The following is a 144,179-nucleotide window of genomic DNA, read 5'->3' as shown; positions in this document are numbered from 1 at the left end:
AAGGCTAAAGATTAAGTAAAGGGAAATTGAAAACATAATAAAAGGTGAAATTTCTGTACTTATCAAATGCAAGTTAAAAAAAGAGCAAAACAAGAAAAATACCAGAAAGCTCATATAGTTTTCCCTCAGCTGGTTTTTAAGTAAGAGTTGCCAGTCTATTCCATTTCTAGTCATCAGAAAGTAATTAATTAGTAAGGCATAAGGTATTTCATTTCAATGGTTCTGCTAAATTCCCAATGCCCAGTCTGGGCAGAAATCTTTGGTGTTTCTTCTTCACACATCTTGAAGGTATTGCTTCCTTCATTTTGTTTACTGCCCAAGTACTTGCCCTCTGAGAAAAAAAAAACCCAAACAACAAAACAGGAGAGGAAGCTGTCTGTGTCTAAATATGTAATTCCTTTTTACCAAAAATCAGTAACTTTACTTGAGGGAAATAAGTGCACAGATCCCAAATTTTATGCATAACTTCTTCTTTTTAAAGAAATGTAAATTGTTTAGAAAACAGAAACTGTGGTTTTTCTTTGAAAAAGGTCTAATTTATGAACTGCAAAAAATCGTGGCAATTTCTGTCACCCATTTCTCAGAAGCTGTTACTTTTGCTGTAGGACATCTCATTGGCCTTTGTGAATCCATGGGGTTTACAATCCAGCAAAATCTCAGAGCGAGTGCCTATTTTGTGAAAGGATGATAAGCTGTAATGGTTCAGTAAGGGCAATGTCCTTTAGGAAAGAAGAAGACTGAAGACAGGGACCTGGACACCTAAATCCATCACATCTGCCTAGGTGTGTATCCTGCTTCTGAGCTCTTCCACAGCATGGACTTAGCTGGTCATGTAATTCTTGGCCAGTCCCGTGATACTTGCTTCCAGACACCTCTGAAGGAAGGTGATGATGGAGCACCACTGAGCACAGAAGTGGCTTTGGAGCTTTTCCTTCCACTTTCTTACCAAGTCCTGCCTACCATTTGCTAAAAGAAGCCACTTAGCAGTCTGTCACTGCCAACTTGGGCACAAGACCTCTGCGCTCACTCCGAGCTGTGCTGTTGATGCCACGGCTTGATCCCTCACCTTCCTTTCATGTGTTGAGTGCCACTGTGCTCCCTGCCATGGTAAGTGAAACTGCACAAGTAGGAAGTTCTCTCTTCTGGCAGCTAAAGAGGTTTTGACCACATAGTTGTAGCAATAGCCAAAGCTGCTGGATGGTCAGCTTTCAAAATCTTGAGCTTGAATCATTCACCATGACACACATAGACTGATAGTAGTGAAAAATTTTGTTTCAGAAATTGTGTGTTTTATCTACTGTTGGGTATTCATCTCAACCAGAGACAGAAAATTCAGCTTGCATTACCCATAAATGCAGCAGATTCAGGCCCTGATGTTGTGCCTCACATCTGGGCTGAGCTGAGATTACTTCTGAGAAAGATGGTTCCAGCCTCTTCCCCAGACATCCCTGTGGCCTTCTTAGGGCCAGCATTAGTGCTACAGTCCTAGAGGAAACACAGATCCTGCCTTCCTCAACAGAGCATTGGTTTTAGGGCTAATCTGAATATTGCTGGCCAGCTAGTGCCTCAGACATGACATCTGAAAATGAAGTGAATACTTCACCTTTTCCAGTCTGATCCAGGGGTGCTGGAAGGGATCCCATGCTACACCTCCAGGCATAAGTTGTCAGTTCTCTCTATTGACATAATCATACAGTTACAGTGAGTTGGTCAATTGAGTTCATCTGGCAGAAAACAGACCCAGTTCCAAGAAACAGCCTTCCATCAGCTCAGATCAACAGATCAACACAACCCATAATCATGCAATTATTAGAGAGTAGAGAACTTCTGGTAAAAGCTGGGAAGCATAGATCAACTCCTTGCTGACAGTAAGCACTCAGGTCTAATTTGGTAAATCAAGAAATTGCACCAGAATGCTGCTGCCTCAACTGAATCTAGTGGATCATGTTCTCTGCAAAGCTTCCTGTTTTCCAAAAAATCATCTTCAGAACTGGCATAAGCAGCAGTGTCACTTGCCTCTGCAGACTGAATCACATTCTCGATTCCCTCTTTGTATTCTCCCATTCCTTCCTGAGGGCACAGAGTCTGGAGGATTGCTCTGGAGTTTTCACCAATCTTAACTTCACACAAGTTTTGGGTTTATTTCTCCCTTTTGGAAGATGTTGGGGAAAAAAAAAAGCTCATACCTACTAAAAAGGAAAGTCCTGATCTGATACAATCACATTTCAAGACTATGTCAAGTTTTGACCATTTGTGAGCACCTTGCCTGCAGTGACCTTGTCCAGAATGCCAGCAGGCTTTCAAACGGAGAGGAAACCCTTCCAGCAAACTCTCAGTGAGGTGTGCAGTGAAGGCAAGAGCAGATGGGGAGAGAAACAGCTCTGGGGCTCTGGCCCGTTTGATGGAAATGAAAAAACATCAGCAAATTTGTAAGAGCTGACTGAAGCCTTTTTCAAAGAAGCACAACAGCTGCAGGGCTGACTTTGAGGCTGTCATCCTGTGCTGTGCAGTGCACTTTGACCACACTCTCACAAACACCATCTTCCAGTTACAGGCAGGCTGGGTCACTCTGCTGGAGAAAATGTGGGGTGAAATGATACACCAGCACTGCAAGACATAGAGCAGTGAGCAACAAGCAGATCCACAGTAAGTAATAACAATGAGGATGCTCATAATTAATAAAAGCAGCAGCATGACAGCTCAGAAGAGGTGGGAGGAGTCATAAAATTTCAAAAGGTTCATTGAGGACGAAACCCTATATTTCAATATGCAACTTTCTTTGCTAAATAAGGTCATTCGATTTGGACATCGCCTCTAACAACACTTGTGATTTGACCTCACATAGGTCCAGTTGCTTATGGTTTGTTTTAGTTCAGTCTTCCAAGGTCCTGCCCTTGCTATTCCTGAAGAGGTTTCAGCTTGTATCCTGAGTTTTAAGCATGTATGTATCTCCCATGGCTATCACAAATAGGAGGAGTGTTTTGAGGCTGACATGCACTATGGGACTGCAGCTTGGACACTCATCTGCAGCACATTGTGAGATCAAGCTTTGCATGATTTAAAACTGTGACTCAACATGCTGTCCTTTACTATGGTCTCACTGAGCTCAAGGAGTGACCCTAGGCTCTGTGTCATTTGGAGAAAAGTGACTTTTGCAGTGAGAGCAGGAATATGTCTTAAGGAGTGAGTAATTTTGCTGCGTGCTGCAATTTCCACCACAGTGCTTTACTTCAAGTGCTGCTTCTTGCCTCAGGGAATATTTTCCCACTCTTTGGAGGTTATAATGATGAAAAGGCTGGTCTTGATTTGGAAAGAGCAATGTGCCAGATAAGATAAAATTGCTGCTGAGGAACTCAGAGCAGTCCTTTCTTTGCATTACCGTTCACTGAAGGCCAGTGTCTCATAGCCAGCCTCCCTCTATCTCAGGAGCAAGCAGCAGAGCCCAGTGCTGTATATGCTGTTCAGCCAGTTTCCCAGACATCAGGAAATGAACGTTTTGACAACTTAGCCAAAATAACAAAATAGCTAAAGTTAACAGGATAGCAGCTGTGAGGACTTATTTCTCACATGGGGCTTACTGACAACTGTTATTGCATGCTGAGGTGGAAGGATGGGACACCAAATTCCCCCTTAATTTTACATATTTATTGATAGAAATAGCTTTTGTAGCAGGCTCACACTCTTCAAGTCTGAGGTCTGAAGCCCCTCTGATTGCTTACAGAGAAAAGACACAGGCAGTCTTTCTCTACTGCAGCGCTGGCATTTTCCGTCATTATCCATTCCAACACATTTGGAAAGGGAAGATTAAATTTTACTCCAGTTTTAAGGCAGTCATCAGTCTAAAGATTTTAGCAATAGGCTTTGTATTTGCTGTTGGATTAGGTTTCCTTGGAAAAGGGGACAAACAGGAAGCAGGGATCTCTCCTGCACGAAGCTGTGCTCCTGCTGAGCTGTTCCACCCCACTGCACTGGGCAGGAGCAGGGCAGTCCCTGTTCCCCACCTCCCTGTGGCAGCATGATGAATGATGAGGTCCCAAGGCTGCGGCTCAAAAGGCAAAGACCAGGAAAATCCTGCATCCCTGTGAATCATGAAGACAAGATAGGAGTGCAGAGCCTGTTGTTGAAGGGCTGGGAGAGTCTGTGCACATCAGGACTGTCTGCACCAACACAGGACATCTGGTCTCCCAGACTTAGACAAAATGGGCCAGCATGGTCTCTTACTACATCAGTAATCATAGCAGGATTTGTGGCCATCCATGCTGCTGTTATGGAAAGCAGATCCATGAACACATGGAATCACCATGAGTGACCATCATTCCCACCTAGAATGGCTGGAGAATGAAACACTGGAGTAATGCGTTTTGCCCAGGAGTAGAAATTTAAATTGCTGGAAAATTATGCAAGTGTTTAGCCTAGAGCTCTGGGATTAGGAGCCACAGTGGGAGTTAGGGAGGGCTCAGCACCCTGAGGCTGATGGAAGTGGGATGCAAAATGCTCCATATTACCTCCAGATGAACAGGTCTGCCTGCACTGCCACTGGAGAGGGCTTCTAGTGGGACTGGAGGCATTCTCATTCCCAGGTTGGCGATGCCTAGCCTGGGGATTTCTGTGCTGGGCTCCAGAGCACAGCATGCTCCTATGAGATTTTATGTCTATCATAAAAAAATCAAGACAGGCGCCTTCCTGAGGCAATCAGTTTTACAAAGGGACAAGTTTTCATATAATGGAGGAAGAGAAGTGTCATGGGATAAATCTGGAGCCGGTATAAACTGGTGTTATTTATTCAAAGTCACTGAAACCATCTCCATTTATACCAACTGATTCAGCCTTCGAGGTATGAGAGAAGAATTTAGCCAGTGAGCAGCTCAGTTAGAAGAACTGACAAGTGGAAGGCAGAGTACAAAGCAGTTTATGGGATGGCCTTTATGAAATTCTCCCAATAGTTCTCAGACATTAAAGGGAAACGTATCATGAGGTGACAGTGTTGAAAAGTGTTATCCTTGGTCCTAGTTATGCTATAATGCAGAGAGCAGAAGAAAAGGCAGTGTTTGTGGTGCTACAAGACTTTTGTAAAGCAAGAAGCCTTAATGAAGTGTATGGCTTGTTCATTCTAGACTTGCAGAAGCTCTCACTGAGGTTTTGCAATTTATTTGGTATTGATAACCCTGGTCCTTTACATGCCTTGTACCTTAGGCTTTTCACAATGCCATTGTCCTTAAGACAAGCCACAGCCCCCTTCAGAACAAGTTGTTGCTCTGGTAATTTTTTCTACCAGGTCCAGAAAAGAAAGTTGTATTTCTTTCTATGAAGAAATAGCTGCTGTGTGGCATGATCCTGCACCAAAGGAGAAAAATCCCTGGAAAAGGTTTTTACACATAGAGGGCTTTTATCGCCATGGCGTGCCCTTTCCTTTAACTTGGTAAAACTATGAAATTGTATCTCAAACATCTCAGAACTCTTCTGCCTAGACCCAGCCAGGTGGGTGCTTGTCCCCTACTGACTGGGGCTGGAGATGGGATGCAGTGTTTTGGGAGTGATGGAGAAGGTGAAGAGACCCCAGGGCTCAGGGAGCACAGTCCCCCGGAGCCACCGGGGTTTGGCTGCTGAGCAGGAGAGTGGGGCAGGCGTTGGCTGAGCAGGGGTAGAGGTGCCACCAGCATGGGGCCAGGTCAGGGGCAAACAAGCCCTGTGGCATCATTTTGAGGACCAAGAAAGGACACATCCATTTTATCTTGATCATATAATCTTAAAAAAAATTTAATTGCTTTTTCTCTTACACATGCTAAAATTAACTTTGACTTGGCTTCTGGGGAACCAATCTTGTCCTTGAAGTTAAGCACAGGTATAAGTGTATTTTCTGGAGCAGACACAGTGTACAAAGCCCCTGGCAGGAGCAACTATACACTACAAAGAATCTGCAGAATCCTTTTATGTGCTCAAGAATCTGCAGAAAGTAAATCTGCCTTTTATGCACACAAAAATTTCTACAAGAAACCTGATTCTAGGAGTTAAATTAATTTAGCTAAGAGTGCAGAAATTTCTTATGTAGCCTACAGCAAACCGTCTCAGATGTCAAATATTAATTGCAAACTATTTGCAAATGGTCAGCAGCCAAAACTCAGAAATTTGTAATGTGCAATGTGCAGAATGAAATTAAATGTGCAGAAATTACACCACTAAAATTTATAACAAATAAACCTGTTTACCAGTCATTTCTCTGGGAAATAATGGGCCAAGTTCAATAAGTCTTTCAAATTATTTCATGTAACTTTATTTCTAAACCAAGGTGGTTGCTGTCATGCTGAGAATGTCAGAGCAATGCCCAAACCAGGTGTGCAAACAGGACTGTAAACAGAAGTATGGGCTGGGCCAGAAGGAGATTCTCAGAATGTGAGGCAAGATTTAATCATAATTAAAATCATAAAGAATTGAGAAAAGTCATAATACGAAGGCAAGACTTGGATGGCTGAAATAAATTTGGGTTTTTTTAACTCCCCATCCTTTGTGGCACCAAAATGTATTTTATTTAATTGACCTTGACGATGTAGCTGTATTTATTCTAATTAGGCTCTTACTCTAATGCATATTCTACCAGTATCATCTCCAGCAATGCACAAACACAGGTTTGCCCAAGTTCATCTCCAGTTACCCTTGAGAAGCACCAGTCACACCACAGCCCATAGGTCCTTCCCTTCTTTTGTCAGCTGGATCCTCACTGAGACCCTCCTGTGGCCCTCAGCCTTGCTTATGCACTACAGACAGGATGCTGCTGTCTGTCCCACGGTAACAGCACGTATCTGCTCCTGCCTGGAGAGGCCTTCAAGAGTCAGCTGGGGCCCATTAGGCATTTTACTGGATTATATTCTCTGCTTGGAGTCCTAGAGAAACTTGTACTCATTTTACTGGTGAAAGCAACTGCTGCTTTCACACTCATGGTGCAGCTCATCTCTGGTAGGATGACCATCACTGGGTCCCTGCAGCCTGGGATGAGGGCATGGCTGAGAGGATGACATGAGGAGATGAACTGATGGCCAAGGACGGGTCTGGGTGAGCCAGAAAAGCCTTTTCTCCAGCAGTCCACACAGCCTGTGCAGGAGGCAACAGTTGTTTTTCCTGAGCATAATTTGAAATGCAGGTGTGATGCAGCTGCAGGAGAGGTTCTGACTGTATGGGGATACATTTTATTACCAAATAACCTTGACACACTTTACCGGCAGTTACTGACTGGTGCTGGCTTATTAGTCACTTTTCCCTTCTTGGAATATGGCAAGAAGTGTTAATGAAGAGGGACTAATTTCACCATCTTTCCCAGCAGCCATCCTCACTCCAGTGCATGCCCACTGGAGATGGCCTTGCTTACTGTCTGCCTACTGAGTGCCTGTTTAGTCATCACTTTGCTGATACTTACAGGAAAGAGCCATTGTTTCTGGGCTTCCTTGTCGATAGCACAAGTTCCTGAATCTCTACTGGTAAGTTAAAGAAAACACCTCTGAAGAAAGCCTTGGTTCTGATTTGAGCCTGTCGACATTTTCTGACTATGAACTGCATGAATTGGTTTGATTTTTTAATTCATAGCCTCTGAAGCAGCAAGGGGGATTTAAGCAAACATCATTGGGCAAGATTATGGTGCAGCTCACAAGAACTGAAATGCCAAAACAATAGCAACCAGCAAACTTATGTGATTGCCTGGAGGACCCTTCAGTTTTGAAAGCTGCTCAGCCCCTCACTGCTGTTTGGAAGAGGAAGGCAAGGAAGGCTCCTCAGAGGGTATTTTCAATGTAGCCAACATATTTATCTAGTTAGATCACAGGAAAGGAACATGGGCAAAAAGAAATAATTTTAATCAATTGAGTTGATAAGCATAATAGCTGCCTGGTTCAGCGTAATGAGGGACAGAAATTATTCAGTCATTTGCCAGTACCCATCTGGTACATTTGACTGGTTTACAATGTGAATATTGCTGTTCAGCTAGGAAGGGAAGGAAATTACATCTTCTGGAAATTAGGAAGAAGAGAAACAAAGCATAGAAAATAGAAAGCTGAGGAGGCATCAATGTATCTAAAAAATCAATAGAATAGATCGGGATCTGAAAATGTTGGATAAGACTTTTTTAATAAAGAAGAGACCCATAGGGGCATATTGCTTTTACTGTAGGCTGTGTCATGAATATGCAGTAGCCTTCTTTATCTAACTAACACTGTAGGGAGAGACGGAATTTACTTAGTTATATGTGCTTAGATAATAAGAGTTTTTCATGTACGTGCTGCTTTGTAATAGACATGGCCTTCAAGTGATTTAGATAAAAGATACTGCATTAACTTTGAAGACGTAATCTTCACTAGGAAATTCTGAAAACTGAAACTAAATTAGCGTTCTAGTAATTGTACATGTCCAGGAACATTTCAGTAAATAAGTGCAACACCAGCAGTTGAAGGCTGTTAAACTCTTTGGCTGCTAAAAAGGTGATCTACATGACATCTACATAAAATTACAGACTCATGTCACTCATTTCAAGTGAAAATAAATGCAGTAATATTGTAAAACATTTTGACATTGCATTGGGTGTTTGCATTACTAAAGGTTAGGAGTTAAGGCTTTTACAGACTCAGTTCATGGTTCTGACTGTGTTTTCCTCTCAGACAGACACAATTGCATCTGTGCAGCCCTGTGTACACCCAGATGACTAGCACAGCATGAGCACAGTAAGGCTGGTACATACAGTGTGATTTATCTGTAGGTGTGCAGTAAGCATTTTTTCTGACAGCTGCCAGCCTGCATTCCCAAGCCTCTGGAACAGTGGGACTGCAAAAATACAGGAAAGGACATATCCTGTATGCTTGTCATGGTGCATGGGAACTGGCCAGGCAGTACAGGAAATCCTATGCAATATGAGCAGTGCAGCAACCCTGCACTACCTAACATGCCTTGGGAGGTTGTGTGTAGGGAAGGGGGTGGCTGAACCTGGGGTGCAAACCCATGAGCTCAGACTTTGGGGTGGTGCTGTCTCTGCCTCCTCTAGGTACAGCTGCACCAGCGCCTAAGCATCCTTCTCAAGGAGCCAGCAGCTCACTGTGCTGCTCTCACTGACTTGAAGGGAGCTGCTCATATGCTTAGAATTAGCCCTGGAGCAGGGCCAGACTTCTCAGCACATTATGGGACAGAACTGTTGACAGACGATCTTAACTCTCTCGCTTGTGAGAAGTTTGTACACACGCTCAGCAGAGCTGCAGGACCAAGGTCTTGGCCTGACATTCTTGCTGAAAAGCCTATGGTGCTTTTCATGAGAATTAAGATATCAGGATCATCAGTCTGACTAGATCAGATGGTGGTGCCAGGAAACCCTCCTGCCCTATCCTCCCTGGGTATCTGTAAACATCTGTGGTGAACCAGTCTGCCATTCCCCAGCCCCAAGCAGTGAGACTTTGAAATAGTTTGGTATTAATTTGACTTTAATACTGAAAAGTATTAACCAAGAAAGGAAATACTCAGAGACTGCTATTTGTGTTCACATGTTCTGTGTTTGTACAGAGACAAATCAGGGAGTACAGGTGAGGCATTCACAAAAAGCAAGGTGTTCCTGTGGTGGGATTATGCCAGCAAGCAAGTGGATGAGTAGAAAAGTTAAACTGGAGTAATATTTCATGGGGTTGCTTGGCAGATTTTTCTTCTGCTACTAGTTTGGGCAGAATAATCTGGTGAGGGTGCTCTGGTTAAGAAAGAAGACCAAAGGAAGGAAGACAAAATGCTTGGCCCCAACAGGACAGCAGACTTCGGTCTTGCTAACATTTATAATACTGAGGTTACAATGAAGTGGCAAGGCTGAAGCACCACGTGAGGCAGCCCCTGACCACAACAAAAAAAATAACACTGTCTGAATTAGCAGTATGGAGCATGTTACATTTCCTGGTCATCTTCTTTTCTTTATCTTACTTGGGTTTTTGATCTATGGATGAGCAAGTCAGGAAATGGCCTGGAAACACCCCTTTGGCCTTATGCATGGAAATCTTGTAATTATAAGGCTACATCGACAGGCTCCCACTCCTGTCACGACACTTGGCATGGTTTATGTGGTTTAAACAAGAGAGGGAAAGAACTCACCTCCCCAAACCAGTGAAATAATGAGGAAAAAAATGCACTCTTTTATCTTTTTGTCAAGTGAGGCAAGTCTATTATCTGCCCAGGGCGGTCTGCCCCAGAGCAGCATTTTACAGGCTGATTAGTGTATAGCTTCCTGCAGTAAACTGCCTGCAGGGACCAGAACACAGGAGGGGAAAGAAAAATTCAGGAATGAGATTTAAGCTCCAGCCTTAGTTTTTGTTGCCTACTCTGTATATCAATACATATTTGACTGATAAGTCATGGATGTTATATGACATGCACGTACAAACAAGCATGCGAGCACAAAATAGCCTACATCAACCCCAGGAGTCACTGCTGACTCTGAACCCAGAACAATGCTAAATCAGGAAGGACTGAACTATCTGGCTTTGGAAAAAGGCAGCCCTGGAGCAGGTTGGTAGTAATGTCCTACAAGTTTGTAGAACAGGTCTGTAGGGCCATGGCCTTCAGATTTGATAAGACCCTAAGTCAATGCAGTTGAAAAGAATTTCTGCTACACTAAAAAACTATTTGCTCTTACTATTTTATATTCTTGGAAAGTAATTATGCCATGTTGAATTTGTAAAGGATTTCCATGCATAATCTTGTTATTATTCAGTTAGAGATGCCTGTTAAAATGGCTAATTGTATAGACACAACCAGATAAATGTATTTGTGACAACAGAAGAACCAACCGCTCGTTAAGTGTCTAATTTGGATGGCAAAGTAGTGATATGACAGTAAATTTCCTGCTCCTCCAAACTGCTAATGCTTTATTGCATTGTGTAAAGCAGGACAAACCTGGAACGTCATCAGGATCTTTTGGGTTTAGTCACTAAGAATATTTGAAAGACTTGGAAGTAGTGTTTGCTGTCAGAGTGTAGGGCTGTGGGGAGTCCATAAGCATTGTAACAGGAGAACTGACACGAATGATAAGCAAGAAAGTGGCATTATTCCTAAAGCAGCTTTCTGAAGGTGCCTCAGCAGTGGAAAGAGGTGACTTGAAGGCTCACTGGGAGCTTGTAGCACATCTCTTTGTATGAGCCAATGCACAGCCCACTCCAATCAGCTCTGGTTCTGCAGAGGCAGCTGCAGTGCAGGGTTAGCAGGAGGAGTTTCTCTTCCCTGAGACCAGAAAGATAATCAGCTTTTAGATCCCGGATGTGATTTTGTTAGGTGCATTGATCTTGATTTGGAGATACACTTCAAATGAGACTTTGTAATAGAATTTAAAGAGCCCAGAACCCTGCTGCCTCTTATTTATTTATTATTAGCAACATTATGCACTTTATTTGCTTAGATGTAAATCTTTATTCCAGGTAAATGGGATAACCTTGGAAACCCACTGTGATGATACTGTGTGCATTAACTCTGTGCATTGTGCAAATCTGATTTACTTCAAATATTTCTGTATCATCTTTGCTGAGATGGTCACAAAAATTAACTGCTTTGGTTTCTTGGATGAAGGTGAGTTAACTCCCACTGTCCAGCTAATTCCAGTGGGCTACCAGGATTATAGAGGAGACAGTTTGGGTGCAGACCCTGATCTCTCAGCTCCCTGGGAGGTGTTGAGAGGTGCTGCCTCACAAAACAGACATAAATAAAAAAAGAGCAGAAAGATAATTAAAATATGAAAGTGAACAAACCTTCTCCATCACCCTCTCAAGGAGCCTTAACATCCATTGAACTGAGCTAATCAGGCATGCAAACTTTTCACACATTCTGTAAAGAATTATAGACCATACAATCAGCTGTTGGGAGGAAGGGAAGCTGTCCTAGGTCAACTATTCCAGGTGTTTTCACAAGGAAGAACAGTTGCAGATATTGCAGCTCTGGCAGGTAGCTGGACTGGGCATTCTCTTCATGCTGAGATTTGGCACCACTCTTAAATTGCCATTAGTATTTTCCACAAAGAAACCTTTTTTAGCAACCCCCTTTTCAATTGGTTCCTGCCCTATAATAAAGCTCTTTATTGCCTCCTTGTTCAGCACATGGCCAGTAAAGGATCAGGGATTTATGATTTTTTGGGATGCATCCCTGAATCACCCTCCTTGTTCATACAAATTACACATGTGTATGCTAAATGCATAAATTTTTTTCAGCTATATAATACAGAGTCAGATCCCTCTCCAATCTAGTGGGTAGAAGAGAGTGATTTATTTCAAGTTATAGTTGAAAAAAAGTCTTCATTTCCAAAGTATCAGGGACTGCAAAAGGACAACTGATGATAAGACATTTCTTACCTAGCTCGTCCTAAACTGAAATGGAGTGGCAGCAAAGCTAGAAAGAGTTCCCTCAGTTCACAAAGCCTCTTGGTGTCTTAACTGTACCTCAGATTTAAGCATTTCAGTCAGAACATGACATTGGGTGGGAGAAGACAGAAGTAGTAGGAAGCTTTGTTCAGTTAGATTCATTCATCATAGATCTGGTAAAATGAGGGATTAGGATATAGGATATAAATCAGTTTATATTTGGCACATGAAAATGGTCAACACTCACTGTGGTAAGTTGCAATGGATAGTTCATTCTGAAATGAAGGCTTTACTCCATTGTTCTTTGGGGAACAATTTATAGATATAACTAACTGGTTCAATACTTACTGTAGAGATCAAAAGAACATATTTTTTTATTTTGTGACCAGCTGGTGCCAGAGCCCAGTGATGGGGGAGTATCCCATGAGGGCCACCAAGCCACTGCAGTAACTGAGGCCATGCCAGACTCCACACCTCAGCACAGGGAATAGAAGCATGGAGTTTCAGATAGTGCTATATGACGGATAACAAAACAAATAGAAAACAAACAAAAAACAACAACCCAAAAAAAAAAGAACAACCCCAACCCCTCCCAAAAAGAGAGGAGAGTTAAAAAGTAAGGAGAGATCTTGTTTCCCCTGGTACCTGCAACTGCAACCCCTCATTTTCCTCCTTCATTTCCACATGCTGGCTGCTACCTCATGAGGCTCTATGAAGAGGTGTTTGCCTGCCAGCATTTTGCAGCTTGCAATATATAGTTTGATGTCAAATCCATTTTCAGAAATGCCTGTTTTTTTTCTACTCAGGTCCTTACATTGGCAATGAGGAAGGTTGCTCTTAAGTGACATTGGCTGCTTAACAATACAGTTTCATCTGTGTGATCCTCAATTTTAATTAGAAACCAACAGTGTTGTCTCCAGAAAATGCTGTGAACTCCTTTGGGATTTCTGCTTTTTTGCGTTTTATGTAAACTGCACTTATGCCTGGATCTGGTGATGGGAAGTGTACAGGATCTTTCTCTTTTTAAAACAAAATTAATTTAGGTCCAGCAGGAAGAGCTTAACTATGGAAGAGTCTATATTTAGATTATTTTCCTTTTGTGTACAGCTGAGTGTATTTCCAGATCCCTTGAGTGTCCGTCATGCTGTGGACAGCTACAAAACATATTGTAGCCTTGAAAGTCATTCCAAAGCAGAAGGAAGACAAGAAAGAATAACTAGCTGCAATGATCACAAAACTTAGCAAGAAGTCTCTTCCATCCTCAGAATACAAATTCGCCTTGTTTGATGCCACCATTGCTGAATTACTTTCAATAATTTGTCATAAGTGCTAAAACTCACCCATAAAAGCACAAAACTATTGAATAATTTGAGCTAGAAAGGATTTCTGGAGATCATCTTGTTCCCCACTCAGAGCACCTCCTGGATCAGACCTAACACAAAAATTAGATCAGGTTCTCAGAGCCTTGTCTAGTCCAGGTCTTAATATCTTTGAGAACAGAAATTACATGGCCTTTCTGGACAACTTATTCAAGTGTCTGGTTATCCACAGAGTGAAAAACTGAAATATTGCTTGAACAAAGTCAAACACAGAAGGACTGATTTAAATATAAATAAACCATTTGATGCTGTGTGAATACTAAGAGGCTTTAACTCCTCAAGAAAGTATCAATTCCAAAAGTCTCATGGGAAATTTAGCATTGTCAGCAGCATAGAGCCATAACTTTCATAAATAAAAAATAGATAATTCAGCACATACTTATGTTTCTGTTCCTACTTACTGGTCTTTCTTTTGATCTAGTCAAATACTTCTAGAGAATGAAATTTACAGTTTCCAGTAGAAACATTTTTTCCAGTAGTAATTTTAGTAATATTTTAGTAACAATTTAATGTCCAAATGTCTCACACACATTAACTTCCATAACATCTCTGTCACTTAAACAGAAGAGAGTTTTAGGATATGATATTCCAGAAAAAAACTCAAACCAAAACTAGTTTTTTGCTAAACTGAAATTAATTTGGCTTTAATTTCTGATTTTCATTCAAGTTTTTGTAGTTATATTTTTAGATGGATTTTCCTTATATTTGTTGTACAATATTTATCAGTGTTGTGTTGAATAATACATGCTTATATTTGCTTCTGCAACAAAAGACACAGCAGAATAAATGGGATCTTTAGACAGACTTTCAAAATCTTTCAAAATCTGTTAAGCATAGAGAAAGATAGTCAAAAAAGGTGTGAAAATGTGAAATTTGGAGGTAAAAACATAATCACACACTGTATTTAGATGGGACATAAGTAGCCTCATTTAGAAACTCAGTCTTACAGTGGAAGTGATGTAAAACATGAGGTCATATCCACTTCACACTGAGAGGTTAAACATCATCTCTCACACAATTTTATAATTGAACCAGTGCTCTATCACTATTTTGGAGTTTTTTTATTTGCACTCATGGAACACACTGGTTTTCATGTATCACAACACAAGTTTGACCCTCAAGTTGCTCAAAATTTTTGGAGACTTGTAGAAAAGAACTAGCTGTTTCCTATCCAAGAAGATGTGGATCATGGTACAGCTGAACAGGATCACAGAATCTTATCTCCACTGTTATGACAAAATAAACAGTCATTACTAGCTGCAAAGAAAATAAGCTCTTCTGTAAGCAGAGCAGATCCCTGGTCTGCCATTTCACAAATATAAAAACAATGATTTTTGAAGGAAAAGTGTCATGGAAACCAGCTGATCCTTAATTGCTGGGGAAAGAAAAATCTTCACCTAGTAGAGACAGGTTGAAGGCTCCTGCTAGACCACAGCACTGGTCACACAAAGGCAGTTTTGACTTGTTCCTAAGGCTCAGGATTTCAAGCAAGCACCTGGTGGGCACACAGCTGTCCATGGAGTAGGGGACACTGGAAGCACAGGTGATGTGTCTACAGCTGGCAGTGGTGAACACCAGCCCCATGCTTTGTGCCCAGCGAGCCATACACTGGGGTGGAAAAGTAGCTGACTTTGGCATTGCCACAGTTTTGTCAGAAAGTCCACATGCTAATTAAATACACACTTAATGGCTGTAGTTAATGACACTCAACAATGTCTGACAATTTGCACAAAAAAGAACAAGCTCAGGCTGAGTGAGCAATTGAACCACTGCTTTTAGTGCATAAAGGGTCCAAGCAGGGATTATTCCTCCTTCAGCTAGGCACTGTACAAACAAAGAGCAGAAAGAGAATTCCCCAGCCGAGTTCACCACCTAAAGCAGGGCCTTGCCAGCAGCAGTATCACTTACAGCTCAGACTTGGCCACGTTTTCTGAGTCAATGAGCAGGGAAGAAGTATTTGCTATGAGATGGATTCTGTGAGAAATCTGGAAGCTGGCACTTAAGAGAGAAGTACTGGTGAGCAAAATGCAAACAAACGTCTTAAAATTTAGAATACAGCCATCATTCTAAAAGGACCAAGAAATCATGTAGTTTATCATATGACCAACTGATAGTCCAGGGAAAACAAGTTATGCAAAAATAATCATGGAGTGACACACAGTGTGGCATGTATCTAATCCAAAAAAGATTGGAGACAGGGTGTTTCTTTCAAAACAAAGGCTGTATAATTAGTTTTTTCTTCCACTAAACCCTTAGATATTACTGCAGAAAGGTGTGACACGAGGAGGAAAAAAACAAAAGTCTTTTCAGGAGACACCTGCCTGTGCAAAGGGAGAGGAAAGAAAGAAAGAAGGAGTCCAGTAGCACCCAGCCCTCCCAGCATGGTGGGGCTTTCTCCTTGCTCATCCCTACTTGCTCCTCACCCTGCTGGCTCCCAGGCACCACAGGTCTCCCCCTTCTCTTCAGGTCATGGCCCCCATGCTGGCAAGTCCCTTTGCCTAAACTAGAGCTGCTGGGGCATCTTCCAGAGAAGGGCCAGTGCAACTATGGCCAGTGCTGCTCCACCTGTGTCGTAGGTGATGCCATGCCTTGAGTGAAAAGCTGCAGGGGGCTAGAATCAAGCTAGAGAATTAAACTTTTAGTAAACAGCAATGCATTTGCTCTGTTTTCCTGTCATCCTGTTACCCCTGTCCAGACCTTGTACTCCATCTACTCTTTTCTTCCTCATTTTAAAGAGGCAGCTAGACAGATCCCAAAGTCAGTACTGCCAACCCCTACAGTAGCTTTTCCTTTGGATCCTTGTGACTTGTTTTGCTTGGGTCCCCAGCAGTTCCACCACAGAGAGCTGTCCTGGCCATTGAACACCCAGCTCATGCTCCATATTCAGTGTGGTATTTGCTGCCAGATGTCTTAGCATTACTGCAATTAAGTCATAAAGCAGATTCCACTAAAGGTAAGCTGGGGTACTGGCACTTAAGTTCAATCAGAAAAAGGACATGAGGGATCTCTCTCTTAATCCTGGTAAATGATATAAGTAAAGCCCCAGGAAATCAAAGCGTTTAAGATGCATCTTTATCCTAAACAGCAGATTTGCTCATTCCTGTAGTCCTACATCACATTCACTCTTCTCTCATTATTTAACATTTTAAAAAATATCTCCTGGTATGCAACCACAGAAGCACAAGCAGAGCATTATCCTCTAGCACTACAAACCCCTTCAACTAAACCCTTCAGAGCCACTGAGTCCACTGAGCAGAGGCTGTGCCTTGTAGCTCAGACACACAGGGAGGTGATGTGGGGATGATTAAGTTACAAAAGTACCGTGTGAAAACCATCAAGTGTCACAAGTCCTCTGGAGAGTGATTTTTATACTTATCAGCTTAATGGCAAGCCAGGGCCATTAGATGCACTCTAAAAATTCCTCCCTGCTATTTGCAGGTCCCCACAGCACGCCGTGGACACGCGCCGAGGGCTCGCGTCGTGAAATCCTGCCCTTCTGGGAAGGTGGAATCAATTAGCATGTGAGATGTGTGCTTAGGGGAATGAGCCTTGCTGCAAACACCCCCAAGAGGTATCAGCTGGGCTGTTTGCTCACATGGAGCCTGTTAGTTACACAAACACAAGGAAAGAAGATAGTATTACAGGTGAAATCCTGCAGTTCTCCTAATGAAAGTGAATTTGTTTCTCTTCCTGTTTTTCTGACTTATCCTTACTATTTCACCATTATTAGAGTGTGGCTTGTATGCTGGTTGAATGACAGTTTTCTTCCTCCCATTCAACATTTTCTGTCTCTCTCAACTTAACTCAAAGAAATTGCAAAAGAAGTACCCAGGCTTTACTTGGGAGCAACACCAAGGAAGTTGTCACTGATCCAGAAGGCTGGTTCAAAATAGAGCTGGGAAAAATAAACCCTGAGAAAGATCAGAAGTGGCAATTCCAGAAAGAAAAGCATTCTTTTTCAATTTTCATATTCCAGTGATCTTTGACCTTCCCATTTACATTTATCTTCCTCAGTTCAAAAAGGAAGCAGTGCCACCAGTATGGAAAAGTAAAGCCCCAAGGAAAGTAACCTCTGGGGAGGGAAGGCTTGCTTTATCAGAAATAGCATAACCTGTACATTGATCACTCATCTTAATGCAAAGCTGAGGAATGAAAGGATCCTCCTTTCTACCAGAGGATCTTGGGATGAACAGATGATTCCTGCTGTCTGATCTGGTGACACCCCTAAGCACTGCTCAATCAGGGTGAGCAGTGACATACCAAGTCAGGGTTAAATTCCACTTCTTATTCTGAAAGATGGAGCTCATGTACAAGTGGAAATAATCCTGGCCTTAATGAGGTTTTCCACTTCTTCTGGCTGCTGTCTTACTCCCTAAAACTTGGGGACCAGCAGTCAAACTGGGTGCAATCTGCCCTGGCTGGCTGCTGTCAGGTAACACATGAGCTGAGTCTATGGAGGTGGTCTATGGCAAGAGCTGAATCAGAGGTAGTTCAGCAAGATAAGACTCCTCTGAGATCTTGGCAATAACACCTAGATCAAATGTTCACATCATGGCTACTTCTCAAGAGATTTGTAATTTGAAAGAAAAAAAAATCAGATTTTTTTCTGAACCAATACACATTTTAAATTTAATTCCTTATGTTAAAAGTGATATTTTTTCCAAAAAAAACTTCACCATTTTAAGACTGGAAAGCAGATGATGATGATGATGATGATGATGATGATTACTATTATGGAAGCAGACCACCTGCATGGGCAATATCAATCCAAAGGGCTGACATCTGCATCAAGTAATAACATGTAATATTATAATAGCCACTTCTACCAAGCAAATAAAACTCTATTCTTCTCACTTTTAGGAGTCTGGGAGCAAGTAGGGTGGAGAATCCTGAAATGCTTCTCTCACCATAGAAGTGCAAAACCTAGTAGTTTTCTTGCATCTTTTTATTCTGCAAAACTATGCAAAGCTTGTCATTAATTTGAAAAATCCACAAGGATTTTTTTTTTCTTTGAGTTATCAGCACAAGTGACATTGACCTCAATATCAATTCACATAAGCTTCAATTTTCAGGCAGCAAGAGAGAAGAGTGGGACTGTCTTGAACAGAAAGCAAGAACTGAACAATTCAGTGCGAAATGTGACTACAATGAAGAACACATTTAATGGGGAATTTATAACACAAGCACTTTTTATTCCTTCAGCTCTGCAACACACAGGCTGAGACTTGGGCAGAATCAAACTGAAAATGGGCAGCATAAGATGCTCCCTCCTTTGTACAGAGCAAATGTGTGAAACATTTAGGCTCTTGAAGAAACAGGATGGGTTAAAATTAGAAATCAGCTCTTAAAATAGGAGTTACCTGTAAGGATTGGGCTTGAGTTCTATGGTCACAGGGTCAGACCAAGAGCTGAAAAGGGAGCAGAAAATGCTGAAATGTTTTTATTCTGTTTTGTTTGGGACTGTAGTGGTGAGCTGCTTAAAATGGTAATTTTTAAAAAGTGATAGAAAGGAGGGACAGACTGAAAAAACACCACAGAGTCAGAAGAGGCATCATTAATTATATATCATGTTTTTCCCTGAAACGATGAACATCCTCTGCCAGTCTGAAAGCTCTTTTTGCTCTGCAGGATTTGGACCTGAAAGAAAGAATTACCCAAGTCCACGTCTCTGCAGAAAACAAAATTTCAACTAATTATTATAAACATATTTGCTTTTACTGACAGATCACAGGTTTTGAAAAGTTTGGAAGAAAGACTTCCCCTTCCTCCCAGAGTGTTGAATTCATATTGTCCATTTGATGAAAATATGAAGTCATATTCTTCATATGACAATGCAGGGGGAAGAAAAGGGAAATTAAAAAAATGATATCAACTCAGCACCATAATTTCAAAACATTTTGGCATATTTTATTGTTTCCTCTTTACTGCCCCCTCCTTCTTATCTCATGTATGGGGCCATCTACAGTAATGTTTTAAATGAAAAGCCTTTTAGCGAGCCAACTGCACCTTTCTCTAGGGAGTTCCCACTGAAATTCCTGATAACACCAAACAATGGAGCTTTTTTCAAAGAGTTACAAAGCACAATGAAAATGACATAAATTATAATTTAAAAATTTCATCCCTTTGAATACATTTTTCCTTCATTATTCAGAGCATTTTTTCTAGAAAAACAAGCTGTTATAAATCTTTGCACAGAGTAACTTAATTAAACCAGAATATTAGCAGCAGGAGTGGGCTCCCTCAATTATTATCATTCTGTATTTGTATTTTAGAATATTTTAATAAAACAAGCAGTTAGAGAGATGAAGAATTCAGGAGGTGAGACTTTCCAAATATTTACAGCAACCAATTAAAACCATAGCAGAGGGGACACAGCTTAATATGTTGCAGGCTTGACTCAGCTGTGCACATCTATTGCATTTAGATAGATTTGGATTTATGGATACATGGATACATGTGTCAATAACAAATTGACCTCCAAAATAAGAAATCCTGAGCCTTGTTCATGCAGCTAAATTCAATGTGTTGACCAAACTTGTGCTACCTTTCTTCATATACATAGGAGTGTCTGAGCCTGTTTCTGGTGCTCCCTCGCAGCCATGCTGTCAGGGATGAGGATGGAAGTCCAGGAGGAAGGGGTCACCTACAGAGATCAAGGGGCTCTGTGTGGAACATCTTCACCTGGTGGAGAAGACAGAGTCATTTCGTGTTTTAGCTTATTGATTGCCCAGTTTAGGGGCCTAATTTACCTACAGGCTGGTAGAGTTAAGTTCTGCAAATGTGGATAGTTTCTTCAATTGTACACAAAGAAGAAGACTGGGATGATTTAGTCCTCTGAAGGTAAGCTCTTAAATACTACAAAGGCCCTGGCAGGAGGAAGCTGTCTCTGCCAGCTGCAGAAGGAGATCCCCTCCGGCAAATTGGACTTCTCACCCACACAGGGAGAGCATGCCTGCCCAAAGGGTGATCTGCTCAGGCCAGGTTTGGTGTCCATGCCTCTCCTGGGTGCCTCTAAGAGGGGAAGAATGACCCAGGGGATTCCTGTGCCTGAGGGAAGGACACCCAGCCTTGAAGGGCTGCGTTGGCCATGGCTGCTCAGCAAGGGGGTGTGTGGATGCTTATCCCAGTTGTGAATGTAGTCTGTACTCCTTCAGACTGGGGAAGACAGGCACTCTGTTTTGGGGGGATCTCTAGCAATTTGATTTTTGCCTAAAAGTGTGGGTGTGGGTTGCTAACACTATGCTTAAAAATTCTGGCATCAGTAGAGAGATTAGACAGTCCAAGAAAGTAGGATCAGTGTGGGGTTTAGGCAGACTAATTCCTATCCCAGGTTTTATGCTGTTTCAATTTCTTTTAACTTCTGCCAGACCAATACACAAATCTGCAGGAATCTCTCTTCTTCCAGCTTCACATAGGCTTACAAATGCCAAAATTAACAAATCAAGATTGCATTTAATTCCAGATGAGCACATCTGAATTTCTCCATCTTATGATAATATTTTGCATTTTACTCAGAAGAAATACTTACATACTTAAACAACTAAGCAAAACATTTCAAAAATCAACTTTTAGCTCACACCTCTCTTCCTAGTTCAAGGCTATGTATGAGCCTTCTCACTCCTCCCAGTCAGGGTTGTCTGGTGCAAGGGAGAATTAAGGAATTGGGCTCCAGCAGAGTCGGGCAATGAAAGAAAGTGCCTGCAGACCCCTCGTGGGTGAGACACAGGCATTATGCACTGCCAGGACTGGGACCCACCCAGGCACTTCCAGCTGTGGAAGCCAGTTTCCAGCTGTGGGAACTGGTGGAAGTGCAGTGCTGAAAGCTGGGGTGCTGATCACCACACTTCTGAGTGCTGGGGCTGGTGATCCCATCAAGTCATAGCGTGCCCTGTCATGTACAAACTGCAGTCCCAGGGGCTTGGCCACAGCTGCACAGGTGGACTGCAGCAGGGGAGTTCATTGCACATGCAGATCTTGTGCTCAAGGATCATTTCCTAGCCATTGTACCCTCCTGTATTGTTTCCAGGGCTTCTTCACTGTGCAAAAGTTCTATTTGCAAAGGCAGGTGCAGAATGGCAGGGTCTCCCTAGGGGTAACACAGGACAAGTCTTTCTGAACTCCAGACTGACCTACACCAGCTCTAAAATGTTTCAGGTGAATCTGAGAAGACAACCTGGCAACAATTCAAGAGGTTTGAGTTCTAGACTGTGTAGTCTACAAAACTACCCCTGAATATTTTGTTTAAACATCTATTGCCCATGCCAGCCTTCTCTTTCCAACCATTATAAAGGAATAGCAAAGCCTAAGCTGCAGAATTTCTTAAAAATACTTCCCTTGTGTAGGGGACTGTGACAAATACTAGGCAAATCACCAAGAGATGAAGACCTAAATCCTTAAGACCTTATACATATGGATTAAAAGGAATGGCTTGAATGTCAAAATAAATAAATATAAAGCTGATTTTACACTACAGGATTATGCTTGGGAGGGAAGGTTTTCCTCCTGTCTTACACAAGCAAACTTCAAAAGAAAACTCCCTGTTAAACACTACTGGGTTTCTGCAGTCATGTGGATGACTTGGTTGGGCAGGACAAAGCTTTTTTTCCTTTTTGAGGGAAAAGCTCCATTTGGAAGGTTTGGAAGCAATTTCTGCTCTCAGTTTGCAAAGTGCAAATCAGGACAGTTTGTAACAACACAGAGCTATTGAGATGCAGGGAACTATTTACATAAGTAAGGTAAGCAGGATTTGACCCAGCTCCATGAGCTCTGCAGATAGCATTGTCCTGTCAATTTTCACTCCCTACAGCAATGAAGCCAGATAAATGGCTTCCTGCCATATGGCATCACCTTTTTGCAAGAGATCATGAGGGCATTGCCACTGCCCAATAGATGCTTTGGAGGCAAAATCCCACTTTGCTTCACACAACAATTTCTAGAATGTTTTCCAAATCTGCCATGTACTGTGAGTTCTCTGCTGAAATAGGCTAAGATGTCCTGGGTAATGGTACCAGGAAAAATGAGACCTGTGTGTGCTAGATATGAGGTTTGATATCTTCAGCCCTCAGCACTTGGCAGGTCAGAGATCTGCCTGTGAATTGTGTGATTGCTCAGGGTCACTGCTGCCTATTTTTGTTAGGCATGATTCTGTACGACCCCCCCACGGGCCATTCATTTAAGAGTTGGACTCCATGATCCTTGTGGTCCCTTCCAACTCAGAATACTCTGTGATTCTATATTTTGATCCTTTTCTGATGCCTTCAGGGAGGGCAAATACCAGCCTGAGTTTTGAACATAAACTTTCAACAGAAAGATTAGACTGTCACATGAATGAACCTTAATAGAAAAGTTTAGCCTGTTAGTTAGAGATCTTCCTCAGTATTTCCAGGCTGTGCTTTATCCATAGGTGCTGCCTCTCATCTTCTACTACCTGTCAACTAGACTAGCTAGCTGTGATGTGTCTCATGATTGTGTTACACCAAAGAAAATCTGAGAAAATAAATCATGTTATTCAAATCTGACTTCAGAAAAGAGCAAATCCCTCAGGAAAGCACTCCTCCCTTCTTATTTATGATATAAAGCTCCAGAGTTTCACACCTCAGGAAGGGATTGCTTTATACTCCATGTAAAATTTAGCCCTCCAAGAAGCAGCTGATAAACTCAAATCTCTTCTCACAGCATGAGTTTCTTAATGCCTCTGCCTCATTTGTTCATCAGCACTTTATGAGAAAATAAACAAAAACACTGTCTGTTTGCCCATTGTCATCAAGGGCATCTGAACGCTTCCTGCCAGGAGAGGTGGCTGTACCACCCTTGGAGCAGAGGGGGTCACATCTTTTTTCTGCCTCTGCATTTACAATGGCCCATCTACAAAGCTGGAATCCCAGGGAGCTTAATCAAAAGCCTGAAGACACCCCAGGGTACATGTTACTGTCCAATAGGAACGAGGAGCAAGCAGTGCACACTGTTAGCACCAGCATCAGGCTAGTGTCAGCATCTCTGCATACTTGGGCATCCCTTGGAGGAATCCTACTGCTCTTATGGAGCAGAAATTGTTACAGATGTAAAAAGCAGACCATGTATTGTATGACCAAGTCATACAATGATTTTTCATAAGGTAAAAAATAAAAATTGATCCTCAATGTTCACCTCTGGAAACAGTTTTCTTTCTCACATCAGTTTGGAAAGGACATTTCTGCTATTTTTCAGTTCGTCCTATCAGCTAAGATAGTAAAGCAATGCAACAGTGCTCCAAAATATCCCAGGATCATAGTTTAGGGTTAAAACCCACAGATTTCATCACAAGTCCACTGGCCAACATTTTAATGTTTTTCAAAGGGCAGTTCTGTGAGAAGCTGAATGCAGTTCTTACCATCCATCCCTCAAACTAGGCAGCGGTGAATGTGCAATTTCCAAATTATTTTTTCTCCAAAAGAATTGGTTTTTTTCTTGTCTGCTTTTTGCAACCATTCCCCCTCAAATCCATTTTTTTTCATCCCCAGTCCCTTCTAACAGTATTTTTCTTCCTTGGATTTTAGCTTAACTGGATAGATGTGATTATTTGACCCCACGTCTGCACCCCCATGTGCCCCTGTCAGAGAAGTGAGGGGCAGCAGATGTGCAGTTGGGAGGGATGTTGTTCACACAGGGTTTGCTCATCCAGCATCTCTCTGAAGAGAGGGAGGAACCTGCTTTGTATGAAAGACATCTAATAGCACTCATTTGCCTCCAACCCTTATGTGAGGTGCAGCATGGAAAAGGTGCTGGGGAGGGGATTCACAGTCTGCAGGGAGGCTCCTGTGCCCAGAGACAGAGACAAAGCAAGGGCCTGCTTCTACCCTGCTCACTGCACCCTGGGAGTGGGAGAGAGGCTGTGCAGGTGAGACTCCAGGTGCTATAGTGAGGAAAGAATACTCTGTTAAGTCCTGTTTATACCATTCTTGGGCAAAGGGAGACCTGAAGATCTTTTCATCTTTCCTTTTCATCAACAAAATGGTAACCAAGGGTAAGAGGTGCAGAAGCAGAAGTGTCCTGGGCAGCCCTAGAGCAGTGCTGCCATTCCAGAGCTCAGTCACATGTGCTGTCCCACAGCTGGGACCCCAAGTGCTCCTGTGTGTCCTCCCCAGCTGCAGTGGGGCAGGAGGCACCTCCAGCTGCCTCCACCTCCGTGCCTGCACACTGTACCTGTGTCTGCTAGCTGGGTGAGTGAGGGGGGACAGCCTCTCAGAACTGCTGGAAAACCTGATGCACAGGGCATTCTTCCCAGAAGTGCCTCCTGTAGAAAAGGTCTTTTTGCTTGAAGTCAAATCTGCAGTGATTTTCAAAGGGCTTTGCAGTCTGATTCAGTGGGGAACTGGGGCTCCTAGACAGATTTCAAAGGTCCCTCATTTAAAGTGTTTCTAAACTGCTACCAAGTGTTCTTCACATGGGATTTTTGCATTTTAACAATACAATATTGCATAAATATACCCAGAGACATACATACACACAAATAAAAAGATATATAACAAAGTAAAATAAAATAGAATACTAAGAAAAGTAACCAAAGCCAGGAATATCTCAGCAATTCTCACTGATTTGGTTTCTTGTACTGCCAGAGATCATTTTGAAAGTCAAATTCTCATCAGATATTGGGGAGGGAGGGAGGAACGGGAAGGAAATTCATGACAGATTGTGCTGTGAATTCCTAAGCCTGGAGTTTTGTTTGTGATTTATCATTGCTAAGCCTTATCAACCACTGATTGAGCCTTTCCTCTCTCAGCCCTTGAGGGTGCAGCCTGTGGTCTCCTGCGGTTCCCTCGCAGATGACCAGCTTCTCTAAATGCTAATCAGATGATACGGACCCTCCTGTGATCTTGTGAAGGGCTCTATCAGCAGTTTGGTAGAAACACCGTCATGTAAAAATGATACTCCCCTGTCATCTCTGAGAGGTGTCTGCCAGGAAGCAGGGTAGAAACACAACATCAAATGGTTCCTATATTGTCAGCTCCTGCAGTTCGCCCTCTGATGTGTTGAACTGTGGACAAATACTTACCTGGCATGGCTTGTTACACAACTTGGGCTTTTCTGAAGAAAACAGATGTTTTATAATCATTCATTTTGTTTCTTTATTTGGTAAACTGAATTAAAGTCAAACAAAAAACTGCACTGTTCCAGATAGAATAAACTTGGGCCAAGGTCCTAGCAACTTTAGTTTTCTCATGGAGTATATCAGAAACATTTACAGGCAACAAGGCCAGCAATCTCCTAACACATAAGCAAGCAATGAAGTCGTGTCTCCCAACACAGAAGTAAGAAGGCAGCTGTGCCACCAAACCACTATTCCTTGGTGCTGCCATGCTGAGGGCAGAGGAGGAATTCTGCTTTTGCTCTTTGAGGGATCTAGCTGGTACAACATGTACGTGATCCTTCCATTGCCAGCTGCTGGCTGAGTGGTCCTTGAATCAGAGGGTGGCAAGAGGCTGCACCAAGGGCTCTGTGTCTGCCCAGCACCTCCACTGTGTCCCATCCACCTCTGTGGTGTGTTATGAACAGACTTGTCCAGGCATAAAGGCTCTCTAAGGACTTCTTGTACAGAGCTTGTGGGGCACCTCTCAGGTGCTTCTTCAAGCTCACAGGGCTGCAGCTCCCAGTCATGGGCTAAGTGACCACCCCACCATAATGTGACCCCATTTAACCAATAACCAAAATGTAATATAATATATAAAATAATAAAAATGCTGGGTACTGCCTATCCTTCCCTTTCAGATCCCTTTCCCTATTCCACAAGGTGCCAAACCTCAGCAGAGAGGACAATGGTCTATTCCTCTCCTACTTCAGAGGAGGGTCTGGATTGCCCTCTGTGGACAACTGGGCTTCTGGGATAGCCCAGGGAGAAAGGAAGGCACTTTTCCAGGACAGGATTTCCCTCCAGAAACATGCAGAGGAACCCACATAGAATTTGCCTAAGGAGCTACAAGGGAAATCCAGCTGTGCAACATTATTCCACTATCCAAATACAAAAAATCATGCAAAATTTCATTAATTCTTCCACCTACTATTCAGGTTAAAGCTAACTCAGCTTGTGTCATTGAATATGCCAAAAAGTTTCAATCTGGGATCAGTCGACAATCATTTCTTGATTTCTTGCTCAGATAGGAAATAAAGCTACCCCACCCTACACCCAAAAGTACCATGACAGCCTCTGAGGAAAAAGGCAACCAACTGAGTCACAATAGGTTAGAAATCCTCTTCAACCAAGCCTACTGTACCAAGCAATCCACAGAGATACTATCTTCTAAAAATGGCTAATAAAACGTGTCTTGGGAACACAGCAGCATCCCCAAGCCTAAGGCCATGAGGAACTCATCCCCCAGCACACAAATTATTTATGTGACAATTTTGGGAGCAGATCTGCTACCTGGCTCTCACACACCACCCACCCACAGACCACGTGCACACACCCACAGGTCATTTCTTCCCTTTCAGCTCTCTGCCCCTGAGGCTACTGTCTCCAGGAAAGAAAAAACAGTGGGGCTTCAGGGGCAGCAAGGTACCCACAATCACCACACATTATTGGGGGCGTTAAACTTACTGCAGGGCTGTTTTGCTTAATTAGTGGCAAAGCAGTTTCAAATATTAATTACTGCTGGCACTGCAGGGCCAAGTTCAGTTCCCCAAGCTTTATCCAGAAGTGTAGGAGACTATGAAGATACAACCTGATATGTTTATCTTTGTGAAGCACGCTCTCTGCCTCGGTCGTGTGCCAGATGTAGCCACAGCTGCAGGAAGTTGTTTATCTGCCCTCATGACCTTGCAGAAGTGTCGGGTGATGGTAAAATCATGTTTTTATTGAGCATCTCTTCTCTTCAACTGGGAATTCTTCACCATCAGTTAAAATGTATTTTAAATTCCATAAGGAAGCCAAGCACTGATACTGCAGAGCTCTGTAATCCAAATATATCCTTTACGGTATGCTCGCTGAAGGAGTTTATTTTGGTGAGCTAGCTTGAAAACATTACCCTTAGGGAAAAAATTGGAACATCTGAACACCTGTGGTAGCTACTGTTATTAGTACCCTTTCTAAATCTCATAAATCTGTATATTTATTGCCCTTTACATCTCCACATTTTATAGAAACTTCATCTATCCCAAAAATTTTACTGTGACAATATTTTGGAGCATAAGGAAGATCCTATCAGCCTTTGGCTGCATTGTCCAGGACTGCTGGAGCACACAGGCACTTGGTACCCCTAGGACTTCACTAAGATTTGGAAACCAAATTATACTAGGTCCCTCTGAAAATTTTATTCTTTACAGTTCTCCAAAGGAGAAGAAGCATACCATGTGTCAGATGATTCTGTCAAAATAAATTTACAGCTGCAAACGACAGAGCAAGAGCATTTGTCCATAGAGCTAGATACTAATATACATTGATTGATCAGCACTATGGTGTAAGTGATAGTCCTGAGCATGGGAGAAAAAGGATTAAGCAAAATACAAATGGTATGTATCCATCAACCTTATCACTCGGGAGAAAAAATAACAGTGTCATTAGCTAAGTTTCCAAAATAGCCCAGTTTCCTGCTTGAAAGTCAATCCTTCAGAAACAGGTTAAGCCTTCATTTTGTTATGACATGCTGGTAAAGTCACAAGGGTGCCTTTGGTCTTTTTCTGTCAACATTAACGTGCTAAGTGAAAATAATTGTTGCAATGGAAAATACTCACTTGGCGCATAATACATTATAATTATCAATATTTCTTTTTAGTTGAACAGAAAGATCTTGTTTGCCAAATGAAGTGAGTAAAAGGATTTGGTAATGCTTTGTTTTCATTTTTCCCTCTACCTTTAATCCCTTCATTTGAGTCGAATTAACACACTAATTTTAGTGATTCTTTACCTTTTTCATTTTCAGAATAAGCAATGCAATTAATACTAATGTAGTCACTTGAATATTAAATCTTTCACATAACATTAAAATCAAGGCACATTCATTATGCCTGCTGGTGCTGTATTCAATTAGCTGCTTCTGCCTCCGCTGGTAACTTCCAGACATTCACAGTAGCTATGTTTAGACACATTTACTATGTGCTCATGACAAAACCAGAGCCATGGATGCTTTAAAGCTTGGAATAGATCCCCATAAAGACGAGGCTGCTCTTGAAGGTTTGCATTGACTGGAGGTCAAATTTGAGAATTACATAATTCTTTGCTGCAATCTCATTTGTTAGGGTCCAGAGATAATCTGTTTACATTTGGATACAGACCTGATTTTTTTTAGGTTAATTTAGTGTTCTTGAAAGAGCTGGGAGCAAATATCTTATTTAGCCAAAGGGGAATGACAGCTTGGCTAGGAGCAGCATAAATTCCCCACCTGTTCCTGATGAGGTGCCTGATTTCTTTTTCTGGTAGACATCCTGATGGGGATGAATGGGTAGGTTTGTCTCTGCAGTTATTTTGACACTTACTCAGTCCTTGGGAAAAGTGCTGCTAAGGGCAGCCAGGGTGGCAATACCATGGTGTGGCTACCTGTAGTTATAAGACTCAACAGTTCCTTTCACATGGGACACCCAGTGACCACTAAAGGCCAGTAACTCTCACCAGTGACATGAGGACAGACTGGACCTGCAAGTGAGTTCCTCATCTTTTAGCTTCACAGTGGAAAGTAAATCTTAATTTGTTTATCTGGGCAACTAGATGCTGAACTATATAAACTTAGAGCACCCATTTTTTCATAATGTTACCTTGAGTCTGTGTATTATATGAATCTCTGCTTTCTAAAATTCCCCTTTTCCAAATGCAGAGAGCTCCAATCTAGGCAAAAAAAAACCCTCAAAGTGGACCTAGAAGATATAACCTATGGTTATATGTGAAAACAGCAGAAACCTGCTGACTTGAGAAAATTATCCTCATGCAGTTTCAGTGCCATATGATTTTGACATGCAAAGTCTTTGAGGTTTCAAAGACAATTAGATGGATCAAATTAACAGACTGTCATTCAAACTAGACTGTATTCAGGCATATATAAAGTACTGATTAAAGTCCTCTTGCAATAGGATGCCCTGTGCAATTCTTGGCCATATAATAGATACTGAGTGGGAAGGTTAGATTTCTTCTTTATGTTTCACAGATTAAATTGCTGCCAGAGAAGTGGGATTCATTCTGGTGCCTGCAGTCAAGGAGGGATCCTGCTCAGCTGAAAGAGATTCAAAGGACAGCCATAAAGGACATATGTCTTTCATGGACAGATACCAGTGGTAGTTCTTATTTAAATTAACAAATCAGAACAGAGATGATTTGATCATAGGAGCCTACAAGCTGAATATTTTAATCTGTAGGAGACCAAGGTATAATAAGTTCATAGAGTGAGAAGTTGAAGCCACACAAATTCAGTTTAGAAATAAAAGTGCAAGCTCTTTGGCTGTAAGGATAACTAATCACTGGAAAAACTTACCAAATTTTGTGGGAATTCTCCACCGCTGAAAATTTTTAAGTCAAGAGTAAGTGTCCTTTTTTTTTAATCCCTAAAAGGTGTTCTAGGTCAAACTTTCATGGAAGTCTCATGTCTTTTCTGGGGATAAAGGTGTCCTTTATGTCCATAGAGACTTTGAGTTTATGGCTGTCAAAACTGAAGTCACAAAGATTCATTTTGATTAGAATTATTTAAAATACTATATACAGGAAAAATAAAAGATAAACAGAAATTATCAATTTATTCTTTTCTCAATTAAGCATCATGGCAATATAGACAGTTTCACAAAACCTTCCATAGGAAATTATTCAAAAAAGTGCTCCTAAATGCACTATTGGGAAATTTTGGCCAGCTCTGGTTTATAAATACACCATAAGCTCTCTGTGCTTGCTGGTGCTTTTTCTGTAGAAAGCTCCAGTTGAGAGCAATACAAACTGTGATGCTGTGAGAAACTCAGGGCTGCACTCTATAGGCAATTTCAACTCAGGCATAAAACAATAGAGGTGATATTTTATATGTAGCATCACTAATGTTCAACAGCTTCCTTAAACCCAAACATTTTAAAAATTAGTGTTCTGATCTTTTCTGTTATTCTGTTTCATTAAGAAACAATCCAAAAGCTGAACAAACTCTTTTATGTCTCCTCCAGAGATTTATCTTTTCATGTCTCTACCATCTATATTCCTTTTGTTCAGACCATAAATCAAGGTTCCAAGCCAGATATTTGTAATAAGTCTATAAAGAAAACAGAAAGAGGTGTGGTGAGTTTATCAGCTTGAACCACACATTTAAGTTTCTGGTGTACATAAAAATTCCAGACTTAAGTCTCCTGACTCTCCCTTCCAAAACATTTCCTGTATAGCTGCGAGGGAAAAAAAAAAGGAAGAAAAAAGAAGAAAAAAAGAGACATGAAGAGAGAAAGAGAGAGAGGGAAATTTCTGGAAGGGCACACATTAAAAAGCTACAGTAGCAGACTTTATGAGATGCTCAGCAGTAGCATGGCATGTTCAGACTAGCACAATGTGGTCCCACGCAGGCCAGCCTGGCTGCAGGACTCACCAGCCACACTTGATTTCCAAAGCAGAGAATGGAGCTAAAAAGCAGTGCTATTATTTCCTGAGATGCATGCCTGTTCTTCATTTCCATCACAGAATGAAGAAAGAATCCTCATCTGTTTTTCTGGGAGCACACCAGAGTTTTGACACAGGCCAGCCTGGGCTCCTGCAAGGTGACATCAGCCCCCTCCACGGGCAAGGGGCTCCTGCAAGGTGAGAGCAGCTCCCTCCATGGGCAAGGGGCTCCTGCAAGGTGAGAGCAGCTCCCTCCACGGGCAAGGGGCTCCTGCAAGGTGACAGCAGCCCCCTCCACGGGCAAGGGGCTCCTGCAAGGTGAGAGCAGCTCCCTCCACGGGCAAGGGGCTCCTGCAAGGTGACAGCAGCCCCCTCCATGGGCAAGGGGCTCCTGCAAGGTGACATCAGCTCCCTCCATGGGCAAGGGGCTCCTGCAAGGTGACAGCAGCTCCCTCCATGGGCAAGGGCTCTGGGCTGCTGCTGGGGTACAGCAGCAGGATAGCTCCGTGTCAGCCCCCCAACAGGAATCCAAAATCCCGGGGTGGAAAACTTCGTGCTGCACACAAATCCCTTTGTTTTTCCTTCCCTGGCATCTCAAAAATCCTGTACAATAACAGCTTAGTACTAGTCACAGAAAGGCTTGAGGAAGCAACAGAGAGCTGCAAAGATTTATTTTCATTTCCTCCTAAGTAGTGTCTTCTAATTCATCAGATCACTTTCCAAGTCTCTTCAGATCTAAGTGGAAACAACTGCTGCATCCAAAAGAAAAGAACTGAGCAGAGAAAATTATCCACTGTCATTGCATTTTTAGGTGTGACAAACACTGAAACTGCCTCTCCACTACATCACTTCAGCATGGGTCACTGGGAATTAATCTATGCTTTTCCTTAAATCCTCAAGCCAGATGAAAGCTGTTGGTTCCATTTGGAGGTGAACTATGGAATTTAGCAGACTAAAACTGTATTGGAGTGAAATTAAAAACGATGTTTCCTCAGCCAGGATGAATTTTCAGGGAGCTTAGGAGTAGATCAGTAGTTGAATTCAACCACAGGCAACCTTGATAGGAAGTGCTGAGTCCAAAAGTTTCCAAAAGGCCCTCTGATCACTAAGAACTGGAAGGCAGATGAGATACTGCTAAAAATGATTTTTGCAGAGGTGGGAGGAAGCAAATGCTGCCATCTCCAGACACCTGGTCAGGCAGGGGCTGAGGGCAAGCAGACGGGCTCTGCATGACTGCTGCATTGGTGGTCACAACAAAATGCAGGAGTGACAGCAGCAGGCTGGCCATTCAGTGGGCATTCACAGCTCTTACATACACTGCTCATGACAGTCAGACCTCTGACCATTGTGCTAATAAATACTAGGAAGGTCCTGAGCTTAACTCTATCCTGTTCAGCTAAGCCACTGAAGCTTGTGTTTAATCCCTTGCTGAATAGGGAGAGACTCCTGAAATAAGACCTAAGTGAGCTGCAAGATGATGGAATTTAAAGGAATCGGGGAACAAGGAACTGAGCAAGGAACTCTCCTGCCCAGTTAGAGCTCTGACAGGCCATGGTCTGTCCTCTTGGCCAGCAGCATGTGCACACCTTCTGAGGCCAGCCCATCAAGCCCAGACCCACCATGCAGGAAGCCCAGTGCTTACATCCCTACATCCCTGCCAATGACAGAGGAACAGGGCCACTTCTACCCCTCTGACATGGTATAAACAAGTGGCAGTTAAGGAGAGGTGTTTATCACTTACTGTCCTGTGCCCTGTCTACGCTGAGCACTGGCTCAGACAAGCTAGCCTAGAAGGTTTAATGATCTGGCTGTATTTCTCCTCACACCCATGAGCTGCACAGTTGGAAAGGAAAACCTAAACTGTTTATGTAGTGGTACAAATCACTGTGGTTTTCACTTCTCTCTCTCTCTCTCACTCTCTCCCTTCTCTAGCTGCTTCAGGAGTGATTTCAGCAGGAATAGTATTCTGTGTGTAAAGCTCAGCAGAGCCACGGGTAAAGCACATTGCTCTGAGTTCCTGGCACAAAGACCAGAAGCACATGCAAATAATACATCCCTATTGCTCTGACAGTCATCTCGTTGCTCTCAGTCCAAGGGTTTGAAACCTGTCAGGATAAGATTTCATTAAAACAGCCAAGAAAACAGCAGTCTGGAGAGCAGAGCCTGCCTCTCCTCCTAGGTAACAGTGCCAGCCCCATGTGACCTCAGCTTGTTTTGAGTGCAGACAATAAGAATGTTTATTAACTGCTGTCTCGGCTGCTGAACCGAGATGAATCACACAATGGGGCTGGCAAGCAACTCGTGCCTTTGGCCAAAGCTGCTCACAGCCTCTGAGCACAGGGGCTGGGATTATTTATCACAGAGACCCCCCTGCCTCAGTCATATCTACCCACTCATAACTGTTTATTTTTCTAGCCCTTAGTTCAGAGAGCAGCAGAGCAGCATGTGTCAGTGCAAATACACAGGTAAGGCACTACAAGTAATTAACTTGTGGATGACCTTTCATTTACTTTAACACTTCCAGGGTTCATTTTAAATTTTTTCCCAGTCATACACACAGATGCCAATGAAGTGGACACCAACATGCTTGTGTAGCTGTATAACAAGAAGCCCCTCTGGCTTCTCACGTATCCAGCAAATTCAGAAGACTGTTTCCACTGGGAGAAGATACAGAGTATTTTCAAAAATGCTTTAAAACCAATGCCAGCCCCCAGCTCCTCTGGTTTGCTGCTGCCATTTCAAATTATTTGCCTCTTAATTCTGTGTCCCCAGCTCAGAAGCTAATCCTGTGCCATCATGTGTATGACAGACCTGGTAGGTAAGAAAATCTCAGCTCTCCTACCCAAAAATCACCAGATATTTGTCACTGATTGGAAGCATCTGAACATGCTTGCAGCCTGCAGTGCTCTTCAGGCACTGTTTCTCTCTCAGCTGAAGCCAGTATTTATCACAGTTCTACAGGCATTTGTAGTCTCTAATAAATATTTATTGAGAAAATCACTAACGTAACACTTTCTTGATGAATATTTACTAGAGCTTTTCAGTCAGTAAGCACAACAAGGAAAAAAAATCCTTTAAAAATCTGTTACTGAAAAAAAATGAATTAGAAAAGCAAGACAAGATAAAAATTAATCAAACAGCTGGCAAAAAGGAGTACAAAACTTAAGCACATGCCAGCAAGGGAAGAAGTACACAGCAAAGGGTTTGACAGAATAAAAGAAGATGTATGAGCTAAAGTGGAACTGATTCCCTTCTCAGTCCAGATTTCATTCAGAACTAGACTGGGATTTGTAACAAAAGCTACAGATAAAACTGATTTCCTTTGAATAAAATCCCATTCTCTTGCACTTTCACTTGAAAATACTGCAAAGCCAGCACTAGGTTTGTCTCATTTACCACATCAGACTGAAAGGCTGAGCTCAGATGTAGTTAGGATCAGGTCCTGCTAAGGTAACTTAGCAGTTTCAAGTATAAATAATATACTGTTAGCACAGAGCTTGCATCTTTTTTTCCCTTTGTAGCAATGTGGCATTAATAAGAAAGCAGAGATGTTAAATTGTCTTTACAATACTACACTAAATTAGTTAATCAGGAAGAGTTAGTTTGCCCAGATTATATTTACACAATAAGGATAAATGAAAAAAAATTTGAATATTCATCAACAGCTTTCATTTCCCTTGTGACATGTTTACCTTTAGCAACACAAATTATTTTTTACAGCTGTTTTTACAGCTGTTAACTGTGCTTAGTAGTTGAAAATCTGAATTTCTTTCTAGTCACAGGCCACAGACAGTAAGGGTTCATTGAGTCTCTGCATCTTTCCCAAGGCAGGATCACCAGTAAGTATGAGCACAAGCATGAATTTAACCTATGACTTCATGCTATGGCAGAGCACTGATAACATAGGGAAAATTACACATCTGCATTCTGGAGCAGGGCAGCAGCCTGGCATTTTCTAACCTAATGTTTCCAACCTAATGTTTCCTTTTTACAGCAGGTGGCATCCCCAGGACACAGCCCCTTTCTTTAGCTGCCATACAAGGGAGGGGTACCCACTCTAGGTAATGCCCAGTGGAGACGGTGCTTCTGCTACTCAGTAACATCATTCTCATAGCCCATGACAAATGTGGGTCCTGCTCCCCTTCATGATTTCATGTATAGACTGGAACATCTGCCACCCCAGAGAACAGGACCTATGTCCTAAAATTCCTTCTGTTTCTGTGATTATTTTTACTAAACAGGTACCAGCATTAAAATACTTTTCATTCACAGTCCCAGGGGAAAAGCCCACTAATGTCATCCATTTCTATGGAGTGTATAAAGCAGCATAGAAATGGTCAGTGTTTCCTTGAGGGAATTTTGATTCTTCCCAATTGTGAGCTATAAATGTTGTTATTACCTTTCTCATTGCCTGCCAAGTCTATTTAGAGCTTTCCTTCTTCAGCTGATATCCCTGAGACAGCTAACTGCCCTCCATTACTTTTATCAGCCTTGGTCTTTCTCCTCTGGCAGGCAGTTAGTGCCTGAACTCTCATACCTTGTATTTGAGTCTGAAAGTTTCAAAAAGAATCTCAGGGAGAAACTTTTACTTTTGAACCCATGCCTGAATGCAATCTGTCTATTTTAGAAAATCCTGATTATTCCGCAAGCAAATATCTTCTGGCAGATTTCTAAATAAATATAAAATATAGAGAAGACAGAGACAGATATGTCCTTTGAGGATTTTTGTACAGAGTCAGATAATAATTTGCTACTCTTAGGGCCTGAATTCTGCCCCTGCCAAGCCCTGTGGTTGTAGCATGGACCAGTGCCCTTTGACAAAGAAATTATGAAGGACTCATTCCTGAGATTTTTAACTTATCTTCCCTGCTCTCATTTCAACCATAACTTACTTATAACCTTAAGTAAATTTGTATTTACTTTTAATTAAGCTATACTGAAAATCAAAATACTTATTGATAATTATGAGCTTTTGGTAGTTTCCTCCCTTACAAACTTCCTTAGATAATACAGTTTCCCAAATGCCAGTTCATATAGCAAACAGCACTTTGCCCAGACTTACCCTTCACAGCACATTACCTATCTGAGGTCAATACTATATCATACAGGCTGAATAAAGCTGCTTTTATACAGGGTGAAAATCCAAACTGCCTCAGATTCCAAGTGGACCACACTGGCAAGATACTGGCTAGCTGTGTTTGGTGAAAACTCAGCAATTAATATAGCTGAATGGTGAATAATTTAAATATCTTAGTATCATGGCTCTCAGACATGTAGAAGTCACACCTTGAAGTCTGTGGATTCCAGGGCATGAATTATGAATGAAGATCTATGCAAATATAACAGTGTTTATCCCAGAAGCATGGCACCAATCCTGAACAGGAGCTCTCATCTTATCAGAGACTGACTCCTGCTTTCTATCAGCTAGGGGAAACACTCACATTTTATAATTTGAGAGCCAAGGGCACATAGTCATCCCTTGAATGGGGGAAGTGCATTTCAGTGTAAGCTTCTCACATCTCTAAGTGTGCTTTTTATGTGGTCTACAATTTGTTTTCTTGGCCACAGCATCTCAGTATATTCTGCCAGTGATCAAAACCAGTAGATTTAGGCTAGCATTTTAAACTTCAAAATGCAGCAATCTGATGCTTTCTTGGTTTACTTGCCCACAAATTACAGAGATGAATGACTTTAGCCCAATGTGTTAATTAGTTGAATCAAAGAATGTTTTGACAGCTAAGGTTTTTAGACCCACTAGTTCCAACCAACTAAATACAGACCATTACATCCTATAAATAAGTGTCTAGATTTTAAAATTCTCACCTGTACTGGCTTTAAGCATTTAGATACCAGTCTGAAAGACTGTGGCCTCTAATTCTACTTTCAGGGTTGTCTTTGTACTAATTCACATTGAATCCTCTCTCAGAGATTACCAAGAAACCTAACTGTAGCTATTTACCTCATAAAGCTTTCGGGCTTCATTGGCAAACAAAAATATTTGTTGGAAAGAAGTCTGAACAAAGCAACCAGCAAAAAGTATCTGAGTAACTGAATAATTTCCCTATTCTCCCTTATAAATGGGAAAAAAATAATCACTTTAATATAGGTGGGAAATTCTAGTAAGTCTGGAGTTGCAGTGAAATCTGCTGTGGGCTGGCCAGTAAATGAGGCTGATTTTTGTCCCTCATGCAGACAAATTCCTCTGATGGCCTGAGTTGAAAATCTCCAAAGCAGAGCTTTCCTATCCCACACCCTACAAGCATTTCCATGAAGCTCTATCAGACATTGTGGTCCACAGTGGCCCACCCAAGTCCAGCTCTGTGACATAGAAATTTGAGTTCTTGTCTGACCTCTCCAGCTTTTCATTTATGGTTCAGCCAAGCCTTGATCCTCCTTCTCTGCTTTTGCACACCATCTTTCCAGGCTTTCTCTGCATCGCCATATACTAAAACCTAATAAGTTTTGTTATAAGTGATGTTTCACAGAAACCTATAAACTGTCTGGGTAGGTCTCCTTTAACAGGCAGGAAACACAAAGCAGTTACATTTACAGATAACTCTCTTGCATGACCTGCACTTTTGTGAAAAACCTTTTTTTTTTTTTTTAACTTAGCAAAGAGCTAAAACGTCTTTGCATGACACTCATCAACTCTAGATCCAGAAGCATAAATAATTTATACCCACTTTTATTCTGGATCCTCTAAGATTCTCTTTCCCTCAAGCAGATCTTCAGTAGGGAGGACAATATAGCGTAACAGCTGAGACATCCATGCTCAGGAAGAAAAAAAAGTGGCACTCCAGAAATACCTGTCTCCATCAGTTATAGCAGGACCCCATGCAAATAGTTTCATCTATTTACCTAATTTTCAGATTAATAAAGTTAGGCAAGTTGAACTCCACCCATCAAGATGGAAGAAGTGTCACGGGGCTGAGAACAAACATTTGCCACAGAAAGCCAACAAGCAACCACAAACGTCGGCAATTGTCGAAGTTTAAAGCCTACGAATGCAACCATCAGCTGTTTCAGACAGCAAACGCGAGGAGAGGCTGCGAGGTGGGAGCCCCGCAGCGCTGCTGTAGGGAGGATGCTGGGAGGATGCTGGGAGGATGCTGGGAGGATGCCGGAGGAACGCTCGGGGCACTGCAGGCAGCAGGAGCCGGAGCCCCGCGCAGGGCGGGCGGGTGCGGGGAACCGAAGAGTGCTGGTGCCACCTAGAGGGAGTTACTCGCCTAAAAGGTGCGGAAATCGTCACCGCACATGGTGTCACACAATGAGTCACAATTGTACAGCACTGGGAAAAAAAATCCTAGAAAGAAGGGCTCGCTCTTACCGCTGTGCGAACTACTTATATAATATGAGCAGTAGCAACGTAGAACTTATACCTTCATCTCAGTTTAGCTTGAAATTATAAATGCAGACAGTATATTTAAGACAACTAACTACTGAATCCTATTCCCTTCAAACAATTTCCCAGCCACACAGCTGTACTCCTTCCCTTCTTCCTCCAATTATCTGAACTCTGAGGAAATAGCCAACAAGCTGACCACACTGGAGGTTGGATCCCACCTTCCTGTAGCAACAGCCATGGCTGGAGCCAGCTGGTGTGGAGAGCATCTTAGGCGTCCAGGAAGCACTGACTGTGTGGTCAAGAAAGGCTCAGGGATGCAACTCCACAGCCCTCTGCAAACCACCAGCTTTTCCAAATGATCCATCTGGAGCCTAGCATGTCCCTGTGTAACTTAAATCTGCTCTGCATTATAGCAGGAAAAGGGCCAGCACACACAAGCAAAGGAAGGATTCAAACATAAACATAAATCGTTGTAATTCTTTCATCAAATCTGCCACCTACACCTGTAGATTTTACCATTATTATAGAGTGACAATAACTTGCAGGGACACTATGGAGCTTGGGGAAATGTTGCTAATGGGTGGACACTGCGACCCTTTCATAGTAGGTTACAGTAATTTCTGAGTAACTGTGGACCAAAACATTGTACCACAGCACTTTCCTTTAAGCTTCTGCACACGATCACTGCCATGGGTTAATTCATGGGCACATTCATGCAGCATTCACGCTGTGGCTTTTATTTGCCCACAGGAAATCCCATGTGGCATCCGTGCTGAAGGTGATTGTTAAGGTATTATTACCTGTTCTACCTGTTACAGCTGCAGTTTTCTCAAATCCTAATTCTCTCTCCCACCTATGTTTCCTGGTAGAGTGCAGAACAAGTGTGGGGCCATGCCTACTAAACCCTCTTTGCCTGCCTTTGCTGCTAGGAACACTGCAGGCAACACACCACAGCTAGCAACACAGCTTGCCATGTAGAAATAGCACCTCATACATTCATACCCACACCTAGAAGATCCCTGGTCTTCATTCCTTAAAGCTTAGCTCATGAAAGAGTTATTTGATATTACATATTTGGTAGTTCACTGACCTCCAGGAGAGCTGTACCTCCAAGGCACTGGGTTATATAAATTTGGAAGATTATTGTAGTGCCAAAAAGCTGAGTACGTCACCCTAAATGGGAACATGGCAAGATGCACTGCATGTCTTTGGGTATGTGGGACTGTGCTGCTGGAGTCCTGCTGTCATACACCAGATCTATTCCCCAGCAGCACACCTGTAGGCACTCTGGCTTCACTGTCTCATGGGCACTATTACACCACATTCCTTATCCTTCTCTTTACAAACATCCCCAAAGCCCAGACTCTACAGAAAAATGTACCTGGAGAGTATGTGGAATGTGCCATGGAATACAAGGATCCACTCAGACTGTTGCAGAGCTATGCCACACACCGAGCCAGGACTCTTTAGACCATGATTTCATGAAAACAGCAACTGCACTGGCTACCAAAATTGCTGAGCAAAGCTATTTCAAGTTTTAGAAGGTTGCTGCTCAGACAAGGAAGAACTTGCTTTATAGGCCAGACCTTTGCTGCCCCTTATCTGTCTTCTGAAAGCTGTAAAAGGAGCAGACTGCAGAGACAAGGCTGTGACATGTCTCCTTTTTGTTTCAGAAAGGAGATGAGGCTGAAGAGAAAGAGGTACATCTGCTGTGCTTCAGAGACACACTGCAAGAGTGGACAATGTCCAGCTGAGAGGAGTGTGCAGCACAAGAGCACAGGGAGCCTCAAGTCAGGACCTGCAGAAGGACATTGCAGCTGTGACCTGCAGGCTGTCACAGACAGCTCCTGAGCCATCACTGCTTGCACAGCAGGCATGGCTGCTCCCTGCTTACACGTCTTGCTATGCTGGAGCCATTCATTTGGAAATGTGGCTGTGTGGAATGCAGAGGATAAGCATGGCAAGGCAGCTGCTGACTGAGCTCCCCAGCTGCTGGGCTGGGATGCAGGGATGGTGACACTCTTACCTCCTGCCAGCACAGCCTCAGCATGCTCTCCTTCCCCCTGCTCTCACCAGCTGGGGAATTACCCACATACAGTCAGCTCCTTCTTCTCACTCCCCAAAGATTTACGCTCATATGGCTGATATATTCATCTCCTGCCAATTACCAAAACCATTTGGCCATGAAATCCTTGAACCAGATTTAGGATTTGGTTATACAGAATTGACAAGAGAATTAGAGACTGAGTGCCAAGCATTGACATAAATGATATCAAATTAAACATATCTACTATAACCTGTCATGCAGATAGAACAAGAGAGCTACCAACACATTTCAGCAGGAAATGTGAACTTCAATGATTTTCCCAAAGCAACGTCACTGACGTCATGAATGCTTCAGCAGTGCATGTGCTGCTTTGAAGGACTCACTGACAGGGTTTATTAATGCAGTCATATCTCAAAATAATCTAGGCAGGATTTATACCTCTGCTTAGTAAAAGTATATTGGTAAAATATAAAATTTGCACCTCAATGTCCTTCTTCTACTGAAGGGCCCAGAAATGAACACAGCACTCAAGGCATGGCCTCAGCAGTGCTGAATACAGGGGAACAATCTCTTCCCTGGTCCTGCTGGCCACAGTATTGCTGATAAAGGCAGGGTGCCATTGACCCTCTTGGCCACCGGGGCACATCTGGCTCATGTTCAGCTCCTGCTGACCAGCACCCCCAGGTCCTTTTCTGCTGGGAAGCTTTCCAGACAGTCTTACCCCAGCCTGTAACACTGCAGGGGTCACTGTTGTTGTGACCCAGGTGCTCCACCCACCACTTGGCCTTGTTGAATCTCACACTACTGGTCTGAGTCCATTGATCCAGCCTGTCCAGATCTCTCTGCAGAGCCTTCCTGTCCTCCAGCAGATCAACTCTATCACCCACTTGGCTTTATCCATTAATTTACTGGGGTACACTCGACTCCCTCATACAGATAAATAACAATGATATTAAACAGGACTGTGCTCAATACTGAGCCTTGGGGAACATCACTGGAGACCAGATGCCAGCTGGATGCAGCACCATTCACTACCACTCTCCGGGCCCGTTCACCCAGCCAGTTCTTAGCCCAGCGAAGGGTACAGCTGTCCAAGCCGCAGGCTGCCAGCTTTTCCAGGACAGTACAGCGGGGAACAGCGTCTCAAGCTTTGCTGAAGCCCGGGCAGACAACACGGCCCGGCGCTGCTCTGGGCGCGGGGGCAGGGACAGCGGGCAGCGGCTGGGCCCCGCAGTGCCGCTCGGGCTCCAGGGTCCCCGCTTTTCCCGAGAACGGGAAGCGGAAGGGACAGCGCCGCCATCGGGGCGGGGCCGGGGCGGAGCGGAGCGGGGCTGGGGCGATGCTGGGGCGATGCTGGCGGTGCTGGCCGCCGCCTGGTCCCTGCTGGCCGCCGCCTTCCTGGCGGCGCTGCTGCTGCTCCGGCGAGCCCCGGCGCCGCGGCCCGGTGGCGCTGGCCCGGTGATCTCCGGCCTCTTCCAGGACCTGATTCGCTACGGGAAGACGAAGCGCCGGTGCGGGCAGCTCCCGGGCTGGCTGCGGCTCCTGCAGGTGCCCAAGAGGTGAGGGCCGGTCCTTCCGCCGTGGCGGCGCGTAGTGATGGCCGTGTCTCGGGTCCCGGGTGCGCGTCTGTCTCGGGTACCGCAGCCGCAGGTCGCGGCAGTGAACAAACAGCGCACGCCGAGAGCACGGCGGGGTTTTATAGAGTTGGGCTCAGCTTTGTTGCGAAGTGTTACTCTGGTTCTCCAGATGGGGAACAGAGGAGCGTAGAGACTGCGAGCGGTCATACGGAATTCATGTGCTCCAAATCAGAACAAAAACCTAATCCCTTGAATCCTAGTCGCATGCGAGGTCTCCAAAACAAACCTCCCTGCAAAACTCGGGTCAGGCACCTGGGAACGTGGAATCCTGAGTAAATGTGACTGTGCAATGTGCTGCAGGTTGACTGTCTTACACCAGTTTGCAGTCGTTGCCTTCTCCCTTCAAGGTTTCTTTTTGAAATGTGGCCAATAACAGCATGGCGACACACCAGTCCAGAGCTTGCATGAACAGTCTCTGATAAGGCAAAAGAACCGCTGTGTTATCCAAATCCACCTTAAAAGACGTTTGATGAAATGAAATTAAATATATGTATATGTTTAGATGTGTAAATAAATTAATTAAATTAGATGTTTAGTGAAATCATAAAAGGAGGCAGTCTCCCTCCACCCCCATTTACAGCTTTTTATGTGTTTCTGGTGTTATATATTATGAGATTTCTTATTTTTTAATCAGTAGCAGAGATTCATGACTAGAACTAGTCTTTGACTTGAACGTAGACCCAGACAGGATCTTGCAAGGCCAGCAGGACAGGACTGGGAGGCTACTTAGCCTGAAGATCTGATCTCCCCTATCGTAACAATCTCTGACATATTTTGTATATAAAGCTTTCAAATGGAAAGTTGAAAAAAAGTTTTGTGACACAGCAAGTTATTCATGGAAAGGTTGTAATCTTGGTTATCAGGCTTCATGACACAGAATATATGCAGAGTTGTGTTTAAAATGTGCAGTACCCTGAGTGAAAATAGGATTCATAAAGGCTTTGTCTTGATCACTGTGTACTGCAGCTTCTTGTCTGAGTTGACCTTTCTCCAACAGAAGTTTCCCAACACCCCTCTTAGGGAGATTGGTGTCTGAAGAATGTGCTTTTTCAGGGAATTGGTCTCAAGGTCTCAATATGTACAAAGCAATTCTGTTAGTTAATCATAATAATGTCAGTGAATCCATAACACTTCTGAAGGAATAGAGAAGATCATGAAGGTAGCCACTGAGGTATTTTCTATTCTCTTCAACTGCATCTTGTTTCCAGACAAGCATTGTGTTTTTGCTAGCCTGGGCTTGTTTTTAACTTTGCCATTCTGTCTTGTAAAATGTTGTGTTGCATTTCAGGTTGGTTTGGCAAATAGTAAAAATTCCTCTTGTTGAGGAGGGATGGCACGAGTACTTACTGCAGTGCTGGTTTGATCTGTAGGTCAGATACATCCCCACTGTAATTGGGATTGCTGAAAGCTCGAAGGGTGTGTCTCTTTTAAGTTGCCAGGGCTTGTTTGTGTGCTGGTAGCAAAAATCAATGTGTGGAGAAAGTTTCCTGGCAAGCTACAAGATATGAGTCAACTGAGTAATAGGACTTCAGGGAAAGAGCTTGAAACTTGGAGGTTATGGTGAGTTTTTATCAATGTACAAATTCTGTTTGTCTTAGAAAGTGAGGGAGGGGGGTTAAATTTTACTTCTGCTGTTTTGAATCAGCAGACAGAATGTTGCAGTTTCTGCTTTGTAGGAGGAGGAACTGAGGAGAAGTCATAATCTATAGGGAAAGCCAGCTGCCAAAGGGCAAGGTGCTCTGGAGCACGCAGGGATGCTCGCTGCTGCTGTGATTCTGACTTGATCTCTTTTGTGCTCTTGAGAGACACCTGAGCTGCTCTGGGCGGGTGGGGGGTGTCATTGGTTTCACTAAGCAAGGGTGCTGTAGCCCTTCACTGCCCCAAGAGAAGAGTTTGCATGTTCAACAGAAATATGGTCTTCACTTGACTATACAGTTATATCCTAGTTTTGTACCTGTAGTTACATTGTCAAGTCAAGGCCATCAGCGTCTTCCCATGGAACATATTTTATCTCTTTGCAGATGTTCCCAGAAGTCCTGATTTTTCTTCACTGCCAGAAGGACTTCTAATTTTAAAAGCAAAAGGAAATACTGGATCACCTAGTTGGAGCTGGATATTGTAAACAGCTGTATATTGCTGGATTTTGTAATTAGCTGTAGGCTGTTTAACTCAGCTCACTTACCTGCCTTGACTGTCATGTCTTGCATTTTGGTAATGCACAATATGCTTTTATAAGTGCATTACGGGGTTGGGAGATTCTTTGTTTTCTTAAAAAAAACCACAAACGTGTGGTGTTGCCTTGTAATCACCCAGCAATGTTGATGGTCACTGCTTCTTTTCTATATGATTGTCGCAGACCTTGAATTTGCAGAAGGACAAGATATTTTAATGTAGCAGGGTAATTACTTCTGGGCTCTTTTGATGAATTTTAGCATGTCATGTAATGCACCCACATGAACTGAGAAAAGTGGGAGTGCTGTGAGATGCAGCAGCTTGGAAAAAAGCAAAAAACTAATCTGAATGTGCTTTGAGTAGTGTAAGTTATAAAGAAAATGTACATCACCATTAGTTGTAAGACTTGAGGAGTACTTTTGCAATGTGTGGATTACACTGTCTCCTCTTTAGTGCAGCTATGGTTAGTAAGGTAAGCTAAGTTAAGTTATTCCAGGCAGCATTTTACCGGGATAAAATGTGTTAAGGTTATTCCTGCTTGGTACCACTGAAGTCCTGAGTTTTCTACTTGGACATTTGATGTGGGCACCAGAATGGAATGTACTCCCGATCAGACAAGCATGTCCTGCAGCTACATTTCCAAGGAATGATGAGAACATTAATGAAAACCCTTTTTTGTTCCCACAGGTGGTTTACTCACTTTTATGTGGTTTCTGTGCTCTGGAATGGTTTCCTGCTGATCTGTCTTTTCCGAGCTGAGTTCCTTGGAGAGTCACTCCCATCATGGATTCAGGACATGCACCATGCTCTTGGCAGAGATTCTCAGAGCAAGGACATGGGCAAGTATTCCAGATATTATAATGTAGCCATATAAATGGAAAACGTGGACACTGAATTTGTATCCAAGTGCTACTTCATTGGTTGCTTTTCAACTACGCTCCAAATTACTTTCCTGGTACACCAAGTACCTTTGTCATTATTGAAGATAGAAATATTTATGGATATGCTGGCTTTCAGCAGTCCTTTTAACAGAAAAGGCCATTAGCACCTTCTGGAAGAAATCTTGCTCTGTCAGCAGTGCCTCACGCATACAAATATTTTTCCCAGGTAATTTAAAATGAGGGTAAAGTTCTGCTGTGGGAAGAGGGAACAGTCTTTTTTAAGCACTGTCAGGGTTCCATGGTTCCTGTCTGTTTCAAAGTTGCTGGTTTTTGTCTGTAAGCAGATAGTGAGCACTTCTCTGCGCTCCTGGTTCTCCTGCTCCTTTGGTTGCATAGCTGTCGGAGACTTGCAGAATGCCTCTGGACCAGTGTGTTTTCCAGTGGTGTCATTCATATCGTGCAGTACTGCTTTGGACTTGGTTACTACATTGCTGTTGGCTCAACTGTGCTGTGTCAAGTGCCTACTAATGTCAGGAATGGTAAGTGCCTGCTTAGTTATCATCAAAGACACAGTTTTGCTCTCTTTTGTTTCCATTGTGGCACATGGTTTCAGAGAGAGCTGCTTGTTTGAGAAGTGTGTTAACTGATGAGACATAAAAGTACTTCCTGGCATAGTTCAAAGTAATTACATTTCAGCATATCATACAATCAGCCAGCCTTGGGACACACAGACAGGGACAGATAGGGACACACTTTCATGTTAACCATCATGGTTATTTGCTGAAAGGATAAAGATCATATGCTTTGTGAAGGACAGTAGTAGGTACCAGCTCTCAAATGCCACTACACAGCTTCAGTTCTCAAACTGAAGAGGAGTTTTTTTTGTTGAAAGCTTTCCTGCAAGCTGAGTCTGCCAGGCTGTCTTGGCTACTACCTCCTTTTTCTTCCATGGAGAACTTGCCACTGCTCTGCCTTGACTCAGGCAGTGTCTTCTTTCCCTTGATACTGTAATGTTTCCATTAGTACATGAGAAATTTGTATTGTATGACTTGTTTTTGCCAACACATTCCATTGGGTCTCACAACTGAGCTGCTCAATCCCCTGCACAGACAAACCATCAGCTGCTCAACCCCCTGCCTCACAAAAATTAATCACTCCTGTGATTAATTTTTGTGAGGCAGTCATTGCCAAGTTGGGTGAAGTTTTTAAGCACTTTGAACCACGTTGGGCAGGAGTGGTATGTATGTGTGTATGTACATGTGTGTGTATGTATGTGTGTCACTGTGAGAGAGACAACTGTGTGCTTGTCTGTTGATCTGAGCCATGACAGAATGTTTAATTAGGATGATAATAGTTACAAACAGTGTTGAATATTGAGGTCTTAGACTGCCAATTACGTGTCATTGTACTTCACACTGTATTTCAAGCTGCTGGATTAATAAGTAGGTATTGTAGTATAGAGCAGTCAAGGGAAATGAGCACTACCTGGGCACTCAAATGATACAGGATTTCAAAGCTTCTTTCCAGGAATTAGAGTCTCACTACTAGAATTTTGTAAGCCAATAACATTTGAGAAAATGTTATATAGTGTTTTGAGATGTTATATATGTTATATATATATATATATTGTTTGAGATATTATGTATGGTATAACTCTATATGTTATATAGTGTTTTGAGATGATGCTTGGGAAGTTACTTCCTGGCCGTATATTAATAAAACATTTTTCATTTAGGAAAAAAGCTTTCTGTGCAGATCTGCTGGTATCACATCATAGGAGTTATGATGTACATTTGGGCCTCTCTTCACCAACACAGATGCCTTGCAATTCTAGCCAATCTTAGAAAAAGCAGATCAGGTAAGATGTTCATTTCTCTCAACTGTTTACTTAGGTATTTTTTTCTGGTTGTGTCGATAGGCTTCTGTAGCTTCTAATACCTTAAACACAAGTGTATCTCAGTTCCTGTAGTGTGTAGATTAAATGAGGAAGTTTGGATGGCTGAACTGGGGGGCAGAGGGTGTGGTATGTCTGTATATGTAGTTCTGTAAAACTTTAGATGAAGCTCTCTCTTCTAACATCTTAAGGTTAGACATGGTTTCCATATTCTGTGTTTGCACAGGCAGAGGTGGCATCTCGTTTCATTAAGTGCAAAGCTGTCAGATCAGATGGAGGTGGATGATGATGATTAATCAGCATATTGTTCTATAATTGTGAGAAGATTATGATGATTAATAAGCATATTGTTCTGTAATTGTGAGAAGAAGAGTTTGTTTAATGCATCTTCCCAGTTAATTTCTTTCTGTTTGCTTGCAGGAAAGGTTGTAAGTCTGAGCCACAGTGTACCTTTTGGAGACTGGTTTGAGAGTGTCTCTTGCCCTCATTATTTTGCAGAGCTCCTCATATATGTTTCTATGGCCATCACACTTGGAATGCACAATGTGACATGGTGGTGTGTAGTGATGTATGTTCTTTTTAACCAGGCACTGGCTGCAGTTTTGTGTCATGAGTTTTATCATAAAAACTTTAGCTCCTACCCAAAGCATCGAAAAGCATTTATACCACTTGTTTTTTAGAGAATTTTTTCCAAAGAATTTTCATGAAAACCAGGAATAAAAGATATTAATGGTTTATTAAAATCCAGGTAAAGTTGCACACTTTCTCTAATTCTACCTCAAAATCTCATAATTTTAATGATAATCTCATCCATGTAATCAATTTTTGAGGAAATGTAAGGTCTCTGAATATCATGCAAGCTAAAAAAGGTTTGCTGAAGACCTTAATTCAAAGTGGAGAGATGCTAATTGTGTCTTTTTTATAATTGCATCTTGTGCATAAAACACGTGCTGTTGTGCAGCATATATGTGAAAACTATTGAAAGGAAGTAATCATTTGAACTGCTGTATTTCATGTCTTGACTAATATTTAAGCATATTTCTTTCCAAGTCTCTTTTCTTTGAATCACTTCAGAGGGAGGTAAATTGTGTATCTTTCTGTGCTTGCCTGGTGACAGTGAAAACCAGCCTCTGCTTTACAACTGGAAGCACAAAAAGCAATGGAGAAAGCTGTGGTGGTGGAGTGACTCATGCTCAGCAGTGGAGAAAAACAGACCCATTTGCTGCATTATCTCTTCTGCACCAAAGTGGTTTTGTTCATTGATGAGGACTGCTCTATCCCTAAACTGGGAAAATGGTGGAATGTCCTCTGACTAAAAAGACAGTGGAAGAGAGTTTGCAGAAAATTAATGTTCTTTGTTGTGGCTCTGTTGTCTTTAAAGTGGGTTTTTGGAGTCCTTCCTGTGTTAGAGGGGACAGCTATGCAGGGTGACCATGACCACGACTACACTGGTTTCTAAATAGATATAATGAACTGCCAAGGCAGAGCACACACAGAACACAGTCCCTGACAAGCATTGCAAAGAAATTCTTTATTGGGGAGATAATGTAACTCAGCACAGGGACTTTTTTTGCACTTAACTTGAATATTTTGGTCCTTCTCACAACACTGGTGTGAATGATCAGTTTGTGTGATGAAGTGATATGGGTGCTGGTGTTTCAGCATGTTGTCTACTTACATGCACACATTATTTTGTATATAAGAAGTATTTTTCTACAATGAAGTATATCTTATGAATTGCCTAATTAAAGATTTATTACAATCTGTTTCTGTTTTGAATGGTTTTTCAAAATTGAACTTACGTATTTGAAAAACATGAGCAATCACTTTATGCTCCTCAGGAAGCACATTCTTGTCCTTGCTCTGGGGAGAACATCGGGGCACACAGATATCCTGGGGTCCCCAGGGAGAGCATCACCTGGAGTGCTGTGTCAGGTTCTGGGCTCCTCACTTCAGGAGAGACATGGAGCTCCTGGAGCAGGTCCAGCAAGGGCAACAGAGATGGTTATGGGATTGGAGCATCTCTCTCTTACACAAATAAAGGTGGAGGAAGCTGTTCATCCTCAAGAAGAGACTGAGAGGGGAACCCATCAATGTCTACAAGTATCTAGAGGTGGGCGTGGTGCCAAGAGGATGGATTCAGGCTTGCCTTGGTGGTGCCAACCAACGGGACGAGAGGCAATGGGCAGAAACTGATACCCACGAAGTTTCAAATGAATATGAGGAGGAACTTCTTTTCTGTGCAGGTGACTGAGCACTGGAACAGATTTCCCAGAGAGGCCGTGGAGTCTCCCTCACTGGAGGTATTCAGGAACTGCCGGACACAGCCACAGCCCTGTACCGTGTGCTCCGGGATGGCCGTGCCTGAGCAGGGAGCCGGGGCTCTGACGGGCTGGCCCTGCCTGAGCAGGGAGCAGGGGTTCTGACGGGATGGCCCTGCCTGAGCAGGGAGCCGGGGTTCTGACGGGATGGCCGTGCCTGAGCAGGGAGCCGGGGCTCGGACGGGCTGGCCCTGCCTGAGCAGGGAGCAGGGGCTCGGACGGGATGGCCGTGCCTGAGCAGGGAGCAGGGGTTCTGACGAGATGGTCGTGCCTGAGCAGAGGCTCGGACGGGCTGGCCGCTGTGGTCGCTGCCAGCCCGACCCGCTCTGTGATTTCGTGCTCGGGGCCCTGCTGGGCTCACGCATACACGAAGCGCTGCTGTGCGCTTGGCTAACAACGAAACCGAGACGTGTCCGGGCCGTTCCTATGCGGATTTTTTTGCCGCCTTACGCTCCCGCTGCGCCCTTTCCCTGCCCGTAAGGAACCCCAAACGGGGAAGGGACGCGCTTGGACTCGCCCGCCACCTTTGCCCGTCGCTCGCCACGCTGGGAGCCGAAGGAGGGAGGGGGCAGCGACCCTCGTCCCGGCGGACCCCAGCACCCCGGCAGACGGCGGCGGGCCCCGGCAGCGCGGCGGGAGGCGGGGCGGGGCGGGACGTCCGCGCGCGGCAGGAAGCGGGCGCGGGCGGGGCGGCGGCGGGGCCGCGGCGCGGGCGGTGACGCGGCGCCCTGAACCGGGGCTCGCGCCGCCCCCCAGCTCCGCGCTCGGCCGCCATGGGGTCCCCGCCGCCGCTGCCGCCGCTCCCGCGGGCCGCCGCGCTGCTGCTAGCGGCCGCGCTGCTGCTGGCGGCCCCGGCGCGGCTCCGAGCCGCTCCCGAGGAAGAGCCCGACAGGAAGAAGGAGCCGCCGCCACCGCCGGCGGCGCAGGGAGCGGAGCCGCGGGCTGAGGTGAGGCGGGGACGGGCCGCGCCGGCTGCCCGCGCTGTGCCCCCCGCGGCAGCGCTCGGCCGGCGCCGCGCTGCGCATCCGGAGGCCGTCGGGCTCCGACATTCCCCGCCTTTAGGATAAAAAAAGGAGGGCTGTAGGGCCACCGCATCTTCCCCCTTTTCTGCTAAAAGAGATCTGTGTCCGAGATGGGAAGGGGGTCAGTGCTCTCTTTCCCCCGCAGAAGCAGCTGAAAGCCGGCTTTGTTGCTGCTCCAAACCCGCCAGGTTTTTTTTCCTCTTAACAATTAATATAAATTCCTTTGCGTTAAAACTTATTCAGCAGTGTTTTCGGTGAGGGGATTCTAGTTCCACTGGTCTCACAGAGGGATGGAAAAATTCCTGAGATGTGGCTTGGTGTAGCACATCGAGCACGCCGGGTGTCACATACACAAACCAGAAAGCATAGAGTGCTGCAAAAGGTGAAGGGGCTCTGGGAAAGTCACAGTGTGTCACACAGAGCGTGGGAGCTAAATATCAACACCAGGAAACTTGGAGCACTGCTGAAAGTGGAATGCTGGGAAGCCGTCATGTCAAAACAGGCTGCGGGCTGTCTCTGCTGGTGGATGTGCTGGAACAAGCTTTCTTAGCCTCCCCTGATCAGGAATGTGAACACCGGTATAGAGATCTTGGGCCTTGCTTTTGATCACAGGTACCTTACTGTGTGTAGAAGTAAGCACTTAGGTGGGTGAGTGGGGACCGGAGTGTGCTGGTCTGGTTTCACCACTGGAGGTTCTTAAAGTTTTCAGCAAACACAGAGCAAGTGCAGAAGAAGCTGATGATAACTGGCACAACATTTGGCTTGGGGTCAAACAGAAAGAGGAAACGTGTAGGCTAGATAATAGGAATAAATTTTCTCATGTGACAGGGGTTAGGTTGCTCAAAAAAATTGTGGGTGCCCCATCCCTGGAAGTGTTCAAGGCTAGGTTGGATGGAGCTCTTAGCAACCTGGTCTAGTGAAAAATGTTCCTGCCCATTGCACGGGTCTTAAAACTAGATGATTGCTAACTCAGCCCATTCTATGAACCTATGAAATTTTAATGCATCTGAGATGCAAAGATTTTGCCAGGGAAGAAAATTATCCTGACCATTTTTGAATGGGCTTCTTTTTTTTCCTAAGGTATCATAGTCACCCAGTTTTATTTTGAAGCACTTACTAATATTTATATCAGAAAACTGTCCACAGTTAAGGGATATTAAAGACAGCAGTATTGAACCTGAGCTGACCATGTTTTGTTGTAATGGTGGTTCTCATGTTCTGGTAATAGCAGGCACAGTGCAGTAATGTTTTAATAATCAGCAGGATCCTCTTGCCAAGTGCCTAACTGGCAATTTGAGGTGGGTGGCAGCCAGGAACTAGTTAATGGTCATTAATGAACATGAGAGGTGTATCTGCTTAAAATGTCACTCTACCCAGGTTGGTATGACAGGAGAAATACAAGGCTTTGTATTTCTGTGTACTAAGCATTTGAGCCTAATTGAGGAGTGTTTAGGATTTGTTTTGTGTTTTCCTCTCCCCCCCTTCTTACAGAAAGGCTCCTCGCTAGTTGCTCCAGTCCACATTGTCAGCGAAGAGTCAGCTGACAAGACTAACTTGGGCTTTATTCATGCCTTCGTGGCTGCTATCTCGGTCATCATCGTGTCGGAGCTGGGGGACAAGACCTTCTTCATCGCGGCCATCATGGCCATGCGCTACAACCGCCTGACCGTGCTGGCTGGTGCTATGCTTGCCCTGGGACTCATGACGTGTTTGTCAGGTTGGCACGCTGCTTTTTCTGCTTTGTTTTATCCCTTATGAAGTGACGGGTATGTGTTTATCAAAAAACCTTAAGTGGAGTGCAGGTAGTACATATACACAGTTTTGTGTCTTGAGGAGAGTGTGAAGTTTTTCCTGTGGAGCATGGAATCTCAGATGGAGTATTTAGGCTCTTTCCTATAAATTAAGTCTTTGTGTTCCCTAGGCTTCAACTGGAGTTTAAGGAAGGGGAATAAGATGAATGAGATGGAGAGCCTAAGCCCTTCCTTTTATTTTTGGACTGGTTTACTTTTTTTTTTTTATGCTCCTGTTAAATTAGTGTGCCTAAAGGGAATGTGGGAGTGGCTTCTGTTTTTCCTCCTAAGGCAAAAGATTCTTTATATAATGACACATTTTCCTCATCTGACTTGTATTCCTGCACACATAGCTGTTTGGATCTGTGCTGGGAACTGTGTAAGTGGAAGATGGAGGGGCGGGAGGTGGAAGTAAGGTGTCTGGGGGCATTTGAGGAACCTGTAGCCATGGGCACTTAGGTACCTGTGATTGTAAAATGGAGTAGCCTTCAGGTACATCAGATGCAGCACAGAGTTTGTCTGTGTGCTCATTTCTAAGCATGCCCATTTCAGAAGTACTGGAAATAGTGGTGAATGGTTTCTGCATGCTGGAGACAGCCAGTTCACTGGCACAGGCTGCTTGGCAAGTGTTTCTGTGAATGGTTTTTGGGTGTGTAGCTGTTGCTGTGTACACTGCTGCGACTATTGCAGCTTTAGTTGGAGCAGTTTCCACTTGCATTGTGTGTAATTTCTCCTGCCCATTTTGGCTCTCTTTCTCTATATGAATTCTTTCTTCAAATCTTTCTTAATGCTTTCTCATAAAAGCTTCATTTTCTGCTTTTATCCCCCAGTTTAGAGGTTCCCAATTATTTATTCCCATTTCAGAAAGGAACTTGTTTTGTTGTTTGGTTCTTCCTCCCCCACACCCTTTCCTTCTCCTATCTCTTGCCCTTGTTTTATACAAGCTGAGTTTGGAAATTCCGGGGGAGGTCGCCCACCTTGATTTCATGAACACATACTCACTAAAACTCTTTAGTTCCAAGTAATCTACTGAGTTTATTTTGTCAAGCACAGCTTGAAAAAATATCCTGTCTTACAGTTCTGATTATTTCACTGTGTCTATGCTTATATATGTAAGAAATGCTAGGAAAAAGATAGCCTTTTTCTCTAGCTTTCTTGCACTGTTTTACTGCAGTATTTTCAGTCTTTTTAAAGAAGTTTAGTTTAACTCCTGGTTTATTTAGCTTTGCAAATAGTACTGCTATTTGTGTATGTATGTGCTGTGTTTATAAGTAATGAGGCTGATTAATTCTGGTCTCATTCTTACTCCTAGTAGTGGCAGTGCAGAATTATTTCTAGATTGTGTAATAACTTCTGAGTGCATTTTTCAACTAAAAAGGTGTGTACAAAAAACCACATGTGGTAGTATGCTTCCTTTTAGCTAATTGCTTGTGAAATAAAGTACCAGAAGCACTTGTAAGTGCATGGTCCAAACAACCTTGAATATAAGGTGTGGACTTTTTATTTCTTCTCATTTATATAGGTCTTTTTCTGTCAAAGAAATGCTAAGTGGTCTTACTTCGTGAAAACTAAGTACTTTGTCCTGGATACATTTTTCTTGTTTAAGAACTAGTTTTGGCTTAGTTTAATCACCCTCCTTACCTTTAAAAGACATGCTGTGAAGGTTGCTTTTCAGTCTGTATGTGGGATCTGCCTTTGATATAAAGAAAGATCAAAGTTGGTCACATTGTGTGTATGTGGGGAATATGGGGAACAAGGGAATAGTAATGTGCACTTGGCAAAGGAAGAGAGACATGGATTCACCCAGCTGGATGATTTGTACATATGCCTGGTAGATTTACCTCATCAAAAATCTTATTCTGACTTTATCTGATAAATGAAATGATTGGAAAGAGATGCTATCCAACTTGTAAATGGAATTAACTGGGGAACACTATGACTAATCTAACACAATTACAGATGGTAGTTTAATGGTGTGTACAGAGAAAGACAGGACTTGCATAGACCTTGATGGGAAAGATAATGTTGTTTGGACTGGCTCTCAGGAACAGCAGTGCCTCAGCTTTGGCTGGAGTGCATTGTCTGTGTCTTAGTGGACTTCAGTCTATGGCATAACCAGCAATGGTTGGAGCTTCTTGCATGTTATCTTCTAAACACTTAGAAAATACTAACAAAACTAACAAAATATGCAATATTTATTTATCAGTGGATATTTGGATTGCTGACTTTGCTAGCAAGCATTTCTTAGATGTGGGAAAAACAATTATGATCCTCATGCTTATTTTTTTAAAGGACACATTTGTTTTCTTTTCAGTTTTGTTTGGCTATGCCACCACGGTTATTCCTCGTGTGTACACATACTATGTGTCAACAGCACTGTTCGCAATCTTTGGCATCCGAATGCTTCGGGAAGGCTTGAAAATGAGTCCAGATGAAGGTCAGGAAGAGCTGGAGGAAGTTCAAGCAGAAATTAAAAAAAAAGATGAGGAAGTAAGTAATGAAATTGCTGTTGGTTACAGTTGGTGGAAGAATTACAGCTGTGAAGCTGCAGAGCAGCACTGTCATGTTTGGGGTGTTCAGCTGTGTCTGTAACTGATAAACTGACGCAGAAAGTGTGTGGTAGGTGGGATGGAAGTGGTTCCCTGAAGGCTTTTTCAGCAGGTGATTCCAGTCCTGTGGCAAGCCTGGCTTCTTAGGAGAGAAGGGACCTTCTACTTAGTGTGGGTGGTTTTGATGTGTTTTTAATGCATTGCTAACAGAGAGGATACCAACAGCTTATTCTTGGCTCTACTTTTATTTCTTCTAATGGTCAGACACTTTATTTGTAAGCAGTACAAGATGGACAATAATCAAAGGTTAGAGCTGATTGCAACTATATATATGTGTGTATATGTCCACACATATGGAAATATACACACATACACAGTATGTGTATATATTTTGTATACACCGATGTATATGTATACACAGTAAGTGTATATATAGCTATTTTTTTGTAATGGTGACTATAAATTTGTTGATAATGCAGCAGGTAGGGGCTAATAACATTCTAGAAACAAAATATCTAGCTGTATTTTCTAGTGTTTCATTTGGGTTGCTTAGATGACATTTTTAATTTTATGGTTATTTCTTGGGTGTTTTTCCCTTAACCTCCACAGCTTCAGAGAACAAAACTGTTAAATGGGCCAGGAGATGTGGAATCTGGGCCAGGCACCACTATACCTCAGAAGAAGTGGCTACACTTTATTTCACCAATCTTTGTTCAAGCTTTTACGTTAACATTTTTAGCAGAATGGGGTGATCGTTCCCAATTAACAACCATAGTCTTGGCTGCCAGAGAGGTGAGTATTGCAGAATCCCTGCTGTTCTTTTGCCTTCTTTGGGTTGTCCATAGAGGGATAAGAAACAAAATACTCTTGCAGGAGGTATCAGATTCACACCTGCTGCCTTGATGTGCTTCATGTAGTCTGCGTCAAGACCTGACAGGAAATGCACTGAAGCTCTGTGTAGTATTAAAACTGTTACATGATTGGGACTGCACTGGCATTTCTGGAAATAGCTGCTTTATGTCATGCAGCTGACATCAATTGGGGTTTGGTACAGTGTTGAGAGATGTTACAGAAGAGATGTTTCTTTGCTCTTTGTGGTCATTCAGTTTTAACTGGGTAATTTAAAAGATACTTCCATTCCATCAAGCTTTAAACTGTTAGAAAGATAACCTCCTCAGATACCTCTTAATAAAATATGAGTAAATATGTTTCATATAGAAGGACAATAAACTCTAAACTGGTAAGTAATGCTGTAAGTTAAATTATATTCATTGTGGTGATTAGAGTTTATTGTAATAGCTGTATTACACTTAAAGGAAGATGAAGATTGATTTTCTCAATGCATGAAAGAGCATAGTCAAGCTTTTAATAAACATAAGTAGCTTGCCTATGCTCCTTCATGCATTGAGATAATTAACATTTTTTTCCCTAGGACTCATGCTTCTTTCAGGCACACTTTCAGATGTTCCCTAGGGATAAATCAGGGCTGTGTAATGAAGGAGTCTGTAACCTGCAGGAACCTCTTGTCTCTGTTACAGTGTAGGGAAGATGTTTAGAGCTAACAGCAGGAGAGGATGATCTCATTGTTCTTGGAAAAAAAGGAAGCACTACAGCCTCTGCCCAGTTTGCTAGGCAAGTTGCTTAAGCCCGTCTTTTTACAGGGGATTGTTGACTTCTGATTTGCATTTCTTAAGTGTCCCCTTAGGAAGTGTCTGTCAGACTCTTTAGTCTGGTTTGTGAAATGCTGAGCATTGTAATTGAAGCCCATGGGCTGTACCTGTAGCATATTAAATGTTCATAAGAGTGCTACCAAACAAAAAATGAATTGAAGTTATCTTGATACTGCCTTTCAAAATCAGTGAAGAATTGTGATGGAATGGGGGGGGATCCACCTACTGCCAGTGAGGGCTGTATAGGTAATTGCTGGCTGTAGGGGTATCCAGGGACTCTGGGTCCTGCTCCTGGGGGCCTGTTTGTTCTGCTGGCCCAGCCCTGCTTCTGCCTGCCCTTCTTGGTGCTTTCCAACCCACTGACTGCTTGGTGCTTGTCACCTCTTCTCACTGGCTTGTGGTTTTTGTTCTTTTGGGCTAGTGAGTGTTGTCTTCAAACCCAGAACAGTTTTGCTGTTCGCCTCTTTGAGATTTCATGCATTCCTTAGGTGATGGCAGCAGCTTTTTTTTTTTCCTTTTGGAACTAGAAGTGTCACATAGAGATGAGCAGGGGACATATGCTGTCCTTAGCTGTGTAATTTCTAAGGAGATCTGAGAAACCTCTTTATGTACTGCAGTTGTTCACACACTGAGGAGCTGCTTGTTATTCAGTGATGTGAAAAACTGTTGTTGACAGTATATTATAAAATAATTTATTATCCTCTGGACTTCAGACCTTTCATGCTTATGCTTCCCTCTTTGGATGACGGCGCAGGGCAGAGTGTGGAACACAAGTGGAAGAAGCAGAGCAAAGAACTTGGAAAGAAAGCTTGAAAGCTTTAATTTGCAGTTCAAGGACTTATTTTGCTCTTTCTTTATAGATAGGTGGGTGTTCTTCCAGCTGATGCATATTGTGTTTTTCAACAGTTGCCACCTTCCCTCTAGAGGTTGCTTATTGGTTTAACTACAGCAGAGCGATTTCTGGATCTATTATTAACAACTTAAAGATGCTGCATGGCTGAAACATGCTATATGCTCCTACCTTAGGCTGGGTTTAAGTCTGTCTCACCAGCTGATGTTCACTATTACTAGTCTTTAGGACAGTACTGAACAGCAGAGCAGAGCAGAGGATACTGTCACCAGACAGTATCCTCCATGTTTGTCAGTTAGCAACCAGGGAATCAAAGCACTGCTCTGAGGTTGTTGTAGGACTAGTGGGTTTTCAACAGTGATTATTTATCCTTTTGTGCCTTTTTTTTTCCCTTAGGACCCCTATGGCGTGGCAGTAGGAGGAACAGTGGGACATTGCCTATGCACTGGTTTAGCAGTTATTGGAGGGAGAATGATAGCACAAAAAATTTCTGTTAGGACTGGTAAGTGAAAACTCACTCCAACCAAAAAAATGTAATGCTGGTAATGTTTGTAGTGTGAAGAGCTGCATGCTTGGGAACAGTGTTTCTTGAAACTTTTGGAAAACCCATAAAAACTGGTGGTTTGGTTTGGGTTATTTGAGGATTTTTTTTTTTTTGAGTATGTTTTAGGTCCCACCTTGTTTTGCTTCACTATTAGCTACTTCTTTTAGGAGATCAGAGGAAGGATTACACTATTTTAAATGGTCAGTATTTATTGTTTGACAGTGGATAATAGAAATTCTGTTGCAATTCTGAGTCTAGACTGTCAGGTGAGTTTAAAAGCCATAAAAACTACTCTTTGTGGCATAAATGGGTTTTTTTTAATCATACCTGCTCCCAAGAATAATTCTGCGAAGCTGTTTCTTGTGTATATTCATTCATTCAGAATATTTGTTCAGTAGTTGCAGAGGTGGTAAAAAACCAACTTCACTGCTAAAGGTGAAACATGCTCTCTGTTGTGTTTGTTTGCCAAGGAAATTAGTGACAAAATGCTAATCTTACAGTGGTTTCAAATGCTCCAAGCACAGTGTGGATCTTGAGCCACAGAAATAGCCTTAGCTTAAACCAAAGATCCTTCTAGGACATTAGTTTGTTTAAAGAGTTGGGGAACATATGCAGTGGTGCTTTCCCAGAATTCTGTCCCAGCTTCTAACAGATTGTGGCTATTGCAAGCAGTTAATGTTTTTTGATACTTTTCTTTCAATATGGTTGCCTAAAATGTGCAAAAAATGCTAAATGTATGTCAGTCACAATTGATGGCTTGCTCTGGCATGAGAATATCCTATCCTATTTTCTGCCATACAGCCAAATACTCAACAGCAAGTTAACTTAGTTTTATACTGGCTCAAATAATGAGTAAAACAAAGCTTTCTTCTGTGGGCCAGAATATATTCTTGGAGATGCAGTTAGAAAGTGGGTTGGCATATGGGCATCCCAATACTAAGCTAGATAGAACATCCACTGCTTGTAGCATGAATTTTTAAGTAAGGTTATTTGGGAATCAGACATTTATTTAAAATAATGTTTGTAATGTGTCATGGAAGATAATTACTTTTTGATATCTAATTTCTTCTTGTTTTGTGTTTTCTTTTCAGTGACAATCATAGGAGGCATTGTCTTCTTAGCATTTGCATTTTCTGCACTATTTATAAGTCCAGACTCTGGTTTTTAAAATTTTTCATTGCTGTAAAAGAACAAGGATTGGAAGCATCAAGCAGTTTTCCTTGTGTATTTTTGTATATAATGTACAGAATTCTAGTTAAACAATGCCGAAGATGAGACACTGAACTTTTTATAGCAAATGATTCACGGGACTGATGCATTTATGGACAGCTTCTGCACTGGAGATCTGCTTATTGTCTGGTTTGTTTGTGCTGTGGTGCCTGCTCCCATGGTGGGATTTGAGTGGTTTTCTCACTTGCTGGACCTGGCTCAGCTGAGTTCAAGGATCTACTCTCTGAAGTGTTGGGAATTCCTCCTTTCTTCCTCTGATACACACAACCACCTTTCCTGTTTTTTCAAGAGCTGATTCTTCAGGCCTCTTGAAGCAGACCATGTTAAGGAGAAAACTGCTGGCTCCACCTCCAAAGATGGTGGTTCCACGGTGCACCCGAGGCTGGATAACCTAAGCAACAAGAAACCTGGGAGCAGTTCCTGTGCCATCCAGTGGCTGAGCCAACCAACAGAGAATGTTATAAACTTAATTTAGAGGGAAAACTTCTTAATCAGGGATTTTTATCAGGAAATTGATGTGGGGTGATTAACAACCTACTGTGTTCAATATGCAATCTGGCTGGAGCTCGTCACTTTTTTTTTTTAAATATTAAGGTATACAGAAAGTAATTAAGTGGTCCAACTTAACCATGTGCTATTCCCAGGACTCAGCAGTAATGGAATTCTTAGGTTTAGATGTATTCCTGATCTTTCTTTTTAGGAATAGAAATGTAATCTGGAAGAATATTAATAAAACATAGTTCTCAATTTGTGTTATTTTCAGTTTGGTTTTGATGGCTGTCATAATTCCTGCCACAAAGGTTTACCTAGTGATTTTGTACTTTAGGTGAGGAAAGATTACTAAATTTATTTTCGTTTCTGATAAATGCCAGTGTTATGAAGCTTTTGAAAATGCTGAGCACCAAAGATACATGGGTTGCAGAAATGCACGCTTATCTCTGCTCTCCAATGGTGATTTGGATTCTGAGCCTGTATAACCCACTAAATCTACCTTGTAGCAGTCTTGGAAAATAGTAGACATGGTTTCTAATATTATGAACCTGCCCTTTTTGGAAGCTGAAGTACTAATGGAACATTACAGATTTGACCATTCCATTTGTAGATCAGAAACAGAACAGCCCTTAATCCTTCTCTTAGGTTTCTCTTTTCAAAAAACCCCTTAATGCCACATTTCTCTTAAGACCATAGCAGTGCAATGCCAGGCATGCACATTGGTATGAAAACAGGCTGCCAGTTTGGGCTCCAGGTCTGCATGTTCATGTCTTGGCCCAAAGGAACTGTATGGTTTGGTGGTTTGGGGTATTTTTGGGTTGTTTTAAGGGGTGTTGTTTGTTTTGGGGTTTTTTTTTTCTTCTTTTGAAGCAAACTTTGTAGCCAAAACCTGTAGCCTCTTCCTTTCCACAGTCTAAGGACCCACACTGTCCATGATGAGTTTCACCTCCTGTAGGGAATGCATTTGTAGCAGAGGCCATGTTAAAACAAGGCAGGAACAGGGATCTGCAAGGAACAGGGATCTGCAAGGAAGAGCCTACACTTCTGTTTGTGGGACAACTTATCATGTTAATCAGAAGTGGTGCCACTGAATGTTCATACAGATCCCTCCCAGGCAGGGTAACCTGGTGCCACCTGATTTTTAGTTTTAGGAATAGAAATGTAGCTGGGAAAAGACAGAATTTTTTTCTCTGAAAATCAAAAAAGCCAACCCAGTTCGCCATGAAGAAAAAAGCCAATCCGTGCTCTAATTGTAGAAGCTTCCCAAAGTTTATGTGTGCTGCTTAATGCTATTTTTGATATGAAAAGTTAGGATCACAGGATTAGCAGGAGAATGAAGCTCTTCAAGAGATTGTAGAGGATTTGCAGAACAAATCTCTGCAACTTCCACACCTATATTTTACTATTACCAACTTACACAGATGTCAAGTACTGCTTTTGCCCAGTCATAGCAATGTATTTGGCTGCTCTCAAAGACTAGCTAGGCAGGTTGGTTTGAATACTGCTGCTAGAGTAGCTTTTTGATTTTTAATTTTTTAAAGCATGAACATTGACTTGTTGGAAGTCTAGCATGGAATTAGATAGCTTGTGAAATTTTAGTAAAAGCTTTGAAAGGTGCTTCAGTAGTTGTTACTAGTGACAGTGATTTAACATTGTCGAGTGCCTGTTGGAATTTTTCACAGTTTAAAGAATCAAGCTGGGACATAAGGAAAGACTGTTGAAGGTGATGCAGGGATCCAGTGATATGTTCTTAGCAGTGCTGTGTCTGCTGTGCAGTTTCCAGCACAGACTTGGCCTTGTCCCTCCACAGTGTCTCAAAGGACTTGCACCCAGCTCTCACCTGCTGGCCAGCTCTCACCTGCTGGCTGGTGCAGGGGCTGGGATTTTAGCAGTTTTTATCAGACTTCTTGAGAGGGGTGTGCTCCTGTTCTGTCTCGAAACACCTGGATACTTGAGATAAAAGCAATATAGAGCTTATGGACATTTATATATAATGTAACCAGCTGAAGCCTTGATTGCCACAATCCTGTGTGCTTTCTTGTTCTTTTGTAACTGGAGAATGTGAAGTGCATTGAGTGAGAGCTCAAGTGCTGAAGGGAAGGCTCTGCACACGATTGCGTCCGCAACGTGGGAAGCAGGCAACTGTCCACCACAGGTTTCCATCCATCCTGCAGCTTTCCCTGCTGGGGTGAGATGCAGCTGATTGCAGCTGCTGCTAAAGGAACCTCAAAAGCAGCAGCTAAAACAGGAATTTGCAGCTCTGACTACACATTGCACTAGCAGAGGTTTGCGAGTGCACACTGCCCGCAGTTCCTCACTTCCACACAATAGGAGTCAAATGAGATGAGGGTCAGTTCTACTGGGATGGAAAATTCTCACATCAACTGAGATGTTTACAATGAGAAAAGCTTGTGATTATTTTCAAAGGTGCCTATTCCCAATCCTTAGATAAAGCCTGCCTCATTACTTTGTATATGGCAAAGTGCAATAAGCCAAGACTAAAGTAAACTAATCTTCCATCCTGCCAGGACAAAGTTTTTCAAAGGAAACCTGTTGAACCAAAGTACAGGAGCAGATCACCAGCAAACCCACTCTTCCTAGGGTAAAGCCAGCAGGTGTGTGTGTGCTGGGCTGGTGCCTGGGCTTGCTGCTTTGAGATCTATGAGTCAGACAACAAGTTGGAAAACCTCAAGAGAGGGGCTGTGTTTCCTGAGCACTGCAAGAGGCAGCGAGCTGAGATGAGGCTCTCCCTCATCTCACCTGCCCCTCCTGCCCAGGCTGGCTCTGGAACGCTGCCACTGGATTTACGTGAGCAGTTTTGTTTCTAGAAAGAGGTTGGTAGTTCAGTGTACTTCCACGTTTGTCCCAGACACTGTCTATGTAAAAAACAAAATCTCATCTTAAATCAAGAGGATCAGACTGTTTCATCCTAATATAATCTGAGTTATTCTTAATTTCCAGAGCCATGGAAATAATGATGTAATGGCACTTGCTGGACTGACGTGGCATTTTTCTAGAGATGACCTTGTATGGCCCCTGAAGTCAGCACCCTTGGCAGGTTGCAGCTACAGGCTTCTGCTAATGGAGATGCAAGGTCATGTCTGCAGCATTTCCCACTGACGTGGGCAGTGGGATAGCTGTACGTTTCTTTGGGATTACTTCCTTTTCCTTCCCAAGGGAGAACGTACTTGCCAAAGGGTCTGACAGTGATAGACTGTGCTACAAAGAATGCCAGTAAGGCTCTTGCTATTTTATGTTAACCTCAAACAGCTGAAATCTGGAATTTATATCACTAATGCCTGAGAGTCAGAAGTACAACCAACCTTTGGATTGCTAATCTTTACAAGTACTTAACAGCTTAATTCTCTTATAAACATGAGTTTTGTTTTCAAGCTTGCATGACAGCAAAATAACATTTAACAGAATTGCTACAGGTGTGGCAGCAGTTGTATTTACCACTCTTCTTCATGGTAAGTTTTCTGTAAACTGTACTGCTCTTTCCAAAGTTCGATTTTAAGAAAATTGATGATCTTGCTTGATAAATGCTCTCAGTCTTATCACTGATGGGTGGTGACAGTTCTTAACTACAGCTACAGCACTTCTACAGCTGATATTGTTTCACTCCAGGGGCACAGGAGCCCTATGGCATATAGAAGTAATATACAGCTTGCACAAGTATTATTTAATTCTCAAAAGCAAAAGATCAGTATCTTCCTCTGGGCATCCAGTGTGATATTACAGAAAAAGAAAGTACTGTAGCCTGTAAAAATGGCTAACTGTATTTATCATTTTCTCCAGGCATTCAGTTTCAATTACACAATTTTCTTCCCGCCCACCTTTCCCTGAACATTTAATTAATTTGGAATTATTAATGTTTACAGTTTGATGAGTGAAAAGAGGGTCAGACCACCCTGACAGGTTACATATTATCACACAACTCTTCCAGGCAGGAGCTACATCCTTTCAACAAGTTGTGGTTGCAGCTAAATGCAAGTCTCTGCTTCCTTGCTCAGCAGCACAGCCAACATTTCAGACCATTTCTACTCCTTTTAAAATACTGTTCTTTGACATTTCACCAGCAGAAGGAATACCCCAGGAGGGGAGTGGTGGCACCAGTTTAGAGAGGTGTGTTTTGCCCATGACAGAAAACGAGGGAAGGGCTCTGCCCAACCAAACCTGCTGCAGTGCTGCTCCATCCTTTGGCAAGAACAGGAACAGTGGACATGAAGGTATGAAAGCAGTTTTAAGTTGTGCACACTCAGTCAAGTGCTGTGTGAGTAAATTCCAAGGCAGTAAATACACAAATCAGAGGTCTCTAGCCTTTAGAGTGGGGCATCAGTTTATAAAGAGATACAGAGAGAAGACAAGGAAAAAATACAGTATGCATTTTACTGAAATCTCACAAGTCATTTGTCTGGGTAGGGGAGAGAAGATAAAAGTGACATCAAGCAACTTCTCACAAGTCAGTTCTGTGGGTGGGGGAGAGAGAGTGCCTTTGGTACAGTCGTGGGAAGGGTAAGAGCGCTTCACTGTGAAACTTGGATAAAACTGACATCAAGCAACTCAGAAAAAAACCTCTAGAACCTTAGAAGCTACAGAAAGCAAAAATTTAAATGAGTTACATTTATTCAGTTAAAAAATTGACAGTTAGTAATGGTCACATGAACACCAGGGAACTGTATCTACATTTCCTGACGTCAATATGAACGGCACTAGGGTTTTTCTGTTTGTTTTCTTTTACGTATATAAATCTAATGCCAGTTAAAAAAATACAAAACAAAACTGAAACCCAAGACACTGTGAAATCAACACTGCTTAAAAACTCAAAATTCAATCTGATATATTTGAAAATAAATATTTTTTACCTTTCTTGTTAGAAAAAGACAGCTCACCAACTGCTTTCAAAGCAGTTACATCTTTAAGACCATTCCCAGAAGTGTTTCATAAATAATTAACCATTGATTGATTGTCTATTAATGCAGCATCTCTCAGTCATAGCTGGGGTCTCTGTTATTAGGCCATAAAATATTTTTTTCAGACACAGTGTTTATTCCCCCCCCCCTTCCTTTTTATTTAGGTATACTTTCTTTGAATATAGCATATCATGCTGGCAAAATTCATGCAGATGGCATAGCATGAAATATCGCAGAGTTTAAAATCACCTGTTTAAAAAAGACAAAAAAAGAAAAAGACAAGGAATGTAGTGTTAAAAATCATGGTAGTGGAAAAGCAACTACCCAGTCTCATGGACAACCAAGACAATTTCAAATGTTCTCTCACAGTTGTCTCATCTACTATGATTTGTTCAAATATGTCTTTTTTAATCCAAATTCATTCTCTTCAATTTTTTCCACCAGGGATAAGTAAAAAAATAAAAGGTTAATTATTAAAACTAGTCTCTTTTCCCTTTTAATCAAAATAACCATTTTCCAGCCCTCTGACTGTACATCTAATTTTAATAATTATTTCAAATAGAGAAGCTTATGAATCTGACACGTTTGACATCTCCTGATGCCGTGACATTTAAAACACTCATAACAATACCTGGGTTAAATCTCTGAAAATATAAATGATTCTTGAATCGAGTTTAACATTTGAAAAAGGCCACATCTTTAAACCTTCAGAACATTTTCACACAATTTATAATCCTAAGGGACACTTAGAATTACTGAGCAGGCAAATGAGCCTCCAGATGATTCTCTCTCATAGGCAACTGTGCAACTTAAAAAGCCTCCTTCCAAGGAAGCTATCATCCCTAATGCCTTCCCCTGGCCATATAAAACACAAAGGCAACTAGTTTTAGAAGCCTTTTTAATCCTGCACTTTAAACCTCAAGGATCACCATAATAAAGAAACATTTTCCAGAAATGTCTCTCTTGACAGTTTTACGTGTTAATTCTCGTTGCGCCCCCTTTTTAACAGTTTCACTGACTAAAGAAATAAACTGCTTTTCAAATAGTCTTTTCAGTAAAGTGCTTGTTATTACTCAAAAAAAAAAAAAAAAACCCAACCAAAAAGAGAAAGTGCTATTTAAGTCTTAAGATAATTTCTTTTTCCTGTGAAAAACTGTCTGATATATCTTTATTAATTTTTACATAAAGCTGAAATGAAACCTATTTCTTGTAAGGATGCTGGGTTACTAATTTTGGTGTTTGGCAGTAGGCAAGATGCCCACAGAAGGTGGTGACACACTGGAACCGTAGTGCAGAAGGTAAACCTTCTAGATGAAGTGGAAGGCATATGGAGAGCTCCTACTAGAATCCTTTCATATTTACATACAAATATAATATATATTAAATATAATATAAAAATAGCTATTTTCTTTTTTCTCTCTGAAGTTATCCCAGACACTTTTCTTCAAAGCCTCACCCACTGCAGACAATGTCTGCCTCCTAAACTCCGTGCAAATGCCATCCTCTTCACTCCATTATGTATCACCAGCCCATTTCTTCACAATCCTCCCCTTAACAGGCCCCTTCCCTTCTGTCAGAGTCATTCTGCAACATTTCTGCTCCAGAACCTGCAGCATCACAGCATTCACTGTCGTGCTCTTCATCAGGATGTTGCAAGTAAGTCTGTAGTAAATGAGTCCGGCAGAAGCAAAAGGCTGATTAAGAAAGAGGCAACAGCCTGGTCCTCTTCTCACTAAAACTCAAGGACAGTTGAGCAATTGATTTAGCAACAGGGAAAGCTGCAGACCTGTTAAATATATGCTTTTTAGTCACTACTTGTGAACAAAGCATCTCCATACTTGCACACAATCTGGACTAAGTTCTACACGCTTGCCTTTGTAAAGTTTGCCTGATTCATGTCAGGAATTCTTCAAATCTGTGCTGTATTTTTCCAGTTCCTTAGAATTTCCCCATCTTCCATCCTTTCTCTACTAGCTGGTAGTTCTGTAATTGAATGACCTCTCTCTGAGGCTACAAAAAGCTTCTTGATCAAAGCATATGTTTCTCTATTCTCTTTCAGCAGCCACACTATCCCATCATCTAATTTCTCTCTCCAAGTTTAGCCTTTTTACTGACAGACCTATAGCAGCACACCAAAGTATCTGGGGAGGGGAGACTGGGAAGAGAAATTGAATTTTTTTTATATAAAAAGCTGCATCATTAACTGTCTGGCTGGTATCTCTAATTTATTAAATCCTCAGTATAATAGCTTAATACACCTATTTTACCACTAGTCAGTAGTTCTAACAGCACTATTAAAGCTCTCCCAGTTTTATTTTTTAGCACTATATTTTTATTGTAATTGGTTAAAGAAATTTGTATCTAACCTATTTTCCATTAGGCAAAGAAGTGATAGCACAGACCTCTAGTCAATGCAGCTTCATATAGAAACAGGTGGAATGGAGTGGTAGGGATAGCAGAGCAAGGCAGGATTTCTTTACATAGAACTTTAGAGAAACAAGTCTCTGACAATTATCCCAGTCTGAAGAATGCCAGAAATCCCTGTAAAGAAGGGAAAGTGTTTCTTGCTATGTTTGGTATTGGCATCTGTTCCTTGCTCCAGGTTGCAATAGGCTTCTTGGAGCACAGAGCAATCGGATTCTCTTTGGTACTGTGTTCCTCACACTCTCCTTTCTTGTTCACTGCTTGGCTTTTTGGTGCCAAGCATTTGCTTTGTGACTGGGGAAAAACAGAGGTCTAATGCTGGGACACGTGCAGAGGCAAAGGCTGGCCCCAAAACATAACCAACGGCATCAAAGGCTTGGCTAAACTGGTATTACCTCCTGCGGGTTTGGTTCATCCAGTAATACAATCAACCTGTTCCACAGTACAAAATAGACCATCACCATTTCGTTACATTCATTCAACTCCTCCGTAGTATTCAAGATTAATCCAGCTTTCTCTCCCTAGCACTAGTTTTAACTGCTTTTACTGGTTTTTGTTTCTAATTAATTATCAGATCTATCAGCATTTATTAATTTTTCTCTGAAGTTGTGGTTTCCACAAACTAGTACCATAAAAACCTACCAACATTTACTTAAATAGCACATATCTGTTGGAACTTTTTATTTTCTTTACAAAGTGAAGTTGCCTTCTGAAGTCTTAGTTCAGTGATAGCTCTTAAATCAATACCTGGTAGTGTTAAATGCAATCATGATCTCCCCCAAGACACACTTTAAATGCTTCCAAAAACTATTTAAAAAATCAGCTCATTATTCTTCCTTCTGCAAAAGGAGTCCTGTCTTTTAAGGTTTGCTTTTTTTTTTGCCTTTTTTTTTTTTTAAGAGTATTACCTTAAAGATCTGAGATTTTTGAGACTCCTGTATTTCTGGCTACTGTCTGAGGGGGAGTACCAGTCAAAAATATTCATGGTCTCAACCCAGACCACTGTTAAAATTAAAACAATACAGAAATATCTATGAAGTAGATACACAAGTTTGGTTGACAATGTGCTAAGACTTCAAAATTGAAAATGGTTACAGATTCAAGACACTGTAATTCAAGATGTTCAACATTATCACCTGAAGTAAAATCAAGGCACTATGGGTTTTGTTGTTGTTGTTAAAATGACCCTGAATTAGTTCTGACTAATTTTTGAAGGAGAATAAAAAGATTCCAACATGGTTTAAGAAGTTACAATTCTCACCACAGAGAAAGTGGTTAAAAAGTGCCCAAAAGGTTATTAAATGTAAATATATTTTTGTGCAAATTACTCCTATAACTGAAACATTCTTGAAAATTACTGTCATTTTTTTTAAACCTTTTACATAAATATTTCCAACTATGAACTATATCAAAAGATAGCTTTGGGGAATAAAATTCCAAACCATCCGCAAGAAAGCAGTGCAAATTCCTATTTTTCAAATAAAATGATGAATTCATTATGAAATGATGGATGATATTTATGAATCTGAATGTCCTGAACCCTGATGCATGATCACCAGTTCAAACAGCTTCATCAATAATTTAACTTCAAGCAGTCAACTAACCAACACACTATACCTCACCGAACAAACCCTGACATCACGGACAAAGCACAAACAAGAGACTTGTGCCCACATTAAGGGTGAAAACAATGATGCATCATGTTGTAAACAAAAGGGTAGAACAGAGGAAAACATTAGTCTGAGTATGGCGTGAGAATTTAGGGAAACATATTCAAACCTACAAATAACAGATTACATTTTCATGCATCATATAAAATATTTTGCTCTTTCTCCTTTTATGCAGACATATACACAATATTTTACAGCATCTGTACAACAGAGAACTGGATTTCACACAACATTTTCAAAATATTTACTGTCCTGTAATCATCTGAAAAAAAATTAGATGGTTTTTGGACTATATTTCTGGCATTTTTTCCTGCTAATTCAAAACAATTGCTCCATGTCCATTTTAATACTTTAAAAATGTACAGGATTGATAAAAATACCAATATTTTCAGCATCACTCTCTTTTCAGTCACATTTGGAGATTTCACCTGGACAAATTAAAACATGGCAGCAAATCCTTTAGAACACAGAAACTGGGGCAACGCTCAAAGTTGGCCATGTCCCCATCATCATCTTGTGGCTTTTCTTAACAGATTCCAGAAGTTAGAAGTAGATCTCAACACCACAGTGCTAGAAAGCCTTCATACTGTTACCTCTGTAGCTTCAGTGCAACTGTTTGTGGAGCAGCCCCTCCTTGCAGTTTGCTTCAGAAAGAGGCAGCGCCCACACTACTGTGGCTGAACTTTGGAAGGATCAGTCATCTTGTCAGTTCTGTGTCGTGACAGCTGCTGCTGCTGCTGAGACTGATGCTGCTGGTGGTGCTGAGTGAAAGTGCTTTGCTGTAGTGGGAAAGCAGCAGAGAGAATAAGCTGAGCCGACTGATTTCCATGAAGTAACCTGGATGTCTAAAACATGAAAATAGAAAAAAATTATTTTTCCTGCTGCACTGAGAAACACAGGCCTAGCTGCTTTTTAACTTTTTATAAGGGTTCAATCAAAATAAACTTCAGATCTGGCCAGTTAAGCTGAGCAAAGAATGCAAGGTTTTGTTCCTACTAATAGATTTAATCAGCGCATCTGAGCAATTAATAAAGCAGCTGTAATTGGTCTTTGGAATTTCTGCGGTGATAGATAGGAATACATGGCAATTTGTCTTCATTTCACACCATAAAAGCATAGCAGGGCATAAAGAATCTATTTGAGTAAGTGTAGGTAGCTGTCATTGCAGACAAATGAAAAAACAGTGCATGATTTGGCACAGATCACATTTATTCCCCACAGACAAAATGCACAGTCAAAGAAAATGGTGCATTTGCAGACCCCAACATCCCCTCTGAAGGAGACTTATTACTGCGGAAATGGTACTTAGTTTTAACAGTACTCTTCTTAAAACACAAAAAAAAAGATTACTGAATAAAAACAATGAAGGATGGGTACAAATGCACTAGGACATCTCAATCCTAAAATGTTCTGCAGTGGAGAGTAAAGCACATCAACTGCTGCACCTACACAATCGGACTGCAAGATGCCCCAGTGAACAGAAGCAGAAAAGGCACTTTTGTCCATTTTAAAGAGTATTTGCTTACTTCAAATTCTAGCACTTGAATAGTTTGTATTAAAAATACTGGACTTTCGCCTAGAGCGAAATTCTAGAGGAGGCACAGACCTTTTGAGATCTTCATATTTCACATATCTGTTTCACCAGAATTAAGCCAAAATTGTATGAACTTTTAAATTTAGAAACAGAGACAGACACTACAAGCCTGCTAAACAGCCTCTAGTGCTCTAGTCACCACTACATATCCTTTACCAACTCCAGATGCTGGGTGACACATGTTCCAGTAATTAACTGGAATCAACAAATGGCAACAGATTTCTCCATCAATTCCTTCTACCTTCTGATTCTTTTAGAGATTTTTTATTTCTAAACTCCTTGGGTTTGTCTTCCTTCTCTTTTGACCCAATCTCACTTCTTTCTCCACTAAAACAAGGTTCTTCCCTACTCTCTGCTTACAAAGTTACTTGCTGCTCAGCCTCCCCTGTAGCCCAGACAGAATTTCATGTCTGATGTTACTGGGATATGTCTTGCTTTGGGTGTGTGCTGCTTTCCAGACCAACCATCATCTCTCATACCTTACTGCATTAACATGTAAAGTTAATGAAAGAAAATGTAAACTGTTCTAAAGGAAACATCTGTTTTTTCATCCTACAGTCAATTAAGAACAGCAATTTGTGGATGCCATGGGACAGAGAGAGAGAAATGGCAAGCGTTTCTCACAGCAGCTTGTGAGAAGTTTTAGGGAGCTGGAAAGATGTGATAACTTGTTGACTATAAACAATTTGCAGGTGCTGTTTTTCTACTTTATTTTTCTGTTTCTCTCAAGGACAGTGTGTGAGAAAGATGTTTCTGTTAGTTAGCCAATAGAGTAGAATCTATCGTACCACTCTATAAAAACCGCGCGGTTCTTTTGAATAAAGCCTTCTTTGCCTTTGCTGCGATCCTGCCTCTCACCTGCTCCTGCCCTGACCCCGGCCCACGAGCTACAGCAATTCAAGGGGAAAAAGATCTAAGACAGAACAAGGCATGGAGTAACACTGCAGGAAAGACCACCTTTCCTTTAAGTAATAGGATTGTAGAGAACTGCTACAGAATAAACTTACCTCATGCATTTGGTTTATTCACAGTTTATTATTTTAAGTGCTTTGTTTTCAGGTAAAGCACCTCTGGATAACCTAGCAATGCTGAAAGTGCCAGGATTTGGGAAAATTTGTAGACAGCTCTACATTCATTACCTGTAGGAACTGCTGGGGGTGCTGGGTCAGCTGTGACTGAGCTGGCTGTTGCACTGTGGTGAGCTGCTGCTGATGGTCCTGCTGACTTTGCTGCTGCTGCTGCTGCTGCTGTTGTTGTGTTATTGACAAAGTCTGTGTCTGCTGCTGTTGGGCAGCAAAAGTGGGATAAGCTGTCACCACCTGTCCCATAAACATAGTACTTGGTACCATTACCGCTCCACATGCGACCGGGGCCGTGACAAGTTTTGTTACAAGTTGCTGACCTTGAGAAAATCTGTTAATAGAAAAAGATATTTGGAGTCCCTTCAGGAAAAAAAATATATGAAGCATCACAGAGACTTGAGAAAAGGAGATTCCTCAAAGCCATATTTTGCTATAACAACATGGGTTTTGATAAGCCTGCAAACATGTTACCTTGGGCAGTTTAATTTCAAGGGTTGTATCCATACTGTTGAAACACAAATCACACCATCTTTTTAATGCTATTTTAGTTCCTTTTGTATTTGGTGCAGCTGCATAAGCATACCATTATAAAAAGTCATCTTAAATATAGGTCTTGAAGATTTACCTGATTTGTCTGTCCTGCGTAAAAGTGGTTACTGCAGCAGCATTCTGGTTGTTGTTCTGTGGTAAGCTAGAGGGAACCTGCACCACATTTCCTGCTGTTGGCTGAGAAATCACCATAGTGTTGTACAAAGGTGCTGAGACTGTGTTCTGTGACTGACTGGCAAGAGAAGACTGTTGATTGTGTCCACTAAGTACATTTTGTTGATTATGCTGAAAAAAAAATTTGAGATAGTATGTTGAAAATAGCCAGGTATTACAGCTGTTCTCCTCACTGTCACTGCCCATACTTCAAAACCACCAGGTTTTTTTCTATTCAAATGAATTCTTAATTCAAAGTACACAAGTATTTCTACTGACTGAGCATTTAGAGGTTGGACTTGACCTTGGACATCTGAGTCTCTTACACAAACTTCTTTTCCTGTTCAGGTTATTTTTTTTTTTCCCTCAATTTTTCAGCTACTTGCATACTGTTTATTCAAAATTCTCTTTTTACTCCTTTAACATCTCTGTGCCCAACTTAGAGTAAAATGTTCACATAATGTCAAGAATTTCTTACTTGAAAGTTTGGAACTAGCCTACTACTGAGATGGTAAAGTACATCACTAGTCTGCCTCTTCACAAATCTCAAAAGGAAGTATGGAATGTGGAAAAGGGTACAGAGGAGGGTGATCACAGAGATCACATGTATACACAGTCTCCATATACATAATGGTCAAACCCATTAGAAGTATTCAGCATGAAGAAACAGCTTCTGTAGGGATACATACTGTTGAGTGTTATGCCTCTTCTAAATTTTAAGGTTAAGTTTATGGTATAAGTTAAGAGCTGTTTCTTTTTTACATTTTAAAGTTTAATGTATAAGTTGAGTGCTGTTAAGCTTTTAGGCCATGTTCCTTTGTATCTCTGCTCTTGCTGTCCTTTTGTCACACGCACCAAAACACACACACAAATACACACCCCTAGATAGTTCTCAGTTCACATCTGTTTTGACTGCCTGGATTTTGTTTGGTTTTGTTGCTGCTTGTTTTTTCCTTATTGAGTCTTAACTGTCCTATAAGTATTAGAGTGAATCTTGCCAACAAACTTTGTCGTGCTGCCACTTAATATTAAATCAGGCTTTTGCTGATACCCTTGCCAATTATTTTTTAAGCAATCTCAAACACTCATTCAGAAAGGGGAATGTCAGGGAAGCTGTTGTGTTCCAGATGTGGTTTTGAGCAAATATTCAATCCAGCAAAATCAGTAATAGAACTTTACCTGTGTTGCAGTACTCTGCAAAGGCTGCTGCTGTATCATGTGTGGAGTATTTATATGGCCCGTGTTCATCCCACTTTGAGTCTGATTAGTCTGAACAACTTGACCTTGCATGTTTATTGGCGTGAGCTGCTGAACAGTTGAAGAATTTCCAGAAGGAAGCTGCACAGAACCAAAGTTGAGTCCAGAAGCTGACTGCTGCAAGAACATCTTAAAAAATTCCACAAGTTATAGGGTCAGTATTCAGAGACTCAGCTCTATCTGGTAAGAATCAGAATCCTAATTTCCAGAGTTCTAAACATTAAAATTCAATATTTGTTCTTAAAGAAAAAGCACCATTTAGAGACTAACCAGTAATGTGGTCTACAACCATGTAAAACATATTTGAGATGACACTTCTTTTTGTAGGACCTTCCTCAGTAACACTAAATCAGATAAAGAAAATCTCTGAATTAGTGGATCCAGGCATAGCACCAAGAATGTAACCTTCCCTGACAATCAGGAAATCCCAATGATTATACTGAACTTTCCAATGCTGTTGTAATAAACAGAATTCAGCACAAAAATATTATGTTCTTTACAAAAAGTTAGGCCCAAGCCTACAACAAGGCAGAATGTGCATCACTGAAGTATTTTTTTCTAGTTTTCACATTCCTCAACAAGGTATCTCCACACTGCATGGAGAGCTGTGAATCTCTCCTTTTGAGACATGGATAAGGCAGTCTACTGCTGGCATGTTTACACTAAACATCACACAACACCGAAAATGGCACACGCCAAAAGCTCCCACTCTTCCAACAGAGTTTAAGCAACATACTCAATACTTCCAGGAAGTATTTCTTCTATTCTTTGGTCACAATCCAGACTGAAAATATTAAATTATTTCCTTAAAATATATCTTAGCTTGCGGTGATCAGGTTTTTTCTGTTTGGGTCTTTTAACTAGAAAAACCCAATAGGTTTTCTATATATATACTGGTTTAAAAAAAATCATAAATCACGTAGTCAGCTGCTAGACTGAGTAATGCACCTTCTAGACCTCAGTCTTTCTGGCTCAGTAACTCCTTCAAGTTTACCATGCAGAGTAGAGCCATTCAGCCTGATAGGACAGTTTAAGAAGCAAAGAAACATGGCTTTAACATCCTCAGAGCTAAAAGAGAAAAACAGATCCTGCAGATTTTGGATTAAAATTCTAATGGCTGCAAAACTTTGCAAGAATTAACAACCACTCCATCTTTTTATATTTCATTAGGTTAAATGATAAGCTAGGCTTGACCTGCTCAACACTGGGGCATTTCCAGATACATCTGGAAGCAAACATCAAGTTCCTCTGGAACAGCAGCTTCAGGTACTATGGATTTTAGACATATTAGGCCCAGATGGCAGCTGACAGGGAATATAGAGGATCATGTTGTAGAACTGGGTACCCAAGACACTTTTCAGCTGCCTAAATTCTCTACAGATGAAACCTGGAAGTGATACACTAACTCACCTGGAGTCCTTGACCATGAACAATTTGAAGCTGCTCTTGAATTTTACGCAACTCTTCCTGCTGCCGATGAATATTTGCTTCTATCATGCGTGTTCTTTGCTCTAGCTGGTCCTTTAGATGCTGCATAGCTCCTAATTGAGCTGAAAACTGAAACACAGGCTGTAGTGCAATCAATAAATTAAAAGCTGAGCAAAAATTACATTTTATTCACAAGAGATAAGTACAGTCCTCCACAGAAGCAAAGAAATCAAGCGCTGCTCTTCAAATTACTAATAAACCATAATCTGAGGACCAATTAATGAGTCTGAAAACACCACAGAATCAATATTTAATTGATGTATGAGAATTGGTGAGCTAAAAGAATTCCATAGCACAAGAAATTGACTGGTGTCCAAATCACAAACATATATATGTGTGTGTGTGTGTGTGCGCATCTAGCCTTATTAATTTACATGGTACTGTAAATGTTAAAGCTCTCTCATGTTAAAAATTGAAAAATTGTAATTGTCCCAGTTTAGAGAAAAAGATTCACGCAGAGCTAAAACACACAAATAACATACAAAGAGCACAAAAAGCTAAAGGCTGAGCCCATAGAGAAACTATTTGCTGCTTTGGTTTTCCCTCAGATATCTGCTATAGGCCTCAAGCCAGTATAACCTTTTGATACCTATATCCTGTTCTTATTACACAGAGGCATTTCACAGACCTAGCAGCCTTGTGTTATAAGCATATGCCTGAAAGCTGCCAGCTGAGTTGAGGGATTTTTAAATTCATGCCTTAAAATATTTTAGCTTTAACTATTTTTATATCTATGCTGCTAATGTACAAGGCTGAAAACTACATCTGTACAAGTAACAGGAAGAAAAAAATACGGCAAAAGTGTCAAATTACAGAATTTAATCATTTCAAGAGAATAATTTGGCACCAAAGGACTCAATTTCTTAGCCCATGGATCCAGCCTGTCCAGATCCCCCTGCAGAGCCTTCCAGCAGATCAACACTCTCACCCAACTGGGTGTCATCTGCAAACTCACTGATGGTGACCTCAATCCCTTTGTCTGTATCATCAATAAATATATTAAACTGGACTGGCCCCAGTACTGAGCCCTCTGGAACCCCTCTAGTGACTGGCTGCCAGGTGGATGTAAGTCCATTCACCACCACTCTCTGGGCCTGGCCATCCAAAGTGTTTTTCTCTCAGTGAACAGTGCATCTACCCAAGCCACAGGCAGCCCATTACTGCAGGAGAAAAAGACTGTTTAAAAAAAAATAAACAATAAATTGAGCTAATCCATACCTGAGTCATTCCAGACTGGAGCTGTAAAGTTGCAGGCTGAGATATTGCTGGCTGTGTTACTGGTTGTCCAAGAGACTGTGAGCTTAAAGACTAGAATTAAAAAAATTGTTCCATAATCATAAGAGAATGAACTTCATATTTGACATTAAGTATTTCTTTAAGAGTCAAATTAAAAACAGCATTATATGAACTATTTACTAGTATAATAGAAACTAGTAAATTATTTCTATTTCTAGTATAATAGAAACTAGTAAATTGTTTCCTGAAATATCTAACCTTAGTTATTAGGGAATTAAGAAAACAAAAGCAACAGACTGTCTACATAATATATAGACTGTCTACATAACTTTTCTACTGCTAAAAATATATATAAGCAGTAGCTATAAAACAGAAATTACAACTACAAATATTTCAGAAGTCTTAATTTCAACAAGTTTGAAAGCTGACACCTTTGATTTATTCTTAAACTAGCAATTTAAAAAATATAATTATACTGTTATATTATCAGAAATCAATATATAGTAATCTATATATAATATTATAGTGCATATTTTAATACGCATTCTGTTTATGAAGTGAATTTATTAGTTCAACAGGAAAACGGGCACCAAGTACATGAGGCATGACAATTTCTCATACTACCAAGATTTCAGAAAGGATATGAAGTATTCACTAATATTCTTAGTCATAAATTTGTATGAGTTCTCTATAGGGACACATACAGCACTACACTGGCAATTTTACATATATATATATAAATGTGTGTGTGTACTAAAAATCCAGAATCACAGAAAGAAGTTCTGTGTGAGTGAAAGCAGACATTCTTTCAAATCCTAATGACAAAACCTAAATACATATATGCTTAATTATTGTATTCCTTTAAAATCTAGTATATACCAAAGTTGCATACTGAGATGCAATTCTAAGACAAGTATTCCAAGAGAAACTATTAAAGTTTAAACTATGTTTTTAGAAGAAATAAAACAAAGCTTATATGGATTTAATAATGGCTTTTAAAGGTGAACTCCACTGTTTAAGTACAACATTCTTCTCTGAAGTTACCTGACTGCTCAGAGATGATCTTCTTTGCGCAGTCTTTTCATGACCAGGTAAGCCTTGCCTTGGAGGAGTGCTAGTGTCCACTGTCATTTTAGTTGGTGTTGCTGAAAATGTTGAGAGTTAGAACATAAGGAAACATCTTAATTGTTATCTCAATTCTTTATTGCGATAATCTAATTACAGGAAGCTTTTAATAAATTTAAAAAAACTGTAAAGGCTTGGACTCTATTTTTTCCCCCTGACTATCCACCAGTAGAGTGCAATCTGATGGATTGAAATAGAGTGTACTAGTGTCTAAAACTGTACTCTAAAAGTAAAAGTCTTTTTCAGAGTAGTCTGCAGATCTCTGAACCATCAGAAAGGGTATTTAAACCTGAACACTTCTCATAAAATGATCATTAACTGCCAAGTTATGCATTTAATAAAATTAAGTAGAGAAAGCCCTCATAAGGAAAGCAATTCTGTTTTCAATAGTTGGTACTTACATGAATGATCCGATACTGCAGTATGTGAAGATTTTCTTGAACTCCTGGAGGAAGCAGAAGGTGTGGGGCTGGTATCAAACCTTTCCAGTGCTTCTTTGAGACTCACTGTGTTTATGTGATTGTCAGACCCAGAGTCCTGACTCTGAAGAGAAACACATAAACAACAATTATTTATCTAATCCAGTACACAATGCATATTTCTGTTAGAAAATATCTCAGCCTTTTTGCTTCTAATCAACCCCCTTACACAGGTGACCATGCAGGAGTAGTGGCCTGTTTGATGGCTGTAAGCTGTTTCTATTTGAGGCTTTTATACTTGGAAACCAAAGCTATATAAATCTAGAAACCAAAATGCATGCAGACTTAGGCCATAAACTGACTACTGAGCTGAGCTCCTTCTGTAGCCACTCATTTCACTCTGAACAACAGTGTAATGAGTGAACTGCTTCTTCTTTTGAGAAAGGATGAGTTTGTGCCATCAGGAGCACTGACAGATGAAACTTGTAAAACTGCCAAAGGAAAACATTCCTGAACAGTCAGACTAAAACATTTCAGATCATATCCACAAGGTGAAAAGATTCATTGAGCTTCTAAGAACATTAATTCAAAATAAATTTTGCATACTTTTAGTAAGTTAGACAAAGTCACACAATTACACAGCTTCTACTTTCCTATTGTGAATTCCTTCTTGGTGTGTTGACCTTGGTTTTTCAGATTATGGGTACTTCCAGTAAGGGAGACCATTTATTTAGGAATCTAACACTGCAGAAATCAGATCTTAATAAAAAGTTAAGGGTGTTATTACTGTTATAACTACATGCACATTAATTCCTGAAAAGAGAAGGGTGTTATAGGCAGAATTAAACACTCTTTCTAGACTTCTTTGATAATTTTCAATAGTCACATTATTTAGAGATCAAATAATTACTTTATTTGGGGACAAAACACTTTTTGCTGCTGTATATTTACTTGCATATTATTTTTAGTATGTGATGATGTAAAATAAAATTGTATAAAATACTCACTTTATCTGCTGTTATCTCTGGGAGTGATTCCTCAATACCAAGTTCTCGTCGTCTTTCTGCTCTAACTTCTGCATAACTAGAAGAAAAACCAAAGATGACCACTATATCATAGGATGATTTAAAAAATACACCTCAAAGACCAAACTCCTCAAACCCATGTTGCTTATAAAGTATCTCAAGAAGTTTCACAATGGTTCTTCACAATTCTATAACTTCTCTACCTCCAAAATACCATCAAGATAGCTTCCACACCAGTAGGATTACTTTAAAAAGTAACCTACCTTACAACAGTGTGCGTACAGACAATAAACTCTGGTCTGGAATTCCACTGGTGATACGTGATATAGTAATGAGTTTGCAGCCAAATCCATTGTTGTCCCTTTGTAAGGAATCTGTAGTAACATGACTTCCCTTTCCCATATTGCATTACTATAAAGATGAAGAATAAAGTTTACTGTTTTGCCAGGTTGTAAATACTCCAATAACATTAAAAGAACATTATTTCCCAGGTTCATATAGCCCAAACCCATGTCTAAATCCAGTACTAAGACTATGACCAAGAACAGATTCAAAAATTTTCCACAGGCTTTTGCAGTTATTCAACATTATAAAGCATTTTAAATGCCATTGAAAGAATTGGAAGAGTATTAGTCATAGAGCAGCGCACTCCAATTTACCACAATAAAACCCCAGAATTGTAAGCTAAAGTTAAATCTATTTTGTAGTTCTGTATCAAAAGAAAAAAGATACGGAACAGCAGTATAATAATGTTAAATGAATGGGAGTAAAGACACTTCACTCAAAGCATCACAAAATTTCACCAGAACAGTTGATCAATTTAACAAACTTGCTTGTTTTAGTGACTTAGTTGTACTCACAATGCTCATGACATTTTGCCAGATTATCTAGATCATCCACATGATAATAATCATAGCCTGATGTTCCCAAAACTTCAAATGGAAGATAACCTATTATCGGAGGTGCCCTAATTAATAAAAAAAAAAAAAAAAAAAGTTATTTTCACACACATGAAGGAATCTAACAAATCAGAATGAATTATATAAGCTTTCTTGTGTACAGTATATGGTCCAAAGAAAATTAAAAAGTTAAACCCAACACAAGCTATGTGTAGTTCATGCAGATTAGTGAACTCCAAATACTACAGCCACCACTGTGATTCAGCTGCTATTGCTACTACACAGAAGGAACTGCACCTGTGATCCAAGAATAGGAACTTCCATTCCAAGCTGTGTCTAGAGGTGAACTCTTCGTTGGGTTCTTCAACAGTGCACATTTCCTAAAAAGGAAAAAAATAACAATCTCTTAAAACTGCTCTATTCTAGTACCTAAACTCTTTAAAAATTCAGACATAACCTAAAGTTAGTAGATAATTCCACAATAGTTATAATGTTATTTTTAGACAGCTTCATTAGCTTCATTGGTTCTGCTTGTTTAGACGCAGAGTACTGAGGTAGAATCTAATGTGAATCTAATCTCAACTGTGCCAAGCTGATGCTTGGTTGATTTAAATGGGCTAACCATGTCATGAGATTAAACTCAAATGCAGTATCTACAAACGCATTTAGTAGTACAAGCAGAGATCCACAGTTCCTGCAGTTATGCTTTTAAATTGTAATACAAAAGAAGAGATGAAACATTCCCACCAGTCTGATTATAGCCTGTGTTTATAATGAGTAAAACCCAACATCAGTAAGATGGTCACATTACTCTGAATTTAGGAACATGATTCTTCCCTTTAGTGAACACAAAGTACTCTAAATCTCTTTGAGTGCACAGACATGTACTACAAATAACACACTATTCTTATGTTTAGATCTCATGAAAAGTAAGAGAATGGCTGTATTTCCATCACAACAGAATCTTAAGGTATTCTGCATATAATTCTAAATGTATTCCACTCAAATATATTCAGAGCATGTCAGCCAACTTCTACTGTGCCCTTCGAGAACGGTAAAGATGCCCCACTGAGTACTGTGCCTCATGCAGAGACAGTCACAACACCATGTACCCCAAGCCAGCCAATTCATTTGCAAAAACTCCTCTAGTACTGCCTTACAAGAAGGAAGATGGATGATGGAATACATGCACACAAATACACCCCTCAAAGAATTACATTAAAATTAAGAGATAAGTAAATCTTTATTTTTTGGACACCTGCAAACATTTGTCATTTGTAGGAGCTTGCAATGGCATTCCCAGTGTCAGGAGAACACTGGAATCTGCTGATGATCAGGTACAAGAGTTTCCTAAAGACTGTAATGTGGAAGCTGCTGCTACACTGGCATAATACTCATAACAAGTGTGGACAGATGAGCACACTGCTGCCCTGCAAACATCTGTAACTAAAGTAGTCCTGCAGAAAAATTCAGTAGAAGAACAACAGAGGGACCACCTTTCTTTTCATCCTTTCAGGTTATAATCCAAAGAGTTTAATTGCATACTTTGCAATTCTTTAAATAGATCTAAGTTTTCTTTCTATAAAAGGAAAAAGTGACCATACCTAGGTAATGTTTATTCCTCACATTCATCACTGTAAAATCTAAAGACAATGTCTTAGAAAATGATGGAACAATAGATGAATTAGATGGGAGGCAATGAACTTAACAACTCTGGGCACAAATTTATGACTGATGTAAATTCCAGTCAGCAAGACTTAAGCTTCAAACCTGAAACTAACCCTAGAACCCAAAGCTCATCTACCTTTCTAAAATTACAGCATTTAATAAAGCACCATTCAAAGTAAGAGAAATGACAGAGCAAGAGTATATCCTTGAGATATACTTTTGATTTGTTGCTTCTTTTGATCTAAATATTTTGGCACAAGTCAAAACAAAAGTAAAAATCACTGAAGTGCAGGCAGTAAAACCACAGTAAAAACATAATAGTTAGAGAGGAAATGGCAGCAGGTTAGTATCCAATTACTCAATGCATTTATATTAACGATTTGCAGATATTCCACTGTAAAATACCCCTGGGCAGAAGCCAGCTTGTTCAATAAGGCGTCTTGTTGAAGTTGTCAACAAGGCATCTAGAAAAGAAAGGACTTTCATTTGTAACAAAAAGTATTCTGGTAAAATCCTTTTGGCTGGATTGATAAGACGCAATCATCAACTAGCCAAAATGCAAGACAAATGTTTTAAAGAATAAAAATTGGTGTACAACGAAATGCCTTCACAAGGGAGCAAAATTTGTGAGATGTTTTGTTGCAGAAGTGGTAGAGTCATATGCATAAAATAAAAACATCCACTTTAAAGATGCAAAAAGCATCGCATATCCTGAGAAATTACATTTGAGGAAAAAAAATTCTGGAACCATATGCCAACTGAAAGAAAGAGAATAAGTGACAGATGAGCAGGAATGTTCTACCTTAAATAAGACAAGTACTGAAACACACATGTCCTTAATGGCTGCATCACACATTTGTTAGTGAAGTTACTGAGATCATAAAATTCCTGACATACACTAATTTGCTAAAGTCTAGTCAGTGCTAGCCTCAATAGTAATAGAAGATCAAGTCTTTAATGTAAGTCTGCTTCAAAAGATTTTCCAAATAAACAGCATCAGTTGAAAGTCTCAGGAGGATCTTAAAAAATTTGTAACATGGAAGCTTCCTTAGGCACTAAGGGCTCAGAGGTTCAAGTACAGGAATGAAACTTTCGCCAGAGAATAATCTGTAAGACTTTAGCCAGCAGGAGACTGAGACACTTGAAGATCATAAATGGATATTCTTTAGCTTCCAGAAGTAGGAAACATAGAAGTTTTACTATGAACTGTCAGACTTTAAAAGACAAAAGCAATTGCAAATGTCAGGCTGGTCTTTTTTTCTACAATTATTTCATGAAGCAAAAATCCCACATATAACATCTGTAACAACTGTAGGCATAACAGGAAGAATATTTTTTAAACCTGCACGGGAAGAAAAGTGTCACATGAAAGATTTCCATGGCTTCAGAAAGAATAAGCTTTCTCTGGCATAGAGTCCAAAGAGACAAAATTCCTATACAGCCTGACAGAACTGAAGACATTGATATGATTTCTCCACAGGCTCCCTACTATGCTTTTGAAATGCAAAGTATATAAACCACATCTTCAGAAGCTACCACCAACAGTCTTCAGTTTAAGACATCAGTGCTTTAAACTTAAGAGGCAGAATGTTTAAATGTTAAGAGTTCTTGTACTACAGACAGTAGTCTAACATTGGGCCACATTTTATGGCATTACTTTACAGATGAATTGCAAAAACAAACATTACATAGCAGACGATCCTGAACCTTGATTCATGCATTTGTATGAAACATATAACTGAAATCACAATCACAGACTATACTGTACTGCATCCTGAGTATTTATTTTGACTGGTTTTCGAGAGAAACAGGATTACACATACTGAACTACAAGTATCATATGCATTCAATTCTAAACTTGGAAAAGCAACTTCACATTGTACATAAGCAGCTATGCAAAATGGTAGGTTTAAACTATTGAGTTTCTGAATAACTGCATATAAAACAAAAGATTTCTATTACCCTAAACCCAACTCTTCATTACTGACAAATAATGTAAGCTTTCATTAAGCCCTCCGAGATTTACTTGTGTCAAACTGCAGAAAGACCACCAGCAACAAAAAATTCATATCCAAGTTTCAATTAAAAATCAATAATTTCTCCAGTGAAAGTGGAATCACAATGTAATCTTTTATATTGTTTAAGTTCATCTTGCTAAATTATATTCCTGTGGACTTAGAAATTTATTTCTTTCATATTTCTCTTTTATGTTACTATTTAAAATTAGTATTCACCACGACTTTGTTTGATACTTTGCATAAAACTTAATCTATTTGAAGTACGAAACAGACATTTCAGTTTCATATAATAGAATTTCTTACGGTTTTCATGAATATTTTTAATTCATGTTGTGTTCATTCTCTCTGAAGTTTTCCCATTCAGGGTCCATTTAAGAATGATATAAAATGTTCCATTTGTACATACCTTGATAAATTGAGGTGTAGCTAATCTAACTGTGGCTACAAAGCAAACTTTCTCTTCATATGAAGGCCGGTGTGATCTCTGAATAGTTCCTTCAAAACCATTGTGCGCTGAGTTGGGAACTGAGGGCAGACAGAGGAGATGACAATACACATGACAATATAAGTATGGAGGAAAATGGCAGTAACATCAGAAGATAAGTGGCCCAATATTTATCTGTGGTTTGCTTGTAACTTAACAGGCATTAAGAATAATGCTCCATATCTAGACTTATATGCACAGGAATAGTACCACAGCAGTAGGAGTAGTTACATGGTAGTAATGGGAACATGACCATCTAGTAACTTTCCCAAAGAACTAGAACTACTGCTAATATGATATTATTGCTGACAAAGCATTTTTAAGTAACTAGTAACAGTTCTAATCTTTGCTAACTGGTAAAAATCACTGGATTACACTTTCCTCAAAAATATCTTTATTTTTTGGCTATTATTTTCTTTTGAACTCTGAGATAAGTATTTATTTCCTAGACTTTCCATCACATTTAAGCAACACATGCTGACAACATACCAAGTAACAGAAGAATCAAAGGCACAATTATGGAAGTGAAAGAATGAGGATACTGAGCTGGGAACAAATTCCACTTACTGAATCATAGAGATGGAATCAAAAGGCTGCGAATGATGGACTAGACTTCAAAACAGAGCAACCTTATCTTTCATTTCCAGCAGTTACCAATTTAGTTTATATTTACTAAGGTCTAGAGATGGTGATTTCAAATCACTGTGAGGCTTTTCAAAGCCCGACTGATTTTAATTCAGCTCTAGATTAAAACTCCTACTGAAGTTTCTTCATGCAATTTCGTCTTAGAGCTCCTTGCTCTTTCCATCAGAAAGAAAACAGGCAGTTTCTTTTATTTTTATCTTAACCTTTGTCCTTTGTTCTTCAGAGTTTAACTTGCATTGTGATAAGTGTGTAGTGGGATTATTTCAAGTGATTTAGACTGTATTTTAGAAAGGCTCTTGCATTTTCTCAGCTGGGTGGCTGGTCAAGGTGATTTGGTCTTGTTCACTTTACATTCCACAGTAACTCTTTTTCCTAAAGGACTGCCATGTAGCTGATTGCAACCATCCCTGTTCATACAGTTTGATATTCCTAAACGCAGTAACTTGCGTTATTTCTTAGTCAATTTTTCTGGGTTTTTAGCCCAAAATATTTTTTTTTCTAAATTTGGAGATGAATTCTCCTGTTGTTTTTGGTGGATTACTTCAGAACTGCAAACTATGTTCCATTGTTCATAACATTACTGAAAACAGTGATCAAATCCAGAAGCTGTCAATTAAAATTGCACTTTGATGGTGAATAGTGGTAACCTTTCCAATCAGTTCCTGCAGCTACCCTCTAGTAATTTCAATTAACGTGTGCTTCCCTTACATGTCTGTGAGAAGAGAATATGATAACAAAAACATATTTTAAAAGTCCATCACTTGTTTGTGCTTTGTCCTCTTATCCAGAGAATGTGCTACTCTTTGGTAGAGGAAGCTGAACTGATTTGATGCTATTTCTACCTGAAAAATCCACAGTGATTGCCATTCAATTCCCTGCTAGGTTCCTGAAACTCATATATGGTTTCATTCTTTTTTCCAGAGTATTTCCAAATATTGAATTGCAACCAATAGGTCTGCAGTTTCCCAACTCTTCATTCCAGGACTAGCATGGTATTTGGCCTTTTCAGGACTGTTTCTTGTCTCTCCTATAATATTACATAATTGCATTTGCATTAAGACTCAACCTCTTCTCATTTTGTGAGAGAAACACTGGTATCAGATAAAAAACCCACAGATTTATTTACAACATACTGATTTTCATAATATTTTTGGGTGAGCTTTCTAAGAATCTACTACTGACCACACTGCAGAACCCACTTTGGACAAAAGGCTTCTCAAGTAAAGTCAGCACAACCTGGCCAAACAGATTAGAGATGCAGCACAGAGAAAGAATATTATACATAGCTAATAAAAATAATTTCAGTGGAAGGAAGTAGGACTCAATGTGAAAAACTGTAGGGCCCACCCACCCACCTGAGCAGTAATTCCTTCAAGTGAAGCACAGAACTGAAATGGGGGAAAAACCTACATTTTCCTTCCTAGTTTCCTGTGTAATGTGAACTGCAGGTACTCAGTACCACTAATCCTCGAGTTAGTCACCTGCTTAAATATGGCTTATGCTGAACTAAATTCAGATTCTTTATGTTAAAGCATTTGCTTAAATTTCTCTTACCTTCTTTTAAGCAATGTTTTACAGAATACTAGTTTTCTTTAATTTAAAGCATTAAGCACAATTTCTACATTTTGCATTCAAATACACAGACCTGTAATACATGATAGGCAATTTTTCTTCTTTTCCATTACACCAATATAGAAGTGACAAAACTCCTTCAAGATCTTCTTTTGAAAGGCTGATTTTAGTTCACCTACATTCTGCACCATGGTCCTAAGCCAGTTTAGCTGTGGAGCTGCCTACGTATTCCTTTCCAACACTGCTGAAATTACTTACCATGATTCAAACACTTGAAATTTCCTATAAATTTTACATATTCGTATGTAGGTTGCTCTTTTGGATCTATTGTTCCTCGCAGCATATGGCAACAGAATTCTAGCTGATTTTTTGCTAGAAAAAAAATAAACAAAGTAAGAGGCTATATGCTTGATGAAGCACACATGCAACATGAAATGAAAAGCAAGAATAATTAAGCTGTATACAACTGAGATACAGTAAGTGTAGTGATTACAACTAGCTACAGTGATGCCTTGGAGTGGCTACCTAAAACAGGCTAGACAAGAATAAAAGAATAAAGTAAGCATTTATTAAAGGCCTTCAAACAGGTACACCTTGGGCAGTCAGCAGCCTTCCAGAGGATACACCCAAGATGGGCAATGGTCATGAGTTTTTCAGACATATACACATTTGGTCCATTTACATATCAGGGGTTAATCCTCCAATTACAGTTTCAGGTAATGAAGTCATATACCCCCAGTTTGCTCCCCTCTCCCCCCAGTTCACTTTTCTTTATGATTTTCGGGGCCTGAGGCTGTAGGGTGTTCTTGAATCTCAGGCCTAGAGGGACTGTTTTGTCTGACCAACTTTAACTAACACTTTATATGGAGTTAAGAGTTATGCACTAGTGCAGTACAGGATTTGAAAAATATAAAGGGTAAAACCATAAGGCATTGACAGCATCTGCTTTTAACCAGCATGACAGTAACTAACCTAAAGAACTCCTTCAGATTTTGTGCACAAAGGCCTTGAATATTAGTGACATGAACACCTCTGAGAACTAGAGCTGTATTAAAGAGAATGCCCTGAACTTAAGTTCACTAAAGCACATGCTCCCAAACTCCATTAGGCTATGTATTTACACTTGCCAACTGCTAAAACTGTCTAAATAGAAGGCCTATAAACAATATGAACATTTCTGACACACAGGAAATTTACAGACTGAAAGGCAACATAACTTTGAAAATTCTACTCTAGAATAGGGGTGACACAAAGTAACACTTCTGCCCTTCAAGGCTGAAGTATATGTGTCTGCTTAAATAACACTGGAAAAACTGATCCTGTATCATTCCAAGCAGACATTTTTAACATAACCACTGTACTGGTTTTATCTGGGATAGGGTTAATTTTCTCCATAGCAGCTCACATAGTGCCCTGGTTTGGATTTTGACTACAACAGTGCTGCTAAGACAGGAATGTGTCTGTTACTGCTCAGCAGCACTTCCACAGTGCAAAGGCCTTCTCTTTATCTCACTCTGGTCTGCTGGTGGGGAGGCTGGGGGGACACCAGCAGCTGGGAGGGGACACAGCAGGGAGAGCTGAACTAAGGGATACTCCATACTGTATGGCACTGTGCTCAGCAATAAAAGCTGGGGAAAGGAAGAAGGGGGAGACACCTGGGTTTATGGCATTTGTCTTCCCAAGTAATCATCATACATGACATAGCCCTGCTTTCCTGGAGGTTTCTGAACAACTGCCTACTGACCAGATGGAGCAAACTAATTCCTTATTTTGCTTTGCTTGTGCAGACAGCTTTTGACTTCACCTGTTAATCTGCCTTTATCACAACCCACAAGTTTGCTCACTTCTACTCTTCTGATTCTTTGCCCATCCAACTCAGAGGAATGAGTGAGTAGCTGTGTTGGGCTGAGCTGCCTACAGGGGTTAGCAAAAAATAACTACTTACATTTTAAGTATTCCGGTGTCAAGGAATCACTTTCCAGCAGATGAGAAGACAATATTTTATAAATTTCTGAATGTTCCCCCTCTGGGATAAAATTAAATACACTCTGATCCACAAGATCAGACTGAAAGAAAAAGATTTAGTAAGCATTTATTCAAAATGTACAATGTCACAAAGCCTACTATTTTAATGCAAAACAATGCCACAGTTCATTACTGACTCAACAAAGCCACCTGCTGGAATACGTATTAGTACTTTCCAAGAAAAAAACCTCACTCTGATATGCCTGCCCCATGGGGAGTGGTAAATTAATTCCTTGCTTTGATTGGCTTGCATACATGGCTTTTGCTGTACCTAATAAACTGTCTTTACCTCAACCCATGAGTTTTCTCACTTTTACCCTTCCAATTGCCTCCCCCATCCCACTGAGGGGTGATGAATGAGCTGCTGGATGAGGGTGAGTTGCCAGTTACTGCATTTTATAATCAGTTCCACAGCTATGGACACAAAACTGCAAACAGCAGGGATGGATGCAGCAAACCTGAACATCTATTACATGCATAAATGCATTTGGTTAAGTATTCAAAACAGAGGAATCACAAAATGTATGTTTAGAATTCATAAATCACACCTAAAAACCAGAAACAAATGTGCTGCTGAGAACCTGGCAAATTCTACTAAAAGAAAAAATAAAAATCCCAATTACCTGCATGTTTTTAAAAATTCTCAGACTGTTATCATGCATACCTTAAGAGAAGTTATTTTGTCTCTAACCATAGTCAGACAACTGGCCTTTAAAGAGAATCTGTCCTCTTCTAGAAAAGCACTCAATTTAACTCCTCAGTTGCTTGCAGTAATTAATTTACCTCACTTCAGAGTAACATTATTCAAAGGTAATTTTAAAAACGAGAATGTTACATGTACCAGTGAGCAATATCACCCAGATTAAAGATAAGTGAATATGATAAACCCAAAAGTATACACTGAACTTAAAAAGCAGAACCAGCAGCAATGTATTTATCAGAGTGCTTTTTCAAGAAAGAAGTAAAAAGCAGTTTAAACAAGTTCAATTATTTAGATCTTTCATAACACTCTTCTGACTCATGTAGAGGCTGTGAATTCTAAAGGGTCTCCTGCAATCAACTGTGTTACTTCAGTTACAGTGAAACTGATGCTAGGCACTTCATAATCCTTTCTAATACAGAGCTGACTGCACTCTGCATTTCCAAAGGAAATGTTTAATATAGAAGACAGACCAATAGGAAGCAGTTGTGCTGAAGAAAAATCAGAAACATTAAAACAAAGCATACATCTGTCCTACAATGCCAAAAATGCCAACAATTAATTAGTGCTGATATCAGAACACCAATCAACCACAGACAAACTGATGTTACAGAAAGCAATTTGTTACTTACTGGCAAATGTTCAAGTAAGGGAGTTACACTTTCAGACACATATATTATATTTCCATCTGTCATAATTGCTAAAAAAAAACCATCAAGAGCCTGAAATTAAACATAATGGGCAGTTAAATAAAAAAGAAACAGAGCATACTAAAAATTTTAAGCTATATTCAATACAGAAAAAAATACAGACCAATTTTACTTTAGTTTATTACAGAAATGGGAATGTAAAAATCCTTAATCTTATTTTTATACTAAAAGCATTACAATTTCCTTACTGTTCTGTTGTTAAATAATCTGTGGTTTCAGAAGCAAGTACATATATAGACAGCCACTGTTTTCCCCAACTCCCACTCTGCCTGCCTGTTATTTTTAATTCCGTCACCATTTTAGACATCAGAAAGCTCATAAAAATGAGCTGGAGACAAAAGCAAGAAGATGTGGGAAAACTATGAGAAGAACAAGTAAAACAGCCAGCAAAATCAATGAATTTTAGTATCTAAAAATCTCAATATTCCCAATCTCAAAGAAAGAAGCTTGCAGTGAGATTTTATAGAAAACTTGTGAGATACAGTTCTGACTGCCTTATCTTCTACTGAACTCACATTTCTTTCCTCTGAATACAACACGTTTCAGTTGAAAACTACTAACAAAAGCAAGACAACTATATTTCTACACAGGAAATTTTAAAGCCTACATCTTCAAAAAAACCTCTTATATTAGAGGATTTAAAAAAAAAAATTAAATACCAAATCCCAGAACTTTTTTTGTATCTGTGCATCAAAGCAAAGGTTTAACTATGGAATGAAAATAAAAAAGTTTTTGTTAATATGTAATCTTTTTCATTTAACTATTATTAAAATTGTTTCACTAACAAGATATAAATGACTTATGCTCATTTTTAATGAAAAAATAGCTTAAAGTTTCTTCCTGCAGTGTTTTAACTAACCACTTAATCTTCAGCAAAGTAATGCTCTCACACAAGTTTTGGAAAGCATAGCAAGTAAAGAAATTAAAACACTTACTTATTGCTCACAAGTTACATGGATATGTTATGTCTTTTTCATAATTAGGATTTTTAACTTATGCTTAGTAATTACTTCTCTAGTACCTTCCTTATGATGATAATTTAAAATATCCACTTGGACAGTAAACACCTTCATTTCTGGACTTGCTCTGTTACTATGTTTATTTAATTGAAAATGCAGTTCAAAGAAAATCTGCTTTTCTGAAACAAAATTCTGAAACTCCGAATAGGAATTTTAATGGCTTATCTTCATAGAAACATATAGTTACAAGCCAAATATGAGAATAAAAAGGTATATCATCAAACTGAAAAAATCTCTCAGTGGAATAACTCCTGGTGAGGAATTATTCTACTCCCAGAAAACCAGAAATAATATACCTCTAACATTAACTGTGTGAATTCTTCATTACTAAGGAATGTTGGTTTCCAGTCTTGTCGAATTTCACTGGCATCTGATTGTGCAGTAATTTCTACAATCAAACACATACACAGTGTAAAGATTAATACTTCCAAAAGCCATTTTTTCCCCCTAAACTACATATACACAGTTAAGAAAAAGCAGAAAGTTCTCCAGTCTCCTCTGCTGTTCATTCATTACATATAGATATGGCTCCTTAAAAAGAAAATAAATGTCTTCTCCCATGTCATATATTAATTTGTTTTCTCTTTCCTTCAACTAGTTTGTGCTACAGTCCTGCCAGGCTTCAAGGTAATACTAAAGTAATGGACTTTGATAATGAAAAAACACTACACTTTCTTCTGAGACTGTAATAAAATGTCTTTTTAAGAGTGTTGTTTACGAAGGTTTAGAAAGCCAAAATTCCTGATCTGTTTATGTAATTTAAATGGCTAATGCTCAAGTATCTTGGGAAATCTTTGTCATTCTAACCCTGGCAAAAAAAAAAAAATTGTCATTGTCCTTTCTCTTCTTCCTGCTCTTTTCTGGTTACACTTAAAAAAGAGTAGTTTTTCAACCAAGATTCTAAGTGCTGTATGACAGACTCCACTCTAGAATTCCTGCCTGTTACAAACACCCAGATGAATTTGGACATAGTTGTAGAGATTAAGTAGAGATTCCTGAAGGAGTTGAGAAATATATAGATTAACTTCCATATACAGGTGAGAGAATGAACAGCTGCTAAGCAAAGCCTGACCCGGGGTTCTGAAAGTGATGCTTCCTTATCAACTAATAACTGAAACAACAAGAAGCGAGACCTCACAGTGCTTCAGTTTTGATGACTAACTAGGGCATCACAGAAGTGCTGATTTTAAGAACAATCTTGGACAAGCAATTAAGTATTCAGACAAATCAAAATAACAAAACCAATTCTTTAAGGTTTTTAAAGGACAAATCTGTACAAAGATCCTAAGCTAGAGTTTTAGTTAAGGTGGTTTAAAGAGCCAGAAAACCTGGAACTGAGTTAAAATATGCAAAGGGCTGGAGCAGTTTGTAATTTTGTTTACCACACTGAAGGGGGAAAACTTTACAAAAGAGCTTTAAACTTAACTAAAAGAACAGCAAACAACAGCAACGTCATGCAAGAAACTGGCCAAAAGTAGAAAGCTGCAAGAGGAGGTGAAAAAAACAACAAATAAGACTTTCCAATTATCAGATCTCACAAAAATATAAATTAATCAGGCTCTTCCAATCTGTTTTGAAATGGTAGCACAAAGCAGAAAGAGTGGGCTGGCACATAAATAAAACCTACATACAACCCCAAATGTAGCTTTTCAGTCAGCACAAAGATACTGAACACTGAAGGGCAAGTCAAAGGACACAAAAATGAAAAGCTCTGCCACCAAAGTGGAGGCAAAATTCCAGGAACTTAGTGCATTCATTCCACAGAACACAGATAATCTTCACTTTAAACTGGGAAAGTCTGATTCATTGGCTCATTCTGGCCCTTATAACCATACTACCTCACAATCAAAAAGACTGTCTTTTGAAATAGAATGGATTTATGCTAAATAAAAGCTGAAGTTCATGCCTTTAAGAAACCATTGTGAAATACCACAAGTACAGGTGTTCTTTTACATTTTCCATCATTAGACCAAGTATGACACAGGCAAACAGAGTCGAAGCAACAAAAAGAACTTGTTTTTGAACAGAGAAATGCCTAGAAATTCTGTCAGAAGGTTGCACTCATAGATAAATGACAGTAAGGTCACATTCCTGAGCTAGGCAACAGAAAGAGCACAACCAAACTTGCACATTAAACTTTAGTCTTCAAGTTCTGTACCTGAAGTATCTCTACACCAGCACTGAGAATTCACAATAGAAATTGCTAGCCAAGCCATTTGTCTGTGGGTTGTAGGAGTATCAGTCTACTACCTGCAATTATTCTACCCGTAGCTAAATTCCTAACTATTTACTAATTTTAAAAAATTTCTTGTTTACAAATTCAAAGAAAGATGACAGGCAGTATTAGTCAAAGAGAAACTCTCAGTGATACAGTTTTAGTGTGTTTAGCCTCCTGTATTTTCCCAGTGAGAAACAGAATCTGCACTGGCCAACCACTAATTCAAATAGCTCATTTGGAGCTGGAGCCAGAGTTCCTAGCTTGGATAACGTGGAGATGGTCCAGAGGCAGAAGCAATGCAGTTAAATCCTGGTGGCTGAACACAGTAGGATTTCACCCTTAAATCAGCTACTCAGTGCTGAACAATGCATTTACTGCTAGGTCATTCAGCTTTATTGTGACATATCCAAGCACTTCAGAAGATAAAATATTCTTCTGAACTTTGCCAACATTTTGTCCAAAAACATGTTAATGTAAAGTACTGCACAGCAATGCTAGTAAGGACTGGCAGCCAAAGCTTTAGGGAACTTAATATGATATGTGCAGTTAAACAGAGCTGCATTCTGTCACACCAAGTGAAGGACAGAAGTGCCTTGCCTTAAAAGGAAACCATCTCCAGAGCTGTTTTTTGCCCCTTTATTAAAAAATCAAATCTCAGAAAGCACTTTGAAGAAAAAAATATGACTGGTGCTGCTGGATGGATGACACAACATTTGTTCTGCATTCTACGGTTCGTGTCAGGAATCACCAAGTTAAATTATTTACAAACAGAACTGATTGTCACAAAGCCTTATAACCTAAAGAACTGAACTTTACAAAAGAGGGGCCTTCATACTGCTTTTCTTTTTATTATGAGACACATGTATCTCAGAAAATTAAAACAGCATAATCAATATTTAATTGGAAAGAAAACCCCCAAACCTATGAATTCTCATATGAATTATACCCCCCTCCTTTTTCATTTGAGTTACATTTACAATTTTAATAGCAATATTCAGTAAACATTTGGTGTTACTGGAAACACAACACTAATGGAAGAGATGTGCTAAGGTATAGAAAAACATTTTTCATACCTTGACACACATATTGTTGATAATTACATAACTATTCATCCACTTAATAGCTTTACTTATTTTATAACCTTATAGCTACTTCTTTTAACACTACTGCTTTCTAGCTAGTATGTATTCCAAGAAATTACCCAAGGAAATTATTTAATTAGCATAAGAGTCCATTTTCTTCAGCTTTCATCTTATTTTTGGCAGTGTGAACCACAAGGTGCCATATTAAGAACAAGTGTAGGAGCAGGAACAGAGATTTTTATATTTATATATCTAACAGCCATACACAAGCACACACTTGGTGGAAGAATTTTTTTCATGACAGAAATAACAACCTGTAACAAACTTCAGTACAACATATCTGGGTATATCCCACCATGAGCTGATGCAAGCAGCCCAGAGGAACAAAGCATAGCGAGGATATTCAAGGATATTGATCGTTTTGACATTTCACATGACCTTTAAAGAACAACACATACACATACACTCAGTGGCTTATACATCCATGCATACATTTTAAAACTTTAAAAGTTTAGCTAAAAAGTATTTATAGATTTTTCTGGCACTTTTTCCTCACTAATAGGAAAAAAAAATGCCCATACCCCTGGTCTCTAGGCCCCTGTATTTCACTTTCTCTCGTCAAGCAACCAACCCAGAAACATTGCTGGAAAGCACAATGCCCTATTGCCTTATCACCTTTGTTTAAGCAGCGAGTTGTGTAGGCACTTGACATGACAAGAAGGAGCACTAACTTCTCTTGGACTAGCTTTTCACTGATTTATCTTGCTTCATGCCCTGAGAGACAAATCAACTGCTCAATTTAGGCTTATCTAAATAACCAAATAAGCATTTCCAGCAAGTACTTCTAGTCAAATGGATCAGCAGTTTTCCTGTGAAGCAAAACTTTTAACAACTTACACCGCTGTCTGTCCAGAACACAAAACTTTGAGGTTATTTCAAAAATAAATCTTCTCTTTGTCAAACAGATTTCATTGACAGCTATGGGATAGAACAAATAGTACTGGCTTTTATTAGGTATTAGCAGAAACACAATTTTCTCTCCTGCCTAGATGATCTTAAGAATATCTTCCTCCAGGAGCACTTCACATCTTTTTGACAAATTCCTTAAAGAAGCTGAACAATTTTAAATATTTTATGTAGTAATTGAGTATCACTTAAAAAAATCAAGAATTTATAATGATGATTATTGTTACCTTTGTGCTTCCGTAAAAAGTCAATGCTCTTCTGCAGCACAGTGGATTTATCCATCTTCCGAGCATTACCTGGAAGCATGGAACCCAACTCTTTGATAAGTACATTAAACTGATCTCGACGTTTCTTTTCGGACTTGTTTCTAGACACTCTGAAAAGCAAATCAGAAAATGTTTTATAAAAACATGAAACTTTCTTATAAGCTGCATACTACTTCCAGGTTCCTGACGCAAACAGCCCCTAAAGAATTTCTGCTGTGATAACTTGTCACAAAACTCCTACTCCATATCTCAGACAACATTTTTGAAGAATGGCTTCCTCCTCAAGGAACAGTGCAGCAAAGCCTTTGGAATAAAGTATCCTTTTACAAAACACAAACAACTGAACCACAATTATAAATATACAATATATCTGAAAAATTACAGTAGAAGATATGCTGTTGAAAAATACATTTATTTCTAAGAGTAACCATTTTATTGCTTAGAAATCACACTGATAAGTTAAAGCGTACACGTATAGGACCTTTCTTAGCTTTAAGTAACTTTGAAATTTACCTTTTTGCTTTATCTTTGTCATCTTCTTCCACCAGCCCATCAAAAATGCTTCCGTCATTTCTGAAAGAAACAAAAAGAAATAAATGTTGGAGTGGAAATTCCTCTCCTTTAAAGTCCAATCACAAAGAAGGAGGAAGGGGAAAGAGCTGACTATTCACCATCATCATCATCTCCATTACATCAAGAAAGCAACTGTTTTACTGTGATGTCTCACAAGGACCATCACCAGTAACCCGAAGCTAAATCTTCTATGTTCTGCTTACATTTACTAAAGAAAAAGTTAAAAAAACTTCTATTTCTGACACAACTGTTTCTTAAAAGAACTTACAGCCCTATACAAACACTTAATTGAACAATACTTAAATTTGATTTCCTATCTTCTTGATTACTTGCATTACCTTACCCTTTTGAAAACACGGGAGAGGACATGTGATTTATTTCTATTCCAATTACTGAAAATGTATTTTTCTTAAATTCTGAAATACTATTAATGGAAGAGTCCTAAGGAATATGCTATACTTCATCCACATATTTAATTTCATAAATACTCGATTAATATCAAGCAGTAACTATTCATTATATTTTCTTCCTCAATAACTATAACATAACTTTCTTAGCTTGACAACTGTCCATCTACTGCTAAAGAGGTGTTAAAATACCAAAAAAAGAATATGTTTTCCATTGAAAATGCCTCAGTATCCTTCATACAATTCCATTGTTTCACTTCCTTTTGCTTTAAAAGTGAAGTCAAAACTGTTCTTGTGTTTTACAAAAGTGCTGCATAAGGGACTTTCACATGTTATTTCTCTAACTTCTCTCTGCTTTCAGTCTATTTAGTGCTGTCCACACTGACCTCCGTGTGTCTATCCTGGAAATTCTTATCCTAATGTTTCTTTCCTGTAAGCCAAGTAACCCTTCTCCAATGCTTACCTCATCTCTCTGATTTATAAACCATAAGGCAATTTTACTGTACTGCTTATTATGATAAGCACTGATTGTTAGGGAAGTTACTATTTTTTATACTACTACATAAGCATCAAGCTTTTAGAAACAATTCATATATTTAAAAGGCTGAAGTTTCAGTGAGATGCCACAGAATTTCACTAGAAGAATGGACAAGTTAAACAAGCACTATAGAAGTTTTCCCTTTTGCTTTTATTCTTTTTTTATTTGCTTTTATTCTTTTCAATTGTGTTTAACTTGATGTAAATTTGATGCAAGTTTCATTTCCCAAAGTCTCAAAAATAGTAATATACAGGATATTAATTACAGATGTTCACCTAAGCTACAAAGAGAGTGCAGCTCAAGGAATCAAGCAGAAAACATACCTCAGCTATTACTTTTCCCTTGAAATAGGTTAGCAGGTCACTTTACTATCATCTACAGCAACACTAATCATTTAAATGTATTTGCTTTTCTTAATCAAAAACTGAAGTACTAAAACAATTAAAAGTTCAAGTAAACGTTAAAAATCAGCTCAACTTGCAGAGATGTTGTTCCAAGGCTGAAAACAAGTAATGCATTTTAAGATTAACCTCAGGCAATTGAAACACTATTTCCAGTGACTACAAAATGACACATCTAGCAACTACCAAATTAACTCAGTCAAAAATAACTGATACTTCACTCTTTAATTTTTGCCTTAGTTAACCTCTAAATGTATTAACTGTACAAAAAAAGACTATTAAAGAAAGAACTGAACAGTAATTCTCCCAAAACTCTCCATATCTATTAACATACCTGTCTGCAATGGAGCTCATTTTATGGGTGCTTATGGTAAAAAACATAACATATCACACTTTAGTCTTGTGGTAGACATTTGTACGCTTGCCTGTAAGAGAAGAAAAAATATCAAAATGTGACTGAGGGAAAAAAAATGTGTTCGTTGTTAGAGCATACTGACATTTTCATTTGCTCCGAATCCTCCCCTCTCTCTTCCAGCCTTCTGCTCTGCCCTCCTACCTTCTCTAAAGCAGTCTCCACTACCAGCATAACCTGGGCCTTAATATCTCATTTTACATGACAGAGTTCAAGAGAACATTAGTAAGGTTACAGTAAATAAGTCTGTACTAAACCAATACAAACCTTTTTATGATTCTGAATTCAGATACAGCTTTTAATTTTTATTTTAACTTTTTCCTGAAGAATCCTCATAAGTTTGAAGGCTGAACAGATGTTAAATACACTTAGCAGTACATTCTATTTAGAAACAGTACAAACAGAAAGCACTTGGGATATAGTACTTCACAACTATAATTTATTCATAGTGTAGTTTTTCTTGAGCTCATTGTTATCATAGACATGTGAAAAGATAACAACAAGATACCAATTAGAATGAGATCTATGTACTGTGCAGAATTTAATCTGACCATTTCTTAAAGCAGCCACTTAATCATGACGGGAAGTTTTTGGTTTTCCAGATGTGCATTTGACTTTGAGTTAAGAATACAAATAAAATATTGATAGTGAGAGAAGGAATACAACACAGGTTATGAAAAGGCTAAATTTAAATTCAAACATAAAACAACAGAATTATGTTTCTTTCATATGAAAAGTCAGCTTTCAGAGGCTGCTCAAATGGATCAGGATTGTAACATTGGCACTAATTAGAGAACAACTGCATGCAGCAAGTTTTTTAAGAGCTGAACTTGTCAATCTTCAGGAATTTTTAGTAGGCTACCAACTTTATAGTAAAAAGGCTATTTATTTCAAAGATGATTATATTAGTCCACTTAGTGATTCGGTATTTTCTGAAAAAGATTTGTTTGTGAGAGTACTAAAAACCAGTGGAACTTGCAGTGTCAATACCACAAGAAATACGGCAGCAAAAGCCTGACGAAGGAACTGAGGAAGAAAGCTTGTGATTCAACCAAACTGTCTCTGCATCTACAACAGCCACATACTGTGTGGGTTTCCTTCACAAGAATAGCATTTTTCACCACAAAGTTTCATAACTTGAGTGCAGCAGAAAAGTAAATGGGAGAGCTGTGCTGCAGCAGAATCTCTTTCAAGGCACATCACAAGGCGAGCTGGTGTTTCTGCTCAAATGCCCCACTTCTTCAATTAGTATGGACCACCTCTGCCTTGCCTTCACCCTCCAAAATTTAGTGCTATGAAGACACACTGGCAGCAAACCACTTCTCCCCTCCTATTCTTCAAAATAACAACTGCACTGGCAATACTGACAAATTAAATTCCCCAAATTAGTTGGCCAAGTAACAGAGTTGTGCCATTTGAAAACCAGCCATAAATGGCATGAAAAAAGTAAATTATGAGGAAGTTGTCTGTTTGAATTTTTGTTAAAAGTGTGCAACAAGAAACAGGTTGCTCAGCAGTAAAAGCTGAAGTACTTAAACACCATTACCATGACTTGCATGTAACTAAGTTTACAATCAAGAAAAAAACTCTAAATTTATTTTCATTTAGATTACAAGGCAAGCACTGCTATGCACTTATTACACTTCTAGACCTGTGTTAATTTTTATACAAAAATGGTACCTAAAATTATAGGAATCAAGAGCAAGATAAAATTCTGTAAGAAAAATTATACACTTCCCCTAATCTGCAAAAGAAAAACACCTGTACAGCCAAATACAGAAAACTTTTACTTGTGACATAACTGACATATTCATTATGCAAAATCAGAATTTAAAAGTCATTTTTTTCTCTTTAACAGACCACTCAATTTCCAGAATTCCACAAAATCATTAATTACAATCTACAGATCAGAACCGGCAACCTGTATCTCATATCCAAGACAAATAGTTTAAAGTACTGAAAAGTACAGGAAATGCACCTGCAGTACACTGGTTTCTCATCTTTCAAGCTGTGACCCTTCTCTCTTTGCATCCGAATTTGCAAGACACTGAACACTCTCAGTGTTCATACATGCCAAGGATAAGGCTGCAGAGATAATGCCACCCAAACCAGTCGAGTTGAATGCAAACTCTAGGTAAATAAAGGACTATGTCTATTTTCTAAGATTCAAGTTCAGTCATGTTATGGAGAGCAAAAGACACTACTTGACACTGCTACTCAGCCCATCAGTGTTGATAACTGAAAGCCATGGGAACCTTAGCAATTATAAGAACACAGTTTTACCTTTTACACTTTGGGACTTGTTGAAGTATGAGGTTTAGAGAAGAAACCTGGTTCCCGTGAAGAACAATGTGGAGTTAGAGGTATCCTCTTCAGAAAATAAATTCCAAACTGTCAAAAAATAACAATGGAGAGCTTGAAAATCAGTGAGTTTAAAAATTATCTACTTCTTCATTTTTTAATAAAGACAAGCAATTGTTTTAACGAGAGTAATCTCTAAATGCAATATTCTGCTTATCAAAAATAGCTCAAGTATTTTACTATCTGAATTGAAATTGCTTTAAAGTTCTTCTTGATAAGCAGGACATTCTGACACAGTTTTATCTTGGCTTTAAGCTATCACTTCAGGCTTATCTTTAGCCTTGATGTCCTTTTCACTTTTGAATTTGGTATCACTCATACCATCTACATCTTCACATCCACTTACACTACCTTTAAAGTGTATTTATACACCATTATTTAAACATCTTTTCACTGAAGTTCTTGGTAGGGTCTCTTCTGGCTTTCTGTGTTACATTTCCTCTCCAAGTCTCCAAAATTGTTACTCTCAGGACTCCAGCATGTGTAGAATGCTGCTGCTCGCTGTATTATTGCTTCTCCCTCAAACACAGCCACTAACTCTTTGTTTCAAAACCCACTTCAAAATCAATTCCTAGAATGTATCCCAAACTTGCTTCACAATTGAGCTTCTTCCAAACAAGAACTCAGCACTGACATCAGTGATTGCCTACTTCCAGTCTCTTTATACCATTACATTTCATTTATAGGTACTTCCCTTAAACCATGTCACTTTCCACATTTTTTAGCTACATGAAATCAAGTCTTTTTTCCCCTCTCCCTGTTTCTATCTGCTTTGCTTACTGTTCTGAAAATAAATTCACTATAACATGTATGTCTTCCATTTCTGAAAAATGTTATTTTAAAGTATATTAAATTTTAAAAAGGAAGCTGGGACCTATAAACTAAGGTTATGCTACCTGTAATTATGGAAAACACCACAATTATCACTTATTTGATTTGAAAAGTTAGAGTGCCTTCTCCTGAACTAACAGAGGTTCTCAAGCAGTTAAAATAGAGATGCAAACATTAACATAGAAAGTTAAAGCATAGCAGAACAATCTGCCAACAGGAGAAAAACAATTACAGCGTGATTCAATGAAGCCACTTGTTCTTGTCTGGCCAAATAACCTGCTGGCCCATTGACCTACTTTTTTAGGTGTTTACAGCCTCCTCTCCTATTCTGTTTTGTTCCATTTGACAAGTGCAAACATTAATAGTGACAATGAGTCCCATGGAAGTCTGCAACATGAAACCAGTGTTTTTAAACTGCTTGGAGTGGAACAACTCTGCCAACTCTCACCCAATGCCTAACAGAGTTCTAATGATGAAAATTTTAGACCTCCTCTCTGCAGTATGTAGAGGTGCATTTTTTTTAAATCACAATTACACACTTAAGATAAACACTACAGGTCTTAATCGCAGAACCATTTTTTGTAATGTCAAAAAAGGGAGCTCTTACACATATTTCAAAAAGGGATTTCAAGAAGAGCAGGAATATGCATGTATGAGAGGAATAAGCATGTATCATTAAAGAACACAAGCAAGCTTAAGTTAGACAAAAAGAGAAGCTAATCACAGTGGAAAAGCTTTTGTTACCAAAACCACATAGATCTCTAACTCAGTAGAAATGGCATGCATGTGAAAGCCAGCAGAAAGGTTAAAACGCCTACATGCCAGCACTGGCAGCCACAAGTGTTCAAAGGTCATCGTTCTGTCTCCACAACTCATTAGTTCTTTTAAAAAAATAAATTATGTGCATCTGTCGCTAGACACTATGTGTTTTAAACACATTCAGGCATGTTTACCAACTTTTCTGTGACCAAGGTGGCTAGAAACTTATTATCTTAAAGGAAGCTGCGGTCCTCAATCAAAAATCTTAGCTGCTGCCATGGATGTGCAAAGCATTACTACACAAAATTGCTCAATCTGTAGAAAAATTACAAAAACTAGCAATACTGCAAATTCTGCACTATGCTGACTTATCACTCATGGAAAGGCAATAAGTTATTGGGTCCCAAGTCATTATTTGGCCATATAAAAAAGGTTCTCAATAAGTTACAGGGTAAAAAGTCATAATACAAGCTAAGGTAATAAAGTTCACACCATCTGATTAAAAATTCCATTTTTTAAACTGAAAAAATTTCAGTACCTTCAGTCCAATTTTATTAACAATATTGGAAAGCACATTAGTAATGTTAAATATTGGAAACAAATTCAAAGATTGAACAAACTAGAAAATTACAGTACAGTCTTGCTAATGACAAACATTCTGTCAGGACTAGACTGAAAAATGAGTGGGACAATGGTGAATGCATTGCCTGTATTTCATTTTGTACAGAGCCAGTAACTGAAATCCCTGTGTCTCCAGCACTTCACAATAATGGTAACACTGAAAATATTTTTGAGGAAGAATAAGTATTACTCTTGTACTGTAAAAAATATTTTTATATAAATGCCTTGATTTATGTAAAATTTATATCATGTCATACAAACAATACTTACATGATTTCTGCAGATTACCAGAAATAACGTGAGGTGGCTTGTATTATTAAGGCAAATAATTTTACACTGGGATTATCACAGGAAAAACATTTGAAGCAATACAGTTTTCCAGCCCTACAGTTTCTTCAAACAGAAATTGATTAACTTCTTTAATACAACCTGATTTCTCTGCTATAATCCAAATTTGCCAGGAGAGCAAACTAGTTATTAAAATCATTGGAGATTAGCTGTAGAGAAGATCTTGTTTAAAGAATCAAAGCCACAGCACCCAGTGCCCTGCAGAGCTCTTCACACTAGTCACTCACCAGGGTAAGAAAGACCAAGAGGAGAAATATCATGCTGAGCAAACAGCCGAGCAGAACCTGATTCCCAATGTAAGCACAGCATCAGAAGCCCTGTTCATTATAGAGATTCTGAAGATAGTTATAAACCTTCCTGATACGTCTTTCCATGAGCTTCTGATCATTTGGATAATCAGTTTCTGGGGTTTTACTCTATTAGGACATTATACCATAATTAGGACAAGCAGAGATGCAGCCATTATCTCCTGCCCAGAACAACACATCACTATCACTCATATTTTCCATTTTGCTTTTTCCTTCATTGGATCACCTCCAGCCCAGATATTTTTCTCTTTACCTTCCTCTTTTTTTGGAGGTGGGGTAGGGGGGAGGAGAAAAAGAAGAATTTGCTCTGGTTTAGTTTCTCTCAAGGAAACATACTATTTTGTAGAGCAAGAGATCTTTAAACAGGTAAACCATAAGCACTTACTCTCAAATCACATACATTTTAGTCTAATAGAATAAGTAAGAAGGTTTCAAGGTAGCTGCTCCTTTGCTTGAAACGGTATATACACCAACAGAAAGCAAATTAGGGCAATGACTGATTAATTTTTTCTTGCTAATCAAAGGCTGTCTGTGAAAATACTGTTTTTAAAACTGACATGTCTCCATTTTTACCTCAAAAAAAAAAGGCAATTGTAAAACAAATTAAAAGACAGGGCTAAAAGGAACTTTACGGAACTCTGCTCAAACTTTGCAGCTGAACAGCTGGTTATTCCAGCAGCTGGGAATAGTCACATATTGCAAGCTTTCCTCTACCACACCAATAAATCAGTTTTTGGTCCGTGCTTGCACAGAAGAGATGACAACATCCTAGAAATGACATTTTCTGAGATAAAACATGCTATAGCAGCAGGTGCTCATCTTCCAGTGCTTCAGAGGACAAACAATGAGAGGGCTGCTTCTAGCATGGATGGATCCCAGATGGTTTCTAATAGAAAAATTTATGAGTGGCCATGAGTAATCTGCTGCGGATGAGCAGCTTCCTTAGGTCCATCACCTTTTCAGGGAGTACTCAAGGATATATAGTGGAGAAAATGCAGTAGAACAGAAGACTGGTGGTGTGGGTTGCCATTGCCTGAATGGTAGTCTCATGTCTGCTATTGAAGGACTTTTGGTAAGAGGGTAAGTCCAAGCAGTCTACAGGAGGGATTAAATGCCTGTTAGGAGGCCTGTTATGGTAGTAGTTAGTGATATCACTGATGTAGTTGAGTAACAATGACATTTGAAAGAGTGCATGCTCTTTGTGTAGCATCATATATAGTCCACAGCAGCTAGAAGAGGCTACAAATCACCTTGAGAAGCAGAAAATATGACAACAGAGGTAAAGAGAGGCTAAGTTCTATGACATGGTTTGTCACATAGATGTGCCCTGGTCTACTCCCTGACAGGGTGATGGACCTAAGGAAGCTGCTCAAACAAATTTGCTCAAACATCACTGCAAATAATATCTTCATAGAAAAATGAATTATGAGGATTGCAGGAAAAAAGCAATTCTCTCCTGCATGCTTCACCTATTAGATGGTTCCACCATCAGAAGAGAGATTTCTCTAGGAGTTGCGACTGACCACAGTTGCCATTTCTATCTCTCTAGCTCACAGAAAAAGGAAACAGTCCTTTGCTCCAGATCGTTTGGGCTGATCTCTGCTTGGCCAGCTGTTCTGCAGCCACTCTTCTACCTTCCTCTGCAGTTCTGTATTTCTTTGCCGTTACTCAACACAGAGATGGCCCAATAGCTCCATCCCTGATACAGTGCAGCTCCCTAATCTTGGCCCAGACTGCAGTGAAAGATGCATGCAAGAAAGCTCTAATAAGCCTCAGACCTTTACCTGAGCTACAGTGATTACACACTGGTGGAGTTTGCAGCCCAGAGGGATGTGAATCAGGTGAGCAGTAAAGTTAGGCCTCTGGAGAAAGCCAGTATGAACCCCAGGGAAACTGCCCTCAGGGACAAGGGAGAGCAACAGAGCTGGCAGATCTGTAAGGATGTCCACCACAGAGCACAAGAGCTAATGATCTCCAGGCACAAGAAATCAGGCAAGGAAGACAAGAGTCTAGCAAGAATGAGAAGAGACTGCTGGTCAAACTAAAGGGCAAGACATAAACGCATCCCTCGACTCTGTCCCAGGACAGGTATCCCGGGAAGAGTAGAGGGATGCAAAGCATAGCACAAACAACATCCATAGCTATATTAACCAGAAAAGGAAGGTCAAAGACGGTGTACACATCCACTAAACAAGGCTGGTAAACTGGTAACAACAGATAAGGAAAAGGCTAAGGTACTCAACAACTTCTTTGCTTCAGTCTTGGCTTGCAGCCTCTCTTCCTATGCTTCTTAAATGGATGGACTGCAAGACAGAAACTAGAGGAACGAAGTCCCTTCCACTGTAAGGGAAGATCAGATTCATGATCACCTGAGGAACCTGATTATACTTAAGTCCATGACACCTGATAAGATGCATCCCAGAATCCTGAGGGAATTGGCTAATGTGTTTGCACAGCCATTCTCCATAATATTTGAAAAGTCATGACAATCAAGCTAAGTTCCAGGTGACTGGAAAAAGGGAAACATTGAAACCAGATGATCTTCATGGTGCCTAAACTGTTTTATAATACATTTGAACCTGGCCCACACTTGCCCATGTACCCCACTGATCTGGTCTCTGACTCACCAAACTGACTTCTCCAAACATCTTCAGACCTGCTACCTCATCAGGAATTCTCTAGCAATCTGGGCTCTTGGCCTGAGCCTAGCTTCCCTCCAGCTCCCTGGGGGTGACCAGGAAAGCACTCAGCAGATTGCCAGGTGTCTAATAATTGTTCCTTGGCTCTGGGGTGCTGATGCACTTACCAGGCTTTTTCACCTTCCATCCCTTTCCAGACTGTCTGTATTATCTTCGCCTTCCAAGATTCCAACTAACTACACTTATAAACAGCTGAGGTGTTATTTATGTGCCTCCATCAAATTAAGAAAGATACTAAAAGAAAGTGATACAATACAAATTTTTGGCGTCATCAATAAACAAGCTCCCCAAATCAGAAAAACAAAATAGACAATAAGAAATAGTACAAACCCAAGTTCATAAGATAAATTTGAAAGGCAGCATTTAATAATCTAGCCATCAGAACCAGCTCTTATTCTTCTGTACTCTCATTTAAAATATTTTCTCAGTCATTTGTATACAGCTCCTTACAAGAGATTTCCTTCCTTCAATAACAAAGTTGTAAGAGTGAGTGGCAGAAATAATGTTTGCAAATCATGTGCAACTAGTCTGTACAAAAAAAGACAACAGGTATATGTTATGATCCCATTTGCTCCCATTTTTTTAAGGCCCCACCCTTCTTTGGTCTCATTGGAGGTGCACATCCCTTTAGGTCTGGCCACGCACTGAAGCAGATTTGTGAAACTATGTGTTTAAAAGAACACACATATCACATATCACACAGTTTTAATAAGAACAAAATAATAAAGAAGACATTTTAAAAGTGTGGCTCCATCTATCTTTGAAAACTGGCACAGCTAAGAAACAGCACCCCTCTATAAAGAGCAGGAACATCTTAGCTACATCTCCCACTCCTGGCTCTATAACACGGTACCCCGCAGCACATACTCAGACCTGAGTATGTGCTGCGTTTGCACATCTAAAATACAATATATACATCATAATCAAGTCTGGCTTAAAAGTACACCTACTGTCTCTTTAAATGGTGCTTAACACAAAACCAGTATTTCACAACAGGAGTTTAGGTCAAGAGAAGCCAATTACTAACCTGTTATTGTTACAATTCAAAACTGAAAACTTTCACATCCCTGTGGAAATCTCCATTTCCTTCAATGGAATCCTGAGAAGACACAACTTGTAGTGAGCTAGCCAGCTGAAGAAAAGATCCTAAATTAAAGCTCACTATGCTGAGGAAAAAAGTGCTATAGATGGTCTAAAATCTGCGGTCTGCTATTCTCTAACAGGACCCATGTAAACTTGGTACATATCACAACAAACAAATAAAACCAAGCTTCCTTCTTCTAGCCTCTTAGATGGAACTGAGAAGGTAGACAATTGACAAGTTTTTTCCAGAAGTTCAAAAGGTGAATAAATTCCACACATACATTCTGAAGTTTGAATTCCCACTGAATATTATAACTATCCCATAAAATTATTTACTACATACAAATATTTTTTTCTACAGAATAAAGTCATCAGACAATAAAAAAAATCTTTCCTGCATGATTTCTCAATATTAACAGAAATGTAGAGAAAAAACTTTAAAAAAACACTACCAATATATCTATTCTGGAGTTAAAAACAGTTCAATGTAATTAATCCAATTAAAAATGTGCATATTTATGAAACTGAGCATTATAAATTTTAGATGTTTTGTATCAGACACAAATGTTAGTTTAAAAACAATTTTTCTAAAACTGTCACATTTTCATCAAAGCAAAAATACCATGAAGAATCCTAACAAATCAAACCAAAGAAGAAAAACTTATTAAACATTTAATTCTTATACTGTAAAATAAACATGGCAATTCACCAAGAAATGAGACAGATCAAAGAGTCAAACATTGGTTTTCTTCTACGCCAATAATAAAAGGGAAGAATGACTATATACAGAAAGTCAACTACTTTTTGAAAACTGTCCTGGAGAAAATTAATTATCTATTTCAACAGACATAATTATTACACATTCAAAGCAAGATAACACCAAGGAAATTCTTCTTCCATTCCGTGCAAAATTTCTGTTTGGTGTTGATATAAATGCAGGCTTAAGTTTAGAAAATGAGACTTTATCATTGTTATTATTACTGCAACAACACTCAGCCTTCCACCTCAATTACTCTTCCTGAAATACATGAACCTACATATTACATGAGCACTTCAACTGCCAGACTTTTAGTATGCAGATATGTGTTAAAAGTTGGGAAAGGAAACTAAAAAGAGATTATGAAATTCACACAAATGAATCTTCCCAAAATTCAACCCTAGACAAGAAAAAACAACCCAAAGAAGATTTATTAGCTTTTACATTCAAATAAACACTTCCACTTTTTCCATAAAGAAAGAGAAAACTTCAATCAAAATTTCCTGCTGTGTTCTCCTTTTTCCATTCTAAAACTTTCAGAAATCAAGAAAGTCAACAGTTGACTGATGGTCTGTAAGAAGAAATGCAAATTATTTCTGCACCCAATGCCTTTATGACAGAATCACAGAATGGGTTAGGCTGGGAGGGACCACGGTGGGTCATCCCATCCAACCTCCCTGCTCAAGCAGGGTCATCCTAGAGCACAGTGCACAGGGTTGTGTGAGACAGTCCTGGAGTACTTCCAGTGAGGGAGACTATAAAGACTCTCTGGAAATCTGTTCCTGTGCTCATTCACCTGCACAGTAAAGAAGTTCTTCCTCTTTTGGTGGAACTTCCTGTGCATCAGTTTCTGCCTATTGCCTCTTGTGCTACTGCCTGGCAACACTGAGAAGAGCCTGGATCCATCCTCTCTTCCTGCAGATACTTTCATACATTCATAAGGTCCCCCCTCAACTGTCACTCCTCCAGGATGAACAGGCCCAGCTCCCTCAGTCTTTCCTCACAGGAGAGATGCTCCAATCCCTTACCCATCTTTGTTGCCCTCCACTGGACCTGCTCAGGATCTCCATGTCTCTCTTGCCCTGAGGAGCCCAGGGCTGGGCACAGCACTCCTGATGTGGCCTCACCAGGGCTGAGTAGAGGGGCAGGGTCACCTTCCTCAGCCTGCTGGCAATGTTCTTCCTAATGCACTGGGACACCATTGGCCTTCTCACCCACATGGGCACACTGCTGGCTCGTGGACAGTTTGTTGCCCACCAGAACCCCCAGATCCTTCCCTGGACAGCTGCTTTCCAGCAGGTCAATTCCAGCCTGTGCTGGTGCATGGGGTCACTCCTCCCCAGGTGCAGGACCCTGCACTTGCCTTCACTGAATTTCCTCCCTGCCCATCTCTCCAGCCTGTCAAGGCCCTTCTGAAGGGCTGCACAGCACCCTGGGGCATTGGCTGCTCCTCCCAGCGTTGTGTCATCAGCAAACTTGCTGAGGAGGCATCTGCCCCTTCATCCAAGTCATTGATGAATAAGTTAAACAACTCCCAATATTGAATAATGGGGGACACAACAAGTGCCAGGCCTCCAACCAGAACCTGTGTCACTGATAGTGACTCTCTGGAGTCAGCCAGTTCTCAATCCATCTCACTGCCCACTCATCCAGACCACACTTCCTGAGTTTGCCTACAAGGATGTTTTTAGAGACGGTGTTGAATACCTTGCTTAAGTTGAGGTTAAACAACATCCACTGCTCTTCCCTTATCCCTCCAGGCAGTGTTTCATCATGAAACGCAATCAGGTTGGCCAAGGATGATTTGCCCTTAGTGAATCCATGCTCCTAATCCCCTTCTTCTTACCCACATGAATAGAGATGGCCTCCAGAAGGAGACATTCCATCACCTTTCCAGGGATTGAGATAAGGTTGACTGGCCAGTGGTTCTCTAAGTTCTCCTTCTGAAGACCAGGGTGACATTTGTTTTCTTCCAGTCCTCCGGAACTTCTCCTGATTACCCTGACCTCTCATGAGCAGCCTCATTGTGGTGTCCACCAGCTCTCTCAGCACTTGCTGATGCAATCCACCAGGGCCTATAGACTTGTGAATGTTCAGTTTATCTGGGTGTTCTCTAACCCGATCCTCCTTGATCTCCTTGAAGGAAAGTCTTCCCTCCAACATTCCTTTCTCCTGGTCTCCTGAGTCAGATATTCCAGAGAGCTGGTCTTGCCAGCAAAGACCAATGCAAAGAAGTTGCTCACTGTCTCCACCTTTTTTGTATCCTGTCACCAGGATCCCCTTCCATTTAGTAAGAGGCCCTCATAATCTCAGGTTTTTCTTTTGTTATGTCTTTGAAGAAGCCCTTCTTGTTGTCCTTGACATTCTCAATCACATTTAATTCCAGGTGGGTCTTGGCCCTTCCTGCCATGTTTCTACTTTGACAAGCATTTTATATTGATTCCAAGTAGCCTGCCCCTGCTTTCATTCCCTGTGCATTTCCTGATTACACTTGAAAAATGAAAACAGTTTTTTATTCATTCATGCAGGTCTCCTGCCCCCTTTGTCCAACTCCTTGCTCATTGTTCTTGAGCTTCAAAGGAGTCATGCTTGAATACCAACCAGCTCTTTTGGACTCCTGTTCCCATGGGATTCTTTCAAGATCCCTGAAGAGGCAGAACTTAGCTCTCCTGAAGTCCATGGCTGTAATCTTACTTGCTGCTCTGCCTCATCCTCGCCCTTTACAGCCCATAAAGGGTATAACTTATGAGTCTTAAATCAGTTTTATGGACATCAAATTATTTTATATCAACAACTTACTCCTTTAAGATACAATAATCTAGCGCATCCAGAAACATCTTACTGCTTCTCAGTTAATCCCACATGAAAAAGTGATGGGAGGGGTGAGAGGGGAACTGGCACACCAGTTCCAGACAACTAAAAAACATCCCTGACAGCTCAACAAAATTAACTCAAGGGATTTTTGTAGGTGGTTTTGTTTTGTTGGGTTTTTTTTTTGCTTGTTTTGCCCTCTTTTCTTTGGTTGGTTTTCTCTAAATAGGAGACAAAGACTTATTCCTAACTTGTGGTCAGGGTATTTACTTAGAATGTGGGAGAAGTAAGACTAAGTGCTTCCTCTGAATGTGTCCACAGATGAAGAATTACCACATGAAAGATAGCAGGAGCAATACCCACAGCCACACAGGTAACTACATGGCTAAAGAGATCAGGCACTTTACACCCTAACAGCTACTTATGTTTGTAAGCACTTTTACCAATCTCCTTGATCAATCTCCTTGATGTTAGCCTTTGATCATTACTCTGACCATGGCCACATTAAATTCCCTCTCTTCAGCTAGCAAAGACAATCTGACAAATGATTATATCAACAGCAGCTATATGGAACACTTACAATTGTGCAGGTATACCAAATGGACATAATTTTTTAAAAAATTGACAACAGTAGCTAACAGCAACACCCAAGAACATATGACAGGTGTTTTAAAAGCCATTATTTTATTTGAAACTTAATTATCTATATCACATAAAAATGCATACATGTAAGTAAAACACTTCTAAAAATATTTAGTGCTAGTCACCACTTTACTTTTTACAAGTTGATTGCACAATCCACGATCTGTGCAGCTGCGGAAGTGCTTCTGGTGCCTAAATTTCCCAGCATGGGTGACTCATGCACAGCTAAATTATTCTGTAAGGCTCTTGTGAAGAGTGGACTGTTTGCCTGCCTGAAAAATGGAGTAGGTAGTGTACTTCACTGGAAGCATCTTCAAAATGAAAGAAGTGACACTTCACATTTCCATAAAATGAGACAGTTGGAAGATTTTAAGCTACAACACTGAAGCGTAGTCCAAGTCAAAAATTACCAAACAAGCATCTCCTCCTCCTTACTTCCACCCACCACTTTCCCCAGAAGGCCTGCACATGATTTTGGAGACCACAAAGTGGTAACAAAAGGAAAATGAATGAGGTAGCTGAAAAAAGGACAAAACAAAACATGGGAAGCACTAGGGGATGGTCATTTCAATGTATTTCCACTGTAAGAGAAGAGCAGGTTTGGGACCACAAGTCTATGGGACCTGATGAGATGATGTTGCCATGCCACTCTCCATCATATCTGAAAAGCCATGGCAGTCACACAAAAACCCTGTGACTGGAAAAATGGAAACATCAGTCCTATTTTTAAAAAAAAGGGAGAAATGAAGGTCTGGGAAGATCATGGAAGCAATTTTAAGGCACATACAACACAAGCAGGTGATCAGAGACAGCCAGCACAGCTTTACTGAGGGCAAATCATGCCTGACCAATCTGGTGGCCTTCTATGATGGAGCAATAGCTGACAAGTTTAAGACCAACCAATGTCATCTAACTAGACTTCTGTAAGGCTTTTGACATGGTCCCACACAAGATCCTTTTCACCAAATTGGAGAGACATGGGTTTAAATGGTGGACTACTGGAGGGAAAACTAACTGGATGGATGGACACAGCCAGAGAATTGTAGTCAATGACTCTATGTCCAGATCAAGGCCAGTGAGAAGGGGTGACTGCAGCCAGCTGCCGGATCCTCAACACAAGAAAGACATAGACCTGTTAGAGCAGGCTCAGAGGAGGTCACAAAGACGATCAGAAGACTGGACTCTCCTACGGAAGACAGGCTGTGAGAGCTGAGGTTCTCCAGCCTGAAGCAGAGAAGGCTCCACAGAAACCTCACTGCAGCCTTCCAGTCCTTGATTTAAAAAAAGAGAGAGCAACTTTTTATACAAGCAGATACAGAACAAGGAGGAACAGTTTAAAACTAAAAAAGTAAATATTTAGATTAGATGCTAGTAAAAAAATTCTTTATTTAGAAGGTGCTGAGGCATTGGAACAGGTTTTCCAGAGAAGTTGTAGATGGCCCATCCCTGGAAGAGTTAGAAGCCAGGCTGGATGTGATCCTGAGCACCCTGATCAAGTGAATGGCACTCCCTACTCATGGAGGAGAAGGATTGGAACTAGATGATCTTTAGGGTCTCTTCCAAACCAACCCTATGATTCTATCCAAAAATATGTGGCAAAACACACTTCTGTATTAGCATACTTACTATTCTATTCCTATGGTTAACAGGCTTTAACAGGAATAAAGAACTTAACTTTCTGCCAGATCCTTCAGTTTATCCCTCAATACAACTACCTGTTATTGAAAAAAAAAAGCTTACACTGTGAAAAATCCTCAACACGATACTTAGAGAATTACAGATTTTTATTTCACTAAAGGAAACACGAGAGTTACTCTTTTGACAGAACTTTCAGCAGAAGAATCTGGGCTCAACTGGAATAACTGTGATTGCAATACTTGAGATAAAGGACAAGTACTTCATACCACAAAGGCAAGAAGTGCCTGAATAGGGAAAGGGGACACACACCCCCCCCCCCAAAACCAAAAAAAAAAAAAAACCACCAAATAAACAAACAAACCCAAGCAATCAACCAAACCAAAACAGAAACACAGCTCCAAAGAAAGCAACAAACCAGAAGAGTTTTGCAATTGATACAGAGAGGAAGTAGCTCTTGTTTTGTCTAATAAATAAACTAAGACAAAAACAAGTTTAGTTTTATTGTCCCTAGAAACTTTTTGCAAAACACTCAGTAACCACTTTGGGTATAGATGCGAAGTATCTTTTTCCCACCCTGCTACAAGCAAGAACCAAAGGAAGTATAAACCAGGCAGCACCTAGTCACATTGAACTCATTCAGGTAGAAGAGAAGATGATACATTATTGCAACAAAAGAGAGAGTGATGCATGAACTAAACAGAAACAGCAATGCAGCAACAGGAAAAAGCATACAAAATCAACTCCAAATTTAATTTAATTTTAGAGTAATCACTCTGCATATATTCTTAAAAGGAAATAAAGAAAGAGTATTTTAATTCTAACATTAGAGCACTGAACACAACTGAATTTTTGAACGTTCAGGAAACAACGCTCAAAGAAAAATTATAGTTTAAAGTAACACTAACATTTAACATATTTTAACGGTCTGTGTTTCTAAAACTCTATCTATTTATGTAGATAACAAATTTTCTCACTTTTCCTTTATTCTCCTGAGCAGTAGAAGCATGCACTCCCTCCTCTGAAACTTTCAGAGCTTGTGCTAAGATAAGTCCAGAAAACCTACTGAAATCACCTTCTGAGGGTGACTAGATAAACAGCAAAAGACAAACAACAAATTCCTTCTTCCTCAGTCTTTTCATTTTTATCTTCTACAATTTGCAATTTTTTCTTTCACAGAACATTATTTCTATGTACCAAGATACTTGTTTCTGAGCGCTTACTTCCTGCCCCTCAAAGTCTTCTCTGCACTCTTGAGATCCCAAGGTTAAGGAAAGTTCCCTGCCTGACCATCCAGGAGTCACTCTGGCAGTCACTCCCACCATCAGAGAATCATCCTGCTGGGATCGAGGCTGCTTCACAGTGGGTGGTTCTATCCCTCACAGGGCTCTTTGCTCAATTAACAAAACCTGACTTGGATCATCCAGCACTTAAGTCCCTAAAAGCAACACTAAGAAATATTTATAAAAGCATTGTAGCTATTTCAATTTATAATTAATATATCAGTTATCAAAAACCAAACTTACAGTCAGGTTTTATTTAATTCCCTTCTGCTCACATTGCGAGAATGGTTTCAAAGACCTAGGATCCTACTAGTGGCCTATGGTACTGAGGAGTGGGATAACAAAAGTTATCAATATTCAAGGAAATCCTGAAACTAACATGAATTTTAAGTTCAGGCTATATGCTAACAGGGTAATGAAAACAGCTGTATTGTATTTAAGCACACATTCAAGGTTGAAACAGTTTACTTATACCAAATACATTTAAAAATACACAAACAGAGCGCTTCAACATAACAGTGAAATATTTTTAAGGCAAGATTACTTAAGGAGGAGTCTTCAGAACTTACTAGCTTACAACTCACATTTTGACTCTCAACATTTTTCTTCATTTTAAATTGAGGCTTATATCTCAATTTTGAGCAAATTAAGTAATACTGAAAATAACTTTATTCTTTTTATTAAAGCCAGTGATTTTTTTCAAACAGTTTCAAAATGCTGCTGCTACTTATGCTGCTACAAGCTTAATAGTTTTGGGTGGTAGTTTTTAATGATTATATTTTTTTAAAAGACTGTAGGTTTAAAGGTCCCTATCAACAGAAATCTTAATTAAATATTGGAAATTTTCTGGAAAAAATGCTGAAAGCCAAGGTCAAGATGCTGCAAAGATCTAATAAACAACAAACATAGCTGAATTTAGTCCTAATTACTGGCTTAGATATGTGAGATATTATACTACAGTAAACATGCAAAATTCTTGGGAAACTCAGAAAAAAATTAAACAGGGCAGATGGAAAGTACTCTTTCAACTGCTATTTCAAGACAAAATGATTTAACACCAGCACCTAAATATTACTCAGATTTTCAACACCTTAACAACGGAGGAATTCATTCCAGGCCAAAAAAATAAAAAAGCCTGTCATGATTCATGACAGCTAAGACATGAAAAAGGGTAATAACTGCAAAAACCTGCAAAGGCCATCTCTTTTTCATTTTTTGTGTTGCTCTTACTTAATGGCTGTCATAAAACACCGGCCTTGTGGTTTTATCAATGCAGATGAGCAGCTCAAGCAAAACACCTGGAGTGGGAAGCATCCGTATTTTCAAATTCTATACAAAAACTGTAAAATTAAAGAAATCAGAACACTCCTCTGTTTAACAATTTAAAAATACAAGCATGGAAAAAACACGAACTAATCCATCAGAACTACAAAAGGCAGTTACGATTTAGTCATTTGAACCACTGTCATTTACAGTATTTATTTGCCTCATAACACAGTTTATATTACAAAAATAGAAAAAAAAAGTATTTCCAGCACTTCAAAATTTTTCAAAATCAGCACCCAAACTCATGGCTGTACTTGCAGCATAGATACACATCTTAGAGGTTCACTGCCCTCATCTACTGACCTATAACCAAAGTGAACAACTATGGCTCTGTCCCCATCAGAAAGTAATCTGAAACCGTAGAAATGGATCAGTAGATCAAAGCAGCTGGTGCTGACACTCCCATGCTAGCTGTTCAAGAGGGTTTATTTTGGATTAGATTTCATCTGGTCTCCAGAAGCAAACATCACTATCACATGGACCATTCAAACTTTTCCAGGAATTTCATGATTGATGCAGAACTCCATGTCCCTAGTAAAGACAGAACACTGCAGCACTCTGCACCTACAGCAGAACTCACAGACTAGTTTTCTGAGAAAGAAATGTAGTGCAAACACACTGAGCCAAGCGAGTGGTAAGGGAAGACAACAGTGAGATTTTCTCCAAAGCAGTTTTAATCATCCAAATCACAATTGTAAAGCATACACTGGAATTATACCCTACCTTTTCAAACCAGACTAATCAAAAGAGATGTCATGTCATAAACAGAATACTTGATGGCACTGAAAGACTTCAGAAAAATTCTGTAAGCATTCTTCTTAATGCCTCACAATTGAAAAACAAAATCATGATAAAAGACCATTTACTGGTTCTACAAAAAATTTATTTCCTCTGTGCAAGAATTCAGCAGAAGACATAAATCTAGAAATCCCTAGGCTTCATTTCTCTTTTCTTCACTTATTTACTTCATCTTTTATGTCCTGTTTTCTCACTTCAAATATTTAACTTCTCTTCTTCTTTCTACCTTATTTCTTTCAGCCTTACTCTCATTTATTTATTCATTTCCTCCTGTTACCTGTGCTATTAAATACAGTAAGGGAAAAGTAAATATTCTTGCGTCTCTGAACTTTTAGACAGAGGTATGAGTATTGTTTTTTCCGTGGAAATTCAGATATAGTCTGAAAAAGGTTTGTAAGCACTACTACTGTGATTTAACCTCCCCTAACTCAAACAAAATTTAAAAGGGTTAAAGATGATAGTGGGTTTACTGCAATGACTCAAACTGATCTCTAAATCCTGCGCTAAGCAACTAAGGGAATTGAGAAAAATCAGATTAATGACACAGGAATATTAGTCTACTGTAAGACTGAAATTAGCCTGGTTCTAAACATCATATCAGAGAACAGCCACAGGAACAAAGAAATACAAAAGGAAGCTCATCAAGGGATCTATGGAATGCAATAACTTCATTAAAGAAACACTAGATAAAATATACTTGGTGTATACACAGCTTTTTACCCTAGATGTAAAGCCAGGAATATATTGCTTAATCTCCGCCCTTTATTTTCTGGGCTACGTAATTTACATTATAATTTAATCCTCTAGATTTTAGGTTATATGCCAGAGTTTCTCCAAGAACTGTAAATTACGAATTGGATTTTTAATCTTTTTTTTTTTTCAAATGAAATTAATTCATTAGTTGCTTAAAATAACCGAACTATTCAGACTCACCTAGTTTCACTAAGTTTCAGTAAGATCCAAATAGATTTCCAGAAGATTTTGCAAATGAAAGAATGGGCTTCTCTCTACATTTGCTAAATTTAGATGAAAAAAAAAAAAAAAAAAAAAAAAAAATCAGATCTCTTTAGAGCAATTCCTAAAGAAAAACTGTCTTTTAAGAAAGACAACACTATACAAAATTTCACATGTACATAATCTGAAAATTTTAAGTATATTACTTTTTTCTTTCCATTTCAGAACAAATATGGTCTTCATGTTAAAAATGTTACTTAAAAAGCAGTATCAAAGATGCACAACACACAGAGGTTTTCAGGATGCTCAAAAAAGTATTTCATAACTTTTAACCACACACAGCCTGCACTGTCCCAAAAGATCAATATTATTATGATAAAATAATGAACTTGTGAACATTAGAGAATGTTCACATAAAAGCAATAAAGAAAACAAGCAAAGAATAGAGAAAAAACTGAGTGAAAAAAATCGACAATGGTTATGGAAATATACTGCTGAAGCAGAATTTAAAGGACCAAATCAACAGTACATGCATGATAAGTTAAAGAAAAGCACGGAGTACAGAAGAAAATCTTACTCAGTGTTTGCACCTGACACTACAATGGAGTCAAGGAGATTAGCCCTGTTTACTTCTCACAGTCCAGCTAGAACATGCTCAGTAGCCCTGACTGCTTATGACTAAAAGGATTTGGAACATATCTACCTCATCTGATTTGGACAGATGAAATGGATTTAGGAAATTCATTGAACTAGTACAAAACATATTTTCAGAAATCTATCATGCTGCCTAATGTAAGTGGGATAGCAGAAAAAAATATTGCAGCATAACAATTTGTTTCTCCTAAAACCTTGAATGCTTGCTCCAGCATATGCAGGTGCTTTATTTTTCCAGTAGCAAAATTTTCATTGCATTTTGCATCAAGAAAACAGTACATTCTTCCCTCTAACAGTACATTCATCCTCAGACACAAGCTGATGCTTGGTCAAATTTTAGGTAGACATAGAACAGAGATTTAAGTCTTAGTACATTATAAGGAACTAAAATCAGGGTTCTGGAACAGAAAGTGTTGAGCACCATTAACTACAAGCACTGCTACCTGTTATTCTATTCATGACCATACTTCATGCACCTCCGATGCATTATAAGCCACTAGGAATACAGGAAGGCTTTCTGCCAGCAAGACAAAATAATCCCACTTCAGCAAGATTGGCACAATGCCTGTTCTACATAAATAGATGGATTTCTTGGGGTTTTTTTGACCTAGTATAAAAGTGCATGTTTTGATCCAGTCAAACAAACAACAGAACATCTGAAAAATAATGCCTACTTAGAAAGATGAAAGATAAAACATAAAAACACATCCATGAAGTCTACAGAGGGCCATAGCCATGATCCTCATGATACACAGAATCAAAATCCCTTTGTTGCTCAAAAGATGAACCATAAACAAACTACCGTGCCATTCTGTGTTTCTCTCTGTGTAATGCACAAAGCAATCAGCAACCTTACTGCAAGCTACAACATGGACAAATCTTGCAAAGATGAAAATCTGCACCTCCTGGCCCATCCTCAGCTGGACATCACACAGTGTCCAATCAAAGAAGCAGGGACAAGCAACCATTTTCTAAATAAGGTCACATGTGAACAGAGATAGTGGTACTTGAACCCATTAAAATGCATTCTTCTGCCATATCCTTACACAAATGGGGTATTAAGTGACTTCAACAAAAGCATCTGAAAAAGAAAAATCCAAAACAAAACAAAAAAACCCAAAAACCAGTACAAAAAACAAACAAACAAAAAACCACACCATACAAAACCCCCAAACAAACAAACAAACAAAAAAAAACACTCGGAAAAGCAGTGAGCATGGCAGTACATATGCTCACTCACTCAAACACATCCCTAGGAGAGATATTAGCTTAGTCTCCAGAAACCACTGGGCCACATTAGCACGCTGCACTGCTGGGGACAGTGCCTTCATAAGGCTTTTTCTTCCTTCTAGTTTCCAAGACAGCTCAGGTACAGTTCAGTTGTTTCATTCCATGCTCCAGTGTACAGGATAAAAGCTTATAAAAAGCTTATTTAAAGTTTATTCTTGCCCACACACAGCATTAATTTGAATCTTAAATTGAAGTGGAATGTCTACCTTGCCTGAGGTTGAAAAAGAGCTGTTTCTGTTTAAAGCCTTACTGTTCTAGTAGCAATAATATCTACATACTTACTTAAATTACCTAGAAATACATTGTGCCTTGTAGAGTGGGTGGGTAGCATTAGTAGTCCAAATGTGATGTCATCTGAGTAAAAGTCTTCTTTGGCACAGTCTTCTGAAAAACAACAAAAAAACCCATCGTTTAATGAAAATTAATCTATTAAAAAAAACTTTTTAGGGATGAGCCCTTGATTATTTCTGTTTTCTCTCCTGCCATTGCAGTAATTTCATATGCATCCTTAAATTGTCAAAAAATTCACTTTCTAATTTTTCTATTCAACAGAATGATGTAAATACTGATGAAGGAGAACTTCAACATTGCACACCACCTTTTACATAGTTCTGGCACTGTCTGAAATCCAAACCTGTGAGACATGCGATAACCCAATTTAACACAAAATTTACAGATGTAACAATGTCTACAAAACATTAATATTACAATTGCTTCGGATTGTATTATGACCTTGCAGAACATTAATAATACACTATGCAAACTTCTGGAAAGAAATTGCATCAATAAAATCTTAACTGTGTGTACTATGGTTCAAACAGCACACATGAACTACCTCAGCACACAACTTGAAACTCTCAGAGAACATGGCATGCAACATCACAAGACTCCTCTCACTAATAAAAAACCAATTTCAGTAAGATGTGCTGAGCAAAAGCTAACTATACAACAGAGATTTTTATACAAAACCACTCTACTTATTCAATGAAGAAAGAGCTCCCCGCCTGCTACAGATCATTAATTCTGTATTCCTACACACCATGCTGTATTTTAAATACACATGCACCAACCCAGTAATATCATCTAACTGATGACAATCCTGCTGGAAAAATCTACTGCTACTGACCCACTGCTGATATTTTCTACTCAGCACTCCCATATGGCAAAGCACATCCTTTAAGGCATACATAAATCTATTCCCTTCCATTGTATGCAAGGATTGGCGGATTTCCTTTGACATAAAATAGCCAAAACAAAGTAACATCTAAACCCCTGTTCTTTACCACCTTGTCCCCCAGTATATATAACATAGAAAGAAGAAGCTGTCAGCCTGGGGAAGAATGCCAATGTTTGAAGAAGATTTACTGCCAAGTCTAATGGGATAAGAAATGCAAACCATTATCACCTATGTATCTATTTTTTTAAGTGGTCAAATGAAATATGAAATGTTAAAAATCAATTATTTGAATCAAATACCAGCATGTAGATAAGAAATGGCAAAATATATTTTACAGAGCAAGAAATGTAGGTGCATTTTTTAAAAAATCTATGCCAGTTTATGAAAGATTATTTTTTGTTCCTCTGTTGGCAGCATAAAATTTAATGTAACTCAGTCTAAATCAACCATAAATATAATTGTCTATATAAAGGCAGTAAAAATTTACCTAAAATAATTTGGAAAAGCAATTTCAGTTATTTTAGTGAAAAAAGTTTGAGATCCTTTTGACTTGGATAAAATGGTAGTGTGTCAATCACCATTGATGGTAAAAATTTCTATAGGCCCACTCTCAATTGTACTGAAATTCATATGAGGTCCTCCAGCTTGTAGAAAAATTGAGTGTAATAGAAGGTAGCAACAGAGCAACAGGAATGCCTGAGATGAAATTTTCAGGCACAGATGCCTGTTATTTTGCCACTCACTTTAAAAGCAAGTTCGAGTGATAGCTAAATTTCTAAAAGGGTTAAAAAAAATATCTTAGTAGTAGAATTTGTGTCCTAACCTCCCTGCCAAAGTGATCAAAACAGTTTGCCATATTCTCAAATCATTTTCCTGTCTCATTTTTTCTCTTCAGAAGAGCTAAACCCATCAACATAATTTTTAAGTTTATATAGATGTTTTTCTTGCTCTATTTCATAAAATCTTCTAGTTACTCTTTCTCTTGATCCAGACGACTTTTCTGATCTCATTATGCTTTCCAAATCCTGAAAAATATTTTGCTTCTTTTCCTCCAAATCTGTATATTATTTGGACTTACTATACACTGTCTTTTGCTTCTATATTCTCATATTACTTGTTGCTGACCTATCTTATCATTTTCTTAGAAATGAGAATTTGTTTAATTCACTCACTATGACTCGCTTATTAACTTGAATCCTCGTCCCCCTTTCTGAGGTCATTGGCATCATTTTCTATGTCAGTGAAATTCAGATCACAAGCTTCTCAAGGCTGAAACTCTATCTTATTATCTATGAAACATCATGAAAAGCTCTAGGGCAGCACAAAACGTTTAGCTAATGCTTCTGAGCTGGAAAAAATACTATATTAAAAAAATGAAGTAGAACATTTTAACAACAAAAACAGTTCCAGAAAAATATATTATATGTAAAATTGCTATCAGTGGAATTACCATACTACCTCTGAACAGTAGTTCTCAAACACACAACTGCTAGTAGTAGCTTGATTACACATGATGGATGTTGCTACTGTGGATGGCAAAAAAACTTTATTAAATCACATTACTACATTAAAACTGACAGGAAAGTGTGTGTGTGTGCGTGTGTGTGTGTGTGTGTGTGTGTGTGTGTGTGTGTGTGTGAGAGAGAGAGAGAGAGAATCTGCATTTCTATTCTGACAGTTCTTGGAAGCTGTGATTCATGCTGCTACTTGCTTTTCTACTTGCAGTAGAGGAAAACCCTGTTTCCTTTAGAGTATTTGTTGTTACTATGAAAACTACTTTAAAACAAGCACAAGTTAAAAATAACTATTTTGCAGTCTGCTATATTTTTAAATGAATCATTTTAATACTGGAAATCAATAAATTGAAATTTGTGAAGATTATGAGTATTAACAAGTATATTTCATATTATACAGCAGAGAATTCTCTAGAAATGAAAGCAGCACAAGCTAATAAAATTTTCTTCACTTTTAGCATTACTAGATTTTCAGTTTTTCTAAACCAACCAGCAGGACATGCTACAATTCCCTACTGAGATTTCATAAAAATCTTCAAGTTGATTTCAGTCTGCTGTTTATTATGATAAATAAGAAATGCAAATACAGGTCAGATAGGAAAGAAGCTGAGAAATGCATTCTAGACATAAATTCAGTTCCTGCTTTTCAACAAGTAACTCTGTTTTACAAGACAGAGAAGAGGGCTTATTGGAAATCTGATTTGGGAAATACTGTCTATTGTTCTTATGCAGACAGAAAAATATTACTTTTATTATTATTTTGCAATAATGTCACACTATGATATTGTTGGTCCCCCTCCCTTTCCAAAACAGCCTAATGTTCTTCCTATCTCCTCAAGCCCTGATGACACATACAAGTCCTGGTCTCCCATCCAACACAGACCCAGTGCATGCTAAAAAAAACAGGTCAGTACCAAAATCCCATGGCATTACGTCTCTCAAGAGAGGGCAGTGACACATTTCTCTATCCAGCTTGCCCATCTTCCCAAAAGCTGTGGTAACATTACAGTCTGTGATTTCCATCCCTCCTACAAACATGGCTACAACTGATCAACTACTTCAAAAGCTACTGGTGAATATGTAAGGAAAGAATGAGACAAAACAAGGAAAAAGTATAAATCACATTTTCTTAGGAAATCAGGTTTAAAAAAAAGGCAACTCCCTACAGATTTTAATCGAGGAAAATTTCTTAGTTGTTTATTGAGCCAAGGAAATAAGCAGCTTTTGGTAAATATTTTTTTATCTTTTTTACAATTTCACATGTAGGTTTCAAATTAGGCTTTGGGGAACTAAGGTGGGAAAGTTACCACAAGAAACAAGACAGGTTTTTTCCTCCTAATGTATCTTGAGGCTTTTGGATGACTGGTGAAAATCCAAGCATTTAACATATCCCTAGCAAGAGTAATCTGAAAAATTACATACCTTCTACCTTAGCACACCTTATTCACAAACATCTTCTCAACAGCAACCTCTAAACTCTTGGAACAGTGTTCTGCCAAGGTGCATGCCAGTAATAGCCAAAACCCAACAAGCAGTAACTGACATTACATTTAACATGCAATGAAATAGCCACCAAACACTTCTAAGGCCCTTAAATGCCAGAAACTATTATTAACTACTTCATTAAAAACTTTACTGAAACATAAAAATGGAGACTTATGTTTTATTTGTAACAGCAGCAGGATTCTCAGAATTTGAAATATTAAATTAGCTGTATTAATGTGTTTTGAAGTACCTTTTTTATTAGGCAGCTTAGTATCTCATGCTTTAATTAAGATCATAATTTAAGATGTAAACATATATATTTCCTCAGTGTTTCTAATGTACATTAAGAAACTCATACATTAACCTCCCACAAGAGATACTTCTTAGCAGCCAGCCTGTCCTCTATATTCACAAATACTTGCCTCAATGAAGAAAGTGCTGAAACTTTCTCGAGATCTACCAGTTCAGCAGATAATGACATGATTATGGGATCTGGGATCATTCTTCCACAAGCAATGGAGATACACTCACAACTTGTGATGCTGCAAGCTAAAAACTCGTGTAGATAAGGTTGCTAGCAATACTACTCCCTGCTAGAAAGTACTTAAAATTCTGACATAATGCTGGGTGATCAGCCCATTTCCAGAGTATTTTTCCTTTTCTAAGTGTCCCACAGCAAGACCACTACTATGCAGCATGGTTAGCAAATTCTGCAGCTTGCTCTGGCTGTAGTAGACCCCAAAGCAGCACAGTCTTCACTAAAATAGGGCCCAAAAAGAGTATTCCATACAAAAGGATCTACAAAAAGGATCTACAATTCTTAAGTAACAAAGCCAGGGAGAGTTGCATCATTCAGCAAGACTTCTTCAAAAGTTAATAGAGATACAAACTATATAAGTAACCAGTGAACACAGTATTTTGCCTTCACCAGTTTCTGGAGGCCTAGGACATAGGTAAGGTTAGTACTCACAATCCAAGTCCCCATCCTTGTCATACACATAGCTAAGCTTTTCCCATCAAAGCAGGCATAATATGTTCTTTTAACATGCCATCAGAGGGGAAAATATGTGCTCTCATTTGTCCAGCAGCAGAGAGTTATGGCACAGTAACCTGGATCACAGAAATTGGAAAGCCAATCTCTAGTCTTCAGGGTTCAAACCCTAATTTCTCAGCAGGCTCTGCATCACACTGGGAAGATGCATCAACTCTTAACTTTTCATTTCAGTGGCAATTTTCAGAATATGGAAGCAAAAATAAAAAGTAAAGCTTTACTGGACAGAGCAGCGCCAGAAGTATGCTGCCTAAGGCAGCAAAGAAGAGATGTAATTCTTGGGTTCCAGTTGTAATGGCATTCAAAATTTTAAATGGAACACAGGCCAGAATATAGGCATCATGTCCTCTTCCTCCAAGAAAACAACTGGCCTAGTATATCTCTTTAGCCCAATTAGACTTTAATCATCTTGTCTGCAAGGAAAAGTGAGGTTCCAGGCTTTGGCATTTTGTTGGTTTGCTGTTTATTTTGGGTGTTGTTTTTTTTTTTTTTTTTTTTTTTACAGGAGACATGAAAAAAACCTCTTCCTCCTCACTCCTTTGTGCTTCTGAACAAAAGGGAGAGTCACCACAGGGTTTTGGTCCAAGTCCAATTCCATAGGTGTGCCTGAGGTGTGGTTTGAACATGCCTTTGAACAAGTGAAGGCCTAATTTACAGATTGCCTAATTTATGAATAGTAAACAGATTTAGATGCCAAGATGCTCGGTTATGATAAGATTCTGGAAGATGTGAATGAGAATAAAACTCAGTGTTCAACTTTGGAAAACTTTACTAGTGAAAACCTAGAAACCTCTAACACAGATACCAGTTTTATTTGGGACTGGATGCACAAAACCCATCTAAATCAATTTTGACTCCTCCATATTATTTTATGGATCTGGCCATATACCAAAAATAACATACATCAAAACCATCTCCGAGGTACCTGCAAATATCCTTTTTACTGGAACTCTAGAAAGACCTCTACGGAAGAATTATGTCACATATATTTATTTTTAAAATCCACTTTACTGGATCTGTCTTACTCCAAGAAGTGTTTTATTTTAACAAAAAGATAACAGTCTAACACTATTTATCTTGTGGTACCAGGCTGTCATTCCTGGTAAAATGACATTAGCTTCGAAACGGAAGCCTTCTCACACACTCTGACATGATCACACACACAGTTTTAGCAAAAAAGCATTGCAGTAGCCACATTTATTCCTAATTTAGCTACATTTTTATCATGAATATGAGGAATGCCCATAGTATATATTGAGCTTCAAAAGCATCACACTCCAAATATAAGTCATTATCACTCTTAAATCTCATATATATAACTAATTTTTAAGGATCTATATATAATAAAATATTAATACTATTAATAATGGTTTCATAATATACTCAGAACATCAGTACAGAATAAGGAAACTTATTCACTGATTTTAATGACAAAATGCAACAGTTGGAAAGAGTCCAAAGTGTGCAGCTCTAAACTGTTGAAAGAATCTGTGAAACCTTGTTATTTCCACATAATATTAAAAATATGATAACCACAGAGGACCAAAACATTTTATATGTATATGATTATATATTCTAAAAGTAGCTATAATAAAGACTTTATAATACACACAAAAAGTATGGTAAGAGAACACTAAGACAATAAAATAAAACACTCAGAGGTGAGGTATACCAAAATTAAAATGGCTTTTACATGACAAAGGAATTTTGTGGCAGCAGTAGGGATAGAGAATTCAATGCTGCAGGGCAGCAATTTCAACCCTGATTTTGCATTTCACATCTTTTAAGTCCTACAACAAATAAACAGTGTAATGTCTGTCAGAGTTTCAAATTATTACAGATTCCCACTGAGTTAACAAATAACCAACTATCCTAGTAAGTTCCTTTCCCCAGATGGACCATCTACACAGAAGTCAATGAGGTACCTTCCTAACAGATCTACCCCAATAGGCTTGTACCACAGTTACAGACAGACACCAGGATCTCTCATTTCAGATTCTGCTAAGGGAATGAAGATGTGCTTCCAACACGTCTTTTTACTCTGAAAGACCAATAAATCCAAAATAATAATATCAATGCTACTAACAATAATTCAATATAAGCTTAAGATGAGAGAAACACTTAAGTGGTTTGGTGACTATCTGTAGTCTCACACTTTTTTTGCCTCTAGAGATAAAGCTCCTGTAAAACAGCCAGTGCTCTCCCAACAGCCTGGTGACTCTCCTGGTCTAGTGCCACCTCTTCAGTCTGAACCAGTTCATTAGCACTGAAAGGTTAAAGATACCTTGCAAAGTAAATAAACAGAAAGTAAGAATGGCAGGAACAATCACTACTGACTTTGCTACACCACTACCTACTAACATCACCAATCCTCAGAAACAGTTCTACACCTGCTTTCACATTTGGCCTTCACAGTTTGCAGTGTTCATAGAGAAGCTAGCACTTTAAAAAGGCTGAAACACTAAAATGAACTTTTCTTTACTTCAGAGATCTATCAAAGCCTTTGCCTCAAGAAAAACTAACTCATGACAATGGGATGAAAAGGCACCTTTCAGCTGTAATTCCACTTCTCCTGAATTATATTTTGTATTAAAAACTGTATTAAGATACTAATTTTCTACTCTAAGAGGAGAGCTATTCATAGTCTCCATCTATAAAACTAAGCTGAAACCAGGAGGCACTGACAACAAATTATATGTATCTCCTAAAGGAAAGCATAGATAAAAAAGGAGCTGCTTTCAAATGAAGAAATTACCTAGTGAAGCAAACTGCATTTTGGATTCACAACTACTTTCAATACAAGTTTATTCATTTTAATAATAAAAAAAATCACAACTTTCCAAGTGTATAAAAATATTTCATATAAAGAACATGTGGAGAAGGTGGGGAGCAATACCCCTACTGCTATTTAATATCAACTCATTTAATATTCAACTTTTTGCAGAAATTTAAAATAGAGGGGGAAAAAAAGCAAAAGTTCAAAGCTCTTAAAAGCAGCAATTTATTTTTGCAAGACCAATCCAACCACAAAGATTCATGACTTCTGTGAAATTCTATACTAAGCAGCTAATTAACCAACACTGCAAATTAAATTTAAGGTAATTACCACTCAGTTTTCAAATTGCTTAGTACAAAAAGACTACAGTTACCTACAGCAGAGGTTTGGGGGTCCTTAGAGGAGCATTAGTAATGAAAACACACCATTTGCCTCGCATTCTTTTATTTTACCTAAAGGTGTTAAAACTTTTCCATGCGAGAACACGAAGCGGAAGGAATAAAAAACAAGACATGGCTGAATGGCACCTTAAACTATTAAATATCAACCCGGAAGTTTGGGGGTTTTTTCCCTGTTTGAATTGCTTGTTAAGAAGCAGTAACCCTTGCCTTACCAACAAAATTCTCAGACAAAGTTGCCATATTCTTCAAAAGGAACCTAAACCAAATATATTATGTCTGACAATCTGAAAGTAGAGTCTGTAACGAGTTTGAGGAAGTATCTTAAATGGATACATATGAAAATTAATCGTTTAATTTATTTTAAAAAATTAAAAGCAGAGTTACTTTCAAGTAGAATCCCTCTATTACAAAAATTAAATGCTGTCCAATTTCAAATAACAGGCCTGAACCCTACAGACATTTATAAACAAAGTCAATATTATTTCTGTAAAACTGAACATTGTGAAACAACTGCAACTGTTCATACTGAACTTTGCCAGGACTACCACAGTCGAGGTGTATTTCTCAAGTACTTCTTTCTCTAGGGTATTTGTTTAAACAGTGCTCTTGCCTCCTGTCACACCTGTTAGCCAGAGAAATTATACAGGTTTAATATAACCACATTAAAAAGAAAAAACAAAAACATAAAACCGTGGTAGTTAATTTTAACCTGAATCATTTCCTCAAGCTACTTATGGGACACAATTCCACGAACCGTTGTGCTGGTGCAGCTGGGCAAGGAAGAGGCAGGCCAGGTCAAGTCAATACTGCCACCAAAAGCAGTGTTTGTCAACCAGTCATTTAAGAAAGAATACCAACTTTGAGGATTCAGAGCATCAGCTTCTATGACTGGCCATTCTGCCTCTACATGCAGTTTCATAGTCCAGCCAAAGCCATACCTAACTTTCCCTGTGCCTCTTGGTAGGAAAACTCTTATCAGCACATGAAAACAACGGCCTTAAAAAAATCTCACTGCAAATATATTTGATCAGCTCATAAGCACTCCTCCTCATGGAAAAAAAAACATTTCGAATTAATATCGAGGCCTAAAGTATCTGGAATTTGAAAGTGAAACCAACCAAAAACCCTGATCCACCTTAACCCAAACACATAACTGAAGTACTACGGATTTCCAGTCCCTCGCTGGTCGTATTTCACACCTGCATGCACGGAGTATTTAACACACTGACTTTAAGGCCGCAGTAACTCGAAAAAGGACAGGGGGCTACTGAGAATCCCTCAGGTTTTACGAGCGCGAACATGCTACAGTTACCCCAATAAAGTTATCGGAACCAAAAAAAAAGGGGGGGTGGGGAAGGGAAAAAGCCTAGAAGTGCATACGCAACCCCGCAGCTCCAGCCCACCTGCCGCAGGGAGAGCGCGGGGCACGCTCTCGCCACCGCCCGGAGCCGGAGGCCCCACAGAGCTGTCCCGCCGCGGGCAGGGCCCGGGGCCGAGCGGGCACCGACCGCCGCCCGCCCGCTCGCCCGCCGTGTAAACACCCGCGCTCCGCAGGGCCGCCGCGGAAACCTCCCCCGCGCGTGGGGCAGCGGGGCCGGGCGTGTCCCCCCGGCGCCCGCGGGACGGCGGCCCCGCGGAGTGGCGGCGGCGGGGCCGCGAGGGGAGGTGCCGCTCGCGGCTCAGCTCGGTCCGGCGCGGCGCGGCGCGGCCCGGCCCGGGGGATGCCGAGGAGTCCTGCGCTCGCCCTGCCCGGTTCGCGGGCGCGGGGCCAGGCGGGCAGCGCTCCCGACGCGCCCGGGAGTTGTGACAGGAGCAAAGTGGGTCACCGGGCCTAGCGGGTGCCCCGCGAGCGCCCCCCGCCCCCGGCCGCGGCCGTGCCCGCCCAAGGGCAGCCGCTGCACTCCCGCCACCCGGTTCGCGGAGGGAGACACACGCCGCCGCTGTCAAACTTCCACCGCTCCCCTCCCTGCCGCGTCCCCGCCTTCCCCTCGCCACCGCACACCGGGGCCCGGCGGGTCCGCCTGCACCGCCCGACGCCGCGCTCGCTGCTCACCTGGCCCTGCGCTGCCGCTGCCCGCCCGCGTTGCCCCGGCGAGCGTCGCTCCCCGCGCGCAGCCCCGCGCCCGCCGCCCGCCGGCACTGCCTGACTGAACCTCCTGCTGCTGCTCCTCCGGCGGCGGCGGCACAGCAGCACCTGGGCCCGGGAGTCCCCCCGACACCACCGCGCCTGCGCCGCCGAGCCCCCACCGCCGCCGGCCGCCGCGGCGCCTCGCGCCACCGCGCGTGCGCCGGCGCGCACTGCACCCCCGCGGCACCCCGGGGCCGCCGCCGCCGCCGCGCGTGCGCAGGAGCGACACACCGGGGCGGCGATCCCCGCTCTGCGCGCGAGCCAATCCACGCGTGCGCAGCGGGGCGGGGGAGGGCTGCGCGTGCTGCGCAGGCGCGGTGGGCGCGCGCCTGCCTGACCTCGGCTCACCTCCCCTCGCCTCACCCCGCGCCCGCAGGAAAGGGCGGCGGCGCCGAGCCGCGGGGGCCGCCGGGCGGGCAGCCGGGCTGCGAGGGACATCAGCCGGCACCGTGCTGCAGGAGCAGAGCCGCTCGCCGAGACCGCGGAAGGGGCTTCGCTGAACGGAGACGCTCCCCCACTGGCACGGTGAACCAGGCACAGAACGCGGTCGCACGCGCATTCTCAAAGCGGAGCAAGCGACATCCCGGGTCCTCTCCGGGAAATGTGTCCCGAGGTATTTAGGGTTCAACGAACCCGTCTCAGCGGAGGTCCGCGGTTTCTTTTTTCCTGTCCATACACGGGTGAAATTCCCAGAGCGGCAGAGACCAGCCGTGTTTCCCTCAACCCTTTTGTGCGTACGAGGCTTTTAATACCGCTCGATAATATGCGGCGACTATTTAAACATAATCCTCTTATGCCTGCAGAAGGCGAATCGTTTTTTGTAAAATAAAACGTTTAGGAGTAATATTGTGTAAGCCATCCCAATTTTTTTCACTCAGTTAAAAAGGATTTTATTTTTCAGTTGATACCTGAGTAGCAATGTATCTAAAAGTATCTATAGAAGTTTAATTCGCGTTTGTGTCTAGAACAAAATAAAGAACTTGACTGTAAATTGTCTTGGATTTCCTTTATGGGTTACTCTTCAGGTAGTTCAATTTCCTCATTTGATTCACAATTGTGACCAAAGTCTTATGAAAAGATACTGTAGGGTCAGGAGCTTCTATACCAGTAGTGCTCCCAAAGAGCGAACCATGAGCTTTTCCACTGAAAGAATTCAGAAAAGCATTAGTAAAAATACTAAGTTTCTTTACTGATTCATAATACTCTGATTGCAGCTTTCAGTTGAGGAAAATGTAACATAAGAAAAGCTACTAATATTATCTCTTGCACAAAGGATAGTGCTCTTTTGATGAAACATAGTAGAGCTAAGAGGGTACAACAGGAATGGAACATCCAGGAGAAAATGTAGGAATATTAAAAAAAAAATGTCTAATTATCAGAAGAAGAATTTGGCAGAGAAGCCAGTAGGCTGCAAATAACTAAAGGGTGTATCTATCGAATTTGCTTAAAGATCTTTAATAATCAGTGATAATTCTTCAGAAAAAATAGGGATCCTGCAGTATCTCACACCTTGCATGATATAGGAGAATAACACCTACTAACTACAATGTTGGAGTGACATGTTATTCTTTGACAAGATTTGAACAGGCAACACAGCTGTGGAGATGATACACATTTGCATTTTCTTCCAAAGCTGTGGCCTAAGCGAGATCATTTTTTTAATGCTACTTCTCTTTTGGCAGTATTTTGTAGAGCCCTGAAGGGACAGGACAGCTTAGAGATGGTGTGATGGTTTTCTGAAACTGCTGTTCTCCTAGAAATACTATTGATCTGTTCTTGTCATCACTGTGACTTTGCTGTGTACTGATAGGTCGGATTCAGAGGGGCTATCTGAGAGCCAGCACAACTTCTAAACAATGCCAAATTAGGAGCACAGATCTTTTGTGAATTGGTGAATGGTGAGACTGCATTGAGCTGGAAATGCAGAAATTTTCAATGCACTTACATTCCCTATAGCCAAGTTTCCTAGAGAAATGCCATTGCCATCCTGCATAATATACTTCAGAGCCACAGAACAACCACCTGCTTTAATGTGTTCCTTTTTGATCCATGCTGGCCTGTTCAAAAGAGGGTCTGTTTGAGGAAACTGGTATTGAAACTAAATTTCACATCACTCCAGAATATTAAAATGAGTGGATGTTGACTTGAAATCCTGTCACAATCCACGTAATCCTTGCAAAGCAAGGTTGGCTAATATTCCTGGAGCCTTTTCTTCCAAACAGTGTAACTGACTCAAAACCAGAAACATCTAGTTTTAACCTGCAGATTAGCTTGGATTTTGCTGCTGCTTTGTCACATCTGATGGCTTTAATTACAACCGTGTGGTCACTTTGCTTGGACAAAGACAGGGTCACCAGAGGGGAGGTTTGGCTCTTTCCCTGTCGCTCCCACTGTCACACACTGTGTGCGTGTCCCTTGCAGCTGCCACAGGTGTGGGAGGGAGGCTCGATGCTGAGAGGAAGCAATGTGACTTTTATAGCAGCCAGCTTTGATACTTGAAGGGACTGTGCAATGGTATCTGAAGTCCCTGATGACCTATTTACATTTAAAACTACTAGCTAGCGTTCTAGTTTGAAGTGGCAGATAACGGCAGATAAGCCATTGTCTCTGAAATGCATCTACTAGTTATCTCTGAATCTGGAAAATAAAAGCTTCCAGCAGTGGTATCTCCCAGTAGGTATTCACCAGTAGGCTTACCAAAGGAGTAGAAAACCGTATTTGAACTAACTTATGTCAGAAAACATGATCTTAATTAATTTTTTTTCAAGTAATACATGTTTTTATCTTAATAAAATATCTTAACATGAAATTGGAAAATACCCGTGCTTCAGCAATATCCTCACCACAGAATTACACAAATTCTATACAAATTCTTGGCTTTTTTTTTTCAGAACTTTTTTTCCCCTTCAAAAATAATCAAATTCCTTTTCAACCTTTAAAAAGTGGCCTTTAGATCTAATGATTACAAACAACATAAAATTTTTCATAATGTGAATTATTTAGAAATATTCCTAGTGCCTTCTGCTTTCAGATATATTCCCCTATGTTTAGCTATTCCAATGAGCCTCCCTTGTATTTCACCAGTTTATATACCTGTCCTTGTAATTCTAAATGCAGCAGTTTACAATGGCTTTGAGAAACTTGCCTTCTGGAAACTTTCAGGCCAGCAGGTTGAGGTGTTTATTAACCAGTAAACACATTGAAATACTAGAAAATAATAAGGAAATATAATGACACTTCTTCAATTATTTGTAAAATGACTGAAGTTATTAAAGCATTTCAAGAACACAAGTACCTTTTCCTATAGTGTGCTTTAATTTGTTATAAAAATTGCAGGACAGATTCTATTTAGCCTGTTCCTAGATCATTGTGGTTTAAAAAGCTATTGAATTAAAAATACATGGCAGGCACAGTATATGAAATATGTTAGTAAAGCTAACAGACACTTCAAGCACTGTGCTTCAGTTTCATTCCTCACTAAGTTTTTAAAACTGATTTTGTCCATTGTAGAGTTTAAATTATGGTTTTGAATCTGTAACATACATTTTTCTTTATTTAAACTAGATCTTAGTTTAACATTAAATACTTTTCCACTCCTTAAGTAACATCAGGGAAACCTTTGTATATTTTTATTTTTACCATGCCTTACCATGTTCATTATTTTCATAGTTACTATTTAAAATACAATCTATATAACCCCCCAAAAACAACAAATGGATGAAGAAAACACCAAAACCAACAGAGTTTTTCTTGTTGCCTTCCAGCCCTTTGAGCAATTAGGATCTTTTATATCTGCCTGAAGTTAAATCAGTTGGTGTAGCCTGAGGACCTTGGTGTCAAAGACAGGTGAGCCAGTTTTGTTAATAGTGATGAGAGATTTTGAGGATACTCATTCATAAGGGATTACAAGTTTCCTTAGAGGTTCTTATTTATGCAATGGTAAAAGATAGGATTTGTTCTACGTTATACAAATCAAATGAAAATCAAGAAAGGCCGCTATTTTCTCTCTTCAGATCTTGAAATTTAAATTACTGTAATTCTAACAATTTCATGTGGTTGTCTTATTCCTTTTGCTTCTGGAAAAAATATTTGATTCCTGACAATTGATAAGAAACTCCCTCCCAAAAAACTTGAAAAGGAGGAAAAGAGAAAACTTGTCTGAATCTAAAAAATGATTAAACATTCTGTACTAATTCTTAGTGCTTTTCAAAAACATCTAATAAGATTGCTAACATAAACAGAACTAATCATGGGAGTCCTTTGACATTTCTGCTGCATCCTGTTAGAACTTCAACCACCATTAGAGAATTTACAGGGCAGTGGATAAACTAACAAGATTTCCTCAGTTTGCATAACTGAGACATTTCCTGATGGGCTTTTGATTTGTTCAAGTCAAAGGGGAAATAAAGGTAGAATAATCCTGTTAGACCACTCCCGATGAGAAAAGAAACCGCAAACAGTGGACACCACCCTCTTAGTGAAACACAGAGATCTCAGTAAGGTTGCATACATGGTGATAAGCATGCACAGCAAAATAAGTCTTCCATGTGTTTGAACAAAAGTGAGCAATGAACTCTCACAAAGTGAATTAAAAAATTGAGTAGGTCAGATGCTCCATGATTCCAGTGCTTTGAAAAAATTGCTATTTCGTTAGTCTCTTGTATTTAATTTTTCTAGATTTTTTTTTTAATTACCAGTCCAATTCTTTGTATTGAAGTATTCTACATCTTTTGCAAGAATGTAATTACCTTGACAAATAAAGAATAATTATAACCCAAACATCCTCTGGAGCATTTGTAAACTGCTTTTGCATAATGCTTTCCACAACTTTCTCTTAGCTTCACATACTTTTGCCTCCTCTGAAGACATTTCCGTTCCTGCAAGTGTTGCTGCCTTATTAGAAAGTAAAAATAATAATAAACATCTTTGGAACACTTTACATGCATTTTAAAAGAATATGTAGTGCATCTCAATTACTTGAATTTTTTCAGTAACTCTTGAGCTGGTGGTCTTAAAATTGTACAGCTAGAATGATATCTATGCCAATCTTTATTCAATAATATAACATTAAAATTAATTTTCTTAATTCATCAGTATCAGATCTGGGAAACTTGAGTAACAAACAAATTGTACAAGCATTTATAATTTGAGATGAAGCAAGAAAAAATTAGAGCAGGTACCAAATATTTGTGTGATTCTGAATATGAGATTAGTTTAAGGAGAAAATATAGTACTTATACTAGTATTTACCAGACAGTTTTAAAATGATTAATGAAAACTGAAATGTAAAAAATCAGTAGATGGCAGTCTTCGTCTATAAAAATATTTGCAAGGTAGAAAAGGAAAATGTTTTACTGCAACTTGATGAACTAAAAGCAGCTATAATTAACTGAAAGCCACAGTGGAATTGCTTTTCACAAAAAAAAAAAAAGTACAATGCTATTATACTCTAGCAACAATACATCATAGTTTTGGTTCACAATTTCCACATATTTAGTGAATTATTTTCTTTCTCTGAGAGGACATTACTAGATACACTGTTTTAGTCCTATAATTATTTTAGTCATTTTAACAATTCAACAGCAGTAAGTACAGGTAGAATCTAGATAGAGAAAATGTTTTGATCACATTAGCTTCTTTATGTTGTGTAAACTGCATGCCTCATTTTTCTTAGTTACAATACAATGCTGGGCAGAATTCAGCAGAGTAACTTGTAATATATGTACAAAATATATATATATGTGAATGTCTGGTAAAGCAACAATTGCTGAAGTCAATACAAGATGCCAAAGTTTTCTGAACCCAAATTCATAAGCACATTGACTCGTTATGGCATTGTAAGTAAAATGATTGGTGTAGTCCTATTAAATAGTTGAATAAGGTTGTTTGTGTCACAGTTATGCCTAAGAACAGTGTGCTGTGTATCACAGATTTCCAGAACTGTAGCCTGGCTGTACACAGACACTGTGTATCACAGATTTCCAGAACTGTAGCCTGGCTGTACACAGACACTGTGTATCACAGATTTCCAGAATTGTAGCCTGGCTGGGCTTGGAAGAGACCTCACCTGATTCAACCCTCCAGTTCAAGTATCATCAACCTTGGGCAGGCTGTCCAGAGCCATGTCCAGACAGCTTCTGAACACCACCAAGGAAGAAGATTATGCAACATTTCAATTGTTCTCCCTCGCAGTAAAAAAGTGTTTTCTGGTATTCAGAAGGAACCTCCAGCATCTCAGTTTGTGCCCACATCCTCTGGTCCTGTTATGGGGCACCACTGGAAACACCTCAGCTCTGTTTGCTTTATGCCCTCCATTCAGGTATTTATAGACTTGGTCTCCCCTGAGCCTTCTTTCAATATAAACTTCAAATGAATGTTTTCTTGAAGTAAGAAATAGAAAAGTCATTAAAATCTACCTTGAATAAGAGGCAAACCAAACACAATAACTGTTTATTAGGGACCCACAGCTGGCTTTTAAAACCACAGGAGTTTATTGACTGGAGCATCTCTCTTATATGGAAAGGCTGAGGGAATGGGCCTGTTCAGCCTCAAGAAGAGAAAACTAAGAGGGGACCTGCTGACAGGACCTCATCAATGTCTATAAGTGTTTGCAGGGAGGGTGTCAGAGGATGGAGCCAAGCCAAATTCTTGTCAGGGGTGCCAAGCAACAGCAGAAGAGACAATGGGCAGAAACTGATGCACAGGAAGTTCCACTTGAATATGAGGAAGAACTTTACTGTGTGGCTGGCTGTGCACTGGAACAGGTTGCCCAGAGAGGTTGTGGAGTCTCCCTCCCTGGAGACAGTCAAGAACTGTCTGGATGCAATCCTGTGCCATGTGCTCTGGAATGACCCTTCTGGAGCAGGGGTGCTGGACCTGATGACTCACTGTTTTCCCACCCAGCCTGACCCATTCTGTGATCCTGTGGTTCTGCAGCTACCACCACTACAGCACAAAAATTTTAATGTATGATTTAGAGAAACTACAGTAATTACTATAGTAATTCATAATAAATTGCATTTTTATTACAGTAATATATTTAGAAACCATATTGTACCAGAAATGAGTGTATGCTAGAAGAAGAAATGTATTTTGCTCATAATGGTCAAATTAATTACTTAATTAACAATTCTGAACAGTTTGATTCCAGTACTAAAATACAGTTTTCTTTTTTAATGGCATGCCATCCTCATATAGGTGGCACATACCCCATATGCAAAACTTTATCTATCATAAAACTGAGCCACAAGATATTATTTTTCCTAATTTTCTGGTCCACATGAGAGAAAAGGGATACCCACAACCAATTGTCCATTCTTTCTGGCTTGAAAAGCACAGAAAACTCTATCCAAAACAGGAGAGAGAAAATGGGATTCGGAAGTTTATTTGAACATTTATCAGCATTGCACACAGCCTTGAAGACGAGCAGAAAGTGTCTTTGGTGTGGCAGTCATCTTTGGTGTGGCAGAGTGAGGGGTACCCTTTAATCAGGCAGAAAGAGAATGAGCCCTACTCATGTAAATTGGACAAATGTTGAGACTGTAACACTTCAAACATAGCACACCTCCAAACTCAGGGTGGCCCAATGCATCTTCAGCTCAACTGAGGATGTGTAACAGTGGTTTCCACTGCTGCCTGTTCAACACTGTCTATTAAATAACCAGCTATCAGAATAAATAATTTTGCCCTAAGAAAACATCAAAGCAAAATATGATGTAAACTGTTTCTCTGTGCCACTGGCAATCAGGAAGAATAGGACAGTAATGTGGGTGTATCTGATGTCAAAAGAGTAGAAAGTGGAAAAAGGCAGTTGTGTGAGTCAGCAGACATTACTATTCAAAAGATTCTGCGTTTATTTTTTAGGAGCATGTACAATAGTGACATGTACACTGCTAATCCTGATGGATATCTCCCACTACACTTGTACATAGCAATAGCTTTCCTATCAGTCTCATCAAAGCCAACTTCAGCTTCCTGTAATTCTTCAAGATTCATTCATTCATATGGTTTCACTAGAAACACAAAAACCCAACCCAACCAACCAAACAAATAAACAAAAGAAGTCCACCTTTTGTTCTCCAGAGTCACCAAACATTTTAAATGTATGAAAAGTAATAAGCAGATGTTATGTAGAACTAATGAAAGAAAAATATGTATTTATTTCTCTGGGTAAGAGAGAGAAAAAAAATGGACTTTCTTTAGTTATAACCATACAGGAAAGTACAGAAATATAGGGGTGGCTTGCTACTAATGATTCAGAATGGTAGTCTTCCTTACACTGACTGGCTTCTTTATAAAATGATGTAAATTAGTTATCTGTACATGTTAGATGTCATACCACTTGTCACTATCTGCATTGCATGTTTAATTCAGAATCCTTTTTAAAATAACTAAGTGAAAATCACTAAAATTAAACCATAAATATTGAAGAAATTTTGTTATAAGTAGTAATTATTAAAATGCGGAGCAAAAACAATTGGGCAAGAAGAGGAAAAGGTCTCCTCAATTTGGCTTCCTCTGAGGACGTAATTTTTCCAACTACCTTCTAAAGTTTTATTGCTCATCCAAAAGTGCAGAAGCAGGAGTAGTAATGCTGAGGCCAATTCAAACCATGACCAGCCAATACAATGTTAAAAACTTCAGCCCTCTACTAAGCTGAGTCATAGAAGCACAGAATGGTTTGGGTTGGAAGGGACTTAAAGACCATCTAGTTCTGAGTGCCTAGTTACTTTCAATATAATTACAACCCCAACAATATAATTTAACACAATTTTGCTGTGAAAATAAACTTGGAGAGATAAGCTGGAAGATTGTAAAGCCAACTTGTGCTTCTGAGTAGAGCTTCTTTCAGTCTCCATCAAAAGCACTTGAGTTTTCAAATAAATTGTGATGCCAGTTGCAATTAAGTCTTCTTCTAAATGAGAACCATAGTGCATCTGCGTTCTTAAGAGCTAAAAAAGCATGCCATTATATTTTAGATGAATTAAAGTCACAATATTTCTTCAAAACGTGCAACTTGTTCAGGTTCCTTTTATAAGGGAAAAGGAATTTTTTTTTCAGATGGTGAAACACACAAATCACAACATATTCTGGAAAAAATGCAGTAGTCTTGATTGCAAACATTCTCATTAAAACAACAGTCTGGCTGAGGGCCTTTATTTAGAAGGGAAAATTTGCATAACAGGGTTGTTAGAGGCAATGTCTGTTGTGTGCAAACACTGACTCTTTTACAGTTGAATTACATGTGGTTGTAAACATCATAACACTAGGAAACAAATAATTTTAATATGCTTTTAATATAATCAAGATAGTAAAGACCTCCTTAACAGAATCTCCCTTAAGAATATTTACATTCGAGTGATTTCTAATTGTACATTAATAATGAATAATTGTTGTAAGGAAAACAGTATGTCCATGTACTCAGTATTCCTGCAGTTTTAGTTCCAAGTCAGGAATTTATAGTCCTGAAAAATAAGATAGAGCATTAGCTGTTGATATAACTCTAAGTTGATATACACTTAAAAATGATGGCAGAATAAAATACATTGGAAAATACATAATATTGGTCTACATTTTTGCATCTCTCCAAACAGTTGCAGGCATTCAAATTAAATCCTGAAGTTTGCACTCAGTTTCAGTGTGAGTTTTTTATCTCTGTAAGATTAGGGAATTACCTTCAGGATGTCAGTTTACTTCTCAGCATTCTTTTGACAGGTAGTTGGCTCAGTTCCTTCTTAGATTTACTTGTCATCATCAGTATTTTCCAAATTGTTTACAAGTGTGGGATATTTTCTATTTCTTGCTGCCTGAAACACCTCTGTGCTCTCTGTTCTGGGAACTGAATACCTACAGCTTCTGTTCACTTCATCTGAAGATAAGTGTAATTAACACATCTAAGTGTATTTAACACATCTGGGAAAAGTTTGTGGGTGGAAATCTAAGCTGATTACACAGTTAAAAGCTTTCTGAGACAGCTTCTCAACAAAAATATTGTGGTCTATTTGGATAAAAATGAACTAATTTACATGTAGATCATGATCAAAAGCATTAAATAAATACCTCCTTAGCGAAAACCCACTGATCTCCTTCCATTACGTGGCTGAAAGACAAATATTCAGTGTTATATGTTCTGTAAAACTGACAGAATTTAGTAACAGAGCCCCAAACAACTTTGTGTGACTAGAAATTGGTGAATTTCTCAGTAGTGTCATTGTGATTATTGTCAAAGATAGACCTAAGATAAGTAATTATTTAATCTGTATCTACCTCTGGAGAATAATTATATACTAAAATTTACTGCATATCAATTGAAGAATGAATTTTCTGTCTTGTATGATTTTATAAGGGGCAGAAAGCTGTAAGAAGTCATTTCAAGAGATTGTTATTCTTTTTGCATTTTCTTAAAATGCTTTCTGACTGTTGGAATTACTGCACTACCAGTGCTTGTTGCTGTTAACTAACAAATACATGTCACTTTCAATGATTTTCTTTTTAGACTGTATTCTTTGATATAGGCAAGGACTTTTTATCTTTTCATTGTGGTGTTTTTCAGAAATATTTTGCACTAATGAGTGACTTGAAACAACTTTTACTAAAGCTGATAAAAAATTTCTTCCTGGGCATAGTAAGGATTTGTCTTTTACTCTGGAAGCATGAATGCTCCAATGTTAATATTACCCATAACTTTGGCCTGTCATAACAACTCTAAGGATCCAAGCCTGATACATAAGAAATATAATTACACAAACCTGTGGTCTTTTCATTTGAATTATAGAATAATTTAATTTGCAAAAAGGCCTTTAGGATCATTGAGTACAACCCTAACCACATTTTTATTTAAAGCCATCAGGCACTTTCTTGCTTAAACGGAAATGCCAGAAAGTCTGACTTGCCACCTTCTCAGTTTTGCTAAAGTGAAGTAAAAAGGCTCTATGGTGTAAAAGATGAACACAGTAGATTCAATCTCATGAGAATTTCTGTATCTAGTTTCTTACCTTACTGGTCAAAACAGAAGGAAAATGGCAAGGTCAGACCTAGCATAGTGTGTAAGCATGGAAACATATTTATATCATGTGCAAGCATACCCTATTGAATAATATTTTACAAAGATTTTCCAAGATGCCATATTTTCTAGAACTTTCTCTGACAAATAGATACAAAATAACCAATGACTTCTTAAGGCATAGAATGGTATCATGTAAACACAAACCTAGGAATATGATTTTGAAAAAATTCCTACAATGCCTTTATTTTAATACAAGAAAATGTCAGGAGCAGACCTGGAGATGTCCAGTAGGGTGGAATGGTCTAACTGAAAAAAGTATCCTTAATCACAGTAATTCTTTCTGTAATTCAGTTATTTCTCTACTTTTTTTTTTTTTTTAACTATCACCACAAAACAAAAAGAAAAAAAAATTAAACAAACCATACCCTGTAGAAGAAGTAGCCTCTGCTTTGAATCACTCCAGGTCCCTGAAGTTCTTCCTGAAGTAAGAAGTATTTTAAGTTATATCTACAGATGTAAATTAATACATACAGAGAAGTTGTTTATGTATGTATAAAAATATTTCCTCAGTACTACATACTTAAATGCTTCATGTGCATTTCCCCATGTCAGTAACACAAAGCTTATGTTGTCATGTAGAAATGGAAGAGAACACATGAGTGGAGTCAAATTCCACCTGACATTTTAGATCAGATCAGATTGCTTCTGAATGTTACTAGAAATGAGGAACAGCCTTTGCCTCTGATTTTCCAGGGCTCACTACCCAGGCACAAGAAGAGTGTCTTGATCATAGTGGTCTCTACATATAGAGTTGCTTTTTGCATCTAGCAGGAGGACAAAAATACAAAATTTAAATATTAGAAATACTTGGGCTTCTCCCAGGAATGAGACCCCAAACTGTTCCCAAAGATGTACCACAACCACCCCTCTCACATTAACTCCCAAGGAGCAGTACTTGTCGTAGTCTATCCTGTCCATGTTGCACATAGGGTGAAACAGCTGCCTAGTGTTCCCCATAGCAAGGAGCCTAACAAATGATGAAGAAAACAGAAAGTCTATCTAAATGTAATAAGTACAAAGCATGAAGTATCCAGTTGCTTTAATGAGACCTTCATGATTAGAGAACACATAAGCTTAATCAGAGTGTTTTATTTGCTTCTGTTGGTGTCAGAGAGAAGCAATGTGTCTGTCCTGCAGGTGGGGAGACAGTACACTTGAGAAACAAAATAATTTTAGTATTATGCTTACCAGAACATTAAAATTAAGATGGCTTTTATTTAGCAATGGGGGTATAGCTCAACTAAAAACTGGGGTGCTGTGATCTCTTGGGTAAATATCATAAGGTGAAGTGTCATAGAAAGGAATCACACCTGCTCTCTTCTAATGCTGGGAGAATTGTGTAAAACAGGATGACTCCCATCATTTCCAAACTACAAAACTAGATTAAATCCAGGGAAGCTTTCAAAGGAAGTAGAGTTTAAACTATACATAATTTTTGAGTCTTAATTTTAATTCTGACTTCAATTCATCACATATAGCATTGTATTCAGTTTCTTACTGTACATAAAACATCTGTATGATTTTTATTTCTATTGTTCTTCTCATTCTAGCATTTTCTGTGTTTGAAACACCCATCTTGGATTTACAATTTGATCACTACTATAATTTTTTATATTTCAAAAGGGTAAAATTTTTCTATACATTGCCATTTGAGTCTTATGGTATTCATATATAATATTTTCTTCTTTTTCTATTCAATGTGTGAAAAAAACTGGAAACAGGAACAAAATAGGCAGCTGTTGCAAGATTAAGAAATTCATCCAGACAGAAAAGTAATCAAGAGTAAAATTGCTAGTGAGAAATTATGATTTATGTTAATGTCATTTTCCTCTTACAACCAGACCCTCCCTAAAGATTACATGTTCTTGTTTTAGTTAATGTTGGAAGTTTGGTGTTAGTAAACAGCTGAAGCTAACAATCTGTCATTTTTGTAGCACCTACCTTCTAAACTTCTAAGGGTTTGGAGATGTTAAAAAAAAAAAACAAAAACCCCCTGCCATAATAAATATGCAATTTTATTCACAAACCTGCATGTACATATGTCCACAGAAAAATATGTATTCATGAAGATGCATGATTACTTAGAGTTTTATTTTAATGCTTGCCCTCTAGAAGGTATTTTGCTGTCTCTTATATTGACTAGCCAAAATAATGCTTGACTCTCTTAGGTCATATCCTATCAGGCAGGCTGTAGCTCAAGAGGAATCAAAGTCATGAAAAAATCTGGTGCTGTTTCAAACTGGGGAGAAAAAATGAATTCAATGGACCATGTTTCCTCCTTCACTTATCCACCTTTTCAATTCCTTATCTAGTCAGGGAGAGAGGTGGATGTGTTTATGTACAGCAGGTTCTGGTTTTCTTCCCAATATGAGGAAGAAAAAAGATAACAGCAAGATAACCCTGAAACACATTGTGTAGCATCATGATTTGAGTAGACCAACCAAAATATATAAGCAGAAAGGTCTACAAGGGCATTTTTAGAATGCTAATGAATCACAAAGTGTAAGAACGTAAGCATGCAGAGTTTCAGTTTACATACGTCCGGTTTGTATCTCTTCAGTCTTCTCTCATTAAGCTGAGGAACGAGTTGCAGTAAAGGATGCAGGACAGATGACTGAGAGGACACGAACACACACACATGAGCAACAGTGGAATTTGGCCCTTATGATGCAAAAAAAGTCTCTTTCTGCAGTACTGACTCATGGACAAAACATGCACCAAAAATGGACTGAAGACTGAGAAACTGATTAATTGAAAAACTTATTTTTTTAAAACATCTTGATTCAACAACAGGAATCAACATTTATATTTACACTACACAGAGAGATGGAGGGAAAAGCTGTGTATCCTCACCTTTGCTAATTGAAAGTTCAGAACCATTTACAGACTCCTGGAATTATTCAAACTTTGTTCAGTCTCTATGAGTGGTACTGAGAATATTTCCATACAATATCCTACTAACACTTCTACAATTTTCTACTATAGAATTAACAGCTTCAACCTCTATTGTACTGAGAAATTCATTTTACTTCAAAATAAATGGTAACCGAAAAAATTGATTTATTGCTAGAGAACAGCAGTGTACAGTAGAAATCCATTCTCAAGGGACATTTGTAACCATGGCACTGGTCACTCTATCTAAGCTCTGATCATGAAATTCCTTGGGTTCAACAAGACTTCAAGCTTGCAGACAGCCTAATTATGCACAGTGGCATTGTGTGCAGCCCAAGTACTCACTCTGGAAAACCTCAACTATGTGGGATTTCGGAGAGAGGTCCACAGGAAGAAATAAATTTTAAAAAACCTGTGTTCCATTAATCAATTTAAACCTTCAACTCATATAAATGTAATTTAAAAACCAATGCATTTTTGCTACAATACTTCTTTGAAAAGTAATGCAATTAAGAGAACTGTAATATATGGGGTAACCAGAGTTACCAAAGTGCTATTTTACTTAATGGGTAGAAAGAGCTTGCTTATTTGTAGCCAATTTCGTGCTATCTGCCCAAGGTAAGCAATATGGGATCATAATAACTAAAAAAAAGTAGGAATCTGGTGTGATTGAAGTAGTTAATGAACATCCCAGCTGTCTGCTTGGGCTCTGTCTTGAAGCCAGTGGAGACAGCTCATAAAGATGAGAATGATGGATCTCACCCAAGTAAGTATCTCAGAGAATGGCTAGAAAATTGTCACCTGAACAGCTAAACCAAAAATGAGAGAGCAGTAATCTCTGGGAGCAGCAGCAATGGTATTCAGGATGGTGGTGCAGTGGAATGCAGTAACCTTTTAAGCAGAAGCAGCAGCAGAAGTAGCTCGTTTCACTGTGCCTTAATTACCATTAAAGCCTCCAAAGCAGCTATAGCACGAAAACATTGACACCAATATGAGCAATGTCACTCTCTAGGAAATACACCACATATTTCTGAAGAAATGTAAAGAACAAGGCAAATATGGGCATTGGCACACAAGAATGATTGTTAAGAAACAAGAAAATATGAATATGATTAACTCTCTCAAAGTCCTGTGGTGCCTAGATGCACACAGATAACACAGTATGTTTGCATTTCAAAAGCAAGAATGGATCACATACTTGGCTTGTTGGTTTGTGAGAATATGTTTAGAGCAACAATTCTTGACCACGGTTTAAACTACATTTTTCATTCAAAATATAATCCAAAGTCCAAGTGAGA

The 144,179-nt window shown here is 39.7% G+C and overlaps 4 protein-coding genes across 23 annotated transcripts in view; 2 read left to right on the top strand and 2 right to left on the bottom strand.

The window, feature by feature from the left end:
* Nucleotides 1-41,989: 41,989 nt before the first annotated feature.
* On the top strand, nt 41,990-48,992 carry SRD5A3 (steroid 5 alpha-reductase 3). Its single transcript, XM_030239534.2, has 5 exons — nt 41,990-42,201; nt 45,139-45,290; nt 45,677-45,871; nt 47,068-47,190; nt 47,647-48,992. The coding sequence occupies exons 1-5, from the start codon at nt 41,993-41,995 to the stop codon at nt 47,904-47,906; spliced, it is 939 nt and encodes a 312-aa protein (XP_030095394.1). The 5' UTR covers nt 41,990-41,992; the 3' UTR covers nt 47,907-48,992.
* A 1,307-nt stretch (nt 48,993-50,299) lies between these two features.
* TMEM165 (transmembrane protein 165) lies at nt 50,300-59,949 on the top strand. Its single transcript, XM_030239386.2, has 6 exons — nt 50,300-50,494; nt 52,061-52,286; nt 54,674-54,849; nt 55,518-55,700; nt 57,825-57,930; nt 59,064-59,949. Exons 1-6 carry the CDS (start codon nt 50,321-50,323, stop codon nt 59,138-59,140), a joined length of 942 nt encoding a protein of 313 aa, XP_030095246.1. The 5' UTR covers nt 50,300-50,320; the 3' UTR covers nt 59,141-59,949.
* A 4,061-nt stretch (nt 59,950-64,010) lies between these two features.
* CLOCK (clock circadian regulator) lies at nt 64,011-129,022 on the bottom strand. 20 transcript variants are annotated; one of them, XM_030238982.2, is made up of 25 exons: nt 128,850-129,020; nt 118,675-118,776; nt 116,428-116,510; nt 106,187-106,258; nt 99,516-99,623; nt 97,155-97,245; nt 95,415-95,474; nt 94,863-95,011; nt 90,666-90,757; nt 89,273-89,362; nt 87,861-87,981; nt 86,174-86,287; nt 83,621-83,739; nt 79,826-79,908; nt 79,490-79,596; nt 78,893-79,040; nt 78,612-78,687; nt 77,587-77,728; nt 77,105-77,205; nt 76,043-76,132; nt 74,747-74,905; nt 73,259-73,465; nt 72,003-72,211; nt 71,435-71,708; nt 64,011-69,546 (listed from the first exon to the last, which is right to left on the bottom strand). In XM_030238982.2, exons 6-25 carry the CDS (start codon nt 97,199-97,201, stop codon nt 69,370-69,372), a joined length of 2,565 nt encoding a protein of 854 aa, XP_030094842.2. In that variant the 5' UTR covers nt 97,202-97,245; nt 99,516-99,623; nt 106,187-106,258; nt 116,428-116,510; nt 118,675-118,776; nt 128,850-129,020; the 3' UTR covers nt 64,011-69,369. The 20 variants fall into 20 exon arrangements, with proteins under 20 accessions (XP_030094842.2, XP_050829306.1, XP_050829308.1 ...); XM_050973349.1 differs by having other exon boundaries at nt 118,684-118,776; XM_050973351.1 differs by having other exon boundaries at nt 118,684-118,773.
* A 9,965-nt stretch (nt 129,023-138,987) lies between these two features.
* NMU (neuromedin U) overlaps nt 138,988-144,179 on the bottom strand; it is a 12,864-nt gene continuing 7,672 nt past the window's right edge. The window contains exons 7-9 of the mRNA XM_050973856.1: nt 142,529-142,603; nt 140,355-140,408; nt 138,988-139,023 (exon numbers count right to left, since the gene is read on the bottom strand). Of these exons, the coding sequence (XP_050829813.1) occupies nt 138,988-139,023; nt 140,355-140,408; nt 142,529-142,603 (165 nt within the window). The remainder of the gene's footprint in view (nt 139,024-140,354; nt 140,409-142,528; nt 142,604-144,179) is intronic.

Source organism: Serinus canaria, chromosome 4 (assembly GCF_022539315.1).
Source record: "Serinus canaria isolate serCan28SL12 chromosome 4, serCan2020, whole genome shotgun sequence".
Lineage (NCBI taxonomy): Eukaryota > Metazoa > Chordata > Aves > Passeriformes > Fringillidae > Serinus > Serinus canaria.
The sequence above is the reverse complement of the archived record's forward strand: the minus strand, read 5'-3'. Positions and strand labels throughout refer to the sequence as shown.

Coding starts and splice junctions, on each gene's coding strand:
- SRD5A3 (XM_030239534.2), top strand. CDS start 41,993: ATGCTGGCGGTGCTGGCCGCCGCCTGGTCCCTGCTGGCCGCCGCCTTC. Junction 42,202..45,138: donor CTCCTGCAGGTGCCCAAGAG/GTGAGGGCCGGT, acceptor TTGTTCCCACAG/GTGGTTTACTCACTTTTATG. Junction 45,872..47,067: donor GCCTACTAATGTCAGGAATG/GTAAGTGCCTGC, acceptor TTTTTCATTTAG/GAAAAAAGCTTTCTGTGCAG.
- TMEM165 (XM_030239386.2), top strand. CDS start 50,321: ATGGGGTCCCCGCCGCCGCTGCCGCCGCTCCCGCGGGCCGCCGCGCTG. Junction 50,495..52,060: donor GAGCGGAGCCGCGGGCTGAG/GTGAGGCGGGGA, acceptor CCCTTCTTACAG/AAAGGCTCCTCGCTAGTTGC. Junction 54,850..55,517: donor TTAAAAAAAAAGATGAGGAA/GTAAGTAATGAA, acceptor TAACCTCCACAG/CTTCAGAGAACAAAACTGTT.
- CLOCK (XM_030238982.2), bottom strand. CDS start 97,201: ATGTTTTTTACCATAAGCACCCATAAAATGAGCTCCATTGCAGACAG. Junction 77,206..77,586: donor TGCAGTATCGGATCATTCAT/GTAAGTACCAAC, acceptor CAACATTTTCAG/CAACACCAACTAAAATGACA. Junction 71,709..72,002: donor ACGCAGGACAGACAAATCAG/GTAAATCTTCAA, acceptor TTCTATTAACAG/ATTTTCTCAAGGTCAGCAAC.